The sequence below is a fragment of the Crinia signifera genome, chromosome 8 (genome assembly GCF_055691185.1).
Source record: "Crinia signifera chromosome 8, ASM5569118v1, whole genome shotgun sequence".
Taxonomy (NCBI): Eukaryota; Metazoa; Chordata; class Amphibia; order Anura; family Myobatrachidae; genus Crinia; species Crinia signifera.
In genome coordinates this window covers 114,296,836-114,441,014 of record NC_139224.1, presented here as the reverse complement: position 1 = coordinate 114,441,014, position 144,179 = coordinate 114,296,836, and the positions used below count along the sequence as shown (strand labels likewise).

Here is a 144,179-nt window from a genome sequence, read left to right as displayed (position 1 = left end):
GCAGCCATGGCCTGATGCGCCTCAGCCATGGCCTGCAGGCTCCCAGCGATGGCCTGCTGGGTGCTGACCAAGCTCGCCATGATCTCCTCGGTCCTATGCATCCGTTCTGATGCCAACTCTCCCTGCTGGTTTATGTCCCCAAGCATCTGGGCCAACCTGGCCAAATCGGCTTGGGCCGATGGCTGCTGCTGCACAGGCCTACCACTGGGGCCAGGTGGCACGGACTCCTCCACCTCCTGACCAGAGTCGTCACCAAGCAGTGGGGTGTCTGTGGAAAATGATAAACACAATTAGGACACATTCTAAGATAATTACTTGCACAAGTTTATGGCATGACAAATATTTACCTTCAATAAAAGACGCAAACACTTCAGCTGGGGCCTCGCTATCCATCGTGCTCAACCCCCTGACCTCCTCAACTGATACACAGCTCTCGGCCATCAACTCCAGGGGGGTGAACTCTAGCCCTGATGGCATGGGCCCGGCCCCAGATGTCTGGCTGTGTTCCCACCGCTTGGTCATCTTCCTCTTCAGGTTGGTTTTGAAGTCCTGCCACCTGCAATGTAAGTTGACATATTAATACATGTCACTCCAGATGTTTGCTGTTGCTGCCATTGCTCTGTGCTACATATTACGACATGTGCTTAATGTCCAAAAGATAACATTACATGCAACTATGATATCAACCGTTACAATACACATTCACAATCACCCTACTCTAACTCTCAACCAAATAACATGTCAATAATGTCTGTGTATGGTAACAACCTCACCGGCCATTTGCAAAATCCATCTAAGCATGAATTCAATCATTACTTGTCTATTACTGGGCACATGTATCACAAAACAACTTGCCTCTTCTTGACATGGTCGGCCTCACGAACTTGTGGCGAAACTTCATTAATCTCTGCCGTTATCTCTTCCCAAATCTTCCATCTGCGTGTGTGTGTCAGCCTCTCTGATGGACACTCAATCAAATCACGTGCTCGGGGAACCAGGATGGCAAGCTCCTGTGCTTCATATGCCTTATTTCTTGTAGTTGGTTCCTCTGTTGCCCTCTTTCTCCCCTTGCCACGTCCATGGCCACGCCCCCTGGCACGTGTCGCTGCACTTGAAGTGCTGGCCATGGTACTATCTTGTGAAGTCCCCGGTTGTGTTCCAAAAGATTCTTCTGATGGTGCATATGAGACAGCTGCAGGTTGCCCTGCTGCAGAAGGGCCAGGTGTAGGTTGCCCTGCTGTAGAATGGTCAGGTGCAGGTTGCCCTGCTGTAGAAGGGCCAGCAGCCTCCTCATTACCCACTGGCTGCATGTGCAGTGGCACATAGGTGGTGCTGGAGTCCATCTGGTCAAATAGTTGCTGCAGCTCCTGGTCCACCTCTGGTTGTGATCCAGACATGTTAGCAACAACATTGTCACATTCTAATACACCTTTATATACTGTTTGTGTATCCTGTTTGGCGGACATCAGAAGCAGCTGCGTTCCGTGCACGAGCGTACGTCGCTGTTTTTTCGCGCCGCATACGGTGGCGGAAATTCCATTGTGTAAAACCTGGCAAACTTCTACATGAAATACTGGTCACCAATTCTAACATTGCATAGAATCTTCTGATACACCTGTGACTATCGCACAATACACATGCTATTTGCTAGCATGACATGACATTTGGTTCATGACTACTGTGGTATTGTGGCGTTTGATTGCAAGCTAAAAGTAGCCCAATCCCTTAGAAAATCCAGGCCACAAGTCATGCAATACTCATCACTACTGTTATAGACCACACATGTGACAGGCCTATAAATAGTGAGTTGCTGCTAGAATCATTTGTCTCCAGATCTGGACTTGTCAGGGTCTAAGGTAAGCTCTTCCATGGTCCTTGTAGATATGATATCCATTAACAATGTAAGTGTATGAATGTATGCACCATTGCCTCACTGACTACAGATTGTTGGGCCAGCAAAGTCTTTGTAGCATTATTGCAACATGTCACATGTTCACTATTTCACTCACAGGTCTTAAACCTGTGTGTGTTCATCTATTGCAGGACAACATGTCCCAGCAATGGCTGGAATGTCTCATAGTACATGATGTCGGCAACAAATGCAGACACCTTTGATACTCAAGTAGTGTTTAGTAGTTCGATGTTGTAAGCATCTGTGTGTTTAGGACGGTGTGTATTGAGTTCATATTATTGTTACATCATTATAGAGTCAAATGGATCTTCGGGATTTTACGGGGCGGCCATCTATTGTACGTATTGAAGCCTACAAATCTATTTGTAGTGGGATATGGCCATTATGTGCATAGGTGCATCAGTATTTATGTTCATTTCTTTATAGGTTGCTGAAGCAATGATGCGGGACATGGAAAGGAGGCTAAGGGCACTTGCGGCTCTCCCCACTCGTCGCCCAAGGAGGCCAGGACGTGCTAGAATCTATCGCACACGGGTGACTCTGTTTGCTATGCCCGATGATGAGGTACTTACTAGGTACCGGTTACCGCCACATGTAATTCTGGATCTGCTCTCGTTAATTGAGAGTGATCTGGAACCTCTACACGGGATCACGACAGCAATTCCGCCTCACACACAGCTGCTGGCGGTGTTGCATTTCTGCGCCTCAGGATCATTCTGGAATATCTCAGCCGGCCTTCTGCCGAATCCTGAGGCGTGTGACGTCGGCCATGTTCAGGCGCAAGGGGCACTTCATGGCCATGACATTTGCCACCGAGACCCTGCGCAGAAGCCAGCAGGCCTTCCATCAAATTGCTGGCTTCCCTAATGTGATAGGGGCTGTGGATGGCACCCATGTACCATTTGTGCCTCCATCTCGAAGTGAGAAGATATATAGGAACCGCAAATTGTTCCACTCACTGAACGTGATGGTGGTATGTGGCCCATCCATGGAGATTCTCGCCTTCAACTCGAAGTTTCCCGGAAGTGCCCATGACTCTCATGTCATCCGACAAACCGGGATATGGCAAAGACTACAAGAGCTGGAAGGCCGTGATGCGTGGGTTCTGGGTGACTCCGGTTACCCATGTACGCCCTGGCTACTTACGCCGTACAGCTACCCAGCACCGGGCCCACAGGAGGCATTCAATCGGGCGCATGTTGCCACCAGGCAAGTGGTGGAGCGCTCAATTGGCCTTTTAAAGGGTCGATTTAGAGTGCTCCACCGCACTGGTGGTGACTTACAGTATGCGCCTCAAATGGTGTCGAGGATCGTGGGCCTGTGTATATTTTTCCACAACATTGCTGTGCGGCGTGAGATACCCTTTGATGAGTGGGAGGTACCATCTGAGCCGCAAGATCCGCCCATGCGCCCATCCCGCGCCCCTGAATGCCGGAGGGGATACCAGCTGCGGGACTCTGTGGCGCAAAGATACTTCAGGTACATTTTATCTAGTGGACCAGAACACACCAATTGTTGTAAAAATCACCCCTTCAAATAAGTACAGTGTGGTAGTTGTCAGTGTTACAAAACGACAATTAGCCAGCCTGCCCTCCTAATGGCAAAGAAATAGTAGATATTTATCATATGTGCTTAGTTTTGGGGGAAGTACAATATAGGTGCTCATTATTAAACCTTGTACAAGGGATCTTATGTGTTTGTTATATCTTCATTATTGTAGTTGATACTATCCCTGATGACTGGTGAGTACATTGATTTATTCTCTAATGTGTTGGGGATTTTTTCCTGTGTTGATGTATGATTTGTTTGCAGATATATATATATATATATATGATATTTCAATTTATTAACATGTTTAAACATTTCAAGGAGCAGGCAGGCAGCCAGGCAGGCAGGCAGGCAGGCAGCCAGGCAGGCAGCGCTGGTGTATAATGCTGGACTCAGGATACCTGCAAGTATGTGTATGTGTCTTTTAAACATAAATGTACGCATACACATAGATGCATAGAGTAAGTAATGCTAAGTACAGCTATGCGTTGCTAAGCTATAGCACGCGTTGCTTGGCGGAGCGAGGCCTTATTGGATTTGCTAAGTGCATACACACTGTGTTTTATATATATCAGATTTGCTCATTCCCATACATCAGCACTACTGTTTTTAAGGCATGCGAATTTGTCACCATTTGTGTTGGCGCAGAGACGCTGTTCATGTAAAGATGAACAATAAAGTTATTAACACAAATAACTGTGATAAACCAATGACACCACCTGATTGGTTGATTGATGCCATTGTTAACATGGCGGAGACACGCAGGGCAGAGCCATTTTCGCCTGCGGAGCTGAGGGCTCTGGTCTCCGTCATGGAGACAAGGCTGGGCCGTGCGGGGCCCTTTATCACAAATGGGCAGAAGCGGCGGGCCTATGCTGCGGCAGGCCGCAGGATTTTCGCCCGCACTCGGGTGCGGAGGACCATCGGCCAGCTCGAGAGGCGGTGGTCGGACCTCCGCAGGCGCCAGCCCCAGCTTCTCCAGCAAATTAGGGGCGAGATAGCTGATTGTGAGTATTTTAGCTATGAAATTTCGCACTTACATCATACCATCTATAAACAATAAAATGTGTCTCATGATAAGTGGGTGTCCATGGGTTTAAAAGTCCATAGACTGTTATGTGTGCTTCTTCCTGGTTAACATGCAGTCATGTGGCTTTTATATGTAATGACATAGCATTCATGATTCAGATGCATACAATGTGCCAGATCTAATATGTGTTCAACATTGATAAATGCCAGGGTTGTAATGATTGAACAAATTACTAACAATCACATAATAACTTAAATGTCACATTTTGGAGTCCATTAACAGTAAGGAGCTACTTTCAAGCATCGTTTGCCAACATTATCACCCTTCCATGTATGTCTTGTTATGGATTACTACATGTGCCCCAATGACCCGACATTGACCATGATTTTGTTTTCTACCACACAGCACGAGCCCGAGCACGACAGGCACGGGAGCAGGCCGAGGCAGCCCTGGCGGAGGAGCAGGCGCAAGAGCGTGATGAGGAGGTGGCGGCGAGGGTGGAGGAGGAGCAAGTGGAGGAGGAGGAGGAAATGGTGGAGGAGCAAGTGGAGGAGATGGTGGAGGAGATGGTGGAGGAGGTGGAGGAGATGGTGGAGGAGGTGGTGGAGGAGGAGGAGGTGCCTGAGGAGGTGGTGGAAGAGGAGTTGGTGGCAGAGGAGGAGGTGGAGGAGGTGTTGGTGGCGGAGGAGGAGGTGGAGGAGGTGGTGGTGGTGGAGGAGGTGGAGGAGGTGGAGGAGGTGGTGGTGGTGGAGGAGGTGGTTGTGGCGGAGGAGGTGGAGGAGGTGATGGTGGCGGAGGAGCTGGCGGAGGAGGTGGCTGAGGAGGCCACGGTTGCCCCAGAGGTGTCCGAATCCGAGGGGGAGGAGGCGTGTGAGGCCCCGGAGTCCCATCAGATCGGTATGTTTACATAATGCATCATTCATGAAGTAGTTGGACTGGTATTTGTTATGTAGCACTGGTGATTAAAAATTTTGGTACAATACTATTAATACAGACCCCAAAGTGGGTAGCTACAGATACAGGTACGGGTTAGATGGGGTGTCCAAGGCATCCCTTTCATCCAGGACACCTCTGAATTACACAGGTTTGTGGGATGGGTTGGAGCTCCATTTTGACTGCCACATAACCGTTGCAGTTAAACAGGATCCTGGAGTAAAGGGATGAGTGGATCATTTGTGGATTAAATTCACCTGCTGCAAGCGTTGATTATGACCCATCAAATAGTGGAATCTATATTTTTGGTGAATGTTATTTATAAACTATAGGATGTATGCTATAAATGGAGTATGGCCCGGCCTACCTTGGAATGGAGTCACAAGTTGCCAGTGTCCCAGGAGCCTCCTCTACCTAAACACCCCCTGTAGTTCAGATTGTTTTTTTGGCCTCACAGATTTGTAGGTTGGTTTAGACTGAATTATGATTTTGAGGATGTGTACTGTGCATTCCTGACATTTGCATAACTCCCATGCCACGAACCATCACTGAACTTAGACTGAGGAGATTGTGACAAGTTCTTATTGACGGAGGCCATGACATGCTTGTCATTGGTTAGTCATGGGTGGGTTGTGACTGAGAAGAAACACTATGACTGTTATGTCTTCTGCAGAGTAAAGGGTAGAGGGAAAAAAACACAGTATGTAGTAAATAAGTTTGCATGTATGTATATATGTATGTGTCATATCTATTTATCTATGTGTGTCTCTATCTCTCTACATATATATATATATATATATATATATATATATATATATATATATATACACACACATGTCACCTAGCATTTCTGCAATGTATGTAGCAGTATGTGAAATGTATGCATGAATATCATGACTAATTTTTGCCCCTTTGACATGCCCACAGATGCCACAACACCGGCAGATGAGGGGGTTCGTGGGGCCCTGCTGCGGATGGGCCACCATTTACGATTATTAATCGCGGATCTGCAGGACCTGCGCGATTTACTTCTTTAATTTTTTTTTTTTTATTTTTTGATATTTAATTGTTAATTGTTCCTCGTAATAAATAATTTATGCAAGTTCAAAGTTGTTGGTTTTCTTTGCACATTAAACAGTATATGTGTAGATTGTTTATAATATTTTACACAGGGTCTAATACAAACCATTGCACTTCAATTGCTGTAAGGGTTAATGTGTGCAATGCATGTGTTAGGCATGCTTGTAAGGATATATTGGCATCTAATTGATTCCAATTCCAAATAAGCATTTTTTTATGAGGATAGGTAATTGAATAAGTGGGTCATGTGATGTATTGCAGAATATACATAATAGTGGGTTGTTTGGCGTAAATACTCCGCTTACGGGCGGTAGCACCGCTTGGCTCCCGTTCGGATGCGGTATTCCCGAGCATACTCTGTAATACTCTGTAATACCGTGCAGAATCGGAGTGTTTCTCCCGCACACGCATGGTTTGTATGTCGTCCGTAAACACGCCCTGTTCTTAAAGAGTGAGTCCGTCCGAATGCGGAGGACACGTGGGCGTTTCTACGGACGATGGCCGCACGCGGCAGAACACCGTGGCGTGCGGACCGCTCCGTAAGAATGCGGGAATATCCGCACCGATCAGAATAAGGGCCACAGTTTGGTAACATCTGCCTTCATTTATCTTTCTAAATCCTCCTAACTACACAGGTGTTTGCACTTCTTACCTAAAGGTCAGTCGCCCACCCCGAGCAGGGAAAGCCAAGCCTGTGTTCCCAGAGGAACGCCCAGCATTTTCATGGGGATGCCCAGACATTATTGAATAGGGTGAGCGGCTGGCACAGGGGTTTAAACGGCGAGAATCACTTGTTTTCGGCGATCCCCGCCATTTAACCCACTCATCGGCCACATTGAATACACCTCTTGTGTTAACAATGGGAGTTAATATGTTTAAAAAAAAAACTTTAGTTCGATGTCAGTGTTAAGTCCAGCTGGTGTCAAAGTCTTCAGTTCATAAATCTGTCTTGTTTCTCTTTTTCTTAATTTTGTTTATTAGATTACCTCCATGCCAATGTACATTTGTTTCTGGATAGCTTTGAATTTCAATCCAGTGTATTGATGAAAAGTGGTCTGAGACACTATGCGTGGATAGACCTCTCTTTATGTTGTAGAGACGATCTACTACTCTCGCTTTGGTTTTGCCCTTGTTTTGACCAATATATTTTAAGCCACATGGGCATCTAAGGAGGAAAACTACACTCTCTGTTTCACAACTTATTTGTTGATTTATTTTATATTCCTTTGAGGTTTGGTTTGAGATAAAGGTTTCTTTGGGTTTAGTAGTTGTTTTATTGGTGCATCTCATGCACTTTAGGCATGACTAAAGCCCAGGTGATCCTTCTTTCTGATTTTGTCTTCTTCCACTCGGATGTAGCTACAGTATGTGTTAATTCTTGTGTTAACATTTTTGCTTGTCTCTAAATTATGTTTTGTTTTGTTGGAAGAACGCTCCTCAGGTCATTGTCAAGTTATAAAATGTGCCACTGTCTTTGTATTATGTTTTCTATTTGTTTGTGGTTACTACTGTATTGTGTGATGAACGTTTCATGAGTGTTCTTTTCAATTGTTTCTTTTTGTTTGTATTTTATCATATCTTTTCTATTTAGAATTTACACCTTTTCTAATTATTTGTGCAGATGGATGAAGGCCTGACCATGGGCATTCATTTAAAGAAGGAACATGAATTTATTACAACAACCAACCCAATAATTCCCACTTTCTATCATTTACTGAAGATCCATAAAGATATAAGAAACACCCCAGGATTCCCATTCATCTCAGGAATTGGATCATTGACATCCAACTTATCACAACACATCATTTCCTCCAACTTGTTTTAAAGAAACAAAGAAGTTATCAAAAGTATACATTGCACATGCTACAGATCATAAAAAATACTAAATGGGACCCCACCTACATATTGTGCACAAGTTATGTCAAATCCCTATATACATGTATTGACCAAATTTTTGGCTGCAACCACACTAGACAGATATATTAAAAAAAATAAAAAATTAATATTGGATAAAATCAACTGTGTATTGAACAATAACTATTTCTAGTAAAGTGGTTAATTTCACCTTCAAACCAAAGGAATGGCTATGGGAACATCATTCACACCCTTATATGCAAATCTGTTTCACTCTGGGAAAATGAACACATCTGGAGCAATAACCCACATATCAATAATATTATCAGCTGGAATCTCTACATCGACTAGGGACACCAATAAAATGATGGGTGTGTTGATGCCTGCTCGGGGAGGGTGGCTGACGTCACATGACAGCAGTCGGAGATCAACGGCCATCTGAACAGTATTGACTCAGAATTTACTTGGTCTGCAACCATCAAATGATTTCTCCTTTGTTCGACCTCATGCGAGGTAATGTGTAAGGGGTGTATGGGGCATTTGTTTGGGCTGCGTTTGAGAACCGCTGGTCTAACAACTACGTTTATAAAAAATAAATGCTAACATCATTATTGAGTGAGTGTCAGTTTTAGGCAAACATTCTATTATATTTATTGTCCAATATATTTATTTATTGACAGTTTCTATATATAGGGCAGCATATTCCGTTGCACTTTACAATAGGAGACAGTGATACAACAAACTGTTACGAGCCGAGTGCCTGGCAGGCTCCAGCCAGCTTCACTGCCGATGGCTGCGGGGGGAGAGGGTTTCAAGGCGCCGGAGGTAACATTCAGTCCGTCGCTGGGAGACGGTTCCCAGGCGGAAGTGCCGGGTCTATTGCCCGGCAATGAGTCACAGCATTCGTGGATGCTTAGACGCTCAGCGCGTCAGAAGATGGGGGCGGCTGACATCATAGGCCTGATTGGGCAGCCTAGGTTTACACTCTCCAGCCGCCTTCTACATGGCGCCATTTATTCTATCCTTTCAGCCCTGTGTCCCGGATCACCTGCAGTTTGCCGCTGGTCTTTCGTTCTGGGGCCCTGTCTGTGCCTGCACCCCTGGTTCTGGATCCTGGTTCCTTCATACCCTGTCTGGATAATTGTGACTGTCCCACAAAAACAGTTGGGAGGTTTGCTCACTGTGTGTGGATATTTTACATTACTGTCAGTTTATCTTCAAACTATATAAAATAACAAACATACTGTAGATTTGAATGAACCTTTTAACTGTTTTGCACAGAATTGTCCCTATTTTTTGTTATCAATGTGTCGATCATCTACTAATATATCCAGGGATGGACTGGGGCTGTATTACAGTCCTAGCATTTATGTGATGGCACACACTTTTCCCCAGCGCTACTGCTATCATCACTGGACTTCGGAGGGGTAAATATTACAAAAATGGCTGCAGCGTGTGCGTTGTGGGAACCACACTGTCTAAGTTATAAGAATTTGGATTTGGTTGCAAACTGAGATTTGAGTGGCATGTGTTAAACCATAAACTATGGCCTCAGGTAAAAAGGATTTTGCAAAATACCAAGAATCCAAGTTGCATGCAGAACAAAAGCCTAAGGCTGGAGCGATCATTTATCATTTCACCAAGTGTAGGAGCAATACATGAAAGGAAAATTTATGATAAGAAATAACTTGGTAGAAGTGCCTGAAGAACTAAATGTGATCTGGGATCACATCCTGTACACTGATTGGTGGGCATACATGAAACTGGAGGCAGATTATGGGAATGATTTATACACATTTGCGATGATGTAAAAACTGGACATGCGTACCAGATAGCGTATGATATGCGTATGCGCTGCATGCTGCTTGCTCTGGAGAACTCACCTGTAGGGTGGACTATGGTCACAAACAGGTGACAGTGAAATGGGCTTTTCAAGGTATTAATTGGGGTGTGGTTTAGAACACCGACAGTCGGAATTCAGACAGTCATTAGCCCGAAGTCGGAATCCCAACTGCCTGGACTCAGACAGCGGGGGGAGCGCAGTGAAGCCGCTTGCGGGCACAGTTGCTCGCTACGCTCACCACCTATTCTATTCTCCCTCTATGGGGGTCGTGGACCCCCACGAGGGAGAATAGACGGTGGCCGTCGGGATCCAGAGTGTCGGGGTTTTATCAGCCGACTTTGGTGTACTGTCAGAATCCTGACTGTCTGTCAGTCACCCCCCACTATAAGGTAGAAGCTGCCACTGGTTGGGAACCAATTTGGTTTCAGGACCCACAGTTGGAGAACCGCTTGTTTAGAGCATTATATAAACATTCAGGGATGAGTTTCCTAGATTCTATTGTTTCTCTTCTCACTTCCTTTTCTGTTCATTTATATTTTATCCCATATATTTCATGTATCCTTTTTTTTATGGTGGTGTTGTCCTGCCTGACACTTTTCCTAATACCTATGCCTCACTGTGTGTGGATTTATTACATTTCTATCAGTTTATCTTTAAACAAATATACAAAATAACAGACATACAGTACTGTATATTGCAATGAACCTATTAACTGTGTTGCATAGAATTGATCCTATTTTTAATATAATTGTTCCCATCTACCAGTACATTGCACAAAATCCTAAGTACAGTATATCTAAGGATGGACTTGAGCTGTATTACAGCCCTGGTATTTATGTGTTCACACGCACTGTAGGCTCATGTACTTAACATAAGGGGCATGGTCACAGCTCACAGGGGCATAGCCTTGTGGCATACCTCCATATCTCAATGCTGGGTGGCTGAGCACAGCACCAGGAGGCTGCATTGCTCAGCCAGCCCTGTCTTCATTTCTGGGCAGCAGAGCAGCGCAGCAGAAGGATGTGCTGCTCAACCAGCTCATCTCTCTGCATGGCCGGACTAGTCCACCAGCCCTTCTGGCATTTGTCAGAAACGCTAGATGTTAGTCTGGCCTTGGTCACACTGCAACAGAAACACGGGTTACAGTGAATGGACATTGTCAACTCCCAGCTCAGATACAGGCTATTGGCTGGAGGTACTATGTAGTCAAGTGCCCAAAAACTGCAGTTTCCTTATGTTTGCCCACTTCCCATATGTACGGACTGGGTCATAAACATGGAAATCATCAAAATGTGATAAGATATAAAACATTAATTTAACAAGGTGCAAACATACTATAAAGGGTTAGACATGACAAGTGTGTAGCTATCCCTACGCATGAGCACAGCTGTCGCTCCAGTCCTTGGAGGGGCCCATTATGTCTTGTACTTTCATATTCTACTCACCACACCCTAACCACATGGTGAACTCCCGTCTGGGATTGTCTGGGAGTACGCCCTATTTTTTAGTGCCAACGACCCATCATCATTAGCTTTTACTGGCTCATTATATCACTATTATAATGATCATGAAGCAAATAAAAGAAAGTACCAAAAAAGTAAATAAAATGAATTAAAAACTCTGCTATTTTTAGGATCTTTGCTGTTATAGGTATGTTTCGTACTGGATTTAGGTAGCAAACATAGTATTATTAGTTATGAGAACTAATATTAAATACATTTATTAATCATTGTACCATGTACTGGCTCATAATAATCAATACCTAATCCCATTGGAACATATTTCATCAATTACTTTGAAAAACCAGACTGAAGAATGACCCCCAGAATGCTGTGTGATTGTGCGAAACCAGCCGGTGTTTATGGGTTAGGTCACGCAGGTGCCTCACCAACCTTTGCTTCTGCTTGGACCTTGTTGTTTGTGTTTAGACAACTCATGTACTTTATGCTGGCATACAAATCCAGTCAGTGGTGCACTCAGGGGATTTCTGAGGATCATCCTCTCCTCCTCTTCACACTCCAAAACATTGGCCTCTCTAGCACTGTCCTTGACTGGTTTAACTCTTACCTCACTAACCACTCCTCCTTGGAGTCTGCCTCTTCACCTCTTCCATCATTCCTTTTGGTGTCCCCCAGGGTTCTGTCCTGGGCACCCTTCTGTTTTCTCTGTACACCTTTTGGGGGCCCTCATTAACTCCTTTGGCCTTTAATACCACTTCTATGCTGACGACACACTCTTGACTCCTCCCTCTCTTTTGCATTCCACCTCCAAGCTCTGGTGCAATCCTGTTGGGTCTAGATATGCAACATTGTTTGAATCAGGCCAGTTCTCTCCCAGAGTGCCGATAAATGTATTATCCACTCACTGGTCATCTCACAGCTTGACTTCTGCAACATTCTCCTCACTGGCCTCACTAACTCCCCTCTGTCCTCAACTCCACTGCTAGGCTTATCTTCCTCTCCTGATGCTCGTCTTCTGCCACTCCCCTTTGCCAAAATCTGAACTGTTCCCCATTCCACTAAAGAATCCCCCTTCAAACCCCTCACCCTCACACACACAAGGCCATCTCTAATTCCACTGTTCCATGCATCTCCAACCAAATCTCCATTCATACTCATAGGTTTATATTTGGGAAGCAATGCTGACCGATGTGTCAACTTTGTCCAGCATCGCAGTGGGTCCCTGGGCTACTGCCATTCTTAGATGGCCACACTTGCCACACTTAGAACATAAACCATTATCACCTTGGAAAAATGGCTACGTTGAGTTCCAAGACATATGCCCTATTACAAAACTTAGGATGAGATGTAAAGAGAACCGAGGGCTGATTAAGCTAGAGGTGCCATAAACTGCTGAAGGAATCCGAGATGCCTGCACTTTAAGTTGTATTGTTAAGGGGGCTATGATGCTGCAGCAAATAGCCAATTAGGGAGCAGGGGAGGAGTTCCTGCAGTTAGGAATTGCCAGAGGGTCAGGTGATCTGCCTCTCTGGTCCGAATTTCCTGGCTGCAAGGTGTGTTCAGAACCCCCTCCTGTACAACTACTTTGATTCTGCTTAAATTCCTTTCCATCCTTCATAATCCTCACATCTCCTCTTTCTTTATATATCTCTCTCCTCTCTCTCCCCTATCTCACTCTTTAAGGGGTTCTGGCAGCCTTCTCTGTCACTGCAGCGTGCTCCTCAGCAGTACGGCTTAGTTATGCCGCGCCCGCGTAGATCGCGTAACCCACCCGCCCGTTACCTGGATCAAGGCTCCCCCTCTGATCCTGCCCTGGCTGGCGGTGAGCCGGCTGGGCGGGGAGGCAGAGCGGTGGCGAGACCGGGTGCGCGGCGGGGCGCAAGGGGGGCCGCGTCGTCGGCTGATGACGCGGTCACCCGCGGCATTAGGCCGCGACCGTGCAGGGAGGTTAGTGCGCCCGCCGGGGGTAGCGGAGGCTCCCCTGGGGGCGGCGCGGGTCCAAGGAGGGGTACCAGGGCGAGGGGAAGTGCAGCAGGGCCCGCGATAGGCGCTCCCACGGTGCGGCAAGATGGCCGCCGGGCTCCGGCAGCGCGTAGCGGCCCACAGCATGCCCAGAGTGCGCACACTCCTCCAGCATCCAGGAGGCCGGCGGGGAGGGGGGCGCAGGTGGCTCCTGCCAATATAAGGTTAGCACATGACGGAGCTACAGCTCCGCTTCCATCAACCCCACGGCGCCTGCCGGCGGGGCCCCCCATGACTCCCCTGCAGAGAGCTAGGAGAAGGTGGCTCAGCAGGGCCCGCTTGTTATCACAGGGCCATAGGCCATCACAGGGTGGAGAGTCTAACATCGCGGCTCCAGCCCCTCCCCCTGCGCAGACGTCTTCACAGGCTGTTGACATGGCTGTGGTGAGGCAGCTAGTGGCTATGCTGACACCGCTGGCGGGTCAGCAGCCTACACCACACACTGGGACAGGACCGGGGTCCCCGCCCCCCACTATCCCTGCTGCTGGTACTATGGCTGAGGGAGGGCCTGCTACTCACGTGCTGGCTGCCCTTGGCCTTTCACCCACGGCAATGGGGTCCATTCCTTCCGCGGTCCCAGGCCCAGCAGTGACACCGCAACGGCTGGCGGGTGTCGAGGCGGCAGGGCAGACAGAGGTGGCCGGTCCTTCGGGGTCCACAGGAGCGTCCACAGCAGGAGCTGTTCCAGGTGGGTCCTCCAGCACACACAAAAAGCGCAGGTGTAGACGTTCCCGTACCTCCTCGTCATCGGGGTCTGAATCGGTGACGTCCGGTGAGGAGGGGGGTCATAGGTCCAGACGCAGGCACCGCCGTTCTGGGAGACGCCGCAGGCGATCCCAGTCCTCTAGCGGTGACTCGGGCTCCCCGCTGTTCCCCAGGGGACAGGTCGTACATTGCGAAAACACCGCAGTCCTGAGAGGCCTGCGGCGTAGCGTCAGGGACCGTATCAGGGAGGGCAGGTACGTGAGCTTTTTCACCATGACTGCCCAAGACGAGAAAGATTATCGCGCAGTGAAGCGCAAAGGGGGCATAGGGGAGGCTGCTTATTGCACGTACCAGAGGTGGCAAGTGGGGCTATTCATGTTCGCGGCATGTTATTTGGAAACCAGGCCCCAGGAGCATATGAATGTGATAAGGTACATTCACATGATGCATGCCATGTACATGGATGATGGCGAGAGCGTATGGCGGGCTTATGATGAGCAATTCCGGCGAAAGCAGTCGGGTTCCGAGATCATGGCTCTCGGGGCCAAGGATGTCGAGGTATGGATGGGTAAGAAGCCATCGGCTTCGACCACCACGACTGCTGCATCCGCGGCCCCGGCAGTTCCGGCGGTCCCGCGCAGGGGCCCTTCATCCTTTCAGGTGGAGGACAGGCAGCTGGGAGATGCTTTGCCTTTAATGGGGCGGGATGTGCAGCGGGTGCTCGCTGCAGATTTAAGCATCAGTGCTCAAAATGCTGGGGAGGGCACTCGGTCAAGGACTGCCCGCGCACCAAGCAAACAGGCGGGGCTGCCAGGAATAATGCCGGAGCAGCCCCGGCTCCACCCCTTCCTCAGTAGAGCTCCTTCTCCGGTGAGGGGTGACCGCCTGGCTGTTTGGCTGGGGCGGTACCCCCTCAGGGAGGAGGCAAAGTTTCTGGCCACAGGTTTCTCGCAAGGATTCCGTCTCCCCATCCAGGGGGAGGTGGCGTCTGGGTGTCCTAGAAACCTGAAATCTGCCATCGATATGCCCCACGTAGTCCTAGAAAAGGTGGCCAAGGAAGTAAGCCTAGGTAGGATGGTGGGCCCATTTCCTGAACCCCCGGTTCAGAATTTGGTCCTGTCCCCGGTGGGGGTGGTGCCCAAGAAGGAGCAGGGCAAGTTCCGGCTGATACAACACCTATCCCACCCCCCGGGGTTATCCGTGAATGACGCAATTCCGGCGGAGTTGTGTCATGTACGATACCAATCCTTTGAAGAGGCATTGGCTTTGGGAAGCGGGCGCTGCTGGCCAAGGTGGATGTGGAGTCAGCATTTAGATTACTCCCCCTGCACCCCGAATCCTTTCGATTCATGGGGTTCAAGCTGCCTTCTGGGTTTTACATAGATCGTTGCTTGCCCATGGGCTGTTCAGTGTCCTGCGCTTACTTCAAATGCTTTAGCAGCTTCCTGCATTGGTGTGTCACGGAGAGCTCGGGCGAGTCAGGGGTCGCCCATTACCTGGACGACTTTCTGTGCGTTGGCCCGGCTGATTCCCCACGTTGCGGGGCTCTCCTGAACGCAATGCAACAGCTGTTTGGCTACTTCAGAGTCCCCATCGCGGCAGACAAGACAGAGGGGCCGACTATGTGCCTGTCTTTTCTGGGTATTGAGATTGACACGCAGGCCAAGTGCTGCAGGTTGCCCTCCGATAAGCTTGCACGGCTGCGGGGGGCGATCTCCCAGGCCCTGGCCTCTGGCAAGCTCAGGGTGCGCCAGCTTCAGTCCCTCCTGGGACTGTTCCACTTCGCGTGCCGGGTAATCCCCATGGGCCGGGTTTTCTGCCAAAAACTGGAGCTCGCCATGTCCGGCCCCAATAGGCCCCAGTTCTTTGTACGCCTGAACGCATAGCTCAAAAGAGACCTTAGAGTGTGGGAGGTTTTCCTACGTGATTTCAATGGGGTATTGTTGTGGCCTGGCCCTGCAAGCAATAGCAGGGAATTGCAGCTATACACCGATGCTGCGGGGGGTATTGGTTTCGGCGCGTTCCTGCATGGATCCTGGTGCGCTGCGACATGGCCGGACGAATGGGCGGAGGAGGGGCTCACCAGGAACATGCTACTGCTGGAACTGTTCCCAATAGTGGTGGCCTTAGAACTTTGGGGCGACCGCTTGCGCGATGCCATCATCGCCTTCTGGTGTGATAACCTGGGGGTGGTGCAGGCCATCAATAAGCAGAGCTCGTCTTCGCTGCCGGTAGTGCGTTTGTTGGCCCGCCTTGTTTTGAAATGTTTGCAGATTAACTTGCATTTTGTTGCCAGGCACGTGCCAGGGGTGGACAACTCGATTGCCGATGCCCTGTCCAGACGTGACTGGGCTAGGTTTTGGTCCCTGGTGCCAGGGGCTGAAATGAGTGGTGAGCTCTGTCCTCCTTATGTTTGGCAGGTCATCAGGCAGGCATGGAGGAACTAGCCATGTGGGCTATTGCCCCCAGGACGCTGCGTTGTTACCAAGCTGGCTGGCTGGAATGGGAACAATTCAGACTGTCCGCATCCCAAGCAGGTAAGGCCCCGAGTGATGCCATGAAGGCTTTTGTGTGGAGTTTGTACTCCAGGGGGCAGACTGTGTCGGCCGTGAGACGGCTTTTGGCCGGTGTGTCGTTCTTCTCATCGCTGTATGGGAGATCGGACCCCGGCCGGTCTTTTGTGGTGTCTAGAGCCTTGAGGGGCTGGCGCCGCGCTTGCCCTGTGGCTCCGGATAGCAGGCGGCCCATAGACGTGTCCCTGCTGCCTCCTTTATTGGGGGCAGTAAGGGATATATGTCATTCCAATTATGAGGTCCAACTGTTTCGCCTGGCATATGCTATGGCTTTCCACGGAGCTTTCAGGGTCGGCGAGCTGGTAGCCCCGTCAAGGCAGCGGCCTTCGCCTCTGTTGATAGAGGACGTGGTAATTCAGGTCGACTTGGTCTGGTGCCGGGTCCGGCGTTCCAAGACGGACCAGGCTGGGAGAGGTCAATGGCTGTCATTGCAGCCGTGCCCGGTGGAAGGGATATGCCCAGTGACGATGGCAAGCGCCTACGCCCTGTTGCGGCCCGACTGCCCGGGGGCATGGCTAATGCACTTGGATGGTTCCTCATTGACAAAATACCAGTTCTGCCACGTTTTGGGGCGTGCCCTGGTCTCGCTTGGCCTTGATCCGAAGGAGTTTGGAACACACTCTTTTCGGATTGGGGCGGCCACATCTGCCGCTGCTGGGGGTCAATCCGACGCAGAGATACAGTCTCTGGGTCGATGGCGTTCGGCAGCATTCCGCAGATACATTCGGCCTGGTCTATCTGTCCAACTGCCTGACTGTAGCCGACTGGACGCATAAGTACTCGTCTCACTTTAGCGGGAGTCTTGAGGTGGTCCACTTTCCCCCGGGGGCACAATTCGGCTGAATTACAATTTGACATGGCGTCATGGATAGTTTACTCCGGGGGTTTTCTGTGCAGTGTGCCTCAAGGTCTGGTCGGCTACGGTTTCTTTCTCTTCTCTCCCTCTCCAGTGTGTTTGAATTGTTGAGAGCGGCGAGATGTTGATGGCATGCGTCCTAACCTGTTTACATCTTGCAGGTCGCAGAGACGTCAAGACGGTGTGGGTGATGGGACACTCGTTTGTCCACTGGGCGTCACAAGCGTGTGAGAGTTTGACTGAGGGTATGCGTGCAAAAGCTCGAATGGTTCGATGGTTGGGAGTGCGTGGCATGCTTTGGGGAGCGTTGCAGGGACTATTGCTACGGTCAGTGCGGGACTTTGGAGTCCCTGAGGTGCTAATGTTGCATCTGGGTGGGAACGATCTAGGCCGATGCACTGCCTTAGAGTTGCGGTCAATTATTATCAGGGACCTGCATATTATAGCCCAGACGCTCCCCTGCTGCCGCCTGGTCTGGTCCTCAATGATTCCCAGGCGGGTCTGGAGGACAGCCAGGTCAGGGCCCCGCTTGGATGGCGCACGGAGAAAGGTCAATGCTGCGGTGCAGCCATACCTGTTGGCGAATAGCGGTGGTGTCATCAGGCATGACTCCATCGTCTATAAGCGGGGTTCCCTGTATAGGCCGGACGGTGTCCATTTAAGTCACAAAGGAATGGCAATATTCCTGGACGACCTGTTTAGAGGTTTTTAGTTGAAGTTCTAGTTGTTAGGTAGAAGTGCTGAGCGTTAGGGTGGCGGTGCTGCAGCCTAATGCTTGGCTTGTGGCGGTAAAGAACGGTCCTTGTTCAAATGCTGATATGAGGATATTGGGGTGCGCTCTCCCCTCAATGATACGCCACAAGCCCATGCCCCTTGGACAGGGGATGGGCTGCACCATCCGCACGGGTGGGTTGCGTGGGAGAGTTGAACACCAACGCTGTGTGAATGGTGTGATGTCATTTTACCCTTCTTTTCTCTATGACCGTTCTTTAGGGCCGCCACCCTCTTTTATAGATCAATATATATAAATAGCTGTCAATAATAAATTTTACATTCATATTGAAACGCCAGCACTTGTGTCTGTCTCTTTATTTTAGTATAAGTTAGATAAGTTTAGATAAGTTATTAAAGTGTCGGGGCATAAGGATTACCGATGGCAAGTTTAAGAGAACCGAGGGCTGATTAAGCTAGAGGTGCCATAAACTGCTGAAGGAATCCGAGATGCCTGCACTTTAAGTTGTATTGTTAAGGGGGCTATGATGCTGCAGCAAATAGCCAAATAGGGAGCAGGGGAGGAGTTCCTGCAGTTAGGAATTGCCAGAGGGTCAGGTGATCTGCCTCTCTGGTCCGAATTTCCCCACCCTCCCTCCCTATTTTTCTATCTTTTCTTGGCGTCGGTAAAGAACGGTCCTTGTTCAAATGCTGATATGAGGATAGTGGGGTGCGCTCTCCCCTCAATGATAGGCCACGAGCCCATGCCCCTTGGACAGGGGATGGGCTGCACCATCCGCACGGGTGGGTTGCGTGGGAGAGTTGAACACCAACGCTGTGTGAATGGTGTGATGTCATCTTACCCTTCTTTTCTCTATGACCGTTCTTTAGGGCCGCCACCCTCTTTTATAGATCAATATATATAAATAGCTGTCAATAATAAATTTGACATTCATATTGAAACGCCAGCACTTGTGTCTGTCTCTTTATTTTAGTATAAGTTAGATAAGTTTAGATAAGTTATTAAAGTGTCGGGGCATAAGGATTACAGATGGCAAGTTTATGAAGCAGAATGTAGGAACTTTAATGTGTATTGGTTATTTTTAAACAGCATTCTGGGAAATTTACTAAGATCGAATGGCTACTAATGCCCATATTCAAAGCCATTTGATGTCAATTATAGGCCGTAAATGAGCTTTTGCTAATTTACTAAGCCGAAAATACGTGTGTAATCTGTTTTACAAATGGTATACTAATTTGTATTTTGTTTTATGAATGAATACACCATCGAAAGAATACATACTTATTTTACCATTCACTTGAATGGTGAATCCAAATATACTATCAGGTCATAATGGCGATGAGGTCACGGTCAGGTTCTCTTAGAGCTCTGCCTCCAGTTCTGTCATTATTTTGTGACAGGATCCTAGTGGTAGGCTCTCATTATGTATGAATAAATGTTGGTGATTAGTGTGTGTCTTACACCTGCTTTAAATATACGTGCAAAGTATATGTGCACCACGGTGTGTCTTATTTTTCAGTTTATACATAAATTGTGAAGACTTTTTGTTAGTAGAATTACGGGCTTGATTCTAGTGGGTAAATAGTAATGAGGAGAGAGATAAAGTAGTGGAATCGCTTATGGATTCCTTTCTAGGGTTGTCGTGTAAGGAGTATGTTGTTAGAGGAAATATTTATTGATCTATTGGTGTGTACTTAACTATTACCTTTGAATTGGGTTGGATAGAGAGATAAAGTCTAGAGAGAAAAGGTGAAATTAAGAGGTATGAGATTTTTGGAGAGATTTGTGTATAATTTGCCATATGTTGTTTTCTTTGGTCAACTATGTATTGCTATATTTTATGGGGTTTAATGTCTAGTTTAGTTAGTTAGGATAATCCATGGTTGCTAATTTATTATATCTTGAATGGAGATCCTGGTTTGTGTGGGGCTGTCTTGGTATATGGCTTAATCTGGTTTGCATGGACTGTATCTTTTAGAGCTAGCTACTGTATGTTGTGATCAGATAATTGCTGCTACATTAAAATCAATGTTGAGGCCATTGGGCTCCAGTGTTTTTAAAGTGTAAATCCATTTGAATTCTTCCCTATCAAGGGTTTTCCCATAATCTCCTCCCCTCCAGTTAGGTGTCACTTTGCTGATTATGGTGAATGTAAGGCTTGTAGGGTCTTGCCCATGTACTTGATTGTAATGTGCGGATAAGCTGTGTTGCTCATATCCTTTACGGATATTTCTTATGTGTTCCGCCAGTCTGATTTTAAACGGTCTGATTGTGCGTCCTACATATTGTAGTCTGCACGGGCATGTTAAAAGGTATATTATACCTTTTGTGTGGCATGTTAATTTGTGTTGTATTTTGAAAGTCTGGTTGGTTACTGTTGATGTGAATGTTTTTGTTACTTTTGATTTATCTTTTGTCTTGCTACATGTTTTGCAGCCTATGAATGTTCTGCATTTTTGGAATCCTTGTATTTGTATTTGTTTATCAAGTTTGCTCTATTTCATTGATTGTGGGGGGATGTGGTTCTTCACTAGCTTTTGTTTTATATCAGGTGCTTTCCTGTATACCACTTTCAGATGTGTTGGTAGTATGTCCGCTAATGTTTCGTCTTTCAGTAGAATTTTCAAATTTCTGTTTTGATTGATTTTATTTTTCCTGCTCCTGTGCTGAAATCTGTGATGAAGTATATGTCTTTGTTTGCATTGGTCAAGTCATTGTGTTTGTCTTTCATTTTTATAAGTCCTTCCCTGTCTTTTTGTTCTGCTGTTTTGTATGCTTTTTCTATCCTATGTGTGTCGTAATTCTTCTCTTTCAATTGTGTTTTGAGTTTCTCACTTTGGGCCTTATTTTGGTTCATTCTTTCTGACAAAATCCTTCTTAGATGGACAAAACCATGTGCACTGCAGGGGGGCAGATGTAACGTGCAGAGAGAATTAGATTTGGGTGAGTAATTTTGTTTCTGTGCAGGGAAAATACTGACTGCTTTATTTTTACACTGCAATATAGATCTCACTTTGAAGTAAAACCCCACCCAAATCTAATTCTCTCTGCACATGTTACATCTGCCCCACCTGCAGTGCACATGGTTTTGCCCATCTAAGAAGGATTTTGTCAGAAAGAATGAACCAAAATAAGGCCCTTTGTGCTCTATATGTATCTAGTTGAGTACAGTTTCGCCTTAGTCTAGTAAATTGGGTACTTGTGTAGTTTCACGGCGCCACCGCGCGCACAGTCTGTGTTTGAAACTTGGCAGCTTGCCAGACTGTGTTTAACTGTGCGCGTGCCGCTCTAGCTGTTCTCAGCGCAGCGCGTGGCTGCTTTACATATGTAATCTACGTTATCAGCGTTATCTAAACTAGACACCCCGGCACACGCTAAAATTTAAAACACGTCTGAATCCAGACTCCCTGCACCCGGCACATGCTAAAATTTAGACGCTAAAGCGTCTAAATTCAGACTCCCTGGAAACCGATAAGAAGGGGGCATCTAAATTTAGACGCTAAAGCGTCTGAATTTAGTTGGATCTAGGGGTGCACTGTGCAAAACACTCTTAAACCTGTTCACAATGACACTAGTCAACGTAACAGATGTCGACCTTGTTAATTCCACTATCCACGCCACCCCGAAGGGTGGCGAGCGTACGCGGTACGCGTCCGACCGACCTTTTCATACCCCCACTATCCACGTCGGCGTGGAGTTGACATTATAAAGAGTGGCGAGTGCAGCGAGCCCCGCGAGGGGACGCGTATACCTGTGAAGTAATCCGCGTCCCCTCGCTGCTGCCCAGCGTTACGCTGATAACGTAGATTACATATGTAAAGCAGCCACGCTCTGTGCTTAGAACAGCTAGAGCGGCACGCGCACAGTTAAACACAGAGTTTGGCAAGCTGCCAAGTTTCAAACACAGACTGTGCGCGCGGTGGCGCCGTGAAACTACACAAGTACCGAATATTCTGCTAGAGTAAAAAAAACCTGGGAAAAAGCATGTAATTTACATTATTGTCCCCACCTAGTAATCTCCATTAATGTAAAAAATCTAATGTGTGGTCTTGTATACTTCTACCTCCGATTGCCAGAAGAGTAGGGTTACAGAATGTTGAAAAGATTATTGAGGAACGACTATTTCAGTGCCTTTCTACAGGTGTACAATCTGTGCACCTGTACGGGTCTCAGCGCCTACCACCATGTGACTGCATGGCTTATCCGCTTCCACCTTACTGTAACCCTCCTTTATAGGAATGTAGATTACTCTAATGACTGACTGTGCCTCCACCCCAAGCTTTGGTGGTATATAGATATTTTTATATTTCAATAGGGCGGGCTTGGGGAAACGCCCTTTGAATTATCCAGTAACCAATAAATTTAGTTACCTAACAATAATATTATGAATGTGTACATAGGCAATTCCACACAGCACAAATAGGTGAAACAATGGCATAAATAACCCAAACACAGTTTTATTTGACTGGAACTGAAGAATGATAGTCAAGCTCTGTCAGACTTCTTGGATGCCTCCTTTAAATACCAAGATTATACACTCCTACCTTAGTTGGCTACAACCAATAATACATTGTATTACATGCACAAGAGAAATGATACTTCAAACGTTTGCACACATTTTATATCAACAATGAAGCCTTATACAGTAGTAATGAACTATAAATTATTATTGCGCAATAATATGGGTTTTTTCCTGTGTACACTAGTTAGTCAAAGAGAAAAAAAACCCTAAGCTTTGGTTTATTTTGTAGAGTTCCAAAGGGAGTATGTCCTGAAGTTCCTTAGATGATAAAGTTCCCACCTGAGTCCTGTAAGGTGGGGTGTTAGCTAATAAAAAGTTGAAACTTCAACAAAATAATTTTTGTAATCCTCACAGGGAATAATCCGACAATTAAATACTGAAGGATTATAGAAATCTGTTCCCTCCGGTAACTTTAATAACCATCCATAGGTAGCTTCCTTCCTTGAATGGCGCTTGTATTTAAATTATACCGCCCTTCTTCTCCCAGCGATGTGATATATCAGGTATTTATATTATAATAATAGCAATATTTACATCCAAGCTCCCATATTCTCTTATTTCTTTGGATGTAACCAAGGTAAACTTGAATAAATCTTTATGATGCGTACTTTGACAGTCTGCATTTGAATCTGCACTGTCCTTTTTTTAGGATAAAGCTGCGGCTCAATATAGCATAGAGTCCAGGTTTTCTATAGTAAGTGATACTCAGTCTCTATAGAGTCTATGTAAAAGTATACTGTAAAGTACTTAGTATATATGACAAATGAAATCTCTCAGCAGGGAGGTCCTTTCTCTCTTGCTCTCTACAGCTCACCCCAATTAGGTGTCATACAACAGATATGTACTGCTAGAATACAACAATCAGCTTGTAACTTCTCCTCAGCAATCCCTTATTAACTGCAACCAGGTATGACAGGGATCATTTATCCACATTTCCTCAGTAGTCTTTACCAAGTATCGGGGTCTTTTATTTATTGTCACTTATAAAGATACAACGTCTCTTTTTAGCTTGCAACTTTGCTCAAGAAGTAAATACATTCAACTGCAACCTAATTTAATTTAGGGTCCTAATCCCCCTATGTGCAGCATCAAGTAGATTATTTAATAAAGTATTTTCCAACAAATGATAGTGAGTATTTATCTGGTCACTTGGGATACAGCAGAAATGCTTGGGGCCGCAAGCTGTGTAATATAAGGCTCTGGCTCCCTTTACTTGACTGCCTGCTCTGTCTCCTCAGCTCAGCTCCTGACAGGCAGCCACTCCCCCAGACTCTCTGACAGGCTGCTGTTGTGGCTATTCCTTACTGTACTAGGCTCCGCAGCACAACCCACTCCTGCAGTAAGGGCTTTCAGTAAGTCTATATTAATGACAATTAGTGCTCAGTTGTGATGTACACATATATGTAGGGGTGATGTGTGCTGAACTCTATCACAACCCAGCAGGCTCACCACTCCAGACAATTCCTCCCCTCCTGGGTTTATCTCTGTTCTGCTCCTCTGTCACTTTTTCTCCTCCTACCTCAGGCCTGACACTGCTTAATCATGAACAGGCCTCTACTATCACTACGGCAACTGCTCCTGCTCCTGCTTCCCCTTCTGAAAACTGGCTCACCAAGACACTGCCAGCAGATCAGGAGGATCTCTCCATTCACTTGCTCCTTCACTTCCACTGTCCCCCGCCGCTGCTGCTGTTTACAGCCAGCTACTTTGCAAGCAGCAGCGGGGACAGATAAGGTGTACAACTCTGGCCAGGGGATCAGCAGTCTCCTAGACTCTCTGTCAACTGCTCTATTTATACCCCTCTGCTCAGCTGGCCACACCCACAACTCTTTCCCGCCTTCTGCCTCCCTCTCACTGCAGCTGACTGGATGATTGACAGCCTCACAGTCAGCTGTGCAAATGAAGTATCTAGTACTTTCTCTCACTGTCATCAATGTACATAGTAATTGATTTAACCCTAAAATAACTGCCTCTAATGTATATAGGTATTTATACACTACGGCCTCTCCCTATGCCACATATATACATGTTGTATAATACATGTTCATAAATATAAATATACATGAAATACATACCGTTAACTCATATATTTACTCATGGATTTATTAGTTAACCCCTTCATTGGGTTACAGTTCTGCTCATGTCAATTTAACCCTTTATCAGGGTTACATACTCCCCCTGATGCATTGACACTGTTTTCCCATCTTCGTGTGAATGCATCATCTACCTTTCTCACTTTTGCTACTATATTTTATATGCATTTACATCCATTAGCAAACCATCTCATCTTAATTATTCAGACAGTTGACAAACATGGGAGGTATTGAACTACATAGCCTTCAAGTCTACCCATAATGGAGCTTTCCTATTCTGCTTGTTCCCCCTTGCTCTTCACTAGATCTATTCTCTGTTGCAATTACTTTACTTTCGTCTGAAGCTGACTTTCTCTCTATCTTGGTCCGAAATACCAACGACCTTCTCCATCCCCTCTTCCTCTTTGCTGATAACAATATCTGCATACTCCTCTCCAGTATGGAGCAAATCTACTCCCTTTCACTGATACTCCACATAAGCCAGTCACGTTTGCTGCATATGCACCTTTTACCCCTTTCAATATTTCAAATTCTACAGTCTCTCCATCTCCTACACTGCTTAAAAGTTTCATGGGGTTATTCCTCTCTATGGATGTCCAATGAATAAATATGTCTTCTCCAGTGTCATGTCTTTTCACAAAGCCATAGCCTTTCTTGACATGGAACCATTTTACTGTACCTGTTATCCTTGGGGAAGTATACTGGGTCTCCTTACTATCCACTTTAATTAATGAAGATGGTATTGGCAATATATCATCCATTGCCTCTGTTTGTAATGCAATATCTCTAATATCCTTTTGCACAGAAAACTGACAAAGACTATCTTCAGAGCAGGTGCCCACAAAGTTGGTATCCTTTAGTATTTTATTCTCAGATTCTAGCTGAGATAGTCTTTCTTTCATTTCATTTATACAGATCTGATTCTTCTGTTCAGTTTCTCTGCCCGCTTCCAACAATTCAGATATTTCTGTTATTTTTGATTCAAGAGCACGAATATTATATTCCTGCTGCTGGTACCTTAACAACTTTTGTTGCTCCAGCTCTCCATTAGTTTGCCTGTCTTCTGATGTCAAGGTTTCCACCCCTCTCTGTAACCACCAAAGTTCTCTTTCAAGCTCCTGATTCCTTTCATCAATCTTGGAGTTAAACAACTGTTCTTCTTTAAGCTTCCATCTGGTTTCATCTAGAACCTCCAACAGCCGACAAATATGTTTGAACCGGTCCTTTGCTATATGTTTTATCACCTCCATTGGGGTCTGTAGATTATCTCTTCCCATTGGTTCCTCTACAGAAGTATGAAACAGGGAAAGCAGGTCCTTCTGTTGATCTGTTGGAAGAGCTAATACTAGTTGTCCATGTTCCTTAGAATCCTCAGCTATCTGTTTTATTACATTTTCTATTTCCTTATTTTTTACTTTACTATTATCTTCTTCTTTCTCATCAACTACTGTTACATCATCTACTGCCCCTTGTAGACTCTCTTTCAATGAAACAAATGTATTATCTTCTGTTGCTTCATAATCATCATTAGTGACCAAAATTTGAGCTAGGTTGCCGCTAACATCTCCATCACTACCTTCTTGGTTGGGATCAAATCTCACTTTCTTACTCTTTGATCTTTTCTTTCTTTTCTCCAACTCTATAGATGCATCTAAAGTTCTTTCATCGATCACTTCTTGAGTGTTATCCACAAACTTACACAACACCTCTTTCTTTATTTCTGGTTTCTGCTTGTACTCTTGTTTATCTATACATGTAAATTCTTTATAGGCTTCAATTCTCCCAACTGACACAGTAAGGGCATTAAGGCCAACTTTATCTCTGTTCCTTTGCTTCTTTCCCATATTTTTTTTATTTTATTTTTAGATATGTAAATGTCTCTCACAAAAATAAACAATGGCCGCTGAGGCCTGTGAGTAACAACAGACTCTGAGTAGTGGATCTCAGCAGTGCCTCCATAATGTAACCCTCCTTTATAGGAATGTAGATTACTCTAATGACTGACTGTGCCTCCACCCCAAGCTTTGGTGGTATATAGATATTTTTATATTTCAATAGGGCGGGCTTGGGGAAACGCCCTTTGAATTATCCAGTAACCAATAAATTTAGTTACCTAACAATAATATTATGAATGTGTACATAGGCAATTCCACACAGCACAAATAGGTGAAACAATGGCATAAATAACCCAAACACAGTTTTATTTGACTGGAACTGAAGAATGATAGTCAAGCTCTGTCAGACTTCTTGGATGCCTCCTTTAAATACCAAGATTATACACTCCTACCTTAGTTGGCTACAACCAATAATACATTGTATTACATGCACAAGAGAAATGATACTTCAAACGTTTGCACACATTTTATATCAACAATGAAGCCTTATACAGTAGTAATGAACTATAAATTATTATTGCGCAATAATATGGTTTTTTTCCTGTGTACACTAGTTAGTCAAAGAGAAAAAAAACCCTAAGCTTTGGTTTATTTTGTAGAGTTCCAAAGGGAGTATGTCCTGAAGTTCCTTAGATGATAAAGTTCCCACCTGAGTCCTGTAAGGTGGGGTGTTAGCTAATAAAAAGTTGAAACTTCAACAAAATAATTTTTGTAATCCTCACAGGGAATAATCCGACAATTAAATACTGAAGGATTATAGAAATCTGTTCCCTCCGGTAACTTTAATAACCATCCATAGGTAGCTTCCTTCCTTGAATGGCGCTTGTATTTAAATTATACCGCCCTTCTTCTCCCAGCGATGTGATATATCAGGTATTTATATTATAATAATAGCAATATTTACATCCAAGCTCCCATATTCTCTTATTTCTTTGGATGTAACCAAGGTAAACTTGAATAAATCTTTATGATGCATACTTTGACAGTCTGCATTTGAATCTGCACTGTCCTTTTTTTAGGATAAAGCTGCGGCTCAATATAGCATAGAGTCCAGGTTTTCTATAGTAAGTGATACTCAGTCTCTATAGAGTCTATGTAAAAGTATACTGTAAAGTACTTAGTATATATGACAAATGAAATCTCTCAGCAGGGAGGTCCTTTCTCTCTTGCTCTCTACAGCTCACCCCAATTAGGTGTCATACAACAGATATGTACTGCTAGAATACAACAATCAGCTTGTAACTTCTCCTCAGCAATCCCTTATTAACTGCAACCAGGTATGACAGGGATCATTTATCCACATTTCCTCAGTAGTCTTTACCAAGTATCGGGGTCTTTTATTTATTGTCACTTATAAAGATACAACGTCTCTTTTTAGCTTGCAACTTTGCTCAAGAAGTAAATACATTCAACTGCAACCTAATTTAATTTAGGGTCCTAATCCCCCTATGTGCAGCATCAAGTAGATTATTTAATAAAGTATTTTCCAACAAATGATAGTGAGTATTTATCTGGTCACTTGGGATACAGCAGAAATGCTTGGGGCCGCAAGCTGTGTAATATAAGGCTCTGGCTCCCTTTACTTGACTGCCTGCTCTGTCTCCTCAGCTCAGCTCCTGACAGGCAGCCACTCCCCCAGACTCTCTGACAGGCTGCTGTTGTGGCTATTCCTTACTGTACTAGGCTCCGCAGCACAACCCACTCCTGCAGTAAGGGCTTTCAGTAAGTCTATATTAATGACAATTAGTGCTCAGTTGTGATGTACACATATATGTAGGGGTGATGTGTGCTGAACTCTATCACAACCCAGCAGGCTCACCACTCCAGACAATTCCTCCCCTCCTGGGTTTATCTCTGTTCTGCTCCTCTGTCACTTTTTCTCCTCCTACCTCAGGCCTGACACTGCTTAATCATGAACAGGCCTCTACTATCACTACGGCAACTGCTCCTGCTCCTGCTTCCCCTTCTGAAAACTGGCTCACCAAGACACTGCCAGCAGATCAGGAGGATCTCTCCATTCACTTGCTCCTTCACTTCCACTGTCCCCCGCCGCTGCTGCTGTTTACAGCCAGCTACTTTGCAAGCAGCAGCGGGGACAGATAAGGTGTACAACTCTGGCCAGGGGATCAGCAGTCTCCTAGACTCTCTGTCAACTGCTCTATTTATACCCCTCTCCTCAGCTGGCCACACCCACAACTCTTTCCCGCCTTCTGCCTCCCTCTCACTGCAGCTGACTGGATGATTGACAGCCTCACAGTCAGCTGTGCAAATGAAGTATCTAGTACTTTCTCTCACTGTCATCAATGTACATAGTAATTGATTTAACCCTAAAATAACTGCCTCTAATGTATATAGGTATTTATACACTACGGCCTCTCCCTATGCCACATATATACATGTTGTATAATACATGTTCATAAATATAAATATACATGAAATACATACCGTTAACTCATATATTTACTCATGGATTTATTATTTAACCCCTTCATTGGGTTACAGTTCTGCTCATGTCAATTTAACCCTTTATCAGGGTTACATTACTGACTGCTGCCTCCACCCCCCCCCCCCCTTCTGGCTGCCCGTCGGCTCCTGCTTCCTCCTTGCTGCCTGCTACCTCCTGGCCGCCTGCTAAATATGTATTTCAAGCATGTTATACTATAACTACCATAGGCGCTGATTCTGTGGGTACTCAAGGGCCCAAGCACTTACGGAAATTGATGAGCACCCATGGGCCCGAGTCCCGCTTCTGGGCCGCCTAATTAGCTTATTAGCTTGCTAATTTGTGGCCGCCAGGAAAACAGTATGTCGGGACAGCAGGAAGAATGTATTCTGTCCACGGAGTAATACATGGAGGTGGGGCAGGCCAATCTGTGCATGCTGTGCGGCGCTGGCATCTAACGTCAGCCGTACAGTGTGCATGGCGCGCACTGACTGAATAGCTCGGCAGCGGCCCACATGCCCGTGTCCCACAGCACTCCCCCTTCCTCGTCACAGGTACTGTGGGGGCATTTATGTACCTGCACTGTGGGGGCACTTATGTACTTGGCACTGTGGGGGCATTTATGTACCTGGCACTGTGGGGGGGCATTTATGTATTTGTCCATAACGTGTAAAAAGGGGGACTCTGCTGCTGTAATGTGTAAAAAGGGGAACTCTGCTGCCGTAAGTTGGAGACAACTGTGCTGTGTAATATAAAGTGGTATTATTTTGTGGCCACGCTCCTTCCCCATGAAGCCACTCCCCTAATTTTTTGGCTTGCGCACCCACCAGCAAAATCATAAGTCGGAACCTATGATAACTACATGTTTTCTAGGGATTCATTGTATTTAGATAATATGCAATGGTAGAAATATTACACCAATTACATTATTACTGTATTGCTCAGGTATTTAGGAAAAATATTCAGCATACTGTATATAATATATAATATGCTTACTGCAAGTCTGTGTGTGCATGCTTTCCTGATAACTGTGTGGTGGCACATTTAAGCATGCATTCCTATTTTGAATCTATTATCATACATTTAAATCTATTATCATCAGCGGCGGCTCCTACTCCCACGTCCAGAGGGGGACTGCCTCTGTCCTCAGCGCCGCCCCCCTTCCGCTGCCACCGCTGCTGGGTCCCACCAGTCCCTGTCATGCTAGGGGGACCAGCACATGCGCAGTATCAGTACTACGCATGCGCTGACCCCCAGTTTCTTTGGGCTACAGCCGAAGTAGTCCACAGAGACATCCCAGAGGGAGGAACACCTCCCAATGGATTACCTGGGGTGACTGTCAGGTTGTACTTCCAATAGGAAGTCATTGCATCTGGTTTCGCTTTTCCGAGCACAGTGGCGGATTCTAGCTGAGGGGGCTGCAGTCCTGCAGCCCATAGGAAAACAATGCCACTAATTTTCATATATCTATTTATTTATTTCCAGTTATTTATATAGCGCACACATATTCTGCAGCGCTTTACAGAGAATATTTGTCCCTGCCCCAGCGGAGCAATCTATGGACCTTATTCTGGTCCACAAGCAACGTTGCAAATTTCACAGCTTTGCATGTGGATAAATGCTGCCCGCACAGTTGGGCCAGGGCAGCTTATTTTGCACACCGCAACCCTCCTGACTGCCTCCACTGTGCTGCACTCAGTGCGCTGAACAAAGCAGGTCCCAGAGCACAGGCTTATTCAACCCAGGATTAAAATGCTGCACTGGCTTTTGAGCCAATCAGAGCTTGCGTACCAGCAGCCAATAAGAGCGGCTGCCGGTGCGCGAGCTCTGATTGGCTCAACTGCTGGTGCTGCAATTTAATTTGCCCCTGCATCCTGAGTTGAAGAAGCCTGCACTCCGAGGCCTCCGGGCTGCAGCTCAGCAGAAGGGGAGTGGGAGCCGGGTTACGGTAAGTCATGTGAGGAAGGGGACCTGGGGCCCAGACTAAAAATGAGTTCCGGGCCCCAAAATTCCTGATGGCAGCCCTGTCGCCACCGCCCCACTCCTGCACTGCTATGTGCGAACGGGATGGTGCACAAAGCAGTTTGCCGTGTCCGCTCGCACCCAGCGTATGCGTATAAGCAGAAATGTGAACATGTGGGGAGCGTATGAAACAGAATAAGGCCCTATATTACCTACCACACATTAATTCAAAGGGTTAATATTTGTTGGGAGCCAAATAACCTACCAGTATATTTTTCGAGTGTGGGAGGAAACTGGAGTACTCGGAGGAAATCCAGCAAGCATGGGGAGAATATACAAACTCTACACAGTTACTGACCTCAGTGCTGTGAGGCAGTAATGCTAAACATTACACCATCCGTGCTGCCCATTAGTATAGTATAATGCAGTACTGCACAGTGACTATTTGATTGTGTCTACCTCATTTAATCATTCAGGCTAAATTTTTTGTGCTCCCAACCCCGATTCATGCACTGAAAACCAGCTCGGTCTAGAGCCAATTAACCCATGTGTGTTTTTGGACTGCGAGGGTTAAACTTTTGCACCAGAGAACTATGCAAACACAGAGAGAACATACAAACTTCACGCATATCACTCCTGTGCGTGCTTATATATTTTCACAGACTAGTAAAGTCTATTTTAAGACAAATTGTTAAACTGTATTCCCTAGACACTAGGCCCAGAGGCACCCAGATGAGTCAGATCATCTTTTTGGAGGGAATGAGGAATTACACCATATCTAAGTATTAGTGTACAGCCCATAGCAGGACCAGGCAACATGGCAGCACTCACACTTACTGTAAGTGTTCTCAGATTTGGGGGGAGGAAAGGCATAATACAAGCAGGGGGAGGTAGAGTATATAACATGCAGGTTGGAGGGCAAGGGCGTTATACAAGGTGGTTGGGGGCAGGGCCGGTGCTAGGGTGTTCGGCGCCCCCCTGCAAACTATAAATTAACGCCTTCCCATACTTTATAAAGAGACAGCGTGTGCTGAAAAAAGGTTGCCCTAGTAGTAGTGGCTCATACACATGAGGTGATCTGCCTTGGCAAATACACCCCCCGCCTGCATTCCCATGAAATATTTTTCAATTCTCTGATAGCATCATATATATATATATATATATATATATATATATATATATATATATATATATATATATATATATATATTTATGTGTGTGTTGAATTGTTGTATGTCATGTACTGTCTATGAATTATATGAAGTGCACTTCAAATATTATGGATTATATATATATATTAAAATAATTTACTTCATATAAATTGTTATAATCATTGGACTGGGTACAGCTGTGCATCTTAAATGTATCGATTTATAATCGCTATCACTCCTGCTTATTACAGAGGCTCACAAAGCCTCTGATAAGGGGCTGCAGCTATTACCCGGAATAGTGAAAGGGCTGCACCAATTTTAGAACCAGCACTACTGTGTGACTGTAGTGTCAGCACTTTCTTCCTTTTTGTAATTAGACAGAGACTCTGAGCCCATGTGTTGTCACTCACCCTGCTTATACTAACAACTGTGTTTATTTTATTTTTAAATGGTGGGTGTTGTGGTTTCAGCGGGAGATAGCAGGCCAAAGGGGAGCGCCACAGCCTTTAACCCACTTACCGGGTCCTGCCGGCTCTGCCCATCCCTCCTGTGCTTCCCATCACACAAATCTCCCCTGTGCCCCCCCTCCTACATTCCTCCTGTGACCCCCATCACAAACATCCCTCCTGAGCCCCAACACACAGATCCCTACTGTACCACCTTATCACAAATAATCCTCTAGTGCCCCCCATCACACAACCCTCCTGTTTCCCCCCCCATCACACCCATACCTCCTGTGTCTGTGCCCCAACAAAGCACATACAACCTGCTGTAGTAGTATCTGACCTGACACAGGACAGAAAGAGATGACAGAGCCTCCTGATGTTTATAGGGACACCCCTCTGCCCCTCCAGCTGTACAGCAGCTAGCCTGGGGTCCCTGGCAGAGGTTCTCTATCACTCCTCTTGTGCTTCACTCAGCACTCAACTAATTCAGTATGTGGCAGACTAGATAATCAATCTAAAAGCCTCTCAATGCAAGCTGTGCTATGCTGTAGGATTTTAGATTAATTACACAGCCTACCAGACTGGATACGTTGAGACATACTTACTTTTGAAAACTAGTTTCAGGGAGATTTTAAATGCTCGAAAAATGTGTTGTGGAGGGAGTGTGAGAGATAGAAGCAGACTGTGTGTGTGACAGAGAAAGAGTGTTGAGAGAGAGATATATGGAAAGACTGTGGGAGAAATTTACTAAGATGTGTACTGTATTCTACTTCACATAAGATCTTGTCTACTAACTTTTAGAGGGTGCTAATAGCAACATCACATGTCGAATACACATCTTAGTAAATTTCCCGCTGTATGTTTTAGAGACGGGGAGGGAGACTGTGGACCTTATTCAGATCTGATTGCAGCACAATTTTTTTTGTAAAATGGACAAAACCCTGTGCACTGCAGGTGGGGCAGATGTAACATGTGCAGAGAGAGTTATATTTGGGTGGGGTGTGTTGAAACTAAAATCTAAATTGCAGTGTAAAAATAATGCAGCCGATATTTACCCTGCACAGAAATAAAATAACTCACCCAAATCTAACTCTCTCTCTCTCTATATATATATTTATTACATCTGCCCCACCACTGCAGGTTTTGCCCATTTTCCAAAAAATTTGTACTGCGATCAGATTTGAATAAAGGCGTGTGAGTGAGTGAGAGAGAGAGAGCCAGGGAGAAAGTATGAGAGGGAGTGATAGAGGACGGGAGGTATTAATATACATCACCACCCGGCCCCCGCGATACCAGCGCATATGTACTTACATATGCGGCTGGCATTGCGGTGCGGTGATGGAGGCCTCCACCCCCCTGTAGCCGGAAAGATGTCCGGGTGCTTTACTAGGGAGAGGAAGCGCTTACCTTCCAGGTCCATGAGGACCTGGACTAAGGTAAGCTAGAGGGAGGGGGAGAGGTGGGTGGCGATATACTACTATGTGGTATCGTGGCGGCGGGGTTTTAATACATAGAAAAATGCGGTAAAACGGGGGTTTTACCGCATTTTCCCTTTAGTACATCCCACCCAGAGTGTGAGAGAGAGAGTGGATGTGAGGGAGAGAGTGAGTATGAGAGGGAGAAGGTCTTGAGAGAGGAAGTGCGAGATTTAGGGAGAGTGTGTGTCTCACATACACTCCCTCACAAGGAGTGTGTGTGAGAGAGGGGGAGAGTCTGAGAGTAAGAGGAGAGAGTGTGAAAGAGAGAGTGTGAAAGGGATAGAGGAAAATCTGAGAGTGAGAGTGTTGGTGTGAAAGAGAGGGAAAGGGTGGGTGTGAGAGAGAGCGTGGGAGTGAGATAGAGGGAGAGTGTGAGAGGGATAGAGAAGAATCTGAGAATGAGAAAGAGAGTAGACCAGGGAGGAACCTAGACAGCTGCTACATGCAGTAAGACGGCTGCTCACCTTGGAGGGACCAGTCTCACCGTGCACACACCAATAACCAGGGAGGATCCAGGAGACCTTTGCTGCACCAATTTGAATTCTTTAGCTGATTTTTTTTTACACCTAAATAAAATTAGAAATGTGGCACAGTTGGCAGAGCTGGCTTGAGGAGGGAAGCTCATGGACATGGAACCCCCACTCTGAGAGGCCCCCACCTGTTGCTGCAGTTTGAGGAAATGCTACAGGCACGGTGCCAGAGTAAGGGTACGGCTTCCAGGCACGGCCACCACTACCCCTAACTCTGCAGTGGGCGGCCTCTTTCTATTCGCGCGGGGCAGTGGGGACTCTGGAATATCCAGATGACCTATATTCGCGATGACAGTGGGGGAATCAGGTAGAATTATGTAGGTTTCTCAGCAGCTGTAGACTCTGGGAATCGCCTGGGAATTTCTCCGCAGGATGCAAGAGTATCCCTCCCCCCATATTACAGCCAGTACACACTGCCATTACATAACACACATCCCCCCATATTACACCCAATATACACACCACTATGATACATTACACACATCCGCCCCCATATTACATTCACTACTCACATTATTATATTACATTATACACATCCCCCCAGCCAGTTGAGTACACACATCAATGTACTATATTACACACAGAGCCCCCCCCCACACATTATATACAGCCCCAAGCACACACATCACTGTACTTTGTAAAGTGCAACAGAATATGCTGTGCTATATAAGAAACTGCTAATAAATAAAATAAATATTGCATTAGAGCCCCCACCTCCCTCACACACATTAGATACAGCCCCCAGTACACACATAACTGTATTACATTACAGAGCCCCCCCTCCCCCACACTCACACATATAATATGCAGCCCCCAGCACACACATCACTGTTTTATATTACAGATCCCCCCTCCCCCACACACATTATAAAGGGATTTGGTACTTATGTAGTATCTGGGCAGCCGATTTTTTGATTGTATGCCTTAAGTTAAGGCATACAATCAGATGCGATGCGATATCGCATCGCATCGCATACGACCATATCGCATGCGGTACTCTGTACTCTGGTACTTCTGTGTCCCCTCGCGGGGCTCGCTACGCTCGCCACGCTTCGGGCTCGGTGGCTCGCTACGCTCGCCACAGGTGTATATCCAGCTCCATGCCCACTTGGATAGTAGGGGTATGAAAAGGACCCCTTTTCCCATTGAATTCCATGTTAAAATGGACTCAGTCCATTTTAACATTGATTCCTATGGAAAAATCGGGTCCATCGCATCGCATCGCATGCGATATGGTCGGGTGCGATGCGATGCGATGGACCCGATTTCAAAATCGGCAGCCCAGTTACTACATAAGTACCAGGGATTTTTGTAAGAACTTACCGTTCGAATCCCTTTCTCTGATATGGTCCTGGTGACACAGCTCAACACTGGGATGTAGGAGGGTCCGAAGGAGCCAGGCACCTATCCTAAAGCTTTTGGAGGGTAGGCTCCTCCCCTACTGCATCCCAGACTCCTCAGTTCAATCTTTCAAAGCCACTGGAATACATTAACTCAGTACAAAGCTTGCACATATTATATGCACAATTTTAAATTTAACTTTTCAACCAATTATAACATGAAACATCATGAATACTGGCATACTTACTGAGCGTAAGGGAGGGATCGCTGTGTCACTAGGACCATATCAGAGAAAGGGATTCGAACGGTAAGTTCTTACAAAAATCCCTTTTTCTCTTTCAATGGTCCTGGTGACACAGCTTCACATTGGGACGTTCCAGAGCCAGTCCTTTGGGTGGGTACGCTCAGGTCTGCAGTTCTCATCACTGCTCGCCCGAAAGATGCGTCCTCCGACGCGAACTCATGGAACCTATAGAATTTGGCAAAAGTATGAACAGATGACCAAGTGGCAGTCCTGCAAACCTGCTCATCTGTTGCCCCATGTCGAACCGCCCAAGAGGTGGCGACTGATCTGGTAGTATGCGTATTAATCCTGGCTGGCACAGGCCTACCAACTTTAGTATATGCAAACGCTATAACAGAGCGCAACCACCTAGCAACGGTCTGCTTAGAAGCAGGCCAACCAATTTTTTGTACATCATACAAAACTAGCAATGTATCAGTCTTCCTGACACTCTTTCCTCTGCCCACATAAATGCGCAAGGCGCGCACAACATCCAAATTCCTCAATTTGTCCCTTTTCCTTGAACCCTCTGGGGTTGAAACACAGGCAGAACTATCTCCTGATTTAGATGAAAAGCAGAGACTACTTTTGGTAAAAATTGGTGTACTGTCCGAAGGACAGCCCTATCATCATGAAATATAAGGAAGGGAGACTTGCAGTACAATGCTCCCAACTCCGATACTCTTTTTTTGCTGATGCCACCGCCAACAAAAATACCAGTTTCCATGCAAGGAATTTAAGGTCAGCGGACCCTAACGGCTCAAAAGGCGCCTTTTGAAGACACTCCAGAACCAGAGATAAATCCCATGGCGCTAATGGTTTCTTGTAGGGAGGTTTCAATCGAGAAACCCCCTGCAGGAAGGTCTGTACTTCCGGTAACAATGCTATCCTTCTTTGGAAAGAAATTGACAAGGCCGAGATCTGTACTTTGAGTGACTGAAGGCTTAACCAAGAGGAAAGGCCATCCTGTAAAAACTCCATCAATTTAGCCATTTTAAATCGCGATGTGTGTGACTTCTGTCTTTCACACCATCGAATATAGGTCTTCCAGACCCTATAATAATTTGCAGAAGACACTGACTTTCTGGCTTTAATCATTGTGTTAACCACCGCCTCTGAGAATCCTATATTCCTCAAAATGGCGGTTTCAACAGCCAGGCCATCAAAATTAATCGAGCTGAATCCAGATGGTTGAACGGTCCTTGTTTTAGAAGGTCTGACCTCAGAGGTAGACACTACGAGTCCACAGACAATCTCTGAAGCCTCGAGTACCAGGACCTCCTTGGCCAATCTGGGGCCACTAAAATTACTGGAAATGTCTGGGCCTGTATCTTTTTCAACACTCTTGCCAGCATTGGAACTGGCGGAAAAACATAAAGAAGATTCCCCTCCCAGGGGATAGTCATGGCATCCACTGCTTCTGCCAGTGGATCCCTCGTCCTGGCATAAAACCTGGGTACCTGATGGTTGAACCTGGATGCCATCAGGTCCACATCCGGGGTTCCCCACCTCAGTGTAATCTGGTGGAATACTTGTGGGTTCAGGCTCCATTCCCCTTCCATCAGCTCCTCCCTGCTCAGGAAGTCGGCCTCTATATTCTCCACTCCTGGTATGAATATTGCTGATAATGCTGGAACATTCTGTTCCGCCCACAAGAAGATTCGGGACACCTCCCACATAGCCAGCTTGCTGCGTGTGCCTCCCTGGTGATTCAGATATGCCACAGCTGTGGCGTTGTCGGTCTGAATCCCTAAAGGGAGCCCTTGTAATCTTTCTCCGGCCAGAGAAATCATCTTCCACACAGCCCTCAGTTCCAAGATGTCGATCGGTAAGGCAGACTCCTCTGAAGTCCACAAGCCTTGCAGACGCAGGTCCAAGACTACTGCCCCCCAGCCTCTGAGACTGGCGTCGGTAGTGACTACCAGCCAGCTCCAGGACTGCAGGGACCGACCCCACTGAAGGGAATCCACCTCAGTCCACCATTTCAGGGAGGATCGAGTTTCTGAAGACAACACTATTTGTTCTGACATCATGGTCTGAGTATTCCCTGACCAGTCTGTCAGAATGTTCCACTGGAACACTCGAGAGTGGAACCTGGCGAACTGTAACGTCTCGAAAGACCCACCATCTTCCCCAGCAGTTTGAGGCACCTCCATACTGATGTGCTCTGAGACCCGAGGATCTCCTGTACCAAGGCAGCCAGGTCCCTGGCCTTTGCCTCTGGTAGAAACACCCGATGCAATTGGGTATCCAGAACAACTCCCAAGAATTGGAGTCTCTGTGACGGCACCAACTGAGACTTTTGTAAATTTAAAAGCCAGCCGTGAATCTGCAAAAACCCGATGGCTTCTGCCAAGTGACTCTTCAACTTGTCTGCTGACTCCGCTTTGAACGTCGTCCAAATATGGAATCACCGTGATTCCCCTCAGCTCGAAGCACAGCCGCCATTACTGACATTATTTTGGTGAATACCCTTGACGCTGTGGCCAGACCGAAGGGCAACGCCTGGAAATGCAAGAGTAGGTCTCCTATTGCAAACCTCAATAGAGCCTGATGTTCTGGGTGGATAGGAACATGCAAGTATGCGTCCTGGACATCCACGGATGCCAAAAATTCTCCCTGGTCCAGGCTTAGCAGCACAGACCGTAGAGACTCCATTTTGAAATGGTCTACCCACAAATGGATATTTAATGACTTTAAATTTAGGATCAGTCTGAAAGACCCGTCTGGTTTGGGCACCAAAAACAGAGTGGAATAAAAGCCTTTTTTCCACTCCGCTCTGGGGACCGGGACTACCACACCCTTCTCTAAAAGAGAATGAGCCGCTCCCAAGAGAGCCGTACGGAGCCGAGCCTCCTTTGGTAGTGGTGTAGGAATGAACCTTCTCGGCGGAAGACCTTTGAAGGGAATCTTGTAACCCTGGGTTATAATTTCTAACACCCAAGAATCCTGGTCTAACAGTGCCCATGCATCTTTGAACAGTGACAGACGTCCCCCCACCTTGATCACCGCCAGGCAAAACCCCTGGCAGTCATGCGGAGGATTTGTCCTCTCCTTTGGTTTCTTATGAAAGGAACAAAATTTTGACTTTGGGGCCTTGCCCCTGGAGGACTGAGACTATCCCCTAAAAGACTGTCCTCGAAAGGACGCACCTCCTCTAGGGGAGGGCCGAAAAGGACGGCCTGAAGGCAGAAAACCTTGATGTCTGCTTGGCTGCAGGGGCAGGCAGGAAAGTGCTTTTTTTTCCCACCTGTGGCCTGCTTAATAATCTCTTCCAGTTCTGAACCAAATAACAGCTTTCCTTTAAAAGCTAATGCCTCTAAGGCCTTCTTAGACTCGTTATCTGCCTTCCAAGCTTTAAGCCAGAGCACTCTCCTGGCATTGACAGACACTGAGGAAACTCTGGCAGCCATTTTGAGAGCTTCCTCCTCAGCCTCAAGCACATACTCTGCAGCTGCTTTAAGCTTCTCCGCAAGTAACAACACACAAGGAACAGTATGTCAAATAGTGCAAAGGTCATTGGCCCACCAATCATGGCCTTAGAGACCCAGGCTGAAGCAATCAGAGGGCGGAGTGTGTAGCCCACCCTTTCAACCATTGCCTTGCTTAAAGGCTGTTTCCCCCTGCACTGGTAGCACAGTGAACTTTTTCCCAGAGGTCTGCATGATCCTCAGGCATGGGATACAGGCTTAAAAATCTTTAAGGCATCTAAAGCCTTTTATCAGGGGTTTTCCAATAAATCTTGTAAACCCTCGTCTGCAGGGAGATATCAGTTTCTTTACGCTGTCTCTTAAAAACAACCTTTGCAGGAGTTTATCCTTCACAGACAAATTCAATGCCTGTTTAACAGCAGTAATCAAATCCTCCACCCCTGAGGCTGAGGACTCTTCAGAATCACCACCCTGATCCCAGGGTATGTCTGTGTACTCTCCTTCCTCATCAGCAGCTAACAATGGCACTGAATAAGACCTTTTAGGGGTCCCCACAGAATAACCATAAAACTTGTCCAACAAGTAATTAAACCTGCTGATTCCCTTAGCAGTATCCTGCATGACCGTTATTAAGTCAGGATCTGTCTGGGTCCGAGGCAAGGAGCTAGAGGACTGCTGAGAGAATGGCAATGGTCTAGGGGAAGTTACCAGCCATCACTCTGCCTGTCCAGTACTGCACCAAAGCATTTTCAGACCTGCCCAGGGACTTGGCCCACGCAAGCTCCGATAGCACTACCCTCTGGGGTTCACTCCCCATGAGTTTCACAGCAGCGCAAGAAATACATAAGCCCCCCCTGTTATCTGCTCAGGGACAAATTTCAGTGTACAACCACTGTAAGCGCTCAATGCATTTAAGGCTCCCTCCCCCAAAACCACAGACTGTTGCTCAGACATGATGTTCTCAAATAACACAGTCACAGCATTAAATGTACAGGCATTATATACAGAACCAATATACTCAGTCACTTAGCTGTCTGTAGTCTTCAGAGTGGGGAAAGCGATGCCCAGGAAATCCAATCACTCTGTCAGGATCTGTAAGCCAGCTCAGCTCCGCTGCAAGCGTTCTGAATGGCGCCAAAACAGAGTGAGGGAAGGGACCAAGTCCCTGCTGCTGCGGGGTCCGTGGATTTTGGCGCCAACCACCCCCAGACAGCCTATCCCAATGTAGGATCTCCTAGTTCCAGTAGCTCCCCCTCAGCTGGGGACCACTCGGAACATGCCTGTAACACACTGCTGTCCTCTCATATAGGAGCTCAGTGTGTAAGCTCCACAGAAAATGGCCGCCGCCATCACGGAGCGCCTGTCCCCCATGATCCCCACCTAGCGTGAAGCCGGTTTCAGAACGCTCCGGAGCCCAGGCAGCTTCTTAAAAGAGCAGGAAAAAAGTGGTTGTGGTGCCAACCTATTAGGCGCCTGTGGTGGGATGGTTTGTGGAGCTGCTACTAAGAAAGGGGGTGAGAGCCCCTTACGGAATTCAAAAATACAAAAAAGAAGGTAGTAGCGCTAGACAATATCAGATAAAAAATTAGCAGGGTTTATTAAACACAATTAAAAATAGCACAAGAAATGAATAATAATATGCATATGCAATAGGCTAGGCACCTAGTGCGCTAATAATGGTCCATTCCTAGTACACCGCCAAGTAATTTGTTCCAGTAAAGTGTCCAGAGTTGAAAAGTATTCAAAGTGGGTATAGTTACCGCAGGGAAGTGTCCACATGGAAGATAATTAATCCTTAGTGAGGAAAGCAAAATTGCTGAAGTCTTCAGGTGGTTAGATGGAGTTCCCGAATATTGATGCGGAGATTGATACAACCATCGATCGATTCTGGTGGCGGCTGGTCTGGGCCAAATAATAGCGAATATAGCTTTGAGAGGTGCCAAGATGCCTGCTCCTGACGCGTTTCGCTGTCTCAAGGTACAGCTTTATCAAAGGAATGATGGTATAGCTGCAGTCAGGGTTTATATACCCTACTCCTAATGAGTAATCAGTTACACTTGTGCTTGTTTCATTAATAAGATTTACATAAAAAAACAGTAGAGAGATGAACGAGGAGGCAAGATAAAAAACATATAAACAACATTATATAAAGAGGATGCTAAAATTAAATGTATTAAATGGTTTACATACAGAGGTTAAAGGACACTAAGTTCTTATTGGTCCATATATTCGTGACAGAGGCTGTCAGTAGCCATGGTTACATAAAAATCTACTGAGTAGACCAATCATTGTGACTATAAAGGGTCACATGCTGTTAGGTAAGGGAAAATAGGGCGGAAGTGCTAGTTTGCGGTCACGTGATCGGAGTTATGAGTGCACGATATCTAGCGTGCGGTTCAGGCCTCGTTTTGGTAGGGAGGTCTGGCAGGGAAATAGCCAGTGAAAAAAGTGCGGGGTTCGTAACGTAACGTAATTACGTAATGGGGATCCGAGCGGTGATCGTGCGGATCAAGCCTCATTCTCAGGATGAGGTCTGGGAGGCATAGTAACCAATAGGTTTGTATACTCGTGCTCAATAGCGGGAATCTCGCGAGAGTTCATGCGAGTATTGTTGTACTGTGGAATGGAGACTAACACATAAATGAGTAATCAATCTGCTATATTATTCGGGAATAAGGATTACGTTACCCTAAACATACTGATAGTAGTATACTTCTCTAAACAGTAAAAACTTATTTTGATCAAGAATGGTGTGAGCAGTTCTTTTGTAGGCCACATATGCCACCTAGTGGTTAGATATAATGATCATTCATATATTAAAGAAGAAAAAAGCATACAAATTCATAAAGATGTTTTATACATGTCGTTGGAATAATAAGAGTTAAAAGATGGATATCAAACATTTGAATTATTTTAAAAATACAAAAAATGAGCAGGGTAGTTCATAAATATGAAATAGTATACAAATTATTTTAAAAATTGCAAAAATAATGAATATATGCATAAAACCCTAGGTGGTTCAGCAAGATTTGTTATAATTTCAGGTAAATATATTAATAGAGATTTGAGGTACCTATGCATATACATGGTGTTTATGTTGACAAAATTTTTTTTTTTATTATATAAATTATTGTATATGGGATTAGCATTTGTAGTATTCCAAGGTATACGTAACCATAAAAAATGAATGATGAATGAAAAAATGAGGAAAAATGATTGATGGAAAAATATATTTATATAAATAAAAAATGAAAAAAAAAATGAATAAAAATATATATATATAAAAATGTAAAAAATAATAAATAATAAATAATAAAAAAAAATGAATATAGATATGAAAAAAAAATGATGAATGAAATAAATGAAAAAAATGATGAAAAGAATAAAAAATGAAAAAAAGGGGTGATGAAAAAAATATATAAATGCAAATAAAAATAATAATAATAATAATGAAGGTGGCAAGGAAAGGTGGGAGCACTAGGTAGTGGACGTGGCCCTAAATTACGCTGTTAAGCTCCACTGCCTCATTGAGGCCATTAGGAAATATTGAGTCCATTTGGTACATCCAAAACACTTCCCTTTTACAGAGTGTTCTGAATCTGTCGCCTCCCCTCACTGTTTTAGGTATGTGTTCTACACCTATTAATTTGAGTTTGTTCGGGTCGCTACAGTGTTTCTCTAAGGCAGCAGCATAGAAAGTTTTTACAGGACAACCCTAGGAGACTTTAAAGAACTTTGTGAAGAGACTGAAAAGAACCCCAAGAAAACCGCTAACCTAAGTACTTGGGAACTTAGAGCACTCAAGAAACTCACAAAAGATACTACAATCGTGATCAAAGAGGCAGACAAGGGGGGTGGTCTCGTTATTCAAGATCGCGTTGACTATGTCCGCGAGGCCAACCGCCAATTAGATGATACCAACTTCTACCAGAAACTTGGCCGAGACCCCACAACCTCCTTTCAGGTTGAACTTTCAGGTTTACTTGAAAATGCCTTAACTAATGGGATTATATCCAAACAAGAATTCCGGTTCCTTTACAATTCACACCCTCTCACTCCCATTTATTATCACTTACCCAAAATCCATAAATCACTTTCCTCACCACCTGGTCGTCCTATTATTTCGGGTATTGATTCACTTTCTTCTAATCTATCATTTTACGTAGATTCCTTTCTCCAACCTCGGGTCTCATCCCTCAGGTCCCACATCAAAGACTCTACTCACTTTTTACAACGAATACAAAATATACAGTGGAAAGACAGTTTTGCTTTCCTTACATTAGATGTACAGAGTCTTTATACGAACATACCCCATTTATTGGGCGTTCAATCAATTACCAACAAATTGGTTAAAGATGGGGACCTGGGGGATGGACACCAGAAATTCCTCACAGATTGTATTTTATTCATTCTCCAGCACAACTATTTTTTATTTAATGACACCTTCTATCTTCAGGTGATGGGGACGGCCATGGGGACCAGATTCGCCCCCAGCTACGCCAACCTCTATATGGGGGAGGTAGAGGACTCCCTCATTTGGGGGGGGGCCTTTGGGGCGAACCTGGTCCTTTATGGCCGTTATATTGATGACCTTTTTATTATTTGGGACGGGGATCACGATTCGGCTTTATCATTTGTAGATCACCTTAACACCAATAATTTCAACCTAACCTTCACTCACACCTATCACAAGAACCGCATTGATTATTTGGATCTCACCCTGGAAATTCACGAGAACGCCATAAGTACCAGTACATTTTTTAAAGAAGTTAGCACAAACCGATATCTCCACTACAAAAGCTCCCACTATCCTGTATGGAAAAAGAACATTCCGAAAGGACAGTTCCTCCGTTTACGGAGGAACTGCTCCAAAGATACCACCTTTAATGACCAATCGGAAACACTAAAAGATGCTTTCAAACAATGCCAATACCCTGAACATATTGTTAACAAAGCCTTCTCTGATGTTACCCAAGTAAGAAGATCTGATCTTCTATCTGATAAAATTAAAAAAGTGGATGAAACAAACAGAGAAATTGCCGTTATTTCTAAATTTAATGATTCATCCTTCAAAATTAAAAATATTATAAAGAAAAACCATAATATTTTGAAAGGTGACCGTTGGCTGGAAGATGACCTTCCAAAAGAACCCATTTTTATTTTTAAAAAGAATGCCTCCCTTAAAAACCTCTTAGCCCCAAGTTTTTTTAAACCTATCAAACCCCTCAACACTACCAATACTTCTTGGTTAGGCCAGAAACCAAAGGGTTTCTTCCAATGTGGCCAAAATAGATGCCTAACATGCCAATATACTGATAGGAGAACTCCCCAGATCACAATAGATGGAAATAAAATTTATGACATAAAAAGTTTTATAAACTGCAACTCAAGCTATGTAATATATGTCCTCATTTGTGAATGTGGTCTTAAATACGTTGGAAGAACAACTCGCCCCCTCAAACAGAGGTTCTTAGAACATCGCCGGAATATCATAAATAAAATTTATACACATAGTGTCTCCAAGCACTTTTTTGAGAAACACTGTAGCGACCCGAACAAACTCAAATTAATAGGTGTAGAACACATACCTAAAACAGTGAGGGGAGGCGACAGATTCAGAACACTCTGTAAAAGGGAAGTGTTTTGGATGTACCAAATGGACTCAATATTTCCTATTGGCCTCAATGAGGCAGTGGAGCTTAACAGCGTAATTTAGGGCCACGTCCACTACCTAGTGCTCCCACCTTTCCTCGCCACCTTCATTATTATTATTATTTTTATTTGCATTTATATTTTTTTTTCATCCCCCTTTTTTTCATTTTTTATTCTTTTCATCATTTTTTTCATTTATTTCATTCATCATTTTTTTTTCATATCTATATTCATTTTTTTTTATTATTTATTATTTTTTACATTTTTATATATATATTTTTTTATTCATTTTTTACATTTTTTATTTATATAAATATATTTTTCCATCAATCATTTTTCCTCATTTTTTTCATTCATCATTCATTTTTTATGGTTACGTATACCTTGGAATACTACAAATGCTAATCCCATATACAATAATTTATATAATAAAAAAAAAAAAATTGTCAACATAAACACCATGTATATGCATGAACCTCAAATCTCTATTAATATATTTATCTGAAATTATAACAAATCTTGCTGAACCACCTAGGGTTTTTTGCATATATTCATTCTTTTTGCAATTTTTAAAATAATTTGTATACTATTTCATATTTATGAACTACCCTGCTCATTTTTTGTATTTTTAAAATAATTCAAATGTTTGATATCCATCTTTTAACTCTTATTATTCCAACGACATGTATAAAACATCTTTATGAATTTGTATGCTTTTTTCTTCTTTAATATATGAATGATCATTATATCTAACCACTAGGTGGCATATGTGGCCTACAAAAGAACTGCTCACACCATTCTTGATCAAAATAAGTTTTTACTGTTTAGAGAAGTATACTACTATCAGTATGTTTAGGGTAACGCAGGGTTGCGACTTTAACATTCTCCTCTCCGGGAGAAGCCCGGAGAGGAGAGTTTCAGCAGCCGCTCAGGGGGCGGGGCTTACGAGTGACATCACTAAGCCCCACCCCCATACTGTTAAAAGCAGCTAATTCAGGGATCTCCATGGAGGGGGCGGGGCTAAAATGCCGCGATTGTGCCGTTTTAACTCCGCCCCCTCCTCTGAGACCCGAGGATTGCAGCATTTTAATGCCGCGATCCGGGGGTCAGCGGGGGTCCCCCCTGAATCCGGGAGGGTTGCCCACCCTTCCGGTGGCCGGGAGGGGGTACCCGATTTTCGGGAGACTCCCGGAAATTCCGGGAGGGTCGGCAACCCTGGGGTAACGTAATCCTTATTCCCGAATAATATAGCAGATTGATTACTCATTTATGTGTTAGTCTCCATTCCACAGTATAACAATACTCGCATGAACTCTCGCGAGATTCCCGCTATTGAGCACGAGTATACAAACCTATTGGTTACTATGCCTCCCAGACCTCATCCTGAGAATGAGGCTTGATCCGCACGATCACCGCTCGGATCCCCATTACGTAATTACGTTACGTTACGAACCCCGCACTTTTTTCACTGGCTATTTCCCTGCCAGACCTCGCTACCAAAACGAGGCCTGAACCGCACGCTAGATATCGTGCGCTCATAACTCCGATCACATGACCGCAAACTAGCACTTCCACCCTATTTTCCCTTACCTAACAGCATGTGACCCTTTATAGTCACAATGATTGGTCTACTCAGTAGATGTTTATGTAACCATGGCTACTGACAGCCTCTGTCACGAATACTTGGACCAATAAGAACTTAGTGTCCTTTAACCTCTGTATGTAAACCATTTAATACATTTAATTTTAGCATCCTCTTTATATAATGTTGTTTATATGTTTTTTATCTTGCCTCCTCGTTCATCTCTCTACTGTTTTTTTAAGTAAATCTTATTAATGAAACAAGCACAAGTGTAACTGATTACTCATTAGGAGTAGGGTATATAAACCCTGACTGCAGCTATACCATCATTCCTTTGATAAAGCTGTACCTTGAGACAGCGAAACGCGTCAGGAGCAGGCATCTTGGCACCTCTCAAAGCTATCTTCGCTATTATTTGGCACAGACCAGCCGCCACCAGAACCGATCGATGGTTGTATCAATCTCTGCATCAATATTCGGGAACTCCATCTAACCACCTGAAGACTTCAGCAATTTTGCTTTCCTCACTAAGGATTAATTATCTTCCATGTGGACACTTCCCTGCGGTAACTATACCCACTTTGAATACTTTTCAACTCTGGACACTTTACTGTAGTGATGGGTAGTTCGTGAATGATTAGTTCAAAATGAACTAATCTTCAAAGTGAACTAAATCGTTCAGATCACTGCTCTGGCAAAGATTAGTTCATTTAGTTCACCAGGAAGTAAAGCAAGTGGGAGGTGTAACACACAGACAGACAGAGCCCAGTAGCTACATAAGGCTCATTTACTGGATCTTTACTTCCTGAATCTAAAGTTAAAAGTACAACAAAGCCCAGCAAATACAGATCTAATAAAATAAAAATATGCACTGCCTAGCCAAAGTTGTGTGGTGTGTCTGTGAGTGAGCATGTGTGCTCATGCTGCTCACCTTTATGTGATACTATCATTATATGATTAGTTCAGATGTCCAAACACTTACTGCTGCTGCTTCTGGTACAGGGTCCTGAGCATACTGCTGTGCTAAATCTTCTGCTGGGATCTGTGTAGGAGCTTCTGCAGCAGCCATGTTATTCAGCTCTCATGCAATACACAGGAGGCAGTACATGTTAGCTGCCAAAGATGGCAGTGCTGAGCTCACACATGGTCTGGACTCTGCGGATCCAAATGAACTACATTGTCCTGATGACTCATGAGTCCTGCAAATAGTTCAGTAGTTCAATTAGTTCACTGATCATACAGATCCCTGAACTAATCTCTGACTATACACCATAATGAGACTGTACAGTACCTGTGAGCTACCATGTGTGGCACTGCTGTGCTCAGGCACATGTATTGTGTGTATGCAGCCACAGACACAGTGCTGGTGGCTGCATGTTATACAGTATACTGTAGTAGCTCTGTTTATTCCACATTACAGTCAGAGATGGATATGTATGAACCTTCATGATGCATACAGTGGAGCAGTTGCCCCTAGCAACCAATCAGCAACTGGTTACTTTGCAAAGTCTCTACTTTATCTCTCTCTAATGTCAGCTAAATTGGGGCAAGGGGACATGTTTTTTTCTAATTACTGTATTTTAAAAGCAGAAAAAAATTTACTTATTAAAAAACTCTAAATTTGGGTATTTTACTTGCATATTATGGAAGGTAAAATAATAACCACAATGGGATTAATATTGCAGAGCTAAACAATAAGCATGTCACTAGAAGGGTGCTGTATAACTTATTGCTTTTCTAAACTAGAAAAAAATCTGATTTATTAAACATACAGTATATGATCATTCTAACAAGACTAAACTCCTACAATGAGCTGGTATTACAATGCATGCTCTGTGTGTCATAATCTAGTCTAGTTCATCTAGATCCATCCACTCCTCTCAGTCTCTGAGTCAGTGATGGAATAATGAACTAAATGAGCTAGATGAACTAATCTTCTGATCTAATCTTTTGGGTGAACTAGATCATAATGAACTAGTCACCAAAACGAACTAGATTTCCCATCACTACTTTACTGGAACAAATTACTTGGCGGTGTACTATGAATGGACCATTATTAGCGCACTAGGTGCCTAGCCTATTGCATATGCATATTATTATTCATTTCTTGTACTATTTTTTATTGTGTTTAATAAACCCTGCTAATTTTTTATCTGATATTGTCTAACGCTACTACCTTCTTTTTTGTTTTTCAGCTTCTTAAAAGAAGCTGTAAGCTCTGCACAGGGAGGCCCGACAGCGTCTCCCCTGTGCACAGCGAGCTGACAGGACGCGCTTCTGTCAGCTCCTGCTGCGCTAGCAGTGTGAGGATTCACTAATGAGAATCCTCACACTGTGCCTACCTAGCTAGTGTAAAAGTTAATAAAATAATAAAAACCTTAACTAACTCTAATCCTTAGGCTGCTCCAGCAGCCCTTTGGAATAGCACCCACTCCAGTGGGCACCTAACACGAACTGAGGAGTCTGGGATGCAGTAGGGGAGAAGCCTACCCTCCAAAAGCTTTTGGATAGGTGCCTGGCTCCTACGGACCCTCCTACATCCCAATGTGAAGCTGTGTCACCAGGACCATTGAAAGAGAAATACAGCCCCCAGTACACACATAAATGTATTACATTACAGATCCCCCCTCCCCCACACACATTATATACAGCCCCCAGTATACACATCACTGTTTTATATTACACATCCCCCCTCCCCCACACACATTATATACAGCCTCCAGCACACACATCACTTTATTACATTACAGAGTCCCCCCTCCCCCACACACATTATATGCATACAAACATACACACATAATATACAGCCCCAGCACACACATCACTATTGTATTACACCCAATCACACAAATTATATACAGCCCCTGACTACCCGAGTATTCACAGCACTCACCGCACGGCAGGAAGAAGAGCTGCAGAGCAATTGCTGGCCTCACGGAGCTCAGGCAGTGGTGGGCGGGGCTAGCTTCCAGGAAGTAGCAGCAGAGCCCTGGCTGACAGCTCTCTGCTCTGCTCTCCCGATGTACATGTACAGGCACAAAGATAGACTGACCTCCTGTCAGCAGCAGCAGCTCGGGCTACTCCACAGCTACATTACAGGCTCAGCGGGCCACCCACAACCCCGCGGTGGTGATGTATTCCCTGTGGGTCCCACCCCGACTAGATGTAGAGGAGAACAGACCAGGCGCTGCCCACTCTTCATGCTGCCGCAGCCTGTCACAGCCAGACAGGCGCAGGCTGCGGCAGCCAACAGCAGTCCAGCATTGTAGCAGAGCAGGGAGAGCAGAGTGCCTATCCAGCACTGTGCCTCCCTGCTTTGCAGGACTTGCTGAGTGGGCCCTGGTTGGGGGCAGAGTCTACATCTGTGTGTGCTGGGTAAAACTGGGGTGTAACGTAGTCTTTTTATGCAAGGTCATACCACCTTTGCCAAGGCCACAACCCTTTTCACAATGCGGTACTTGTGTATTATAGCGGCGCCCCCGATGTTGGTCATGCAATGTTTTTATCGCATCGCTTGCCATACACCCGATGGCATGCGATGCGACGCGATTTTACACCACTATTCGATAAAAAATTGTACAAGCACCCTAATGGGTGGTTTTAAGAACCCTAATGGGTGCTTACAATGTAAAATGCACCCCCACGCCACCCCCCACTATAAACGTGAACCCGAAGCATGGCGAGCGCAGCGAGCCCGCGAGGGGCGGCAGTACGCGTCCTCCTCGCCACACTATATAAAATCAACTCCACGCCGACGTGGATAGTGGGGGTATGAAAAGGTCGGAGGACGCGTACCGCTGCCGCTCGCCACGCTTCGGGTTCACGTTTATAGTGGGGGGTGACGTGGGGGTGCATTCAACATTCTAAGCACCCATTAGGGTGCATTTAACATTGTAAGCACCCATTAGGGTGCTTATACAATTCTTTATCGCATCCCATCGCATTGTATGGCATTGTATGCCATACACAATGTCATACAATTTTAAAATTGTATGCCATTGTACAACATCGCGCGATATCGCATACCATCGTATGCCTAATGGTATGCGATGGGCGCCGCTATAATACACAAGTACCCACAATGCCACACCCATACGTCCCAACATATGGCATCCTGAAAACAGGACAGAGGAGCCATGTGAGCGTCCGCAAAGGGTGTGTGGCCTATGAAAAGGGTGGCATGGTCTCCTGGAATGATGCTTCCTCTGCCCTGTTTTTCGCCCTTCTCCAATGCTGAATAGCCGTTCAGGCTGGGGAGGACCTCCAACTGCCCCCCCCCCCCTTCCCCTGCAGGACACTGGTAGCCACTGGCGAGGGCAGGACCGCTCCAAAATACCATGAATGTCCTGCGAAAAATGGGACAGTTGGGAGGTATGCACGCCTCATTCCTGACCCAAGCAAATGAGGTGTGCATACCTCCCAATTGTTCGCATTGGGAGCCAAATTGTCTATAAATGCCTCTGATTTCATAGAGTACAAAGTTTAATGTAGCTAAAGTATAAAATCAGTATTGTTGTACAACAGTGGTGTCAACTCATGGCCCTACAGCTGTTGTGGAACTACACATGCCCTGCCACAGATTTTGTATAATGGATATATAAAACTGTGGTAGAGAATTCTGGGATGTGTAGTTCCACAACAGCTGGAGGGCCATGAGTTTGACCCCACTGCCAAAGTTCATGTAACAAAAAAAAAGTTATTACCTGAAACTAATTGCAATGCAGAAAGTTAGTTCCTTCATTAGAAGAAATCATGCATTTTGTTTATGAAATGTTGCCCAGTTATATCATACTGTTGTAAAAAAAAAAAAAAAAGGGGGGGGGGGGGGTTACTAAGGTGGCCAATCATCCTGTTCAAGAGGGATCTGCTGTGATTGAGCCAAAAATACGGCCTAATAGGTGCCCATACACGCTGCAATTATCACATGCATTCTGTACTTTTAAAGTACAAAATGCATCGCATGTGCAATAATCGCACAGTGTACCTGCGGGATGCGATGCGCGTCCCCGCAGGTACAATATTGTAAAGCACAAAAAGTATCTGCAGGCAGTACTTTTTGTGCTTTATTGCATCGCATCACTACAGGAGTACATACGATGCGATGTCCATTAGTACCTATTAACTTTAAAAAAAAAATGGCTAAAATCGCATCGCACCCGCACAGTGTAGTCCATTGCATCGCATTGCATCGCATCCCCTTCCAGTGCCAAATCGCATGGCACCTTACAGTTCAAAACGCACAGCACATGAATATCGGTGCATGTATGGGCACCTTATGAACTTAATTTACTAAGCTGTTGAATGTGTTTTCTGATGTTGAGGGCATTCATATTTGGCTGCTTTATTCTGTCAGCCATACACGGACAAGCCTGGAGCGAGCTGTGCGATGCTTCTCTGTGTAAAAGAAGAGCTGAATTCATGGACAAATTAAGGCAATACAAATGATAGTAAATTTAGCAATCTGATAGAACTCTATACCATATATGACCAAGGTCAATAGTATATTCATTCGTACAGCCGAATTCTTGCCGTTTGTAAAAATGGTAAATCAGCTGAATTTTGCTGTTTGTAAATTTGCCAATCTGCGGGTCCCGGCTGTAATTCAGATCGAATGGGTACGAATGGATAAGTATTATACTTATACATTCTTAGTAAATTTTGCCAAAGTGCAATTAACAAGCAAACAAGACAATTCAGCAAAATCAACACTAGGTGGCAACAAAGGGCAAGGTATATTACTAGTGAGTATATTAAGAGCCTAGTTCAGATGCAATTGCTGCAGTTTGAATTTGCAGCGGACTTCGATCAGAAAGCAGCCACCCAGGCAGAGTAAACTCCTACCCTTCGCAATCCGCTATCCTGTCGCACATCTATATACAACTCACTCGCCATTGGACGATTTTCAAGTGTATGTAACTCTGACCCTTTGCAACAACTTTGCAACAGACCCTCTCTTATAATGCCTAGGCACACACTCCCAGAAAATGTTCAGTTTCTTCCCCCCAGATGCCGGCTTCCTGCCAGTCAAATTGCAGGGGGGGGGTCACTGTTTTTCTGGCCTTGTGAATGCATGCTACAATCCGTGCGCATAAGCAGTCATTCACACAACAGCATTCAACTCTGAATCAGTTGTTAGAAGCACAACTATGGATATATAAACTAGTGCTCAAAAACTACCATACAGAGTAGGAACAGTAGAGAGATTTGAAGGTATCAAATGCAAAAATAAAGTACAATTAAGAAGATTTTGATATATATCCAAGAAAAGCCCCACCATCCAGGGCCCGGAGGAGGGATGCGGCCGCCGCCCTGGGGGTGGGGGGTAGAGCTGTGGCCGCAGTCACTCACCGGGGGGGCGGGTCCACCGTCGAGTCAGTCCGCAGGTGGGGGGCTTGGTGCGGGTCATCTGGCTCCACTAGGGGGTGGGGGCTCTCTCTCCAGTGACCGACGCCCCCAGGCCAATTCCTAAAGCTGCCTAGTGGTGGCGCCGGCTTTGCCACCAGCTTATTATTAAAGGAGATGCAATAGATAAGTAAAACCATGCACTAAACCTTTTCACAGTTATTCCAAAATTAATTTGTAGTTGGACTTTGCTTGCAGATAACCAGACTTTTCCAAATACACAAAACAAGTTTAGGCCTGCTGAGTTGCATGAGTGCCGGACGGCTTTTTTCTGTTGCTACAGAAGGTAGTGCAATATGCCCCTGTCACATTGCAAATGCTGGGTTGCAGTGTGTAAGGCGTATTAGAAATAAAAAGAGAAAAAGCAGGGAAGGGTGCTGTGGGAGAAAGAATACAGGGTAAGGTGAGACACATGACTGAAAGATGAAAAGGTACAGTAAGGAAAAAGGACAGAGTGGAGAGACACTACGGTCACCAGTTCAGGTCAGAAAGGCAGGCTCCCCGTCCTCAACATGCCACAGGATCCAAAGGTGCACCACAATGGAGAAGTCGCAGAGGACCACGCCCTGGTTAGAGAGAGAGAGAGAGAGTCTCCTCTGCAGATAGCGTAGAAAAGTCCAATGTGCTCGGCCAGTAGACTGTCTCTGATCATAGCAATAGCGATGCTTCTTGGGAGCAAGAAAGAAGTGATGAATAGATGTGGGGTGCATGCACACAGCATATAGAGAATTCACTGGAGACAGGGACTGGGGGCTGCGGGCATACCAGCAGCTCACAGAGCATTACATTATTGAAAGGTAAATCACACACAGGAGCAGAAAGGCTAGGTCAGATCATTTGATAATTATATAGAATTAGGATTTATATATTGGCTGCTATTGCTTTACTCAAAGAATTTTAGAAGTTTCCTGCCACAATCACAACAGCATAAATATTCAGCAAATTCAGAATGCATAAGCTCAGAGCCGCTAGCCATGCCCCCAGAGCGCCGAAAATGGGGGCGTGGCCTCACAGAAGGCTCGTGATTATAGGCCATGCCCCCTTTCCCCTAGGTCACGCCCCAAAAAAATTTGGCCAGAGTGTCCCTCATCCGGATATTCTTAAGTTGGGATGTAATGTGACATACAGAAGTTGGACAAGTCAGGAAATAAACGAATCATACACCGTAAATATTCTCGTTTTGTTTTTATTAAGATTTATAGGATCAGACATTTTTAAACAGGTTTGTAAAGACTGACAATATAAAACAGATTTAACAGAAAAAAAAAAAAAACCACACACACACACACACACACACACACACACACACACCCCCTCTAACACTAAATTGTTAACCTTGCATACAAAAATATACAGCTTTCATTTGCCTAACATACTTTTATTTTCTTTATAATACAATAATTTACTGCCAAAGTATATCATCTTTGGTAAAATCACATGTATGGCTTTTAATTGTAGCATCTATTATTATATTTGTATCTACATTAGTGAACACTTTATGCCAAATCCACTAGTCCGACCTAATTGTCCTAGTGGTGAATGTACATAAAGTGGTAAATTCAGCAACCAATCAGATTCTAGCGATTTATCTAGTACATCCTAGAAAATGATAGCAAATCTAATATGTTGCTATGGAAGACAAATTAACTTTTGTAATTTTCCCTGAAGTGTATGGCTTGCAGCAATAACTTTAAAGCTAAACAGTCTCTGTATCTACTTTGCATTTTTTAAAATCTAATGCAATAGTACAAATACTGACAATTTAATTGAATAGCACTAACAATTTTATTTTTTTACGTGGTTTACCTACTTGACATCACCCAATTCAGAACCTTTTTATGTATCTTAATTTTGTTTTTACCCAATAAAACGAGACTCATCTGGTTAATGCTAAATTACCTTGTTCAGACTAATTCGAGAACAATTTTATATTTATCAACATTTATTATAGAACATTCATGTTTATTGGATAATTCTAGTCCTGGAGCCTAGTGAAAGCAATTGCTACCTTTACACATGATATATACCTGTACATACAGTACATTTATAGAACAAATATACTTACAGCACACTCCCAAGAAAATGGATTTGAACACCAATTCCCTTATGCCATCATTTATGTACAGTAATTAAATTTGAGAGTTTTGACATAGTTACATTGGGGCAGATGTATTAAGCCTTAACAAGAGATAAATTCAAGTGTGATAAGGAGAGATAAACGTCCAGCCAATCACCTCCTAAAGGTGCGTACACACGGGGTGGGGAAGAGATATATTGCTCAGCAATATATTGCTAGCAATACATTGCTGAGCAATATATTACTCAGTGTCTCCTTTTCATCAGCGACCAGAGATTGTCGCTGATGAAAAAGGAACCTCTGCCGGCGGTGCCGCAGAGGTAATCAGCTGGTCGCAGGAGCTTGCGATTACAATGGGGCTGAAACCGGGAGCGCGCACCCGGCGATTTATCGCCGGAGCACACTCCCATCCCTGGCAATATGGTCACCAGCGACCATATTTCCAGCAATTATAGCCCATATCGCTGCCGTGTGTACACAGCTTCACTGACTTTTTTCAAACACAGCCTGTAACATGGCAGTTAGCAGGTGATTGGCTGGACATGTATCTCTCCTTATCACCATTGCATTTGTCTCTTGTTAAGGCTTAATACATCTGCCCCATTATCCTTTATTTTAAAACACATTTCTTAGCAGTCATACCTTGATCTTCAAATCACAACCTCCTTATTTAAGCACACATTAAAAAAAAAAAAAAAAAAGAAGGTCATACCCAAGATCAAAACCACATTGCAGTCAGACACTTTACTCATTAAGTGATTAGGTCATGCATGGAAAGACTTAGGGCAGTATTCAATGACAATATTCTCCGTGCATGCCAAGTGTTTTTTTCCGCTCGCCATGCACTCGCCGTGTTTTTGCGGAGATTCTCCATGTTTGGAGATTCTCCACCACGGCACTTTAGAGTCTCAGCCAATCCAGCGTATGAGGTGACGCTGCAGGGAGCCTGAGGACGGCAGCAGGCAGTGAGATGGAGGTCTCCCTGCCTGCCCCAGAATGTATGTGGGGGGGAGGTGGGCTCCCCGGGAGCCAGGCAGCCCCCCGGGGGGTGCCAGCAGGGGACCGGGTACTTATGTATTATCTGGGCTCCCATGTTAAATGCACCCCATTTTTTCATACCCCTACTATCCAACTACGCATGGAGTTGATTTTATATAGTGTGGCGAGCGCAGCGAGCCACCGTGCCCGAAGCGTGGTGAGCGCAGCGAGCCCCGCGAGGGGACGCGGTCTCATTAGAAAAATCGGGAGCCCAGATATTACATAAGTACCGGGGACCGTGTATTCACTGCTCCCGATCATGCATATGTAATGATCGAGTGCAGTGAATATATGAATATCTAATGAGCGGCTCAGCTCCCGGCCCCCTGCTGGCTGCTCTGTGTAAAAAAAAAGAATAAAATTCCTGATTTTTTTTACACCAAAATTAAAACAAAAAAACTTTTATTTTAAAAGTTCACATTCCACTTCTCCATGAAAAGATGGAGAATTGTTACACAGCGAAAACACTTAGAAAGACAGCGAGAAGTGCACGTTGAATAGGGTTGCTCGCTTTTTGAGAGCAAAAGTCTCCGTCCAACACGAGAAAAGCACAAACTCGCCATAAAACACGGAGAATTTTTCTCATTGAATACTGCCCTTAGAGCATTCTGAAAGGTGTGCATTAAATATAGTAGTGTGTGACTGAAGGTGCTTAGGGATGCGAGTGGGAAAGGGGGCAGCCAGGTGAGCCTGGGGATTAAAGAGGAGGAAGTTGCAAGTGAGATTGACAGGTGCTTCCTGCCTTGGCACATGTTGCACTACCCTAGTTAGAGCCCTGCATGGAGTTATTGTGGTGAGTTATCAGGTGACAAGAAAACTTGTATAGATTGCTTTTAACCCTTTGAGTGCCAAGTAAATTTGTCAAAATAGATGTGAAAATGGCCAAACATGTTTACTCTCCGTAATGACCTGAAAGGTTTACATTATATAGGAAATATTTTTTTACAAAACATTTTTTATTTGAATTTATACAAAAAAAAAAAAAAAACCGTGAGACACACTGGCATTTTACATCTCAGAGATGTTAGCACTCAAAGGGTTAATCAATGATTTCACATTAAAAAGGAGCAATCAGCATTAGAGATTGTATAAAGTAAACATATAGGAGTAGACACACAATGGTTTCAAAAGTGTCACTGAACCCATTTTATCATGATAGCTAGCTAGCAATTGGTCCTAGACTAGCTGAGATCAAAGACACAAAGGATTATAGCTTCCATACTTGTTGGAATAGGTTTAAACATTGTATGAAAAGAGTTCCAGCACCAAGATGTCACATTGTATTTAGCAGAGGAATGCAATGTAAAGTCTGTGTATATATTTCACATAAAATGTATGTTTGCGCTACCTTTAAATCAATAAAAATAAAAAAGGAGCATAGAATCAATTTACTCGTGGGTGAAATAGGTTTTAAATAAACAAAGCCCAAACTTTCCATAAAAAAGGTTCCTAACATGTTTTAAATTACACATGAGCATTAGATTTCAGACATACAAAATATTGTGCCACTGCGGAAACAAACATGGCATTAGGCACCAGAACCTTATCAATTATAGGACTAGAGATTTGACCATGGCCAGTGATTCCTAACTTACAACTAGTAGTCACAATGCAAAAATAGAATTAATAGAAAATGATCAGATCTATAAATCTGTCTGGAGCTACATTACTAGCTATGAAGCAATATAGTTATTAAAAGACAGTGTCAATGACAATGAACAGTAGCAATATTTTGGAGTATCAATAATAACCAGTGACTGATCTTACCTATGGGCTGCAGGACTACAGCGCCCCAGTAAAATCCGCCACTGCGGGAGTAAGCCATATGCAGTCTGTGAAACTGCTCTGGATTCACTGTGACTGGTAGTGACTTCCTTTCAGAAGTCCTACTTGTCAGACTCTATAGGCAGTCCCTATAGGACTGCTATTCCAGGCAGTAATAGGCAGAGAGCTAGCTTCCTGTAGAAAGCCAATCCCTGTCTTGCATCCCAATTTGGCTTTAATGGGCTGCAGTCGATGCAGTGCATAGGAGCCGAGTGTTTGCAAATGGCGGACCAGGCAGCAGCAGCAGCCTCTGATAATAACGCCTCACTTTTCCAGCAAGTTCTCACTTTTAAATAGTTTTTTTTTTTTTTTTTTTAAGTAGTGGTTTTGGTACATTTCCTATGTTGTTTTTGTCATCTTGTTTTTGTAAGCACTTCCACAGCTACAGTATTAGCCTTTCACAAGCACTTTTTTTTTTTTAAGTATACATAAAATGTATTTTTTCCCTATTATGCAACTAAATAGACCTTAAGTAACATTCTCTTTTTGTTTTCCAAATCCTGTCCAACTGTCTCAGACATAGTAGGCAAAGAATGTTGCAACAAGAGTCAAAATCACTGTGGTCAACGAATGCAGAACGCCATTGCCTGAATTTCCTGGTTTTCGTGTGGGACTTGGTATTGGTGGCAGAAACAGCGCTGCACGTGCCAAATTAGATGGTTCCGACTTCTGATTGCTCTTGTCAATAGCAACCAATGAAAAATAAAAGACTGTCCCATTTTGAATAGTAATATTCTTTGGAGTAAAGCTGAACTGTTCTCTGAAGCCGGCTGGCAGTGGTGTAAGACTGGAGATATTGACAAAGGTGCCATTTTCAAAGTTGTCTATTAACACCTGGCTGCTGAAAGCCATTCGTAGATCATAACTTGAAGCTGTATTTAAAAACATAAAACAAAAATGGCCATATAATTTACCAAAGCACATACAGTACATAAAGTATCTAGTAGTTCATTATAATCTACTTTCATTCCCACATTGATCTCCTCACACATAACGGTAGGAAATCTGTCGCTAAGGCTAAAAGACTGGATCATGTCACCTGGTATGTTGGCTAAAGAGTAAAGGTGCCCATACACTGCCTGCGATGTCTCGCAGCAGTGTACGGACACCCGATACCCTGTGAGCCGCCGGGACCTTCCCAGTGGCAGGGACACATGCGACACATTGTGATGGATCCCATGCGTCCCTGCTTCCCGCCCGCCTCGCCGCCTGAAAGAATGGGTCGGGTCTGATGCGCACGGGACTGCGCATCAGACCCGACGGCATGTCAGGGAGGGACGATTGGATGCAATCGGCCGAAGGACTAAATCGCCTCAGTGTATGAGGGCCTTTACTGTAATAGCAGGTGAATGACTGGGTGCAAACTTCTATTACAGCCAGGGACAGTTATTGGACTGTTGCTTACCTCCCATGTTAGGGATCGGTCTACCCTCTACCACCCCCATGGTCATGCCTCTCCACCCAGCTTAAAAAAAAAAAAGTTCCAAAGGAGAATACTGCAGCCCTGTTTTCCTTTTTGGTGGTAAGTGTAGATGTGATTTAATTGTATAAGGCTTTTGCATATGCTCAGTTCCGCAGCTTATGCAGTGTGACTACTCAATATATGCCTGAAATGTTAGTGAATGTACGAATGATGGAACATATTGGTATAAGTAGGCAATACAAAAAGAATTGTTTAATAGTGTGTTCTTTGGTACAGGCAGAGAAGAGAAATTGCGTGGATAAACAATATTAGGAGGGCTTGTCGTCATTTACCGGCCATGGTTTGGGATTGTAAAAAAAAAAAAAAAACCCACCACACAGACCCACACACACACAAAACAAAACCAGATATCGGCCTGCATTCCCATCTTTAAAGCTCACACAAAAGAACATGGTTTAATTTAGGTAAATAATGATAGTTCGCACATACCATTTCCCTGATCCAGGTCATCCCCAGTTGCTGTCCAATATAATACAACTTGTTGGTCTTTAAAATCTGCTTCCAGGTCAATGATTTTACTAGGTCCAAAGACATCTACTTTAATATCTGGTACATCTGTTACAACAAAGGCACCTCCTGAAGATGTACGGCTGAAATTTCCAAAATTCTGAGTTTCAGAGGTAGGTTTTGGCTTTGGTGGATTGCTGGTTATAGTACCTAGTAAGAGAAATGAGTCAATTCTGAGGACTTGAATCAGTGTAAGGAAAATGTGGTTCAAACAATAGGACATAACATAATTTGATAATACTGAACAACCAACAAAATTATTAGAAAAAAGGTCCAAATGGTAGACAAACATGACATATTTTAGTAGAACGAAGAAAAAAAAGAACAAAACACTCATCAAGATTTAAAATTACAAAATAGATGAATAAAAAAAAAAAAAAAAAAAAAAAAGATAAAAAAGTATTCTAATATCGCTCGATCCCGGGTGGCTGCTGGCATTTAAAAAAAAAAAAAAATTTTGGCAGGGGGGGGGGGGGGGGGGGAGCAAAATTTCTAGTTATGCCACTGTGGATACCCTTTAATAAGACCGCATAACATTGGACTGCACCAGCGGTCGGAGCGTCCCACCGGGGTCTGGAGGCCGTTACCTATACCCTCTGCTGAGAACCACTATAAGTAAGTATATACCAATTTACACTATGTGCACATAAGTGGGACTGAGCATTAACAAGGAAAAAAGTTTACTAACATACTAACTGTATAGGAAATTTGGAGTTGTTTAATATAAATTAAATGATTATAACAAAAATTACACATGTAAGATATACCATATATATTTGAGTATAAGCCCACTTTTTCAGAACATTTTTTATGCTGAAAAAGCCCCCCCTCGGCTTATACTCGAGTAAGGGTCCCACTTTAGTCAATACGTTTTCCCAGTTTGTTTGTTGTAAAATGAAGTGCCTCGGCTTATATTCGGGTCGACTTATACTCGAGTATATATGGTAATTTAAACTAAACTAAAATGTCACTTGGGATTTTGAATAAACATTTTAGACCTGACAAATAATCTTAATATATATATATATATATATACACTATTCCACATCTTTTACTTATTGGGGAAAAAAATTGGGGGGCTTGATTCTGAGGCTGAAGCACCTCAACAAAACCATGTTGCACTGTAACTGGGGCAGCTTTAGATGAGGGTTCGTGTGCAAATGCAAGTCTAAATTGCAATGCAAAAATCATGCAACATGCAAATGCAGCCAGTATTTACCATAAATACAGAAATAAACAGATTATTACACATTGCAGGGTTTGTGCTGGTGTACTGCTCTTTTTTTTTATTTTTGCTATACTTTAAAATTATATACTATTACCATTCTCAACATAACCAGGTAGGTATAATGCTCCACTGTTTGGTATGGCAACTTTTTCCTCTTTGTCTTCATTCTCAACACGAACTTTCAAGTTGTATCTGCCATTTCCTTGGTATCCGGTAAAGTATCTGGAATAAATTCCGTCATTCTTGAAAATATCCGCACCTTAAAAAAGGAAAGCAGAATGTTAAGTAAATTCATAAACTGTTATTGTATGTCCAGAAACACTCAACGAGTTTCATCCCTCTGCATAAATTTGCTGGATTTTCTCACTACTGAGGAAATCCAGCAAATTTATGCAGAGGGTCGAAACGTTTGTTTTTGCACATTTGACACCTTCCCATACCAGCAGGATGCTTGATTGCCAGATAAGAGTTTTTTCTTTTACCTAAATGTAAGGATTTTTTTTTTTTTAATACTTCAGTAAAATTTGTAGGTTTACAAAAAATAAAAAATTACATCATTGCCTTTATATCTCCTTATACGCATCACTACGTCTGAACTGTGGGAAGGACCACATCCCGCACTGAAGGAGAATAATACTGATTTGTCACATGCGAGTCACAAGTGGTTTGGAAACCACTTTATAAAAAAAAAAAGGAACATTTGCATCTGTTGAGGGTGTTATTATTGGTAATTATACTGCACTAGGAGGCGCTGTCATCACATTCTTTGCAGATCATAAAGGTTTTGATTTGAACAAATAATAGAAGAAAAAATGACTTTTCAGTTCACATTGGTTATCTATGATTGCAGAGCATGGGTATAGCACTATAAATCACTAAGGCCCTTATTCAGATCTGTGCGGCCGGAGCCGCATACGGTGCTCCGGCCGCACAAACCAATCCCCGCCCACAATACGGATCGCCACGGCCGTCCGTACACGGACGGCTGGCGATCCGCATGAAAATGGTGGGGCGTACGCCTCCACCATGGTGGGAGCTGCCCCCTGCATTCGATGGTCTGCGACCATCGAAGGCAGGGCCGCACGCCCCACCAGCTCCCGCAAGCTGAGACCACACGGACAATCGTCCGTGTGAAAGCTTGTATGGGGGCGGAGAACTGACATCCGGCGACGTCAGCTTTCCGCCCCCATCACTGGCGTCATAGCCTCATTACCATGCATACGCCCCGCGTTTGCATGGGAACGCCCATGAAACGCGGGGCGTATGCATAGGGAAATGAGGGTATGAAGCCCCTCACGCCCCTATACGCCCCCTTTGCGGCGTAGAAACTTTATGTGCGGCGATTTCGCCTGCACATGCGCAGATTGACCTCTGCGCATGTGCAGAGTGAAAACATCGGCGGTACGGCCGCACGCGGGCCGTACCGCTCAGTTCAGAATAAGGGCCTAAATCAGCATGTATTGGGAACTCTGCTGGTTAGTGAAGAGCTCACAAATTGAGTATTTTCTTGTTTACTTTGGACAGATAGATCAAGGTTGAGTAGGGTAAAGGAAATTTTTTTTTTTTTTTAATAAAGTGTATGTTTTATTCAATTTGATTACGGTCTTAAAGTTGCAGTATTACTTTTATAAATTTGATAAACTATATCAAAATCGCTGCTTTTATATAGTGTCGAGTATCCTTTAAAAAGCAGCGGCATATTGGAATAGTATTATTTGGATCTGCGCTTTGTCCAAGCCTGTTTTTTTCTCTGCCTATATCTTTGTTCGGCAGCATCTGAGGAAGCTGCCGAACAAAGATAGGCAGAGAAATGCGTTTTGGAGCCCTGCACAGCCCAGCTACTGCCAATTGCATCACCCCACAGCGGTCTCCACGCTACAGGTATATGGGATAATATCCTATGGACACCAGCACCCGGAGCTTGTCCCTATGGCCAAAAGGAGTATTGTGCTATATACACTACAAAGAGTGACAATTGTAAATCGGCTCTGAGAAAGGAAATGGCGTCCATCACCCATCTAAAAAGGAGATCTGCTTACTAATGGGACTGGTAACTATCATTCTTACAGCCTCATTATAAACATTACTTGATAGAAAGAACATTTATAACAGCCAAAATAAGCCTCACAAGGAACATTCAAATATTGCCTCAGAATTTTATGTTATAGGTTGTATGTCTCTATAATTGAAGTGTAATTATGTTTAGGATATGTATGAAGTATTTTTCATTAAAGAAAAAAAAAAATAGTTTTTTTAAAGTTGCATCACATATTATTTGAGTGAAGCCGCGCCACCTAGAGGTGCCAGCACATAGCGGTCACCACAACACACTTTTTGCTCTGATCCATAGAGGCACACAATTCCTCTGATAGGGGCAGCAGCTAAAGGTCCATACACACTGGGCGACTATGCCCAGCGATGATAGCATTCATCGCTGGGGGGAAAGCCGCTCAGTGCATACACACCGAGTGGCTTTCCCCCTGCCCGGCGCTGACAGAGGGGGGGGTTTGGGGACAGCTTTGCATAGCGCAGTGCTATGCAAAGCTGTCATCAAAGCCGCTCATCTGCTAGTATAACCAGCAGATGAGTGTCTTTCCCGTCGATGATGCGGGAGCACACATCAGCGCTCATCATCGGGGCATACACACTGGGTGGAATGGAGCTGAAAGCTGCTCAAACCTGCTGTTTTGAGCGACTTACAGCTCAAAGTCGCCCAGTGTGTGTGGGCCTTTAACTCAAAATATATCTCTGTCCACCAGTGTTACACCAGCGCTACTGTCTGACCGAAGGTCACCCCCCCCCTTTTTCTTATACATGAACAGCCTGGCATAAATCTATTAAAGGGTATCTACCTGCAGGAATATGTTCAGACTATTTAACACAATTGCATTCCACACACGTCTACCTTTATATTGTGTTTAAGCAATGTTCGTTAATTTGATTTTAATGTGTCTAAACCTATTGTATATAACTCATGCTTGAACGGTAGTCAGATATACAAAGACAAACTGTCACCTAGGCCTGCAAGAGTGTAGGCATCACTGCTGGATTACATGTAAAGCTCCACACAAAAGTGAAAACACAAACTTGATGCCGTTCAAGCATGAGTTATACACACACACACACACTAGATTAAAACGCATTACAAATTAAAACGCATTACAAATCAAATTACCGAAGATTGCTTAAACAGGTAGAAGTTTGTGGAATACAGTTGTGTTAAATAGCCTGGATGTGTCCCCCTCTGGCTTGCCCCAGTAGGGTCTCCTTTTCATCTGATATATTGCTCCATGAGTACACACCTTTAGTTGACTCCATGTTGATTTATTTCAACATATACAAAAAATATATATTTTATAAAAACTTGTCAAATGTTGGTATTTTGAGCATTATAATTTTATTTTCGTAAAAAAAAAAAAAAAAACATGAAAAAAATTAAAAAATTAAAACACAACACACTTAGTATAAAAAATCTTTACCTGCACCATTGTCCAAAAGAGACAGTGTCATCACCTTTCCATTCTGTGCTTCAATAAATGCAGTGACCTTCACTCCTATAACTGGGGCAAAGCCCTGGGTTACTGTTGCATACACAATCAGTGGACTGGGGTATCGGCTTGTGTCACTGTTCATATACGCCTCAGCAACAATCGGTGACACGCCTGGATTGGCTGCTCTGGAATTCACTGTTAAACCAAGAACTTGGTCTGGTTGCGCATTACATAAGCTGTATTCCCAAGCACCTCTCTGTAATGAAACGCACACATTGTGGTTATAGTTTACGGTAATATAAACTTTATGAACAGAACTATAAAATAAACATTTTATATTTTATTGTTATATGCTCAAAAAAAAAAAAATGATGTTACCAAAACCTGTTCCATAGAAGCATGTATAAAAAAATAAGTGTAATCTGCATGTAAGACAATATTTCTTCCTGCTCTCAGAAAAGACACCTGTATCGCGTCATAACAGCTCCTCCCCATGCAACAGAATGGCATTGTGACAACAGTATTTGTAGTGTCCCCCCCCCTCCTTAACCTTTAAGTTAGTTATATCAAAATGAGTGGCAATGTGTAGCGAGGAACAGGACCACATGTTGTGAGACTATGAACCACCCGATCATACCCCTGGACCTCTTATATCCAGCAAAGTAACAAGTATGTATTATAGTTACTATCAACCATATTCAGCATTAGGAGTTCTACACACAAGGCAATTTCAGCCCAATTTCTAAGCGATCTGAGTAGAAAAAAAACAAAACACTCCAAATGTACCCCTTTTTGTTGCCTAAATGCAAATTACTCGTTTGTAATCACACTCTTAACTCGGCCTTATGGGCCTGATTCGGAGTCACGTGCTACTGTGCCTACAACATTTACTGAATTCATATGCGAATGTGACAAATTACTGAACTAATCTGCAAATCTGTGTGCGAGAGTACAAGCCTATCCCACACACTTTTCTAGTGCTGCAGACAACCACCACCACTAGTATCGGTAGTCACATGGTAGGTGCAAGAGATCTAGGATAAACCAACATCCCTCTTCCGTATACACAAATAGCACAGAGCTTTGGGCCTTATTTTGGTTCATTCTTTCTGACAAAATCCTTCTTAGATGGGCAAAACCATGTGCACTGCAGGTGGGGCAGGTGTTACTTGTGCAGAGAGAATTAGATTTGGGTGGGGTTTTACTTCAAAGTGAGATCTATATTGCAGTGTAAAAATAAAGCAGTCAGTATTTTCCCTGCACAGAAACAAAATTACTCACCCAAATCTAATTCTCTCTGCACATGTTACATCTGCCCCCCTGCAGTGCACATAGTTTTGTCCATCTAAGAAGGATTTTGTCAGAAAGAATGAACCAAAATAAGGCCCTTTATATCCACACCAGTGGTCGCACTGGGAATTTTTAAGTGGGTGTATAAATAGTTTAATATTTACCCGAGAGTGTTCCCCGAAAAGTGGTATTAGCGTGTCTTTAAGTGAGGCAGACTGAGGTGGTGCTGGCCCCCTTGACACATATACCGGCACTTTGAGCACGGACATTGTTGTATGTCATATTGATGTATGCTGGCACAGTTTGAGCACTGACCCACACCTAAAACACAGAAACAGCCACCCTACATGTCTCCCTACTCATACAATACCCTCCTAGAAATACCTTGTCACTCACGCACCTACATGCAACGTTGGACACATATGGCATATGTGCACATCCTTTTATGAGAAGCATGCACCGGAGGCTCAAAAAATTCACTCATTTTTACAGATGCTTCAGACTCCTAACTATTTGAAACTGCCTACTTATAGGTTCTAATAAGCCATCTATTCCATGCACCTGAAACGTATTACTTGATTGATTAAGCAGCATCCATGTTATATTTTGTGAATCAAAGAGGGAAGACAAAGAGGTCTTTGTGACATGAATTGTATTATAGGTTTAGCTCATACTTTCCTAATCTACCAGGTCATGCGGTAGGCACCTGATATTTTCTGGTGGTCTTCAGCACCACCGGGAGAGTGGGCATCACACCCACTTCCTAGTGAAGTGGGCAGAATTGGGGCGATACATACGTTGAATCCACAGTACATTTTAGTCCCACCTACAATTCAAATCTGTGTAAATTTCAGAGTTACTGTGAGGGGGTGCCGCCTAATGGCGTGATCTGGTTGGCCCCACCCCCATCACCAACTTTCTCCTCTCCTGAAGAGGAAAATGCAAATGTTGGCAAGTATGGTTTAGTTGAAGATATAGTGAAAATATAATGAAGTTGTAAAAACCCTTTAAGTTTTGTGCCATACCTCTGCAGTTCCTGGGATCGTTAGACGAGCCGATTTTGAGATTAGATCACTCACAAACTGGTCAGTTAAATAGACTTTCCCATTTGGATCTGTTAGCTTGATGTTTGGAATTGTACTGGTCCACGTCACTAAAAAGAAAGTGTCATTTCCTACGGTATTGTCGATGGTCACTTTGCCAGTCAGACATTTATTTTGCTGTATTGTTGATGCAGTACTCTCAATCTGTTCAAGAAAGAAAAAAAACAAGTTTGGCATTATGTAAAATGATTCTCTCCACGGCTGTAAAGGTAACAAAAGTAAAGACTAGGTCAGTAAGCCAAGATTTTAATATAGCACAAATGCATTGTCCCCATGAGATTCGAATGGCATCCCACAGTCAGGATCTGGCACTCAAAATACAGATGCTGGAATCGCAGGTCATGAACAGAGGACTGGTGCTGAAATTTCAACACTGCTGGAGATGCTGACAGCGGAGTCCCAAATGTAGGCACCCTGACTGTAAATATATAGTTAGGTCATGGGTTTTGGTTGGCTTGGGGCAGAGGGTAATCTTTAGGAAATGGAGAGGTTAGGGTGCAGGGTAGGAAGGTTAGGCACTAATGGGAATTGTTAGGGTTAGGCTTCAGGAAAGGAGCTGTGGAGCGGGAGGGGCAGGGAAAAGGTAACTAGACTTACTGGACTCTGCACGTGTTACATCTGCCCCCCCTTGAAGTGCAAATGGTTTTGTCCATTAGAGAGAATTTGCTTGTGAGTGAACCAAAAATCAGGCCCTTAATGCAGATTTCTGCTCAAGCATGAGAGAGGCTCCAACAGAAATCTATTAAATGCCCTCATTGCGGTTGCCTCAAACATGTTAACCCAAAGCTCCATGTTCTAATCCTGGATTCTATGGTTTAAGGCGCATAAACTGATCATTTACTGCTCATGGTGACATGCTGTCAATTATGCTGCACACAGAGAAATAAAGGATTTATAAATCGGAGTTGCACGTCTCTCCTCACTGATATGATTTCTTGCAGATATATGGAAAGCTGCAACTTTAGAGAATATTCATGAACTCGATGTGAATAATGCATTGGTAAATGAGGGTGGGAGTAGTGTTTTTTTTTCCCTGATGTACCACTGGTCCAAGCAGTCGCTATAGGTCAGAGTATAAAGCTCTATGAGGGGGATTAAGCCCTAATCCTATCTGAGACCTTGAAAAGCTGGGGCTGTAACAGGGGACTGAACACTCAATTTCTCGAATGCAGTTAGTCGCTTTAGGCCAGTGATGGGGAACCTTCGGCCCTCCAGCTGTTGAACCACACATCCCAGCATGCCCTGCTACAGTTTTGGTAGTTGGCCATTCAAAAACTGTAGCAGGGCATGCTGGGATGTGGAGTTCAACAGCTGGAGGGCCGAAGGTTCCCCACCCCCGCTTTATGGGAGGACCCTACCCAGTCAGTCCCCCCACCCCCCTCACCAGAATTGCTGCTAACAGAACAGACTATGGGCCTGATTCAGCATCAGCTGCAGTTTTGCTTCAGAAAGTAATGCAGCGACTGCAGTTTCCGGCATGCTGGGGGGCCACACAGCACAGGGCAAGACATGTGAAGTACCACTCTGATTGCAATCCTATGGTGGGATATGGATCATTGGGTAGACAGCAGGATGGTTGACGAGCATTAGGTCGACATGGGGTTTTTGAAATTTTTTGGGCCCAAATTTCTACACAGTCGACATTGACAGAACCATAGCACCACAAGTGCTAGCTACACTCGGCACACTATTTTTATTCTCCCACCACGCCCTATTGGATGGTAGGGCATGAAATACCGCTGGTCGGCACAAAGAAAAAAAAAATGTGAAAAACCCTATGTCGACCTAATGCGTGTGTCGGCCTACAATCATGTCGACCTAGTGACTGTCACGCAGTCTATATGGTGGACTCCTGCCTGTGCAGCGGCTGCGTGTGAAGTCACGCAGCCCCCCCTAACCACCCACCCAACTCTGATCACCACCCAGTCACCTAATAGCTATATGGCAACACAGTGCAGCTATGACACACAAGGAGACTGTGCCTATACGATAGAGATATGTGTGGACCGACATTCTGTTCTTAAAAAAGTCTCATTGCCGCGGTGCCTTCCAATTGAACTTGCAACCAGGGATTTGTGTATATGGGCGCTTAGGTGATAAAACAAATAGAGATCTATTACATACACACTTTGAGGAATCCACCTGTTTGATTCAGGGTCTGATTATGAGACCTTTAACCTTGTTTTGCTCCCAACAAGTGTGCCCCAACAAAGAGACTTCCTTTTCTTTTTGATGTTCTGAGATTCACTGACTCTGGGTGCACCACCGATACTGTAATGTCATTTATCTACACGGCTCGGTGTCTTGAACCTGACCCTCTCTGTGAGGGAGAATGAGGGAGAAAATGCTCTGTTCCTGGACTTCCCTGGGAATGTACATTCCCAGGGAAGTCCAGGAACAGAGCATTTTCTCCCTCACAGAGAGGGTCAGGTTCAAGACAGTATCGGTGGTGCACCCAGAGTCAGTGAGTCTCAGAACAACAACAAAAAAAAAAGGAAGTCTTTGTTGGGGCACACTTGTTGGCAGGAAAACAAGGTTAAAGGTCTCATAATCAGACCCTGAATCAAACAGGTGGTTTCTTAAAGTGTGTATGTAATAGATCTCTATTTGTTTTATCACCTAAGCGCCCATATACACAAATCCCTGGTTGCAATTTACTCGATTTTAGGCCTGTGATGAAGATCTTGTGTGTGAGGTGGGCTGCACTGGTGTAATATCAGCGCCATCTTTGAACCAAACCATTGAACCATTGTACTATTTTCAATTGAACTTGATAATGCAGGAAGAAATGATGGCGGCACTCGCAGACTGGTGATAACTTCTTTTTATAAAAGGCATAAATAGATGCAAGGGTGAACCGACGTTTCGGGGACACAGCCCTGTTTTCAAGGTGCAGATAATCACTATCTGCACCTTGAAAACGGGGCTGTGTCCCCGAAACGTCGGTTCACCCTTGCATCTATTTATGCCTTTTATAAAAAGAAGATTTATCACCAGTCTGCGAGTGCCGCCATCATTTCTTCCTGCAATATATATCTTGTATATTGTGTGAGACAGTCTATACACAGAGCAGGACCGAACTTTTATTGGAAAAAAAAAAAAAATAAAAAAAATGCAGCTGCTACACTGTAGGTGCGAGTGCAGCAAAGATGTATGAGGACACATCTATACATGTGTCGCACGGACAATCGTCCTCTCTCATTATGTGCTTCTCTTAAGGGGCCTACACATGTAGCGATGCTGAACGATGCTAAATTGCTCAGAACGATTTAGCATGATCGCTCAGCACACATTGATGCGTGCTGAGCAATCGGTCAGGGCCAGTGTTCTCACCGGAGATTAACCAGACCAATTAATAACCAGCGTCATGCATCGCTATCGCTCCTACACATGGTGCAATGTAGGGACAGTTTCTAAACAAAAACAAAATCAAGGTATCACTAAGAAAATGCCTTTATATCGTTACATGTGTAGGTCTCACCCTGTGACTTTACAGTTTTATTGCAAAGTTTATTACATGTCATGGCATACCTGAATAGACTGTTGTATATCATCTCCACTGCTGGATTTGATCCCACTGAAGGAGTCAATCAAACCATTTGCATCAACTTTATCAGATGCATAAAGTTGTAAGCCACCTGTGTGCAAAAAAAAGAAAAGAGTTCAATTATAATGGAAAAAAAAAGGGGGGGGGGGGGAATGAAACTGTACAGTATGCTGATACTTCATAACATACATAAGCACACATATACTGTATATATTACATACAGTATATATTAATATAGAAAAGTGCAATTAATAATGCTTTAGGTGGAAGACTACGGCTTGTGATTAGATCTCCCACTCCCCTCCTCCGATCTAAAAAGTGATAAACTACATTGATGTGACGTGGCTGGGTAGATGTAAGATGGCAGAGGCTGACAATCCACTTACCTTCTGTTTGGCACTTGCATCTTTGCACCAACGCTGCAGTGTTTTCCTCTGGATTCCTTAATACACTGCATTTGTACAGGTTTATCAGCCTCAGCCACCCTGCTCAAGGACTGTAAGGAGCCACATCATTTCTGCACTGGTAATTATCCCTAATAATGACTCAATGGGACTTCAGTAGTTTACTGTATGTAGTACTGCACATAAGTGAAGTCAGAGTGGAAATGCCTGCCTATATAATATTTTGCATATGAACAGGACTTTCAGTTTTCATTAACTGATGTTTCCATAAGGAGCATTTTAACGTTTCAAATGAGGTTTAAAGAAATGCTGAACATTGGGCCAGATTCAGACCTGACTGCACAGTTGCTAATTTTCGGACCCCAGCGATCAGGTATACGCCGCCCCACCAGAGACAAACTCAGCCCTGTGCAAGCCTGCACATTGCTTAGCACGGCTTGCAAAATGACCAGAAGGCCTGCAACTCCATTTGTAAGACGCTCATCTTTAAATAATCTTCCCAGTGTGTGAAGTCTGTGTGTAGCCCAGGCCTTACTCGGCAGCTGCAATAGAGACAGGCTGACAGAGGCCGGAGCTTCCCCTAAGATGCTTGGGCGCACCAGTGTTTTCCCTGACACTCCCAGAAAAAAAATCAGGATCAGCTTTATTGGCCAGGTATACTTGCGTATACTCATACCCCTTTCTGACATACTCCAAAATCCCAGGTTTTTGCACATGAATGTGCACCAACCTGGGATATTGGTATGTCTGAAAGGGTCAACCCGGTGTTAAGACCAGAATCTCTGACCCTTTCAGACATAAGAAAAACCCGGGGTGTCTTTATTTTTTTAGAAAATTACCGGGTAGAACTGCTTTACCCGTTAATTTGCTGCTGTGAAAGGGTGCAGGTTGCACCCAGGAAAATGAGGCAGCAGTCAAAATGCTGGGTAATTCCCGGGTTGCATGTCTGAAAGGGGTATCAGATTCTGTTTCCTGTTTACAGTATAGACATGTGGCACGAACACCACATTAAATGGGTCTGGCGTGCTAGGCATTGTTCAGTAGGTGAAAACTACAAAAATTAAGAACACCAAATGGCACTGTCTACCAATACATAATCTGGAACCAAAGCTTCCCATTATCAATATGTTTTATCCAGTTCCATGTGTTCCTCTTATCAACCCATCGGCAGTTCAAGTAACCACACTGACCTTTTAACAAGGCCCTATGTTCATATAGCATTTCTTTTGAAAGGCAGGAAGTATCCTCTCCCACACCACAACTTCAACAGTTCCTGATTTACACCTCTTAAAAAAAAAGGTATGAACACTCACTACAAAGAGGTGTAAATCAGTATTTGTTGAAGTTGTGGGAGAGGCTACATCCTGCCTTTCAACAAAAAAAATCTATATGAACATAGTGCCTTGTTAAAAGGTCAGTGTGGTTACTGCTGACGGTTGTTAAGAGGAACACATGGAACGGGAAAAAACATTTTGATAACTGGAAGCTTTGGTTTGGTTCCAGATTGTGTATTGGCAGACAGTGCCATTTGGTGTTCTCCATTTTTGTATTGTATTTGGTAAATCCAGGAGCACACCGGCTGCAGTCATGTAGGTGCATACATATTCCTTATATAGTTACATTGTTAAGCAGGTGGACCACCTGGGGGGGGGGGTGGGACTGGATCATGCTTCGAGGACTCAACTGGGTAGGACAGGTAATGTCTGCCATATGGTAATGCATCAAACAAGGCAAGGTATTTTCCTTGTGCGCTTCTTGGCTCTGGAATGGTACAGATCCTGGACAGAGGGGTTCTTGGTTCCAACAATCAGCCTTCCTTACCACCCTTTTCAGCCTCCTTTTGTCTCACTGGAGGCTTCATACCATACTATACTATTATTGAGGATCTTAGCATGGACTGGACCATTTAGGAGTAGAAGAGAAGCAAACATTTCTGTGGGATATTGAACTTCCCAAGTTGCCTCAGGAAAAACAGCCTCTGCTGTGCCTTCTTAACAATGTGTTGGTCCCCCATTTGAGATCCTGGAGTCCACCATGCCTTACTGCTGGCAATCACAAGTGGACACATGACAGCTGGCTTTTTCCTAAAGTTCGCTACCATCTCCTCAGTCTTGCGAGGGTTTAGGTAAAGGTTGTGCCTGTCACACAAAGATGTCAATGGGCCTACTGCGCATCTGTATGCAGTTTGGTCCCCTCCCTTGATTAGCCCGATGACTGATATTATCCACAAATTTCATGATTTTAACTGATTGGTCTACAGTGAGAAAAGCAGGGGAGAGGACATATCCTTGGGGCTCCCGTGCTAATAGTGTGCCTGTTACCACCCTCAAATGCGTGGCTTCCTGTCAATCACCTTGTGAATGGGCAGTTATCAAATAGTTGCAGGCATTTATCACAGGATGGCATCACGCATGCGTACTATAGGCCATACGCATGAGCAGCCTATCAATAACTACCTGACCTGAGAATTCGCAGCCACGTGATCAGGTCTGAATCAGGCACATTGGTCCTACCAGCCGTGGTATTATATTTATTGTGCTTTCTCGATCATGCATTTACAGATTATTTCCGTTTAACTAGGAAAGCTGCCAGATAATGCAGGGTGACCTGCTCTTACAGGATTCGGGTACGGATCATTAGGTCAACAGTCATTAGGTCTAAATGAGTCTAGGTCGCCAGTCAAAAGGTCGACATGGGGTTTATCATATTTTTGTCCTGAATGTAGACATGGACACTGAAACGTAGCTCCACGTCCTCTCATGGCTCGCTGCACTCACCATGCTTTGGGCACGGTGCCTCGCTACGCTCGGCACAGTATTTTATTCTCCCACCACCACCTAGTTTATTGAAGGCACGTCGCCTCAAAAAAAAACAAAAAAAAAAACATACCAACCTAACTCATGTCGACCTAAAGACTGTCAACGAACATGCTGGTGACAAAATGACAGTATCCCTCACAAGCATGGGTTGTCATTGTAATTTCATAGATCTAATAATGCAATAAACGTAGAAAGTGTACCATGCTATGTAATACATTTACATTGGTTCTATCAGCTGCCACCATGAATAAAGGTGCACCTAATTAGACAGTCACATAACCCACCTGTCATGCTTGATAACTGTTCCAGTCCTTTATCTGCACTGTTCCCAAGAGCGAGAGTGTGAATAATCGCCCCACTGTTCTTTACTTCATCAAAACAGCTGCTAATACCAGTGTCCTCACCATCTGTTAACAATACAATTTCTGTGCCATAGGTGTTGCCGTCACTAGCTTTGTTTACCTGCACAAACATGAATACAATTCATTATCAAATGCTGTATTTCGCTATTAGGCTCTGCTGCAAAGAATACACCTGGTTTTGGGGTGTTCTGATGTTAGAAATTAATCTCTGCAAGTGGCATTCATGGAATGAAGATCTAGCTGTCAATCAGAAATGGCCACCAACTTTCCAACTCACTGGTAAGCATATACATCTTTGTAGGAAACATGACTACCACAGGGTAAGATCTCAAAGTGGTTATAGGTTGCTCATAGCATCTGGTATAATTTGGTCAGTAATCACATTATAATTTGGACCTCCCCAGCATCAATGCACGGTGCCAAATTCACTATAGGCTCAGCACTGAGGAGATGCAAGTAAGTACATAACACAAGAACAGTTACATATAAATGATGGTTATGCTGGAAATAAATAAAAAATAAACTGCCCTATCAGTGTTTTTCCTTAAAAAATAGCTATTATCTATGCCGCTGTTTTGGTCCTGCTGACAGGTTTTTTATTATTTTTTTGTTGTGGCTATTATTTTGTTTAGAGCTACATGTATGGACAATCTGCTTAACAGGGTAGCCATCTGGGGATAGGGTGGTGGGGAGGTCTGTGGGGACTCCAGTCCCGGGCCTAGACAGAAATGGAGCCCAGGACTGGAGTTATCAAGTATAAACTGTCATAAACAAAGTTCAATTTCCCTTGAAGCAATAGAGGTTGAGTATTGAAGCCAGTGCTGCTCACTAGGAAACTGGAGGTTCAAAAACGGGAAAGGGGGCCTATGCTCTATGGTATAGTATTAAACACTTTTCACCACAAAAAAAAATAAAGTAAATATAAATAATAAAATATAAATGAGTAAATACCTCAAATCCTTTGCGAACTCCAGCACATATATTTGTACCACCATCAGCTGCCTTTGGAAGAAACTGTTTAAGCTTCTCACGCTGAAAGGTGTCAACAATCTTTACTAGTGGGGTTAAAATGGTTGCACCGGTAGAAAAACTGACAATTCCAACACGTGATCCGGATTCAACGATTTGCATGATGTAAACTTCAGAGGCTTGGTACATGCGGGAGATTCGATCAAACTGCACATTATAAAGGGATAGTTTAAATATATATTGTTAATGAAATTAAAAGACTAAATTTGGTAGTATATTTATATTATATAGCATGGTAATTTTACACCAAGCATGAATCATAAAAAAAAAAAAAGTGAAAAGCATTGTGTTCAAATCATTAGACATGGATCTGAATGCGGCCACACCTTGTGATTATTAGCTGTGCAACATAGTGCAGTAACCTGTGACGTAATCTGAACTGGTCGTAATTGAGCATTCCCAGACAGACGAATCCTCCTGAGAGTGTTTCATGCCAGTGCAATTAAAATGTGACATTCAGTATATAGTTATGTGCTTGCAGGGGATGCAGTCTATTACCCGGCAGTCAAAATCCCGAAACTTTCTCCCTCCGTGGGTGTCCACACGTCACCCATAGAGGGAGAATAAATTAGTGTGGCGCGCGCAGCGAGCCCGGAAGGGGGGGGGGGGTCGATCCACGTTCCCCCCTTGTCGGGATTTCGGTGGTCGGGATTCCAGCGTCGGGATTTTGAACGCCGGGATTCCATACCGAATCCGCTTGCAGAGTTGCATGTTCTATACTGAGCGTGATAGCCGCTGTTTCTGCAGTCAGAGTTAGAAGAATTGCCGTCTCATGGATATGTAAATCTCAGATTATTGGAAAGGGGGGGGGGGACACACATTTACATTATGCTTATAATTGCTGGAGGCATCCCATATGTTAGAAGGTACACACACACACACACACACACACACACACACACACTATAATTTCAATAAATTCAATTAATGCAGTAGAGATAGTTAAATAAAAACTGCACCAAGGTTTTCCTTATTATTAAGGTACAGATTGTTTTTATTAATGCAGCACCCCCCACCCCCTTGAGCATTCACACCCCCATGTACAGCATTTACACCCCTTGTGCAGCATCCCCATGTGCAGCATTTACCCCCTATGTACAGCATCCCTCAATTGCAACATTGCCCCTACTGCAACATTTACCCTCCATGTGCAGCATTTACTCCCCATGTGCAGCATCCCCTCATGTAAAGCATCCAACCCACCCCCATGTGCATTTACCCCCTTTGCATCATTCCCCCCATTGCAGCTTCTCCCCTCATGTCCAGCATTTATCCTCCCCGTGTGAAGGATTCTCCCCTCCCCCGTGTAGCAGAACTGCCGCGGGTCCCAGAGAACACACTTACCTAACAAGTATTAATTCCTCCCTACTCTGTTCAGCTGATTGCATGAAGCTGTTTTTTTAGCTAAGCTTCCCCCGATAAGCCCCACCCCCTTTTCAACTCTTGGTTCCTGTGATTCCCTCTATAGAAATCAGGCTCCTCATTGGATGTCGGCGGCCATCTTTTTGAAGCCCAGCATCTGCACTGCAGTACAGACTAGTGAGCATCTTCTTCCTGTTGCCTTTGCTTTGCAGCCATCCGGCCCATAAATACTAAAATTGGACTGGCCCAGGAGGCATACGGCACTCTGCCCCCCTGCCCAGCCCGCCCCTGACTTACACCATGTTGTAGTATAAATAGTTAATAAACACTTTTTAAATGAGAAAATAGCCCATTGTTCATCATGTGAGCCACAAGTGTTCTATAAAAGAAAAACAGCTAAGTGGGAACAGAACTTACCTGACCCATGCTTCCTGAAACATCAAGGACCAAGGTGACCACTCTGTCCTTATACTGCAGCAGGCTGATAGTAGGTGGAGGAATGTTGGTGTCCGGTAGAGGAGCGCTCTGTGATATGTCGGTGGATTTCCTAATCACTTCCCATGTGCTCTGCTGGTCGCATAATCGGTTTTGTTGGTTTGGAGCTTCTTTGTTATGGGAGTTCTCATTGCAGAATGCATGCACCTTAAGAAATGGTCTTATTAGTTCATGGTTGGAAATGATTGCTGTATAGGTAATGCCCTCTCTATTTTATGTTACGATTATTATTGTTTTGGGAAGTGGTCTCTACTAACGGAGGATTATCAGGAAGGGTCAGCATTAAGAGTCCAAAGCCTATAACCTATAGGATCTGCACACACAGGGGCCGTCCTGTCGATGCCGATAAGATATAGATGGCCGCCGGGAACCAGCATCAGCTGAGAGGGATGGGAGGAGTGCTGCAATAAAGCCCAATGGAACTGCTTTTGATGTGGCAGATCGAAGCAGCAAGCCGCACATTAGGATCAAATGCAGCAAACACTGCGATTCAATGTAATTTTCAATTTTATTTAGACTATCAAGTCCAAAATGACACTGAATCACACCATGTGTACACAGCACTAGTTTAAGTACAAATATCAGTTTAAAAAATATGTCACTGGAATTTGCTGCTAAATAAAATCGGCATATTTCCATGGAGTGGTCTATATTGCGCATCCCTGTGTGATGTATATAATTTTTTCCTCACGGTATTACTAATGAATGGTGCCAATACGGTAAAATAAAAGCATTACAAAGTGTAGAAGATAGATATTGGCACATATATTATTATACTACTTGCGTAACAGAAGTTGTCTCATGATTTACAGCAAAATTAAACACTTTACTTTTGATACTTACTGGTTCCAGTGCTTGTCCATACATAACAGATTCATGCACATTTCTGTCCACGTTTGGATAGAACATACAGCCTTCCTCAAAGAGGCCAGTGATAGGGTCAGTTTCACAATCTACTTTTACATATGTGTTCTGCACAGGGTTGTATTCATCAATCTTGTTTAAACCGCTCATGCTCAGGGGACATCTGAAATAAAGAGAAACAAAAATGTTATGAAATACAATTTATACTTTCACCTTTACAAAATCCACTATGTTGCAGCAGAAACACTTCTGACAGGTGATAACATCTGTATTTTAATTGGTTGCTGTCAATAATGGTTTCTGACTATTTAAATTAAACCAATGTAGTGCACAGGGCAATAAATTATTAAAACCAGGTTTGCCATAGTTAATAGAAGGTATACAATCAAGTAGTCATCTTTTAGAAGGTAGGTCAACACCATATGGTTGACACGGCCAAAAGCTCAACAGGTTAAAATGGTTGACATGACAACACAATGGTCATATCAACACAATGGGGGAAATTTACCAAGATGGGAGTGCAATTTCACATGGGTAGTTTCTATGGGCAGCCAATCAGAGTCTACTCCATACTTATTTAGCACCTAAAAGATAACAGATAGTCTCCCGTCTTAGTAAATTTAAACCAATATAGGCAACGTATATTCGCTGCTGAAGAAGCAGGTAAACATGTCCCATGATGTCCGCCAACCGCCCTGACCAAATATGGGCACACCTGCATTTGTCACGCCCATAAAACGCTGGATGGGCCTCTGCGACCACCCCCTGCCTGTCCATCATTATACAAACAGCCTGGTGGGTGTAAAACTTGCCAAAGGCATTCGAGCTAGAGGTTTGCGCACTATGAGCATGCTTAGACCCCCACCAAATTTGGCCCTGTGCGAACAGGCCTGAATCGGCCCCTAAGTCCAGTCCACCAGCCAGAGTGGCAGTACTTTATGATTAAATTGCATTTGCAGTGTTACTATAGCCATGTATTTGTATCACTCAGTTATGTAACATTTATTCAGCACTGTAAGCAGCCTTATATACACAGTTGAGAAAAAACAAAAGGGACTGCACAGCGCTCGGAGGATGGAGACCCTAGCGGCCCGCACTCCTTGGGGAAAAGTCTCGGTTCCCCTGTAGGTACAAAGGCAAAAATAGAAGGGTGGAGTGCTGGCGCTCAGGGGTTTTTTGTGGTTGGTTCGGTGTATTGTCAAATACTGGGAGCTAAAACTGTGGGCTGGGTGTTCTGCTGGTGGAAACAGGGGGCAATAACTGTGGGCTGGGTGTTGGTGTTGAAACTGGGAGCAATAACGGTTGGCTGGGTGTTGAAGATGAGAGTGACGGGAAGGCGATCTTTGACTAGATGATTGCAAGCTGTCCCGCGGTGAGGCAATGCCTGTTGTCTCCCCGATGGGTGATGGTGTTAAGGTATCTAGATCCCTTCACGTCAATCCTGGGGTTGGTGTATGTACCTCCGAAGACAACGTAAAATGGTTCAGGGTATGCAAGTTGTGTGTTGAAACGGTGATAGTATCTTACCGTGAGATTCCGATGTATCGGTGGATGTCGATGGTGTGTGCCTTCCCCAATCCTGATGCGTTGACACGGTTCCAGATTTGAGTGTGTCCGTGTAGTGGGTGGAAGGGGACTTATGGGGGTGCACGTATACAAATGAAAGAGGTGAGCTGGTGTATTTACAAGGTCAATTTATTGTGACTATTTACAGATAGAGTAACAATAAAGTTAGCAATGATAAAATTACCAGTAGCAACTGGAATAAGGAAGCATATATTGAAAAAGAGCAGGTATTACCATGAGTAGTGTACACTACTCATGGTAATACCTGCTCTTTTTCAATATATGCTTCCTTATTCCAGTTGCTACTGGTAATTTTATCATTGCTAACTTTATTGTTACTCTATCTGTAAATAGTCACAATAAATTGACCTTGTAAATACACCAGCTCACCTCTTTCATTTGTATACGTGCACCCCCATAAGTCCCCTTCCACCCACTACACGGACACACTCAAATCTGGAACCGTGTCAACGCATCAGGATTGGGGAAGGCACACACCATCGACATCCACCGATACATCGGAATCTCACGGTAAGATACTATCACCGTTTCAACACACAACTTGCATACCCTGAACCATTTTACGTTGTCTTTTGAGGTACATACACCAACCCCAGGATTGACGTGAAGGGATCTAGATACCTTAACACCATCACCCATCGGGGAGACAACAGGCATTGCCTCACCGCGGGACAGCTTGCAATCATCTAGTCAAAGATCGCCTTCCCGTCACTCATCTTCAACACCCAGCCCACAGTTATTGCCCCCTGTTTCCACCAGCAGAACACCCAGCCCACAGTTTTAGCTCCCAGTATTTGACAATACACCGAACCAACCACAAAAAAACCCTGAGCGCCAGCACTCCACCCTTCTATTTTTGCCTTATATACACAGTTACATGAACTTCTCTTTACTGTAATTGACCAACATGCCACCTCTAAGCAAAACCAGGCGTATGTGCCTGATCCGTATACTGACAAGGGTGTGTGCGCATTTTTTCTTATTCTACATTACGCAAAAAGTGTTCAAGAAAATTATAATGTACTGAACAACAGATTTTAAATATAGTTCCTCAGTATGGAGGAGATGTAGTCGCTCTTCTCTATGATAAGAGGCTAGAACGTAATAGCGAAGACACTGAATAGAAGTTTCCCAGATCTCAAATGTACCTGGTTGCCTCCACTTTGCCCTGTTTGCTGTGGTAGTAGGGAATCTCATCATTGTATTCATCAAAAACTCCCCATCTCAGATGAGCCCATTCATGGACTAACACTCTTCCTGCAAATATATATAAAAAATACATTAGTACATTCATTCATAAAAAAATAAATTTCGGGGGAACTTTGCCAAGATTGGAGTTCGATTTCAGATGGGATGTTGCTATGGGCAACTAATCAGATACGATCTTTTATTTTCTAGAAGGTGCTATATAAATAAGAAGTAGAGGTTCTTATGTATTATCTGGGCTTCCATATTAAATGCACCCCATTTTTTCATACCCCTACTATCCAACTACGCATGGAGTTGATTTTATATAGTGTGGCGAGCGCAGCGAGCCACCGTGCCCGAAGCGTGGCGAGCGCAGCGGTCTCATAAAAAAAACGGGAGCCCAGATATTACATAAGTACCGAAGTAGATTACTGCATTTTGGGTGGTGAGAATCCCTTCCCTAGGAAATATATTTTCATGGCTGTACTAGGTCATCCAAAAGGTCACATCATCTGTACTGATGAGTCTGGTGGTGGATTTTAACTGCAGCCCCCTATAGTAAAATCAGACAAAAATTGTATGTGTGGCCATATGCAATGGAGAAATGCCAGGCAAATGTACATTGTTCCATGTTTTAATGTACAATTCATTATTTCACTATTTTTTTCTGTGTATGCAACAATAGGATTCATCTACAGATAAGTGGGATGCACAGATAAGACGGTCTCCTCTGATAACAGACACTGGAGCAGATGTATTCAGCCTGGAGAAGAATTTGCAGCCTTGCGAGTCCACCAAACCCCGCCCGGCGAACGACCGCCCCCCTGCCGCCCCCTCAAAGTGCGGCTTCGCCCGAACAGCTGCGAATGGATGTTTTGCATAAACATCCATTCGCATGGCTCGGGTAACCGCCCACATCTTTCGATGGTCACCGACCATCGAATGATGTTTAGCGTGCATGCAAGTGACTTTTCAGTTGTGTATATATGTGTGCACGCTGGCGTGGATACGGCCGGGCAGCTGACATCCGGTGATGTCAGCCACCCTCGTCACTGCCTCATTTCCATGAGAACGCCCAGCGTTCTCATGGGAACGCTCATGGAACGCTGGGCGTTCCCATATGGTAATGGGGCAAAAACAAACGGGGAGTGACTTAGTCCCAGAGTATGGGACGCTGTCACTTTAAGAAGCGCAGGTCTGCCTTATTTTAACAATATTAATATACACAATTATTAGAATATTAAATTGTATTTATTTAAAAAAATAGGGTACATATTAGTATGAAGTGCACTTCAACATATCAACATTGAATATTACATAAAATCCACATACATGACAAACAACAGATAACATAAATAGCTGGCTGGGTGTTTGAGGCAATTTGGCAGGCTTGAGATATTATGGCAAGATAGTTATTTCTTTGTTAGTGATTTGTATTCCTTAGTATAGTTACCAATCCTGGTCACAGTCAGTGTTCTCCAGCAATGAATTGTGGATAGGGATGCCTCCTGAAACAGGTGTAATTCTGTGGGTGGCACGTCACTGATCTTCCTTTACCAGTAAGTGAACTGGATATCTGCTGTCCACTGTGGATGTGACCCGGCTGGATGAATAAATGGACGGATGATGCAGCAATGGAGCTCAAAAACGCGTTTCTCCGCGTATCTGTCGGCGGCTTCCTCAGTTTGAGCTGTCAAAGGTATAAAGAGCATATTTATACTGTGCATGTTCGCGCGTCCCGCGCCCCCGCACTTCCGGGTTTGTATGCCAAGCCTCGCTTTCGTTTTACTTATATATATAGACGACGGCGGCCATTTTAGCTCCGTCTGATTCAAGCCTCGTTTTGATAAACTGGGCTGTCATAGCCATCCTGTTTATATGCTTGTGTCCCAAGCCTCGTTTTGGTTTTGCAGTGTGTGTATAGATGGATCTCAGCGGCCGTATTTACTTCCTGTATTCCAAGCCTCATTTTAATATAATAGACTGTCTCAGCCATCTCATATTTAACAATATACTCCAAGCCTCTTTATCGAATGTAGCCATATTTAGAATACACCTCAAGCCTCATTTTCTTTACAAACATACCATGACAGACATTGTTTTCAGTCATAGCCATATGATGATTTATATTTTGTCTGTAGCCACGCCTCTTTTTCTTTTTCTTTATATATCGTATATTTGGCTATTAAGCCACACCTCGCCACTGGACATAAACAAACAACAGACATCACAATAATATACATGAAAAACGGAAAGGGAAAAAGATTTTTCTATTTTATTAGTTAATATAGAAAAAAAAAAAAAGGGGGATTATATATAGATAAATCTCTATATGATAGCAATCATAATCCGATAATCATAAAAATCGACAATAATAATAAAGATGAGACAAAAACATTTTTTTCTGGGATAAAAAAATCCTGAATAAAAAATAATAAAAAAATGATCTCCATACATAAAAATATTAGAATAAAAATATATATATTTTTATTTTTTATAGACATAATATAGTATAGACCATAAAATAAATGGTACAACAATTTAACTAGTTCATACCGGGATAAAGTTACATGTATCGTATATCTTTGTATTATTCTTTATGCATCGGCACAGAACAATTATTTTTCTTTTTTAATTTAAAAAAACAAGGAAATATGGTGAAAGAAGGAATAAGGTTATACTAAGACCCCATATTGCATTACTAAGGGTGGTCCTAGAGGGTACAAATCATCTTATTTATTTATTAATTAATTAAGGGTGGTGGTAAATCGTCTTAAGTCGCACTTATTGTGGGTCAACATTTATTTTCTATTACTATAAAGTACAGGGCATCACATTTTTTATATGTATATATATATACACACGATAGATATTCTTTATGTGGGTTTCACAGGTTAAGGATGGACGTTAGATGTCACAGACTATCACGGGTGGGAGAAGTAGGGTCCAGTGAACCCTACCACTCATCCCATCCTGGACCGCCTACCACAACGGGACTGTGTAAATTAATCATAGGGCCGAAAGTTTTCAATATATTGTCATCCTATATTCTTCAAACAAGTTTTAGATCACATACAGTTTAATTCGATACTGTCATTTAGACCAAGGGGGCTGAGAGTTCTTAAACAGAATATCCAGTATGCTTCACGCCTGCACAGCTGGACATATCTGTCCCCACCCCTCGGGGTACTCTTAATGTGTTCAATTGCAAACATCTTTATCCCTTTTGGGTCTACCCGTTGGCAACCAGCCATATGTCTGTAGAGGCTGTTGTTTTTGCTCATTTTAACAATATTACGTTTATGTTCCATGTAACGAACATGTAAGTTACGGATGGTGCGGCCCACATATTGTAGGCCGCATCCGCACGTAAGGATGTAGATGACATATTTTGTCTTACAATTTAAGAAACCTTTGATAAAAAAGGTTTCACCTGACACATAGGACGTAAATGTGGTGGTTTTTCTCTCAATGTATATGCATGATGCACATGATCCTCCTGACCCTCCTCCCCCGCATATATGGTAGCCATCAGGTGGGGGTGGCATCCAGGTGGGATTACTGGTTTTGTCGTTAGCTTTTTTCTTGTAAAAACTTGGAGCTAATTTTGTTTTTAGATTTCGTGATTTTCTGAATACAACAGCATTATTAAAATCTATTTCTTTATTAAGGATTTCATCCGATTTTAATAGGTACATATTACCCTTCACTATTTTCTTTATTTCCATAGCTTTCACATTATACTGTGTAACAAATGTAGCTTTTCTCTCTTTAATCTGGTTCTTTTTTCTATCTATCTTTGATATTGAGTTATCTTCTTTTGTTTCTAACAGTGTTTTTCTTTCCATATTCTTAACTATGTTCAGGGACTCATCTAGCAATTTTTGGGGGTACCCTTGTTCTGAGAATGCGCTATACTAAGGAATACAAATCACTAACAAAGAAATAACTATCTTGCCATAATATCTCAAGCCTGCCAAATTGCCTCAAACACCCAGCCAGCTATTTATGTTATCTGTTGTTTGTCATGTATGTGGATTTTATGTAATATTCAATGTTGATATGTTGAAGTGCACTTCATACTAATATGTACCCTATTTTTTTAAATAAATACAATTTAATATTCTAATAATTGTGTATATTAATATTGTTAAAATAAGGCAGACCTGCGCTTCTTAAAGTGACAGCGTCCCATACTCTGGGACTAAGTCACTCCCCGTTTGTTTTCTCCCATTAGTAAGAGGCCACACATCCTCTTAATTAAAGAAGCAGCAGCCTTGCCTTATTCTTAAACTGTGGTATACATCACCTGGCACAGTACCCACCGCGCTCCTAGGTGCCCCTAGGGACACACTTTTTTCCTTCTTGTTATTGTGTCAAGGAGCTGCAGGAGTACTATATCAGGTGCTGAAAATGAGCAATCTAAAATGTTTAAGTGAGAGAATGGAAAGGAGAAATTTATATCTAAAAGACCCTCTGAAAATCCAACACGATACTCCCAATGAAGGTTCAGATAATATGCATAGTCTGTTTAATCAATTAGAAAATCTTTGTACAGACGAGACCAGACACTGGTGGGACCATATTCTGCTACAGAAATATCTGGACCAGAACCTGATCCCCAGAGGATTGAGAATCCTAAAAACCTCTACATTCAAAGAGGACAAAACATTCTCCGATGAGTGGGAAAGTATACTAGACAATTGTTAAAAAAAAATGTATGCGATTACTAATCAGATATAGAGAGGGGAAAAAACTAAAGAAATCCAACAAGAAATTGAAAAAGTACAAGAAAAACTAAAAACCCATATAGGAGATAATGATTTCTCTAAAAGAGATTCACAGGTAAATAAAAATGTGGAGAGTTTTGAAAAAACTTTAATACTTAGAAAAAACAATAAATTGGACCGTGATAGGTCGGATTATGCATCAGGTACAGTTCACACATATAACAGGAACAGATCCGCTAACAATTGGAATAATCGTAGGAAATATACACCGGGTAAAACCCAGAGGTACTCACATAGGACTAACCAAGAACAAAGAAACAGGATACCCATCTATGATAATTATAAGCCCCAAAATATCCATAGGGGAACTGGGAGGGACACCATCGAAATTAGGAATAGGTATGAACCTTTGGCCAATCACGATACAACTGAGGGGCCTTTATATAGTCCAAACTATATACCCAGGAGGACATATAAATAGAGATTAGTCACGTAAAGGAGACACCCAGGAGAATAATAACTATGGTACCCCAATACCCTCTAGGGATAATGATTTTTTAGGGGACCCCCACAGATCCAATCATCTGAGGAACCCCATAGAAAATCACAACAGACAAATAAAAAGGTCAAGAAACGAAGATTTCGGGGAAAACGAGGAGGACAGAAACAGTCAAGGAAACAGCTCAAAGAGAAAGTGAAGGGAAAGGGGATTTTTAATCTTTCCAAAAAAGCCTTGAATGAGGAGGAGGTTCGGTTGCTGGAAAAGGGACTGAACTTCGCTCCGGCCAATAAACCCAATCTCTTTGAGTTGTTTATTGACTTAAACAAATTCGTGAGAAATCTCAGCCAAAAACGTTACTTTACATTGAAAAACTAACAACAAAAAACTCTGGGCACCATAGACCCAGAAATTTTGGAACCTGATGACAATAAAATGGTGGCTATCTTAGAATCATTAGCATTAGAGAGTAATGTAATGGATACACAGATCCCGATTTTTGATATTGAAAATGGACCCAATAAAAAGGTGTTCAAGAAAAAGTCCCATTTTATCCTTTACAATTCAGGGGCCCATTTGTGGAGAGTTTTTATAAAGTTACCATGGAGCAGTTCAGAACTTTATGCAACAAAACAGAGAAAAAACCCTTAAAAGATAATCTGACTAAAAAGGAAAGAATAGCATTGAAATCCCTGTTGAATGATCCCAGTATAACAATAAAACAGGCAGACAAAGGGGGGGGGGGGGGGGTAGTTATAATGGAAACTGAGGATTACTTAACCGAAGCTTTCAGACAATTAACGGATGTAAAATATTATGAAAGACTGGATGGTGATCCAACCAAAAAATTTATGTACGAATTTAGCCATCTATTGGATGATGGCCTCTCCGTGGGAGCAATATCCAGAGAAACCTATGGTTTTCTTTTCACTCCATATCCCATCACACCCACATTTTATTTTCTCCCAAAAATCCACAAAACTTTGGTTTGTCCACCAGGTCGTCCGATTATCGCTGGAATTGGTTCAATGACCAACAATTTGTCATTCTTTGTCGATAATTACCTACAAAAGTATGTACCCCAGCTTCAGTCGTACATTAAGGATACGACCCATTTCCTACAGAAAGTTAATGAAATTAAATGGAAAGATAGCTACCACTTTATTACGAGTGATGTCGAAGCTTTATATTCGAATATCGACCATGAACTTGGAATTATAGCTACAAAGTGGTATTTGGAAAACGATCCGGAGATATCGGACGACCTGGTGGACATTATAGTGCTCTCCATTAGGTTTATTTTAACACATAATTATTTCACTTTTGATTCTAAATTTTATTTGCAATCACTGGGCACGGCCATGGGGACCAGGTTCGCCCCAAGTTTCGCCAACCTATTTATGGGGAGATTTAAAGGGGGAGAACATCTGGGGGCGGGACTTGGGGGAGAACCTGGTCCTCTATGGCAGATACATAGACGATTTGTTTTTTATTTGGGATGGGGATTTAGATTCTGTCACTCAGTTCACGACTAGTTTAAACAATAATGAATATGGTTTAAAATTCACCAGTAACAGCCACACAGAAGGTGTCACTTTTCTGGATATTGCTCTCACGGTAGAGGGAGAGAAGGTTGAGACTAAGACATTCGTTAAAAGTGTTGATCAAAACAGATATTTGAATTATAAGAGCAGCCATTACAACAAATGGAAAAATAATATACCTAAGAGTCAGTTCATGAGAATGAGAAGGAACTGCTCAACAGAAGTGGCATTTGACAGACAAAGTAATGAGCTACATCGAGCATTCTCAGAACAAGGGTACCCCCAAAAATTGCTAGATGAGTCCCTGAACATAGTTAAGAATATGGAAAGAAAAACACTGTTAGAAACAAAAGAAGATAACTCAATATCAAAGATAGATAGAAAAAAGAACCAGATTAAAGAGAGAAAAGCTACATTTGTTACACAGTATAATGTGAAAGCTATGGAAATAAAGAAAATAGTGAAGGGTAATATGTACCTATTAAAATCCTTAATAAAGAAATAGATTTTAATAATGCTGTTGTATTCAGAAAATCACGAAATCTAAAAACAAAATTAGCTCCAAGTTTTTACAAGAAAAAAGCTAACGACAAAACCAGTAATCCCACCTGGATGCCACCCCCACCTGATGGCTACCATATATGCGGGGGAGGAGGGTCAGGAGGATCATGTGCATCATGCATATACATTGAGAGAAAAACCACCACATTTACGTCCTATGTGTCAGGTGAAACCTTTTTCATCAAAGGTTTCTTAAATTGTAAGACAAAATATGTCATCTACATCCTTACGTGCGGATGCGGCCTACAATATGTGGGCCACACCATCCGTAACTTACATGTTCGTTACATGGAACATAAACGTAATATTGTTAAAATGAGCAAAAACAACAGCCTCTACAGACATATGGCTGGTTGCCAACGGGGAGACCCAAAAGGGATAAAGATGTTTGCAATTGAACACATTAAGAGTACCCCGAGGGGTGGGTCATATCCAGCTCTTAAAGAGCTGGATATGTCCAGCTGTGCAGGCATGAAGCATACTGGATATTCTGTTTAAGAACTCTCAGCCCCCTTGGTCTAAATGACAGTATCGAATTAAACTGTATGTGATATAAAACTTGTTTGAAGAATATAGGATGACAATATATTGAAAACTTTCGGCCCTATGATTAATTTACACAGTCCCGTTGTGGTAGGCGGTCTAGGATGGGATGAGTGGGAGGGTTCACTGGCCCCCTACTTCTCCTACCCGTGATAGTCTGTGACATCTAACGTCCATCCTTAACCTGTGAAACCCACATAAAGAATATCTATCGTGTATATATATATATATATATATATATATATATATATATATACATACATACATATAAAAAATGTGATGCCCTGTACTTTATAGTAATAGAAAATAAATGTTGACCCACAATAAGTGCGACTTAAGACGATTTACCACCTCCCTTAATTAATTAATAAATAAATAAATAAGATGATTTGTACCCTCTAGGACCACCCTTAGTAATGCAATATGGGGTCTTAGTATAACCTTATTCCTTCTCTCACCATATTTCCTTGTTTTTTTAAATAAAAAAATTAAAAAAGAAAAATAATTGTTCTGTGCCGATGCATAAAGAATAATACAAAGATATACGATACATGTAACTTTATCCCGGTATGAACTAGTTAAATTGTTGTACCATTTATTTTATGGTCTATACTATATTATGTCTATAAAAAATTTTTTTTGAAAAATATATATATTTTTATTCTAATATTTTTATGTATGGAGATCATTTTTTATTATTTATTATTATTATTTTTTTATTCAGGATTTTTTTATCCCCGAAAAAAATGTTTTTGTCTCATCTTTATTATTATTGTCGATTTTTACGATTATCGGATTATGATTGCTATCATATAGAGATTTATCTATATATAATCCCCCTTTTTTTTTTTTTTTTTTTTTATATATTAACTAATAAAATAGAAAAATCTTTTTCCCTTTCCGTTTTTCATGTATATTATTGTGATGTCTGTTGTTTGTTTATGTCCAGTGGCGAGGTGTGGCTTAATAGCCAAATATACGATATATAAAGAAAAAGAGGCATGGCTACAGACAAAATATAAATCATCATATGGCTATGACTGAAAACAATGTCTGTCATGGTATGTTTGTAAAGAAAATGAGGCTTGAGGTGTATTCTAAATATGGCTACATTCGATAAAGAGGCTTGGAGTATATTGTTAAATATGAGATGGCTAAGACAGTCTATTATATTAAAATGAGGCTTGGAATACAGGAAGTAAATACGGCCGCTGAGATCCATCTATACACACACTGCAAAACCAAAACGAGGCTTGGGACACAAGCATATAAACAGGATGGCTATGACAGCCCAATTTATCAAAACGAGGCTTGAATCAGACGGAGCTAAAATGGCCGCCGTCGTCTATATATATAAGTAAAACGAAAGCGAGGCTTGGCATACAAACCCGGAAGTGCGGGGGCGCGGGACGCGCGAACATGCACAGTATAAATATGCTCTTTATACCTTTGACAGCTCAAACTGAGGAAGCCGCCGACAGATACGCGGAGAAACGCGTTTTTGAGCTCCATTGCTGCATCATCCGTCCATTTATTCATCCAGCCGGGTCACATCCACAGTGGACAGCAGATATCCAGTTCACTTACTGGTAAAGAAAGATCAGTGACGTGCCACCCACAGAATTACACCTGTTTCAGGAGGCATCCCTATCCACAATTCATTGCTGGAGAACACTGACTGTGACCAGGATTGGTAACTATACTAAGGAATACAAATCACTAACAAAGAAATAACTATCTTGCCATAATATCTCAAGCCTGCCAAATTGCCTCAAACACCCAGCCAGCTATTTATGTTATCTGTTGTTTGTCATGTATGTGGATTTTATGTAATATTCAATGTTGATATGTTGAAGTGCACTTCATACTAATATGTACCCTATTTTTTTAAATAAATACAATTTAATATTCTAATAATTGTGTATATTAATATTGTTAAAATAAGGCAGACCTGCGCTTCTTAAAGTGACAGCGTCCCATACTCTGGGACTAAGTCACTCCCCGTTTGTTTTCTCCCATTAGTAAGAGGCCACACATCCTCTTAATTAAAGAAGCAGCAGCCTTGCCTTATTCTTAAACTGTGGTATACATCACCTGGCACAGTACCCACCGCGCTCCTAGGTGCCCCTAGGGACACACTTTTTTCCTTCTTGGTAATGGGGCAGCCCGGCGACCCCCGCCCCCCTCACGCCGGCACGCCGCCCCCCTCATGGTGTCACCGTGGGTGCACGCACCATACGCCTGCACATGCGCAGATACCCGCCTGTGCAGACGCACAACATCGGTACTGCGTGCGAATGCACGCAGTACCGAACGGATCTGAATCAGGCCCAAAGTGAAGTTAGTGAAAGGAGATAAAAGCACCAGCCAATAAACTGCATTTGAAAATGACAGTTGGGAGTTGATTGGCTGGTGCATTATCTCCAGTTTCTCTCTTCTCCAGGTTAATACATCTGCCCCAATAGGTGAAAAATTAGCAGTGTTTGTAATGTCACATATCAAACAATCTCCACCTTCAGAGAATTGCAACGTCCTGGTATATTTATTTATTTTTGTGGTTCTTATGGTGCCCATACACTTGTGCGAGGGCATGCGTTGCGATGTCACGCTTGTAATTTCCCTTGAGGCTCCCTGTGCGATATATCATACCTCAAGTGTTTTGTTGGACATTTGATGTACCTACAATCATAAATCGCATGTCCCTTGCGACCTGAAATAGGGTGATGAAATGAGGACTGGGCTATCTGGGGGTATATAAACTAGCAGATCACACATCGCATTGTGATAAATCGCATGTGTAAAAAAACCACTTGCGATTTGATAAATATTATGTGCAGCACATAATATCCTTTAAATTTGACCAAGGTGCATCACATCGGGTGACAAATGCAATCGGCATGCGAATTGTCGGTGCAATTCGTCAAAATCACATGACTGTGCCCGAGAATCCACACTCAGGGGCTTCAACTGGATACACAATAAGCAATATTCTAAATGATATTGCTCATTCTGAGCATTATAGTTTGTAATATTGCAAAGTGTGTACACTCGATATCTTTAACGATGCGCGCTCCTGTGTGTCATTAACGGTGTCCTCAGTCGTCTGCATTTGCAGATCAATTTTGACAATATCAAAGACTGCATGTATAGAGCGGGAACAGGATGAAGTCGCTCAATGATCTAGTTCAGTATATAATTCGCCTGGGAGTTCAATGGAAGTAGACCAGGCATGTCCAAACTATGACCCTCCAGCTGTTGTAAAACTACACATCCCATCATGCCTTGCCACAGTTTTGCTATTAGGGAATGCAAAAACCATTGGTAGGCATGCTGGGATGTGTAGTTTCAGAATAGCTGGGGTTCCATAGTTTGGACATTCCTGACAGACTATATTGTCCAGTGTGTACCCCATAGCTGCCTACCCTCCTGCATGAGACTCCCTGAAATAGCAGCAATCTCCCTCATTTCTCCTAGCCCACATTACACCATTACATTTTTGGGGAGAAAAGGAATAAGAGATAGATACATTTGCATTGACTCATCAGCACCATTTCCCAGCACTTTAGCAAGTATAGTAGCTCTTACTAACTGCTCTGGGGCTCATCTACATTTGGTTATAAGTTATTTTACATGATTCCGCTCAGATGTAGCAGTACACACCCACGCTTCTAGGTACTATGTACACAGTCTCTTTTCACAATCTCTCCATATATGGAACTAGACACGCCCTTTGGATGGAGCAAGACACGCCCGCTCAACAGGGCGCTGTGCAAAATTCTATTACCAAGTATAGTCTCCCTGAAACTAGTTTTCAAAAGTAGGCAAGTATGGTGTACCCACGCATAGTTCCCGCAGCCAATTAAATGAAGCAGTGGTTTAATTAGCTTCAGGGTAAACCCTGCACCTATTGTGAAACTCCACCAACTGTATATTTACAATATGAAGTGTCAAGATTTAAGAGTATATATTTTTTTTAGCAGTTCCTGTGTATCAAATGCAATTTTCCATTAAATATCAATAATGCTGAATTTAATTAAATGTTTAAAATATGTAAATATATAATTGACTTTACCTCTTGGTCCAAATATGCTCAGCAAGTTGTCATTTAACAAGAAATTAGGCGTCAGATGTATGTATTTTCCCTTTTCCCCGCAGCCACCATATTGCAATGTGTATGGGAAATCTCTGTCAATTAAAGGATCAGCTATGATAACATCGGCCTAGGGGGGAAAAAGCAAGTCCGTTATTGTTATTTCCTTGGCTGTAAATTCCACAATACATATCAGCTGGAGCCCATAGATCACATGCTACTGACTGGCCCTACATGTTCTTACAGCCTGTAGGGTTATATTACATGCCAACCATTAAAGGTGCAACAATTAGAACACTTACGGTACCACATAAAAAAGGTACACAGTTACACTATTTCACTACACCTAACACAACTGCAATATCAAGGCAATGTTAAAAGCACATATTGAACAATGGAAACACTTTAATGCAATAGTAGTGAGCAATAATAATAGTCAAGTTTATTTATATAGCAGTTTTCCGTGCCTTGATTTTAAACACATTTGCAATGTGCATGAATGTTACATTCCTATAGCAGATTTGGATAAAAGATTATGTGCCAACACACACACACACACACATCGAAACTGCAATTTCATATTAAAGTAACGGGCCGAGGAGCGTACTTTGCTCAGAACGCTAGATCTCTATCAGCGCACAGCGCTGCATGTTGAGCAAGGTGTCAGGGTCAGTGTTCTCCGTTGAGAACAATGGCCCCGACCAATTAATAACCTGTGTGTGGGTTATTAATTGCCGCTGGATTCAGACAGGCAGGGCCGTGGATTTAAATCGCTGTGTGGTCCACACACACACACACACACACACACACAGCGATTTACATGCCGTTTCAGGCATTTTCTAAAATCGCTCAGAAAATGCCTGAATGTTGCCTGTTAGGGCCATAGAAAGGAGCTGTCCTAGTGAAGGTTTCCGAACTTTGCTGATCCCAGCGAGATAGTTACACCCTTCTGTTGCAAGGTGCCTGTCACGAGGTCAGGGAGGTATGCATGAGGCAAGGAAAGAGGCAGTAGAATTTTTATTTAGCTTTCGTTTAGAATTAAAGTGAACTTTAGTTTGTTTACATTTTAAATGCTTGCGGTGTTGGTGTGCTTTAAATGCTCATGTTCACCAGCAAAAGCAATCACATTGGATATAGGTGATTTACATATAATTGGATGGCATATACAGTGGCGTAACTATAGCCCCGCAGCCCCCGCTGTGGCGGGGAGGCGCTGTGGGCGCCGATCTGCAGGGCTATAGTTACAAATATATATATATCCCGATGGTATAACAAAGTATACACAAACAGCGGCACTCAATGGGTTTTTTCAAAGCGTGTATTACAAGCGGTCCAACGTTTCGGGGACTAGCCCCTTTGTCAAGGTGCAGGAAACTCTTTCCTGCACCTTGACAAAGGGGCTAGTCCCTGAAACGTTGGACCGCTTGTAATACACGCTTTGAAAAAACCCATTGAGTGCCGCTGTTTGTGTATACTTTGTTATACCATCGGGCTATCTATTTGTTTCCTGAGGGCACCTGGGTAGCTGTCCCATTGAGTTGGAGTGCCAAGCCGCAACATTGTTTATATATATAACCCGAAAAAAACACATGTTCATTTTAGCTATGATGTGTAAGCAGGTGCCAGGTTCTCAAGATAACCAGTTGCTAGTGTAGGACTTGCAGTGAAATGGGGTCCCTTGGCGATGGGCTGCAAGCTTAAATGCATTGATCAATTCATGAACTAAAACCCCATTATTTATTTATTGATTATTTGAATGTTAAGGTGAGTTAGTTTGTTGTAGTGAGTGCTGGGCCCCCTGTGTTTGTATTTACTAGAGTGTGTGGTCACAGGCCACCGCACCCCACCCTGGGATGTGGGTGCAGTTTGCATCCCATTCCTAGGAATGGCGAGTGTGTTGGTACTTCTGTATCTATATATTTGGGTTGATTTTTAATTAACCTCTGTTACTGTGATCATAGCTTTCTCATGCACCCTTGATAAGCTCATTTACCTGAAACCTGTGACAGCTGCCCCTTTAATTCTAATTCAGGTGCTGTGTTTGGGATTGTCTCACCTTATGAAAGCCATGTTACTTGGCAGTTGAGCATTAACCCAGAAAAAAACACATGTTCATTTTAGCTATGATGTGTAAGCAGGTGCCAGGTTCTCAAGATAACCAGTTGCTAGTGTAGGACTTGCAGTGAAATGGGGTCCCTTGGCGATGGGCTGCAAGCTTAAATGCATTGATCAATTCATGAACTAAAACCCCATTATTTATTTATTGATTATTTGAATGTTAAGGTGAGTTAGTTTGTTGTAGTGAGTGCTGGGCCCCCTGTGTTTGTATTTACTAGAGTGTGTGGTCACAGGCCACCGCACCCCACCCTGGGATGTGGGTGCAGTTTGCATCCCATTCCTAGGAATGGCGAGTGTGTTGGTACTTCTGTATCTATATATTTGGGTTGATTTTTAATTAACCTCTGTTACTGTGATCATAGCTTTCTCATGCACCCTTGATAAGCTCATTTACCTGAAACCTGTGACAGCTGCCCCTTTAATTCTAATTCAGGTGCTGTGTTTGGGATTGTCTCACCTTATGAAAGCCATGTTACTTGGCAGTTGAGCATTAACCCCGAAAAAAACACATGTTCATTTTAGCTATGATGTGTAAGCAGGTGCCAGGTTCTCAAGATAACCAGTTGCTAGTGTAGGACTTGCAGTGAAATGGGGTCCCTTGGCGATGGGCTGCAAGCTTAAATGCATTGATCAATTCATGAACTAAAACCCCATTATTTATTTATTGATTATTTGAATGTTAAGGTGAGTTAGTTTGTTGTAGTGAGTGCTGGGCCCCCTGTGTTCGTATTTACTAGAGTGTGTGGTCACAGGCCACCGCACCCCACCCTGGGATGTGGGTGCAGTTTGCATCCCATTCCTAGGAATGGCGAGTGTGTTGGTACTTCTGTATCTATATATTTGGGTTGATTTTTAATTAACCTCTGTTACTGTGATCATAGCTTTCTCATGCACCCTTGATAAGCTCATTTACCTGAAACCTGTGACAGCTGCCCCTTTAATTCTAATTCAGGTGCTGTGTTTGGGATTGTCTCACCTTATGAAAGCCATGTTACTTGGCAGTTGAGCATTAACCCTAAAAAAACACATGTTCATTTTAGCTATGATGTGTAAGCAGGTGCCAGGTTCTCAAGATAACCAGTTGCTAGTGTAGGACTTGCAGTGAAATGGGGTCCCTTGGCGATGGGCTGCAAGCTTAAATGCATTGATCAATTCATGAACTAAAACCCCATTATTTATTTATTGATTATTTGAATGTTAAGGTGAGTTAGTTTGTTGTAGTGAGTGCTGGGCCCCCTGTGTTTGTATTTACTAGAGTGTGTGGTCACAGGCCACCGCACCCCACCCTGGGATGTGGGTGCAGTTTGCATCCCATTCCTAGGAATGGCGAGTGTGTTGGTACTTCTGTATCTATATATTTGGGTTGATTTTTAATTAACCTCTGTTACTGTGATCATAGCTTTCTCATGCACCCTTGATAAGCTCATTTACCTGAAACCTGTGACAGCTGCCCCTTTAATTCTAATTCAGGTGCTGTGTTTGGGATTGTCTCACCTTATGAAAGCCATGTTACTTGGCAGTTGAGCATTAACCCAGAAAAAAACACATGTTCATTTTAGCTATGATGTGTAAGCAGGTGCCAGGTTCTCAAGATAACCAGTTGCTAGTGTAGGACTTGCAGTGAAATGGGGTCCCTTGGCGATGGGCTGCAAGCTTAAATGCATTGATCAATTCATGAACTAAAACCCCATTATTTATTTATTGATTATTTGAATGTTAAGGTGAGTTAGTTTGTTGTAGTGAGTGCTGGGCCCCCTGTGTTTGTATTTACTAGAGTGTGTGGTCACAGGCCACCGCACCCCACCCTGGGATGTGGGTGCAGTTTGCATCCCATTCCTAGGAATGGCGAGTGTGTTGGTACTTCTGTATCTATATATTTGGGTTGATTTTTAATTAACCTCTGTTACTGTGATCATAGCTTTCTCATGCACCCTTGATAAGCTCATTTACCTGAAACCTGTGACAGCTGCCCCTTTAATTCTAATTCAGGTGCTGTGTTTGGGATTGTCTCACCTTATGAAAGCCATGTTACTTGGCAGTTGAGCATTAACCCAGAAAAAAACACATGTTCATTTTAGCTATGATGTGTAAGCAGGTGCCAGGTTCTCAAGATAACCAGTTGCTAGTGTAGGACTTGCAGTGAAATGGGGTCCCTTGGCGATGGGCTGCAAGCTTAAATGCATTGATCAATTCATGAACTAAAACCCCATTATTTATTTATTGATTATTTGAATGTTAAGGTGAGTTAGTTTGTTGTAGTGAGTGCTGGGCCCCCTGTGTTTGTATTTACTAGAGTGTGTGGTCACAGGCCACCGCACCCCACCCTGGGATGTGGGTGCAGTTTGCATCCCATTCCTAGGAATGGCGAGTGTGTTGGTACTTCTGTATCTATATATTTGGGTTGATTTTTAATTAACCTCTGTTACTGTGATCATAGCTTTCTCATGCACCCTTGATAAGCTCATTTACCTGAAACCTGTGACAGCTGCCCCTTTAATTCTAATTCAGGTGCTGTGTTTGGGATTGTCTCACCTTATGAAAGCCATGTTACTTGGCAGTTGAGCATTAACCCAGAAAAAAACACATGTTCATTTTAGCTATGATGTGTAAGCAGGTGCCAGGTTCTCAAGATAACCAGTTGCTAGTGTAGGACTTGCAGTGAAATGGGGTCCCTTGGCGATGGGCTGCAAGCTTAAATGCATTGATCAATTCATGAACTAAAACCCCATTATTTATTTATTGATTATTTGAATGTTAAGGTGAGTTAGTTTGTTGTAGTGAGTGCTGGGCCCCCTGTGTTTGTATTTACTAGAGTGTGTGGTCACAGGCCACCGCACCCCACCCTGGGATGTGGGTGCAGTTTGCATCCCATTCCTAGGAATGGCGAGTGTGTTGGTACTTCTGTATCTATATATTTGGGTTGATTTTTAATTAACCTCTGTTACTGTGATCATAGCTTTCTCATGCACCCTTGATAAGCTCATTTACCTGAAACCTGTGACAGCTGCCCCTTTAATTCTAATTCAGGTGCTGTGTTTGGGATTGTCTCACCTTATGAAAGCCATGTTACTTGGCAGTTGAGCATTAACCCAGAAAAAAACACATGTTCATTTTAGCTATGATGTGTAAGCAGGTGCCAGGTTCTCAAGATAACCAGTTGCTAGTGTAGGACTTGCAGTGAAATGGGGTCCCTTGGCGATGGGCTGCAAGCTTAAATGCATTGATCAATTCATGAACTAAAACCCCATTATTTATTTATTGATTATTTGAATGTTAAGGTGAGTTAGTTTGTTGTAGTGAGTGCTGGGCCCCCTGTGTTTGTATTTACTAGAGTGTGTGGTCACAGGCCACCGCACCCCACCCTGGGATGTGGGTGCAGTTTGCATCCCATTCCTAGGAATGGCGAGTGTGTTGGTACTTCTGTATCTATATATTTGGGTTGATTTTTAATTAACCTCTGTTACTGTGATCATAGCTTTCTCATGCACCCTTGATAAGCTCATTTACCTGAAACCTGTGACAGCTGCCCCTTTAATTCTAATTCAGGTGCTGTGTTTGGGATTGTCTCACCTTATGAAAGCCATGTTACTTGGCAGTTGAGCATTAACCCAGAAAAAAACACATGTTCATTTTAGCTATGATGTGTAAGCAGGTGCCAGGTTCTCAAGATAACCAGTTGCTAGTGTAGGACTTGCAGTGAAATGGGGTCCCTTGGCGATGGGCTGCAAGCTTAAATGCATTGATCAATTCATGAACTAAAACCCCATTATTTATTTATTGATTATTTGAATGTTAAGGTGAGTTAGTTTGTTGTAGTGAGTGCTGGGCCCCCTGTGTTTGTATTTACTAGAGTGTGTGGTCACAGGCCACCGCACCCCACCCTGGGATGTGGGTGCAGTTTGCATCCCATTCCTAGGAATGGCGAGTGTGTTGGTACTTCTGTATCTATATATTTGGGTTGATTTTTAATTAACCTCTGTTACTGTGATCATAGCTTTCTCATGCACCCTTGATAAGCTCATTTACCTGAAACCTGTGACAGCTGCCCCTTTAATTCTAATTCAGGTGCTGTGTTTGGGATTGTCTCACCTTATGAAAGCCATGTTACTTGGCAGTTGAGCATTAACCCAGAAAAAAACACATGTTCATTTTAGCTATGATGTGTAAGCAGGTGCCAGGTTCTCAAGATAACCAGTTGCTAGTGTAGGACTTGCAGTGAAATGGGGTCCCTTGGCGATGGGCTGCAAGCTTAAATGCATTGATCAATTCATGAACTAAAACCCCATTATTTATTTATTGATTATTTGAATGTTAAGGTGAGTTAGTTTGTTGTAGTGAGTGCTGGGCCCCCTGTGTTTGTATTTACTAGAGTGTGTGGTCACAGGCCACCGCACCCCACCCTGGGATGTGGGTGCAGTTTGCATCCCATTCCTAGGAATGGCGAGTGTGTTGGTACTTCTGTATCTATATATTTGGGTTGATTTTTAATTAACCTCTGTTACTGTGATCATAGCTTTCTCATGCACCCTTGATAAGCTCATTTACCTGAAACCTGTGACAGCTGCCCCTTTAATTCTAATTCAGGTGCTGTGTTTGGGATTGTCTCACCTTATGAAAGCCATGTTACTTGGCAGTTGAGCATTAACCCAGAAAAAAACACATGTTCATTTTAGCTATGATGTGTAAGCAGGTGCCAGGTTCTCAAGATAACCAGTTGCTAGTGTAGGACTTGCAGTGAAATGGGGTCCCTTGGCGATGGGCTGCAAGCTTAAATGCATTGATCAATTCATGAACTAAAACCCCATTATTTATTTATTGATTATTTGAATGTTAAGGTGAGTTAGTTTGTTGTAGTGAGTGCTGGGCCCCCTGTGTTTGTATTTACTAGAGTGTGTGGTCACAGGCCACCGCACCCCACCCTGGGATGTGGGTGCAGTTTGCATCCCATTCCTAGGAATGGCGAGTGTGTTGGTACTTCTGTATCTATATATTTGGGTTGATTTTTAATTAACCTCTGTTACTGTGATCATAGCTTTCTCATGCACCCTTGATAAGCTCATTTACCTGAAACCTGTGACAGCTGCCCCTTTAATTCTAATTCAGGTGCTGTGTTTGGGATTGTCTCACCTTATGAAAGCCATGTTACTTGGCAGTTGAGCATTAACCCAGAAAAAAACACATGTTCATTTTAGCTATGATGTGTAAGCAGGTGCCAGGTTCTCAAGATAACCAGTTGCTAGTGTAGGACTTGCAGTGAAATGGGGTCCCTTGGCGATGGGCTGCAAGCTTAAATGCATTGATCAATTCATGAACTAAAACCCCATTATTTATTTATTGATTATTTGAATGTTAAGGTGAGTTAGTTTGTTGTAGTGAGTGCTGGGCCCCCTGTGTTTGTATTTACTAGAGTGTGTGGTCACAGGCCACCGCACCCCACCCTGGGATGTGGGTGTAGTTTGCATCCCATTCCTAGGAATGGCGAGTGTGTTGGTACTTCTGTATCTATATATATATATATATATATATATATATATATATATATATATATATATATATATATATATATATACACACTAGGTGATTCATCGCGCCCGCGCTCTTCACACCGTCGTAAGGGGCTGCGCCCCCTTAATTTGTGACCATTTGTATATGAAAAAGATGGTTAGAATTGTATGAAAGATGGCCTGTATTGCAACTTGAGTTATAGGTGAAATGTGTTAAATAGAGAGCATATGATGTGGAAGGGGGTGTGTATTGTTTTGTTTAATTAAAAAGCGGGGGTGGGGGTGTGGGTACCGCGAATTGTGGGAGGGTGGGTCGCGGGGGCGGGGGGTTGCCGCAATGACAGGAGGGGGGGTCAGGGGTGGGGAATCGCGGTAGGGGGGTCGTGGGGGGCACCGTGAACAGCGGGAGGGGGGGCCCGGGGGGTTGGCGCGAATCGTGGGAGGGGGGGTCGCGGGGTGCCGCAATCGCAGGAGGGGGGGGTGTCACGGGGTGGGGCCGCGAATTGCGGGAGTCACCGGGGGTGCCGCGAATTGCGGGGGGTGTGCTGCAAATCGCGGGAGGGGGGTCGCGGGGGGTGCCGCGAATCGCCACAAGAAAAAATCAACACAGAAAGTTCAACACATGTAAATGTTGACATAAGTGTGGCACTTCATCGGTGTCCATGTCGACACATGAGAATGAATATGAAAACATTGAAAAAGTGAAAAATAAATCTTGTCAACCTTTTTCATTGTCGACCATAGCCATGTCAGTGTTTTGCATGTGCCATTTAATCGTGGGGATGCCGTGAATGGGGGGGGGGGGGAGGAGGGAGGGAGGTGCATACCTCCCAACATGACCCTCTCCAAGTGGGACACATTGCTCTGTTTCTGGACTTTCTTCTTAATTTATGGATTACCATCACCTGTGCTTAAGCACCTTTCTTATCAATTACCCTGTTTAAAACAGGTGATGACAATCATAAATTAAGATGGAAGTCCACAACCCAGCGTTACAGCTCCAGACACACTTTGAGTGACAGATGTAGCCAAATATATAAGATATATATATATATATATATATATATATATATATATATATATATATATATATAATCAACCCCCCTTACCCCTCCACATGCCGCCACATTCAGGGTCCTGGCCGCAGCGCAGATCTTGTCCTGGCTCCGTCTCCTCCTGCAGTACTTCTAATGAAAAATAACTATCGGAAAATGGTTGCCCCCTAACAGCAGACCTCTAGCATCCTTAAAAACTGTCTGCTGTTAGGGGGCAGCCATTTTGTGATGGTCATTATAGAACTGCAGGAGGAGACTGAGCTAGCTGCGGGACCCTGAATGCGGCGGCGGCACGCGGAGGGGTAAGGGTTTTTTTAACTTCACTTGGTAAGGTGGGTGGGAGGGGGGGGCGGCGCTGCCGATATCGGCGAAGGGGGCGAAAAAAATTCTAGTTACGCCACTGGGCAGATAATAACATTCATTTTTGTGCGTGTGACAGTTAACCACCAGTATATTTTAGACGTGTGGGAGGAAACCGGAGTACCTGGAGGAAACCTATGCAAGTACGGGGGTATCATACAAAGCTCATACAGGGTATTTGTGTGGATTGAACCCATGACCTCAGTGCTGTGAGGCCACAGTGCTAACAATTACACTGTCCGTTCTGCCTCCTCCATAGTGTGAACAGGAACCGGGTCGCTTGACCCAATAAACCTGTTCACACCGCAAAGCAACGAACCAGTAAGAACCCTTATTTTTATCCAGTTCGTATTGCTACCGGTTTGCTGTATACCCTTTCACATCACACCATTTACCGGGTAGAACAGGCATTAACCCGGTAATTAGGTGTGATGTGAAAGGGGTATCAGTAACAATATTTTGGAACTGAGTAATTCTACTATTTTTTGTATCAACGTTTACACTTTGTTTTTGCTGCTCTTGTGTTTGTGAATCATTTCTATGCAAGTTAAATAGTATTCATAGGCGTGCGCACATAGAGTGTTAGGGGTGCACAGGCACCCCCTAATGCTGTGCCCACACTTATATACTTTTGCTTTTAGAACTGGTATTCCACTAAAACAAGCGCCCATCAATCAAGTATGTGTGTTTTGCATTGTTAATTGTAATAGATCATTGTCATATCACTACATACCTGCATCATTCATGTATGTTTATGACTTTATTTGCATGTACTGTTACACAGAGTAATTAGAAGATTAAAACTGAACTAGGCAGAAGATTATGGTGTGGCTGAGAGATGTTTTATATTGTAGCGAGTGCGAATAGTTCATAGACACGTCTGATTGGTGGTGTTAGACACACCCAATGGGCGTGTAAGACACCCCTTAATGAAATGTGCACCCCCTAATGAAATGTGCTGCGCACGCCTAAGATAGTATTATGAGTGATAAATAATGTAACTTACCTTATCATAGGATTCTGCTTTTGGCCTGCCAAACGTGCTGTTGCTCGTCCAGGTGTTGGGTAGTAAAATTTTTGCACTTCTAATAAATACTCTGTTTTCTGTGGCTTTTAGCATGTAGGTAGAAGCGTCTGACACCATTTTCTGTCAACACATTTAAAAACAGAATTAAAAAAAAAAATACTTATATTATATATCCTCCATGGCAGACATTTTAGGATAAGTCATGTAACTAGTTTTACCAGTGATTATATATGGTCTGTCAGGTCAGTCAAACACGATCAAATATTCTTGCCTTTAAGCAGATGCATTTGTATGACTCTGGAACTGCAGAAATGGCTTATGACCTCTACGGCGTTACACACAGAAGCCTGATTCTAATCACAGTATATGTGAGGAGTGATCTGACTCCACATACTGTAACTGGCAGATCCATGCACAACACATGTCAGCAAATCTGACCCTAAACAGACCACATAGAGGGGTCAATCCTATTACCTGCAATGATCTCACGGTTTGCACCGAGTGCTAATTCGGGCTGAAACCAGCCCACGAAGGACGAGAGATCAGGTGCCGTTGCTGGCGTTAAAGCTCTGTGGCAACAGCTTGTCACACCCTTTGCCATTAATAGTACTGCCCTCATAGAATAATATATGTAAAACAAATGTTTTTTAGGGGCTCTAGTCAAAAGGTCCACAATAAATAAAAAATAAATAAAAAAGGAGGTTCGCATAAAATTAAAATGTTAAAAGGACATTTTTCAGAAAGTGAACAGGTGGAATGTCAACTCTGTTGGCAGAATGTCGACATTAGGGTTAGGCTGATGGGGAGGTCCGGGTCAAGCAGTACAGGGAGCATAAGGGATTAGCAGAGAAATACTGAGCATAATGCTGGAAGATCAGAGGCCTGACCTGACCTGGAACAGGTAAAGCACTTTGCACAATAGACAAGAATTTAAAAGATATCGCTCAGACGGGCCCTTAAGTGGTGTAACTATACATTTAGCTCCCCCCTGCCAAAAAGGTTTGTGGTGGCACATTCAATATTATTAACGATGCACGTGAGTGGGTAGTTCACACCCCCCCACCCCCACCCCACTCTGTCTGCTGAATATTCAGATCGATATTGGCTATGTTCAGGATGGTCCTGGTGATGTCACTGAACAATATTGTGTACCGATATCATTCAGTGTGTACACTCAATGTCTCTGAACAGTGGCACCACCGATATAGTTAACTGTATCGGTGGTGCCCCTTTTTAAGCACTGTATATGGGGCTTTTGTCAGCACTGGGACACCAGGTCGACATATCTACATGATTAAAGTGGACACTAAATGTTGACATTATGGGTTTTTGTTTGAGGCGTGGCTACGGAGGGTAGGGAGTGAGACGCAGGTCGCTGCTCTCTCCCGCTCCATACTAATAGTAAATATCCTGTATAGAGCTCCCCAGTGAGGAAAGACCAAGTCCGGCAAAAGAAGGGAGTCTTTTCCCCCTCACCATCGGTGTCTATTACCTGCGCTGGGCTGCAGTATCGCGTGGAGTAGAGAATCCAGCGTACCGGCGGCTTGTATTGCGGGGCGAGGAAGGTGGACGCCGGGAGCGGAGGTGACGTAGGCAGCTGACGTAGGTGGCTGACGAGCGGGCTGACGAGTGAGCAGACGCCGGGACAGGGCTCGAGGACGGAGCCGTACAGCAGCATCGCCGCATTAGCTGTGAGTGGCTAGGAGAGGAGAAGCGTGAGCGCCCAGAGCAGAAGCGCCCAGTGAACAAGCGCCCAGTGAACAAGCGTCCGGCTGCTAGCAAGAGGACGGGGACGCAAGCAGCTGACAAACGGGCAGGCTGGGAGCTGGAGCATAAGCCTGATACAAGTGGCTGGGAGCTTCAGGCGAGTGGCTGGGAGTAAGGAGTGTGAGGGAGGCAGCGGAGGAGGATTGAGCTGGACAAAAACGGACAATATTCCTGATAGCTAAAACGGGATTGATATCTCCTAAAAATAGGAGCCAGGTTCCAGAAGGAAAGACTGGAGCCGAGTGACTTCAATTACAGTGGCCAGGGGCATATGTGAGTAACCCGCAATCTCCTTTCTTTTTTCTGGTCCCCTTTTATTTCCCTGTATATGGTTTTGCCTTATTGGTTTCTCTCTTGCCCTCTTCAAAACACCTAAAAGTGGTTCACCTGCAGTTCAGTGAATAAAAGGTTGGACTGAGACGCATATCATTAAACATCTTAAAAAATTATAAAAAGACATTCCACACTCCCCCTCCCTTTGGCCTCCTCCCTCCTAGTATAGGATTTCCATCTAAAGCCACAGAAAGTATAACAACCTTGCCCTTAAAAACTGTAAAATGGGGAAAACCCAGAACACAGCAGCAGCTAATAAGCTGGCAAAATTCTCGAGGCAGCCTGTTACCCCAACACCTACTACCAGAGAAGGGACTTCACCTCCAATTACCCCTCCAGAGCCAGAACAAAGTGAATCATCCATACAAAAAGTGCTGGATGCCCTCGCGGCAAGTGAGGGGCGTTTGGCCAGTAAAATTGAGAAGGTGCAAGAGGACTTGGACGCAATTAAGCAGTCCGTCCAGAGGGTTAAAGAACGAGTCAAAGAAGTGGAAAATCGCACCTCATCATTAGAGGATACAGTGACCCCTCTGGTAGCACAATTTGAGGATATGGCTGCGCAACTTAAGTCCTTTAACATAAAGATGACGGATATGGAAGGACGTTTCAGAAGAAACAATTTGAGATTTGTAGGGCTGCCGGAAAAAATAGAGGGAGCTAATCCGGAAATGTTCCTGGAGAACTGGTTAATAAAAGTATATGGGCAAGAGGCCTTCTCTAAATATTTTTTCAGTGGAGAGAGCCCACCGTGTTCCCATGAGACCTTCTCCCCCGGGGGCACCAGCCCGTACTTTTATCGCAAAAATACTCCATTACTCAGACCGGGACACAATTCTTAAACTAACTAGAGTTAAAGGTCCATTACTTTGGGATACCACAAGGATTTCAGTGTTCCCGGACTATGCTGTTGGGGTTCAACGAGAAAGAGCACAATACTACGAGATCAAGAAACGCCTGAGAGAGCTTGAGATTCAATATGCAGTGCTCTTCCCGGCTAAACTCAGGGTGGTCCATGAGGGAAATACAAAATTCTTTTTAACACCAAAGGAAGCTGCAGCCTGGTTGGACTCTAAATTCCCAGGCAAACGTGCATTGAATGCTAGCTGAATGCCTAAATGTGTAGAGATTTAAAATAAGTTTAAGAGCAAAAAGTGATTCTCTGCCCCCTTCCCCCCCCCCCTTTTTTTTCTCTCTGTGATCGTGAAGGTACCAAGGGGATAGCGGGAATATGAGTGGGTTCCCGACCCTTGTCTGATAATGTAACAGAGACTCTTGAGAATGACCCTCTTCCCGATAAAGGCCCTTATTCTGATCGGTGCGGCCGGAGCCGCATATGCGGCTCCGACCGCACCAGACGAATCCCCGCCTTCCATACGGATCGCCACGGCCGTCCGTACGCGGCCATGTGGCGATCCGCATGATTGTGGACGGGGATACGCCTCCTCCATGGTGGGAGCAGCCCCTGCATTCGATGGTCGCTGAACATCGAATGCAGGGCCGCACGCTCCACCAGGTCCCGCAGCACAAGACCACACGGACACTTGTCCGTGTGAAATCTTGTATGGGGGCGGGCAGCTGACATCCGGCGATGTCAGATGCCCGCCCTGTACCCACGCGTCATAGCCTCATTAGCATGCGTACGCCCCGCGTTTGCATGGGAACGCCCATGAAACGCGGGGCGTATGCATATGCAAATGAGGCTTCGTAGCCCCTCACGCCCCTATCCACCCCCTTTGCGGCGGACAAAATACGTGTACGGCGATTTCGGCTGCACATGCGCAGAGTGCCCTCTGCACATGCGCAGACCGAAAACATCGGCGGAACGGCCGCAAGCGGCCGTTACCGCTTCAACCAGAATAAGGGCCAAAGAAATGACTAAATGTCTCTCTAGGGATCCTATGAGTATAATGGTCTCGGGAGCAGGAGGGAACCCTCAACATGTACCCTTGTGTTATTTAAAATTTTAGGCAAATGTATAATGAATTAACTAACATGTCAGTACAAGGAGTAATGGCCTATTTAAGATAGGCCTGGTTGGTCTGATTAACTGCTAAAATTAAGAGCAGGAATATGAGCACGTATGTTAAATTGAAATAATTATTACTGGAGGGTAGGGGTTAGGGGTGGGTTTTGTTATTGGGGTTTTTTTTTTTTTTTTTTTTTTTTTTTTTTTGGGGGTATTAGGAACATGACAGGGTTATTCTTTCCTGTTGATAATATGATGGTGAATATGGAAAATGACTCCTCTATGATAGAAAAAAAAAAGAAAAGTTTAATTATCTCACTGGGGATCCTGTGATTATAATGGTTCTGGGAGCGGGGGAGAGCCCCCAACCTGTAGCCATTAGATTGATTGCCTCAATACAATACAGTGTAAATAGGAAAGGGAAAGGGTTGATGTGGGTGGGTCGGGATATGAAGCGTGTCAAGGGTAGAAGAGAGGGAGGGCATGCAGGGAGGGGGGTGGAGGGGGGGGGGGAGAGGCTGGGAGGGAAAGGGATAGGTTGATTAAAAACTGGAGGGAAGAAGCCTCATGCTGTGAAACTGAGATAAGAGTAACTACCCCTTGTTATATGTACGAAAGGAAAATTGAATGTCGGTAAATTATAGTGTACTCACGTGGAACGTGAGGGGAGTAAATAACAAAATAAAACGATCCCTTGTCAGAATCAGAATCAGAATCAACTTTATTGGCCATGTATGCTTGCGCACACTAGGAATTTTTTGTGGATTTACAGTGCAGCATCAAGCAGGGATGAAGGTGGGGGGGTGAAGGCATTACATATATTACATTAAGACATTACATGTGGGGAACACATACCCGCCGAGGTATATTCGCCAGCATAATGAGGTATATTCGCCAGCAGGCAGCAGATATAATATGTCTACAGGAGACCCACCTGGAGGGTGGTAAGGTGTTGTCATTAAAAAAAACCTGGATAGGGTGGGCCTATCATTCAACTCACACCTCCACCTCCAGGGGGGTCTCAGTCCTGATACGTAGGGGGGTCCCATTTTCTAATGATAAGATCATAGTTGATCAATGGGGAAGATACATCTTCATTAAGTGTAGAATCGGTCCCAGGGCTCTGCTGCTGATGTCGGTATATATACCACCACCTTTCAGCTATGACGTATTAAAGGCAGCAGCTGAATTTATGGCACTATATCCTAATGTTCCCATTATTATGTTAGGTGACTTTAATAATGTGATGGACCCAATTCTGGATAGAAAGAGGGTAAGGAACACGGGAGGCATAACACGGAAAAATGGGTTCCCAGAAACAGTCAAAGAAATGGGGCTGCGGGACGTATGGAGGGAAAAATACCCGGAGGTACAACAATATTCTTGTTTTTCGAGCTCCTACGATACATTTTCGAGAATAGATCTAGTGCTGGTGTCCGAAGAATTGATTCCGAATACCCAGGAAATCACTTATTTAACAAGAGGGATTTCAGATCACTCCCCAATAATGTATAAAATAGACCTAGGTGAAAAAAGGGGATTCACATTTTGGAAATTAAATACATTTTGGTTGACACAGTTTGAGTCCGGGGAGCAATTTGAAGCTATGTTGCAGGAGTTCTTTATGCTCAATAATGGTTCAGCCCCCATCGAAATCATATGGGACACCTTTAAAGCCAGTGTTAGGGGAACCTTGATACGGGAGATAGCAGGCCGAAAGGCATCATTTCGGGCTAAAGAAAGGGAGCTGGAAAATAATTGCTGTACTGCGGAGTCAGTATATCTTTCGAATAGTACAGAGGAACACAAAGTAAGATGGAGGGATGCCCAAGACGCTTGGCGACAATGTCTAGCGGAGAAGGAAAAAATCCGAGAACTGTACGCAGGGCACTTGAGATATACTGAAGGGGACAGACCTGGGAGTTTCTTAGCGGGAATAGTAAAACAGGATAGGCTTGCAAATACAGTAATAGAAATAAAAGTAAAAGGAGGAAGCTCAGTCTATCAGACACCAGAGATAGCCGAGGAATTTAGAGAATTCTACTCCCAGCTATATCAATCCAGTCAGATACATACTCCAGAGGAGATCCAAAGCTATCTAGCCAATATAAGCCATCCGACTCTGTCTCTAGCCTCTAGGGAAATCCTGGACGCCCCCATAACTCTGGAAGAGATTGATGCTGCTATAATCTCTATACCAGGGGGAAAAGCGCCAGGAATGGACTGGATACCCCAAGAACTCTACAAGAAGTATAGCAGATTTTTCACCCCAAGGTTTCTGACTTTGCTTAATGAGGCTTATGAGCATGGAAAACTTCCTAGCTCAATGTCAGAAGCCTTAATAACGGTAATTTTAAAGAAAGACAAAGACCCTAAGGAGGTGGAATCGTATAGGCCAATATCTCTGTTAACTAATGACGTGAAGATCTTAGCCAAGGTCCTCTCAAACAGGTTAAGTCAGGTCCTTACAGAAGTTATACACAGTGATCAAGCCGGGTTCATGCCAGGAAGGTCCACAACCTCTAATTTGAGAAGACTGTTTCTCCATTTGCAAGTGCAGCAGGAGGAGAGGCAGAATGCGGCTGTTATTTCTCTTGACGCGGCCAAAGCCTTTGATACCATTGAATGGTCCTATTTATGGGAAACCATGGAATGGATAGGGATTGGCCCGGTGTTTATTAACTGGACAAAATTATTATATTGTTAGCCAGCCGCAAGAGTCTCGGTAAATAATTACATTTCCCCTAGATTTGAGATTAAACGCGGAACAAGACAAGGATGCCCGATGTCCCCGGGTCTCTTCGCCATGGCCATTGAGCCCCTGGCATGCCTTATAAGAGAAAGCAGAATAATAAAGGGAATTAATATTGGAAAAAAGGAAGATCGAATAGCCCTATATGCAGATGATATTTTATTGTTTGTACACAATCATCTTGAGGCAGTGCCGGGGGTGGTGGGGATGGTGGAGAGTTTCGGGGGATATTCGGGCCTCAACATTAATTGGAGTAAGTCATGTATATTACCCCTGGAGGGCCCATGCCCCCCATTGGTGACGGCCCTGGCCCCACTTAAATGGGTGGAGGAGTTCCAGTATTTAGGGATAAAAGTAACTAGGGACACTTCAAGGTTTGAGAAATTAAATATAACCCCGCAAATTGAATACATTAAATCTAAAATAGAGCCTTGGGGACGTCTCCCTCTGACGGTAACTGGGAAAATCAACTTAGTAAAGATGATAGTACAGCCGAAGGTTCTGTATGTGCTACAGCACTCCCCAATATACCTCCCAAGGCGAATTTTCCGCAAGATAGATGGGCTAATATCATCTTTAATCTGGTCTAATAAAAGACCAAGATTGAAATTAGAAACACTAACTCGACCAAAAGGGGAGGGAGGGTTGGCACTGCCGAACCTTTGGCTGTACTATCTAGCCACACAATTGGCACACTTAAGATCACTGATTCAAAGGGGGACAGAAGAGGATGGCTTTGGAGAGATAGTAAGGATTCTAACCTCTGGACATACCCCCCTAGAGATGTTATTGAGTGGCAATATGAGACGGAAATGGCCACCAATTATTAGGCAGATGAGCTTAGTATGGAAACAGGCAGAGGGACTACTGGGAAGTCGGGGAATGGACCCTGGCACGCCGCTGTATGGGACTAAAACTCTGACAGAATTGGGGAAATTGCAAATAGGGAAGATATGGGGACCAAAAGGAGTTAAAACACTGGGACAATTATATGAGAACGAGGAGTTAAGGTCATTCCAGTCCCTTAAATTGGAATTCTCCCTCCCCAATAAATATTTGTTTAGTTATATGCAACTGCGCCATGCCTGTAATACCCAATTTGGGAGGGCTAGCCCGAAATTAGAGCATGCGGAAACTAAAAAACTGTTGAAGAAATGCCCAGGGAGCCATGAGGTATCTTACATATATCGGGCCCTCGGTCAAGTAATTCATAGGGGTGATCTAGTGGAGTTAAAGTCTAAATGGGAGATGGACTTAGGTCCGATCTCCGAACAGGAATGGCAGGAGACCCTTGCAAACATACGGTTGGCAACCAACCAAGTGAGTCTGCAGCAGATCCAGCTATTTATAGTCCATAGAACATATATGACATCAGAACTATTATATAGAATTGGGGGGAGAGATAGTGCTAACTGTCCCAAATGTACAAACAACATAGGCACATTTTGGCACTTGCTTTGGACTTGTCCAGAGGTGATTGAATTCTGGGAGGATGTAATCAAAGAGTTGGTTGATAGAGGAATTCCCAAGGAAAGCTGAACACCATCCGCCTGTGTACTGGCCAATATAAAGAAGGGAGGGATGGAAAAACATTTAAGACTGTTTGCTATCATAGCACTCACTCTGGCTAAGACCTGTATAGCCCGAAAGTGGATGGCCAAAGAAGGCCCTGACGTAGACACTTGGAAAGCCCTTATGAACACTAATATGGCACATGAAAAATTTACGTACATGGCAAGGGGAAAGATAAATACTTTTTATAGGATCTGGAATAACTGGACTATATAGAAAGATGAGTTCTAATAGTCAAGAAAGATCAAAGGACACAGGGTCACAATGGCCCTTATTCTGATCTGTGCGGATATTCCCGCATTCTTACGGAGCGGTCCGCACGCCACGGTGTTTTGCCGCATGCGGCCGTCGTCCGTAGAAACGCCCACGTGTCCTCCGCATTCGGACGGACTCACTCTTTAAGAACAGGGCGTGTTTACGGACGACATACAAACCATGCGTGTGCGGGAGAAACACTCCGATTCTGCACGGTATTACCGAGTATTACAGAGTATGCTCGGAAATACCGCATCCAAACGGGAGGCAAGCGGTGCTACCGCCCGTAAGCGGAGTATTTACGCCAAAAAACTCACTATGAAGTATCTTCTGCAATACATCACATGACCCACTTATTCAATTACCTATCCTCATAAAAAACAGCTTATTTGGAATTGGAATCAATTAGATTCCAATATATCCTTACAAGCATGCCTAACACATGCATTGCACACATTAACCCTTACAGCAATGTAAGTGCAATGGTTTGTATTACACCCTGGGTAAAAGGTTATAAACAATCTACACATATACTATTTAAAGTGCAAATAAAACCAACAACTGTGAACTTGCATAAAGATTTTATTTACAAACACCATTAACATATAAAAATAAAAATGTCAAATAATAATTTAAAGCAGGAGATCACGGATGTCCTGCAGGTCTGCTTGAAGGAGCCGCAAATGGTGCTCCGCTCGCAGGACGGCCCCACGCACCCCCTCATCTGCCGGTGTGGTGTCATCTGTGGGCATGTCAAAGGGGCAAAAATTAGTCATGTTATTCATGCATACATTTCACATACTGCGACATAAATTGCACAAATGCTAGGTGACATGTGTGTATATATATATATATCTATCTATGTAGAGAGATAGAGACACACATAGATAAATAGATATGACACATACATATATACATACATGCTAACTTATTTACTACATACTGTCTTTTTTGGCCTCTACCCTTTACTCTGCAGAAGACATAACAGTCATAGTGTTTCTTCTCAGTCACAACCCACCCATGACTAACCAATGACAAGCATGTCATGGCCTCCGTCAATAAGAACTTGTCACAATCTGCTCAGTCTAAGTTCAGTGATGGTTCGTGGCATGGGAGTTATGCAAATGTCAGGAATGCACAGTACACATCCTCAAAATCATAATTCTGTCTAAACCAACCTACAATTCTGTGAGGGCAAAAAAACAATCTGAACTACAGGGGGTGTTTAGGTAGAGGAGGCTCCTGGGACACTGGCAACTTGTGACTCCATTCCAAGGTAGGCCGGCCCATACTCCATTTATAGCATACATCCTATAGTTTAGAAATAACATTCACCAACAATATAGATTCCACTATTTGATGGGTCATAATCAACACTTGCAGCAGGTGAATTTAATCCACAAATGATCCACTCATCCCTTTACTCCAGGATCCTGTTTAACTACAACGGTTATGTGGCAGTCAAAATGGAGCTCCAACCCATCCCACAAACCTGTGTAATTCAGAGGTGTCCTGGATGAAAGGGATGCCTTGGACACCCCATCTAAGCCGTACCTGTATCTGTAGCTACCCACTTTGGGGTCTATATGAATAGTATGGGCCAAAAATTTGTTATCACCAGTGCTACATAACAAATACCAGTACAACTACTTCATGAATGATGCATTATGTTAACATACCGATCTGCTGGTACTCCGGGGCCTGGCACGCCTCCTCCCCCTCGTCATCAGACTCCTCCGGGGCAACCGTGGCCTCCTCAGCCCCCTCCTCCGGCACCTCCTCTGCCACAATAACCTCCTCCTCCAACTCCTCCTCCACCTCCACCTCCTCCTCCTCCACCACCACCACCACCTCCTCCTCCACCTCCTCCTCCGCCACCAACACCTCCTCCTCCGCAACCAACTCCGCTTCCACATCCTCCTCCACCACCTCCTCACGCCCCTCCTCCTCCTCCACCACCATCTCCTCCTCCTCCACTTCCTCCTCCTCCACCCTTGCCGCCACCTCCTCCTCCGGGTCTTGGGCCTCCTCCTGGCCCAGGGCTGCCTCCGCCTCTTCACGGGCCTGTCGTGCTCGGGCTCGTGCTGTGTGGTAGAAAAAAACATCATGGTCAATGTCGGGTCATTGGGGCACATGTATTAATCCATAACAATACATACATGGAAGGGTGATAATGATGGCAAACGATGCAGGAAAGTAGCTCCTTACTGTTAATGGATTCCAAATTGTGACATGTAAATTATTATGTGATTGTTAGTAATTTGTTCACACATTACAACCCAGGCATTTATCAATGTGTAACATGTTAGTAATTTGTTCACACATTACAACCCAGGCATTTATCAATGTGTAACACATATTAGATCTGGCACATTGTATGCATCAGAATCCTCAATGCTATGGCATTACATATAAAAGCCACATGACTGCATGTTAACCAGGAAGAAGCACACATAACAGTCTATGGACTTTTAAACCCATGGACACCCACTTATATAAACAATAAAATGTGTTTCATGATATGCTATGTTGTAAGTGCGAAATTTCATAGCTAAAATACTCACAATCAGCAATTTCGCTCCTGAGTTGATGGAGCAGCTGGGGCTGGCGCCTGCGGAGGTCCGACCACCGCCTCTCCAGCTGCCCGAGGGACCTCCGCACCCGAGTGCGGGCGTAAATTCGGCGCCCTGCCGCAGCATAGGCCCTTCGCTTATGGCGGTTTGTGATAAACGGCCCCGCACGGCCCAGCCTTGTCTCCATGACGGAGACAAGAACCCTCAGCTCCGCATGTGTGAAGGGTTCTGCCCTTCGTGTCTCCGCCATGTTGACAATGGCATCTATCAACCAATCAGGTGGTGGCATTGGTTGATCACAGTTATTTGTGTTAATAACTTTATTGTTCATCTTTACATGAACAGCGTCTCTGCGCCAACACAAATGGTGACAAATTCGCATGCCTTCAAAACAGTAGTGTTGATGTATGGCAATGAACAAATCTGATATATATAAAACACAGTGTGTATGCACTTAGCAAATCCAATGACGCCTCGCTCCGCCAAGCAACGCGTGCTATAGCTTAGCAACGCCTAGCTGTACTTAGCATTATTTACTCTATGCATCTATGTGTATGCGTACATTTATGTGTAAAAGACACATACACACACTTGCAGGTATCCTGAGACCAGCATTATACACCAGCCCTGCCTGCCTGCCTGCCTGCCTGGCTGCCTGCTCCTTGAAATGTTGAAACATGTGAATGAATTCTAATATCATATATATAGATAGATATATATATATATATATATATATATATGCAAAGGAGAAACCCTTTCCTGCGCTTATAAGACTAGAGCAGCACCACCGAAGGGTCTACTGCTAGATAAGACCCATCAAATAGACATAGACAAAAAGGGGGGGATCGGGGTGCGCTGAAGAACAAATGAATATCACTTAAAAAGTTGTATATTTAATACAAAATATATAAAAAAGTACACTTTAACAATAAAACACCCTTCACAGGGAAATTACAATCATGCAAAATATATAAGCATGTATAATACAACAATTGGTGAACTTTAAGGATTTTGCTCGAATTGAAGAATTTCAAAACGCAGATACAAGGCCCAACGCGTTTCGTCTAGACAAGACTTCATCAGGGGCAGTAGACACTGTAATTAACAATAATATATAACATCAATCACATATCGATATACAGAAAAAGAACAGGAGGCGGAGATGGAAAAAAAGAGAAGGACAATGACCAAGATGAAAAGACCTCAATTAGTACCCAAAATCAGGTGACTGAAATTAGCCAGTGTTCACCACATGATGACAAAATGAAAGAACATACCTATGGAAATTCAAAGTATTAAATACCATAGGGATCACGTATCTCAGAGACAGTTCAGAAACAAGCTTCCGGCAATCTACATAAAGATTTCATTTCATGTTACAAAAAACTTCACACTCTAGCAGATACAATTTAGACTGAAATTTCAATAAATTCACATACCAGAAAAAAGGTGGATAAATGATAATATTTCTAATTTGCCAATTCAGAGTGGATAATGGTAATAAAATCCTCCAAATACATCTGATAGAAAAACAGTATTTTGTTGTAGTTACAATCCAAAAGAAATATGCAAGTTCAGTTCAAACAGAGTAGGCATCCAATACAACATAAAGAGGTTACTTACTTAATGCTTGAGCACCAGTCACATACAGCAAGGAATTCACCAAAGCTAATGACAGCTCTGTGCTGCTGGAGGGTATATAAAGCCCAAACCATGTGACATCATTTCCGGGAATGATTTGACCGAAAACGTACTTAAAAAGTGTTTATAAATAAAGAAAAATACTGAAAATGTTCCCTAATGCTAAACCGCTTAGTTGCCTACAAACCCAAATTAAAATATAACTTTCTTAGATAAAGGGATAGACGATTGGATCCGTTGGAACGCATAATTAACAGCGTGCGTTCCAAACGGCGGCCATTTTGGAAAAGGAAACACGGAGCTGTGCATGTAATATAGCCGTCCTAAGTGCAACGGCGCTCACAGGGATAAAGGTCCACTCTAATATTACTGTGGACATCTATTATTGTCACGCCGGTGGAGCGCAAAAGGTCTAATGTGCGCTCCATACGGCGGCCATATTAGCAGAAATGATTCATATGATAAAGTGTCAATCACTTATATTTCTAAAGGGAACTGTAATTGGCTAATTAAAACCATTTTATTAGTACAATAATTAGGTATATTTTTGAATTATAACATAGTGCAAATATGTCGTGAGTGTCTACCTAATCTATCAGAGGGACAATGTGTTTAATGTGAATTAATTAACTGGTGTACTATTAGTGTGTACTTTTGATGGGGGCATTTTTATTATTATTAATATAATATGTTTGTGGATATCTAGCTAATCAGTCTAAGGGACAATATATTTAAAGTGAAATTAATTAATTAGTGTGCTATTATTTTATACTAACCTAGAAAAATTAATCTAAAAAATAACTCTCTAGGAGTGAGAGGGAGGTGAACCCACTAAAAAAAGGGGGTAATAGTACTGACAAGAGTATATATTAACAAATGTCAAAAAAAAAAATGACTTACTATAATTGGTGCATATATATATATCTGCAAACAAATCAGACATCAACACATGAAAAAATCCCCAACACATTACAGAATAAATCAATGTACTCACCAGTCATCAGGGATAGTATCAACTACAATAATGAAGCTATAACAAACACATAAGATCCCTTGAACAAGGTATAATAATTAGCACCTATATTTAACTTCCCCCAAAACTAAGCACATATGATAAATATCTCCTATTTCTTTGCCATTAGGAGGGCAGGCAGGCTAATTTTCGTGTTGTAACACTGACAACTAACACACTGTACTTATTTGAAGAGGTGATTTTTACAATAATTGGTGTGTTCTGTCAACTCGATAACATGTACCTGAAGTATCTTTGCGCCACAGAGTCCCGCAGCTGGTATCCCCTCCGGCATTCAGGGGCGCGGGATGGGCGCATGGGCGGATCTTGCGGCTCAGATGGTACCTCCCACTCATCAAAGGGTATCTCACGCCGCACAGCAATGTTGTGGAAAAATATACACAGGCCCACGATCCTCGACACCATTTCAGGCGCATATTGTAAGTCACCACCAGTGCGGTGGAGCACTCTAAATCGACCTTTTAAAAGGCCAATTGAGCGCTCCACCACTTGCCTGGTGGCAACATGCGCCCGATTGAATGCCTCCTGTGGGCCCGGTGCTGGGTAGCTGTACGGCGTAAGTAGCCAGGGCGTACATGGGTAACCGGAGTCACCCAGAACCCACGCATCACGGCCTTCCAGCTCTTGTAGTCTTTGCCATATCCCGGTTTGTCGGATGACATGAGAGTCATGGGCACTTCCGGGAAACTTCGAGTTGAAGGCGAGAATCTCCATGGATGGGCCACATACCACCATCACGTTCAGTGAGTGGAACAATTTGCGGTTCCTATATATCTTCTCACTTCGAGATGGAGGCACAAATGGTACATGGGTGCCATCCACAGCCCCTATCACATTAGGGAAGCCAGCAATTTGATGGAAGGCCTGCTGGCTTCTGCGCAGGGTCTTGGTGGCAAATGTCATGGCCATGAAGTGCCCCTTGCGCCTGAACATGGCCGACGTCACACGCCTCAGGATTCGGCAGAAGGCCGGCTGAGATATTCCAGCAAGTACTGCCACTACTTGTTGGAATGATCCTGAGGCGCAGAAATGCAACACCGCCAGCAGCTGTGTGTGAGGCGGAATTGCTGTCGTGATCCCGTGTAGAGGTTCCAGATCGCTCTGAATTAAGGTGAGCAGATCCAGAATTACATGTGGCGGTAACCGGTACCTAGTAAGTACCTCATCATCGGGCATAGCAAACAGAGTCACCCGTGTGCGATAGATTCTAGCACGTCCTGGCCTCCTTGGCCGACGAGTGGGGAGAGCCGCAAGTGCCCTTAGCCTCCTCTCCATGTAGCGCATAATAGCTTCAGCAACCTATAAAGAAATGAACATAAATACTGATGCACCTATGCACATAATGGGCATATCCCACTACAAATAGATTTGTAGCCTTCAATACGTACAATAGATGGCCGCCCCGTGAAATCCCGCAGATCCATTTGACTCTCTAATGATGACACAATAATATGAACTCAATACACACCGTCCAAAACACACAGATAAAGGTGTCAGCATTTTTTGCCGACATCATGTACTATGACACATTTCATCTATTGCTGGGACATGTTGTCCTGCAATAGATGAACCCACACAGGTTTAAGACCTGTGAGTGAAATAGTGAACATGTGACATGTTGCAATAATGATACACCCACTTTGCTGGCCCAACAATCTGTAGTCAGTGAGGCAATGGTGCATACATTCATACACTTACATTGTTAATGGATATCATATCTACAAGGAGCATGGAAGAGCTTACCTTAGACCCTGACAAGTCCAGATCTGGAGACAAATGATTCTAGCAGGAAGTCACTATTTATAGGGTTCTCACATGTGTGGTCTATAACAGTAGAGATGAGTATTGCATGACTTGTGGCCTGGATTCTCTAAGGGATTGGGCTACTTTTAGCTTGCACTAAAACGCCACAATACCACAGTAGTCATGAATCAAATGTCATGTCATGCTAGCAAATAGCATGTGTATTGTGCAATAGTCACAGGTGTATCAGAAGATTCTATGCAATGTTAGCATTGGTGACCAGTATTTCATGTCGAACTTTCGCCAGGTTTTACACAATGGAATTTCAGCCACCGTATGCGGCGCGAAAAAACAGCGACGTACGCACACGCACGGAACGCAGCTGCCGCTGATGTCCGCCAAACAGGATACACAAACAGTATATAAAGGTGTATTAGAAGGTGACAATGTTGTTGCTAACATGTCTGGATCACAACCAGAGGTGGACCCAGTGCTGCAGCAACTATTTGACCAGATGGACTCCAGCACCACCTATGTGCCACTGCACATGCGGCCAGTGGGTAATGAGGAGGCTGCTGGCCCTTCTACAGCAGGGGAACCTGCACCTGACCATTCTACAGCAGGGCAACCTACACCTGGCCCTTCTGCAGCAGGCCAACCTGCAGCTGGCTCATATGCACCATCAGCAGAATTGTTTGGAACCCAACCGGGGACTTCACAAGGTAGTACCATGGCCAGCACTTCAAGTGCAGCGACACGTGACAGGGGGCGTGGCCAAGGACGTGGCAAGGGGAGAGCCAGGGCAACAGAGGAACCAACTACAAGAAATAAGGCATATGAAGCACAGGAGCTTGCCATCCTGGTTCCCCGAGCACGTGATTGGATTGAGTGTCCATCGGAGAAGCTGACACACACACGCAGATGGAAGATTTGGGAACAGATAACGGCAGAGATTAATGAAGTAGCGCCACAAGTTCGTGAGACGGACCATGTGAAGAAGAGGCAAGTTGTTTTGTGATACATGTGGCCAGTAATAGCCAAGTAATGATTGAATTGATGCTTAGATGCATTTAGCAAATGGGCCGTGAGGTTGTTACGATACACATACATTATTGCCATGTTATTTCGTTGAGAGTTAGAGTAGGGTGATTGTGAATGTGTATTGTAACGGTTGATATCATAGTTGCATGTAATATTATATATGGGACATTAATCACATGTTGTAATATGTAGCACAGAGCAATGGCTGCAACAGCTAACATTGGGAGTGACATGTATTAATATGTCAACTTACATTGCAGGTGGCAGGACTTCAAAACCAACCTGAAGAGGAAGATGACCAAGCGGTGGGAACACAGCCAGACATCTGGGGCCGGGCCCATGCCATCAGGGCTAGAGCTCACCCCCCTGGAGGTGATGGCCGAGAGCTGTATATCAGTTGAGGAGATCAGGGGGGTGAGCACGATGGATAGCGAGGCCCCAGCTGAAGTGTTTGCGTCTTTTCTGGAAGGTAAATATTGGTCATGCCATAAACTTGTGCAAGTAATTATCGTAGAATGTCTCCTAATTGGGTTTATCTTTTCCCACAGACACCCCACCGCTTGGTGACGACTCTGCTCAGGAGGTGGAGGAGTCCGTGCCACCTGGCCCCAGAGGTAGGCCTGTGCAGCAGCAGGCATCGGCCCAAGCCGATTTGGCCGCCTTGGCCCAGGTGCTTGGGGACATCAACCAGCAGGGAGACTTGGCATCAGAACGGGTGCGTAGGACCGAGGAGATCCTGGCGAGCTTGGTCAGCACCCAGCAGTCCATGGCTGCGAGCATGCAGGCCATGGCTGAGTCACATCAGGCCATGGCTGCAAGTGCTCAGGTGCTGGCCGAGCAAGCCACCCGCCAAAATGATCTCCTCCTCCACCATAATGAGCTTATGGTGGAGCTGGTTACCAGCAACAGGGTCCTAATGTCATCCGTTTCTGGTGCATTACCACCGGCAACACTCCCTGCTGGCAGGAGGGGTAGACCAGCCAACCCCTCCACATCATCTGCTCCACCTGCCCCAGCATCTGGCCGTCCACGAAGAGCTGCTGCACAGGCCAAGGAGCCTACCAAGGCCAAACGTGGTCGGAAATGAACTTGTGGCTGCATTAATCTCCGCCGTTATGTGTTCCCAAATCTTCCATTGTGCTGTGTGTGTCAGCTTCTTGTGTCCAATCACGTGCTGAGGGTAACCAGATGAGCCCTTGCTTCATATGTCCTTTGTGGTTCCCCTGTTGCCCTCTTTTGCCTGCCATTAGTGTCAGCTGTACTTGAAGTGATGGCCATGGTACTATCTTGTGAAGTCCCCGGTTGTGTTCCAAATGATTCTGCTGATGGTGCATATGAGCCAGCTGCAGGTTGGCCTGCTGCAGAAGGGCCAGGTGTAGGGTGCCCTGCTGTTGAATGGTCAGGTGCAGCTTGCCCTGCTGTAGAAGGGCCAGCAGCCTCCTCATTTCCCACTGGCTGCATGTGCAGTGGCACATAGGAGGTGCTGGAGTCCATCTGTGTGCAATTATATTTGTTTTGTATTATTATTTATTTTGCTGCATTCCTGCCATGTTGTTTATTGTTTGTATGTATTATTTTATGGTCATTGCATCACACTGGCATTGACTGTGACATGAATATAAATAAATGTGTTTACTTTACCCAAAATGTGTGGTTTCATGAGTACATGTCAAATACACATGTGTATTGATAGTATTAATATTCTGTCATGTCCATTGTTAGCAGTTTGAAAGTGTCTGACAAGTACAGCATATGTGGGGGACTAGTAAGGTTTCCTTGAAGCAGCAATGGTTTCAATTAAAGCACTGACAAGCGGCCTATTAGTGAGTAATGAGTAAAGGAGTAGATTCTATTGGGTTCAGGTGTTAATGGTTGTAGTCATTAGGCGTACGTTCGCCTACCGCATGAACGAGTGGTGTCCGCAAAGCAATAGTACACTTGTGGACACCGCACATTTCGGCCCTTTTTGATCGCGTGCATTCGGAGTGGTTTCCGAATGTACGCCCCCCAACATAAGTGTACTCCCCCGTGTCCGCCCATGTTTCCGCCCCGTTTTGCCCACTTTGAAACTACGCCCATGTGTCATTCCGCATGACGCCCATAATACGCCCCTATTTCCCGAATGATAGCGGTGAACAGTTCTGGACGGGATTTGGCCGAACTGGTACCGAGTCAAGGCGTGGCACATGCGCGTTGCGTTCTCCACGCATGCGCAGACGCCGTAAAGACGCGATCCGAAAGTATGCGGTAAAGTCCGCGTCAATCAGAATAAGGGCCAATATGAGGATAGAAGGTGAAGGCAAGAAAGATAAAAATCAACCTAAGAGGGGAGGGGAGGGGGGGGGGGATAGAAATTAGTTATAAATATTATGATAAGATGTAATGCAGAAATGCCGGAATGCACACCCCAAATTATGGAACAATGTAAGGCTGATGGGAATGAGACAAGTAAAATTCCCTTATGGAAGGAGGGAAGCGGTATAAGTGTAAATTGAGGGGCGAATCCCACGGCTCCTTAAGAGGGGGGGAACGAAATAGAGGGAATAATGAAATTTAGAGAAATATACACCTGAAACTCACACATATTAGAAGAAGATAAAATTAAAAGGTAGAGCACACGGGGGGAATAAAATAGACACAATAGAGGGCACAATGAAACTCAAATGAAACTTAAAAGAAATAGGTGTTTAAACTTCACATGTACTGAACAAGGGGGGGGGAAATAAAAAATAAAAGTTGAAGCACATTGAAATTACCACAAAATAGAAGAAGTAAAGTTTAGGAAATTATATATAAGTGCAGTAGATGAAAGGTGGTGATAGAATATAGGTAAGGGGTAGGGGGATAAAAATTAAAACCTAAATGGTGATAGTAAGAGGTACCATCGGATGAATAAAACACTAATCACACAGAGTTATAGTAAAAGTCGATAAAAGTAAGGATCAAAGAATGCACTAAGAAATAATAAATAAAATTAAATAAATTATGTAGATATAGGAGAGGTGGAGTTCGCCCCCCGATACAAAGATCAAATGTAACACGGCAACATAAAATAGAATGGAGAATGGTAATTGGGGGAAACTGAAGGGAAGTGTATGTAAGGTATTTCTGATTTTTAAATGTATGTAACTTTTTATATGTGTTAAAAAAAAAAGAAAACGTAAATAAAGTTGAAATTTAAAAAAAAAAATGTTGACATTATGGTCCCAACCTTTTTTTTTTTTTTTTTTATAATACTATGTCAACACAAATGTCAGACTCTGCCCATCCACATACTATACATTATAATAAAAATAACTGGTTTACCTTAATTCTCTCAATTAACTTTCCATTTTCAGGAATCTTTGGGCTTATTGCAATAATAATGTCTTCATATCCATTATCTTTGATTTTCACCAATGAGTCTCTTGCAGAAAGTGTCACTTGTAGTATAGAAATGAGAATGAATACCCCAACAACCTTCATTTTCGTCTCTCCAGGATTACCAGCTTCTTCTTATATATAAGTTTCTGTGCAGGAAATCCCTAATAAGAGGTACATACAGTGTTATTATAACTTGTTATACTGTAATAGGTCAACAATTTCGCAACTGGTTTAGGTACAAATTTCTCAACATACTGTGTTATGTGTGTCTTTGCACAACCAGGCGGTAAATCCATTATTGTTTGCAATAATAAGGCTTATGTAAACTGATGCCTGATATTTAAAAGGAAAGAAATAAAGAAATCATATCAAGCAAGTATCAGACCCTAGCAACCATATTTATAGGTAATAGTATTGTATTGATTTATTGGTTAATTGTTCTGTTGGCATGAACAGATCAAATCATAAGAAGGCCAGTCAAACCGATCGATGGCAAGGCTATTGGTAATTAAAATGGTGTGACAGTTGGTGGTAATCACTGATGTATATGGTGATAAAAAGCTATATCCCTAGCAAAACACATTTCTGCCTGCAATAGGGATCTTCACTGATAAAACGACTGTTATACATATAGCAAGTCTTCTAACGCCGGCTAACAAGGTTATTAGCACAAGAATGTCCAGTTACCATAACAACGAGGACGCGTCCGGGACATGTCCATTTCCCTGAGACGTGAGCATACAGCCTGGAGATGTGATGACACGCTCCGAAGCCATGCCCGCATCACTCCACTATTGGTTAATATATCTCCAGCTGGGAGGGAACGTTGCCACAACAACGGGCAACGTGTCTTGTGCTTAGTCACATCCCAGACGCGATGACATCCCGGATACGTGATTAAACGCTCTGGAGGTGTGCCGCATACTCGGCGGCCATTGGCTGACGTACGTACACACAATTCAGACGCGCCAAAATGGTGAATGCAGTGATTGGACCATTTACATTAGAGTTAGGTATTTAAACCCTCACAGGACCCCAGGCAGGTTGGCCCTGAGGAAGCTTAACTGCGAAGCGCGTGCCGGCTAGCGGTGCGCAGGCAGTTCTGTTGCGGTTTTGTTATTTTTCTTATATTGCATTTTGATTTATATACCCGTAGTGTGGCTATTCAGCAGCCCTTATAAGGGCTTGAACCTGCATATGTGCCCGTAGTAAGGATGTCATATTGGGTTCCTCTTATACTTATATCTGCACAGTGGGGGTTTCTCTGAAGGTTTTCAGCGCCCCTGCTTCACATACAGGGTAGCGCTTCACCCCAGAGATACCACTGAGCAACCTTGCTTATTATTTACTGGCCATCCGGTGTCGAGGCCTCTCTGATATTTGTACAGAGTAGGCACCCCGAGATATCCAGATCTGATATATTCAGCCGGTGACTGTGATTAGCATAAACACAGCACCTCAAATTTAAGTGACAAGCATCCTTCGAGCACATCCTGATACTTTTGAAAGACGGAAGATTACTAACCCAGTCTTTTATGGCATCTATTAGGATCTGTTAGCAGAGAGAGATCGGCATTCACATAGATTGCGATCCACTGCACAGAATTGGATGGCCCCACACACTGTGCAATCACCACACGTGTAACGATAAAAATTTATTCAGCAACACCTGCCTGCCACCTTGTTTTAATGTGTGTAAACCCACCCTTGTATGTCATACGTTTTTAATATTTTCGCAGCCTTTTAGAAAAGGTTAATAAAGGTTACATTTTAAGTTCAAATTATTTTTTGAGGTGCACCCACCAAAGGACATCCTTTTCTTTTTCTCTATACGTCCCCAAACTATGTCCTGTGGTAGCACACCCCTGTCTATATAATCTAATAAATATATAAGGGTCCATCTTATACAAAGTTTTGTGCGATTGACCCAAACCCCCCCCTTATCTTCACTGATAAATAGACTAGTTCTGGACAGAGTCTTAAGGTGCCCACACACACACACTAGAACGATTTTTTGGCCGATTGTCCGGTTTTCGATAAATCGGCCGATATATCGTATGATATTTACCGAAAATCGTCCGATATCGGTCCGATGCGCGCTCCCGTGGATCTTTAGCTGAATCTTCTGATCTTACATGCTGCACAAAAGACCAGAAGATTTAACAAAAGATCCATAGGAACGCAAACGGGATCTTAAGAAAAATCTTTGGTAAAGATGTGCGCTTGCCTGAAATCTTTGGTCCAGGGCGGACCAAAGATTTGAAGGCTAATTTATGCGCAAATCTTAAGATCGCAGATCTTTCTAGTGTGTGGGCACCTTAATGTAAATCAATAATTAGTCTGTTTCTGAAAGGGTGATAACCCCTATTGTGGGGGAAACAAAGCACCAATTAGGCTTCTCCTGATACACACTGAACGATTACCAGCTTTAAGTAGTATTTGCTGCATTTATCCAACTAATGCCACGTATACACTGTGCGATGCGTACCGTGCGTTTTGAACTAGATTGCATCATATCTAGTCCAAAACGCATCCGATGTGCTACATTTTTGGACTTTACAATGTACAAGCGCATTGCGCGCATTGCTTCCTAAAGGCCCATACACACTGGGTGACTTTCAGCTCAAAGCCGTCCAGTGTGTATGGCCTGGCGATGAGCGGTGATGCGTGCTCCCGCATCATCACTGGGAAAGCCGTTCATCTGCTGGTATTACCAGCAGATGAGCGGCTTTGTATAGCGCTGCGTATGGACCTTCAGCCCGAAAAGCTCCTTGTATGGGCACCATAAAGCTTTTCTGTGGAAAGCTTATGTTATATAGAACACAATGGGCAGTATTCAATGATAAAGTTCTCCGTGCATGGAGAGCGTTTTATTTCGCTCTCCATGCACTCTCCGTGTTCCGGAGGGCTCTCTGCCACTCCTGCTCCCTCTATTCAATGTGGCTGATGCTCTCCGCCACTCGCGGAGAGTCTTAACCCCTGCAGGGAGCAGGGAGCTTTCAGGGAGCCGGAAGCAGCCAGAGAGATTAAAGTCTCCCTGGCTGCTCCAGAGGACTGTGGAGGGGAGGGGGGCTCTCCAGGACCCAGGCTGCACCCCCCTATAGCCAGCGGGGGACCCAGTATTCACTGCACTCGTTTGTGCATAGTTACGTCCGGGTGCAGTAAATATATGAATATCTAATGAGCGGCTCCGGCGCCCCCTGCTGGCTGCACTGTGTTAAAAAAAAAAAAATTTAAAAAAATATATTTTTTTAAATTAAATATATATATTCATGTGCTATAAGCACATGAATAAAAATAACATGCCCCTTCACAGAAAAAAAAAAAAAACTGATTTTTTGACACCAAAATTTAAGAAAAAAACCTTTTAGTTTAAAAGTTCACATTCCAGCTCTCCATCAAAAGATGGAGAATTGCTACACGGAGAGACACGGAGAACATCACTTAGAAAGACGGAGAGAATTTCACATTGAATAGGGTTGCTCGCTTTTGGAGAGCAAAATGCTCCGTCCAAGGCGAACAAAGCACAAGTTCTCCACAAAACACGGAGAACTTTTCTCATTGAATACTGCCCAATGAGTGAGAGCTGGGCTAGCAAACAGAAAAAAATTACTTTGTTTTAATGAGAAAAAAAAAAAAAGGATTATGAAAACGAAAGTAAAACAAGTCTGTGCATGTGTGACTTGCATACTATTCTGAAATGACTGGGAAACTCCAGAATTTATGGGAATTCTGAGATGACATCGTCCAGCATCCTGCCCACTGCTGAGCGAAAAAGTAGGTAACGGGCCTACATACGGGGAGATCTGCTAAGCGTTCTGAGCGATACTAGGTCATGCAATATGTCTGAAGGTTGATAACAGCTATTTTCTTGGCCAGATATCCTGACTGTACCTCACTCTAGTTAAATGTTTTACCTCCAGCTAATCATATAAATAAATAATGGCATCCGGTTTATAGGTGTGCAGTGTCTAGGCAGATACCAAAAGGTTGACATGCAAAAGGCTAAGCTCCCCTTTTGGAATTTTTCATAGTTTAGCATCCACATTGACTCTGATTGGGCAGTAAATGCGTACCATGTAGAGGGTATCCGCTACTCTAAATGGAGGTACATGTTGACAGCATACCACCCAACTGTCCCGCTAAACGCAGGAACGTCCCAGTTTTTGGGGACGTTCCCGTGTCCCTCCAGTGGCCGGCAGTGTCCCACTGCGCGCGGGGGGGGGGGGGCAGTTGGGAGTCCCGATATTGGACAGAAATCGCCGCATGTTGGGACGAGCCGCACGGCCGGGCTGCGGATGATTGACTGTTCAGCGGCGCTGCCCGAACCCGAGGAGACAGTGGTGTTTCTTTGTAGGGAGCGCTCCCCAGAAAAAAAACACGAATGAAGGGGTTAAGGCTGCTCACACACTAGAAAGATCTCCAATCTTAATATTTGCACATAAATTAGCCTTGAAATCTTTTGTCAGTCCTGGACAAAAGATTTCTGGCAAGCGCACAGCTTTACCAAAGATTTATCTTAAGATCCCATGTTCATTCCTATGGATCTTTTGGTAAATCTTTTAATCATTCATGCAGCAAGTAAGATAAGAAGATTTAGCAAAAGATCCGCGGGAGCGCGCATCCGACCAATATCGGCCGATTTATCGGAAGTCGTCATTCTGCAAAAAAATTGTTCTAGTGCGTAGCCATGACTCCTGAAAAGTACCCAGGCCTGGCCAGGCTCTCTGCTGCCCTGAGGACCATATCTAAATAATATCAAGTCAATAATTCAACAGTGAGACAGATTAATTTTAAATGTACTGAAAAACTGTCATATTGCAGACAGTTACCAGTCATCCCAGCAAACTCGGTCACATATAAGACTGTATTACGTAATCAGAGATATAGTGGGGGAAATTTACTAAGATGTATATTATACTTCACATGTTATGTTGCTATGGGCAACCAATCAGAATCTACTTATTTATTTAGCACCCTCTAGAACAGGCATGTCCAAACTGTTGCCCTCCACCTGTGGTGAAAATACACATCCCAGCATGCCTTGCCATAGATTTAGCATTCCCTAATGGCAGAACTGTGACAAGGCATGATGGGAATTGTAGTTTCTCAACAGCTGGATGGTTATAGTTTGGACATGCCTGCTCTAGAAGATAGTAGACAGGATCTGATTGGTTACCCATAGCAACATCACATGTGAAGTATACACATCTTAGATAATTTCCCCCAGTGTGTCTACGAAACACTGCCATCTGTTGGCAGCAAGTGAAATTACATCTTTCTCTCTCCCACACATGCACAAACAATCACAAGGAAGCAGACTAGCTTTCGAAGCACTGGCTTTGAGCGACTTAATATTAATTTGATATTAACTAAGTACCCCCAGAATGCATCACAGAGAGTGCAGTGATCCCATGCTGCGATCGCTCCTGCCCCAACAACAGCTGCATCCCCAATAGGTTGCGCTTGCCGGTATGGCATCGATGCAACTCTGCCCGATGTATCAATATCGAGCAGCGTCGAATCAGAGATGGCAGTAGCCCATGGGCTACTTACTGCACTGCTAATGGGGCACTGCGGTCAGTGCTAACTGTGCAGACCCCCCCCCCAGCACCCAGCGGAGCTGCCTTCGGAGCCCTGTTTTGGCATGTACATTCCAGCGATAGGATCACATATTACAATGCGATCCTTGCTGGTAAGATTCCACCCAGATCACATTGTATTGATTTAAATAAATAAAATACACTCATGGTCCAAGTTCTGTACATCATATGGATTACAAAGATTGCAATATCAGCCTCTCTACATGTACAAGGGGTCCAGCAATACAAATATTCTTATTACATACATTGTTCAGAAATCCAGCTGTAAAGCAGACAGAAATGTACTTATTTATATCCCCTAAGGGAGTATATTACTTACAATGCCTTAATGTCCTACATTTTTTAATTCCTTCTAAGTTTAAGGAGTTCCAGTTGTTTTCATATCAATAAAGTAAACACGGTTTATTAGTATAAAGAGCTGCACATTATGGTTATCTGATCACAATGAGTCCGTAAATAGTTTTAAAATGTTCAAGTTGCTAATAATAATAATAATAGTAATCGAAGACAAAACATTTTATTCTTTAATAATCTTACCTCAACAAGACTCCGTCCGAAGCTACAGAGCTGTGTGCAGAGTCAGACCAGTCCTCAGTCCTGAAGTGGTTTATATTCTGACTTGAAACAAGTTACAACCAGGCTGCATGCTTCCCTAGTACACGCCCCCTTCTGTATCTCCATCCTGCCGGAGGGGTGAGGGTGACTCCTCCGTAAAACTGAAAAACAGAAAGTCACAAAAAAAATAATCTCAAACCGAAGGTATTTATTATGGAGGAGTTTTCCCTGCAGTTACATCTGTCTTACTTTACAAGAGGGGAAAAATAAATAAACTCAGTATGTGTTAACTTATAAAATGTTATTAGTCAGGATACGTTCAGTACTGTAAGTTGCGCCATACTGCTCTGTTCCTGGACTTCCCTGGAAATGTATGATTGTCATCCCCTCTGGTGAGCTAGGAAATTGATAAGAAAGGTGTGTCACCACAGGTGATGGCAATCACACTTCAAGAGGGACGTGCAGGAGCAGTGCATTGTGTCCCTCCTGGAGAGGGTCATGTTAGGAGGTATGCGCCGGCTATTACTCATACCATTTAAGTATAGTAAAAATGACAAAAAAAATCTCTCTCCATTCACCTTTCTCAAAAAATGTTAGCATTTTGGGAATTGTTGGTGGCTGAAATAATGTGAGACAGACATACCCAACATCTTGCCGGGTTGGTGACGTATATTCGAGGTGCAGTGTGAAACACCACAGCTTATAACCCGGGTCAACCAACCCAACAATTCGACCCAGGTTATAAGAAGGGTTACACCCAGGTCATCCTCTGTATAAGGGACACCCTGGTTTAATGTGAAAGAGCCGGCTTTGTGATGTGAAAGGGATATAGGTGGGACAGGGTCAATATGTCGACATGGTTAAAAGTGCAACATGGTCAAAAGTTTGACATGGGAAAAGGTCGACATGGGAAAAGGTCGACATGCATTTGTTAACAAAATGTTGAGCTGACAGGCGGTATTTCATACCCTACCATCCACTACGGCATGGAGGGAGAATATAATAGTGTGCCGAGCGCAGCGAGGCACCGAGCCCGAAGCATGGCTAGTGTAGTGAGACATGCGAGGGGACGCAGTACACTTAGACAGTGTCCATGTCGACATTGTCAACATAGACACCCCAAAACATGGAAAACTCATGTCGAACTTTTGAATGTCGACCTTTTGATCATGTCTACCTTTTCACTGTCGACCTTTGGACCCTGTCTACCTTTTGACTTTTGACCATTAGTGGTCGACCATATGACTGTAGATCTAGGCATCGTAGATCTATTATACCATAACCGGATGGAGAAGGCTGAATCATAACAAAAAGGTACTCCCTGACCCCTGCAGTCCATCTCTACCTCACCCTTGCTGCTGCTGTCCCATTCAATGGCATATATTCAATGCCTTGGCAAGCGGTGGCTGCGAGCAGGACTTTTTGCTCGCAGTCACCGCTCACCCTGTCAGTATTCAACTGACCCCCCTCATTCGCAAATTCCCCCTCGCTCCGTTTTTTGAGCGAGGGGGAATTTGCGAATGTGCCTCCAAAAGCTGCGAGAGCCGAGGCTAATTACAGCGAGTTTGCTGCACTAGCCGCGGCTCTCGCAGTTTAGGGGAATCCTCGCAGTTCTGTGACTGCGAGGATTCCCCCGGAACGTTGCATAGTGCGAGCGGCCGGCGCGGGGGTTAAACTGCGAGGATAACTGGTTTTCTGTGATCCTCGCAGTTTAACCCCCTCGCCGGCCGCTCGCACCGGCATTGAATACTGCACAATATCTCCCCTGCATTCTCTCTCACTCTTTCCCTCCCCCTGCTGCCTCTCACTATCTCCCCTGCTGTCTCTCTCACTCTCTCAATCTACCCTGCTGTCTCTCTCACTCTCTCCATCTACCCCTCTGTCTCTCTCTCCATCTACCCTGCTTTCTCTCACACTCTCTCCATCTACCCTGCTGTTTCTTTCACTAACTCCCCTGCTGTCTCTCACACTCTCTCCCTCTCCACTGCTGTCTCTTTAACTATATACCCTGTGGTGTCTCTCCCTCTCCCCTGATGTCTCTTTAACTATCTCCCCTGCTGTCTCTCTCACTATCTCCCCTACGGCCTCTCTCCCTCCCCTGCATTCACTATACCTCTCCCTGAGAACGCAGAACATTTACAAAGCTGATGGTGAAGTCATTCGTATTTGGCTGCTGAGTTTGCCAGCAGCCAAATATGAATGACCCTTAAGCAGTGGTTCCCAAACTGTGCGCCGTGGCTCCCTGGGGTGCCTCGGGACACATGCAGGTGTGCCCTGGGTTGGTAGTCCAGGACCAACTAAAATTATTAATGGTTAATTATTTATAAGCAAAACCAGTGCTGGTGGCTGCCAATCATAAAATGTGTACAAAATGGCCTAGGGGTGCCGCGAAAAAAATTCTTATACTCTAGGGTGCCGTGATTAAAAAAAGATTGGGAACCCCTGCCCTAAAGCATTGCATGGATCAGTCAGATCCGAGCAATGCTTCTCTGAGTAAAAAATAAGAAAAATTAAATAGAATAAATATTTCACAAAACTGAGGTCATGGGTTCCATTCCAAACATGGCCCTGTCTTTGAGGCGTATGTATGCTTTCCCCGTGTTTGCATGAGTGAACCAATTAGCCTACCAGTGTATTTTTGGATTGTGGGAGGAAACCGGAGCACCCAGAGTAAACCCACGCAAGTACAGGGAGAATATACAAACTCCGCACAGTTAGGGCCATGGTGGGAATTGAACCCATAAAGAAGGGGTCATATAGATTCTATATGCAATGAAATTAAATTCCTGAGGGTAATGGACGGTTGCGCTACCAAGACACAGTCGGGCATGCATATAGATTCGCATGCCCGGCTGTGTCTCGGTAGCGTCACGTGACCGTCCATTACCCTCAGGAATTTAATTTTTACCCCATTTGGGGTAATTTACCCCTGTTCCCTGACCACTGACGTAGAGGAATGAAAAATTAGCTTTTGTTTATCACATTAAAATAGGTTAAAATCGGCAGAGTATTGACAGAGAAAAAAAGTGGGAAAGCTGTGAAGAAAGAATAAAGTGGACAGCATACGCCAGACCTAATTTACTGTAATGTGTCTCTAACAATATAAATAGCCAAAAATGGATGGTTATTAAATCAATATCACAGTGAGGAGTCTATATCCATATCCATGTAGAGTTATAGAAATATCTGTTGGGATTGAAATGACTCAATGGATGTGTCCAAATAAATCTCAGTCCATAAAAATGATTCCCCTTAAAGTATCATAGGAATAACAGCAGCTGGTGATTTTCCCTGTATATCAAGAGGATGAGTATGGATAAGTGTAAAACTACATACCTCCCAACTGTCACGCTTTCCGCGGGAACGTCCCGATATTCGGGGACGTTCCCGCGTCCCGCCCGGGGCCGCCATTGTCCCGCGGTGGGGGGGACAGTTGGGAGCCCCCCCAGCTTGCCGAGAATAGACGCTGTGCGCATGCGCACAGCGTCTATTCAGCGCCGACGAGCGGCGAAAACGGGGGCGTGGCCGGAGTTCACGTCACCCCGTGAGGCCACGCCTCCTTTTCTCGAGGCCGCGCCCCCTTTCGGGAGCGCGCGCGGCTTCGCCGCGCGAACGTCCCTACCTCCCAACTTAAAAAGTTGGGAGGTATGAAACTACACAAATATCAGGGAGCACAACGGCCCTTATTCGAGTTGGTTTGCTCCCCCGTGAGTTCCCAGGTGGGACAGATGTTTGGTGTCTGCGCATGTGGAGACGCAGGGTGCGAGCAGGCATGGCGAACTAAATGTTTGCTGTCTCGCTCGTACCTATCAGTGTGACCGGAGGGCGTGGGGTGGCAGCATGGGATTGCCCAGCATTTGATGCTTCCCACACAGAACGCTCAGAGATCAGAGACACCATAGAGGTGTCTCTGATCTGCGAGCGCTGGAAAAATCATTCGATGGTCGCATTCAATTGAATGATTTCTCCCCGGCTGCGAATGAATGATTATGCAAATCATTAATTCGCAGCCGTGCGAGGGATCGCAGCGTGTGAGGTACCCCACCTCACGGAGGCACTGCGGGTGGCGGGCGGCATCTGGTGGACTCGCAAAGCTGCAAAATTTGCAGCCTCGCGAGTCAACCAGAATAAGGTCCAATATCCAGAAAGTTTAAATTGTCCCACTGGATATGCGTAAAGCTGGCCATACACTTATCCAATTTCTCCAGAATCGATTGAAAAGTGGCCAAATTACAGGTGTTTTACATCCTATCCAATGTGAGTTCCCATGCACATAGCAACGTATCCGGAGATTAAATCTGCTGCTTACAAGATAAATATGAATCGCAGGCATCTGTGCACAATGCGGCTGCTGTTTAGCACGAGATATATTACATCTGATTTCCATTGAACTCCCCCCGGTAGCTCCCCGGGAGTCCTTCCATGTTATTTTTACATGTGATAAATCGCATGTAAAAAGGGCACATCAAATGCCAAATCAGATGGAAGAGCAGTCGGAAGCTGCCGGGGAGTTCAAGGAAAGTCGGATGCCACTTGTGCCTCAGATGAGACGCATTAATGTATGGGGGCATTTAGTGGATGTAAATACATAAAAATAATTCCTCTTTGAGTCACAGCAGCTGATAGTTTTCCCTACAGTATGTCTCACAACCTAGTATTTGGCAACAGTAACTCAGTGTCAATATTCAATAAATGTATCACAGTTCTGGGAGCAGAGGTCTGTTAACGTGTATTTCACTGTTGTATCTTGACATACCTTTGTTTATTTCAATTAATCTTGCAATGTGAAGATTAGATATTTTATTTATAAGTGATACTTGCATCCCCACATGCTTGCTCTCCTTCTCCTCTATACTACATTCACCTACACCAATCAGGCTGAGATATGCTGTGAGCTATTGTGAAGTGTCACTTTATACACTAGTCCGACTGGACTCGCCCTTGAGAGCCCCCCGGCAGCTCCCCGGGAGGCTAGCTTATGATTTGGCACTTGATGTGCCAAATTTACATGCAATAAATTGCATGCGATTCATTGCATGTATATGGCCGGGGTGCTGGCAGCGGTGGGGGCGCGGGCAGGGGGTCCGTGTGGTACAGGGCGGGCAAGGGGGGTTTGTGTGGTGCGGGGCAGCCAGTGGAGTTCCTGCGGTGCTGGGCAGTCAGTCAGCAGGGTCCGTGCAGTGGCTGGGAGCTAAATAGTGCTATTTGCCGGGGGACGGGGCGGAAAGAGGCTGCTGAATGTGAAAACATATTTTGAAAAGACTGGCGGGCCATTTGTTGGTTGAGAGAATTCTTTCAGCCAATCAGCGTCCAGACAGTCTTTTTAAAATATGTTTTCATATTCAGCAGCCGCTTCCCGCCCACCGCCTGGCAAATAGCGCTACTTAATTCCCAGTAGGGATGTCCATCGGTGCAGTCGCCATCAATGGTTGCCATCGATGGTGATTCTGCAACCAGCCATCGATAGTCTTAAACTATCTGATAGTTAACCATCAATAGTTTTAGCTATTGTTAGCTATTATCTTTGACTGAATGGCCTGTGGGACAATTAGAACTCAGTGGATGGGGGGTGGAGCTATGTTCCATGTTCCGGCATCTTAAAAAAGAAAGAAAGAAAGGAAACATTGGTTTTCCTTTGCCATCGATGTAGGGAAACCATCTGGTTTTCCCACATCGATGGCCAAAGTATTCCACATCGGCCATAAACCATCAATGATTTCAAATCATCGATGGTAGAATGCCATCCCTAGTTCCCAGCCACCGCATGGACCCCGCTGCCTGACTGCCCAGCACCACAGGGACCCCGCTGGCTTCCCATTGTTGCAAGGACCATGCTGACTGACTCCCCAGCACTGCAGGGAGCTGCCTGCTCCCTGCCGCAAGGACCCCACTGACTGACTGCCCAGTGCCGCAGGGACCCCCACTGCCTGTCCCGTGCTACCCGCCCCACGCACATAGGTGTGTGCCAGCGGTGCTTCACCGCTGGCACACACCTAGGATCAGACCCAAAACATTGTGAGTGCTAAAAAGCACCTGCAATGTGCCAGTGATGTGTCCAATCTGATAAATTGAATGTGCAGCCCGACCGACCTCCCCACTCTGACCCGATGCGCACGGGACCGCACATCAAGTCGGAGGAGATGTCAAACACATCCTATTTGGGCTGATTTCTCTGCTCGATCCGTTGAAATTGGTAGAAATTGGCCCAAATCATATAAGTGTATAGGCACCTTAAATCTGCAGTGACTTACTATAGAGAGCTGCCGGAAATGATATCAGGCATGAATCAGTGCGGATAAGTATAGAACGCAATAGTCAAGTGAACGACAGTGATAACAACAGTGTTTATGGTGCACTGCCAGCGTCCGGGATAGGGGCCTTATTTACACCTGATAGCAGGACAAGTTTGTTTTCAAAATGGGCAAGACCATGTGCACTGCAGGTGGGGAAAATGTAATGTGTACAGAGAGAGTTAGCTTTAAGTGCTTTTTTTTTTGTTTATGTGCAGGTTTAAAACTGGCTGCTTTATCAAGATTGATCAGCATACAGCGATGTGTCAGCGCTGTTTGCTGAGCGATCTGTGAGGGCCAGTGTTCTCTGATGAGAACATTGGCCCTGACCGGAGATTTTACTAGATTTATCCAGCATGCTGGATATTAATCACCGGATGATAGCAACACCCAGGGCAACGCATTGCTATCGCTATGGCGCCTACACCCTGAGGAATGTAGGGGCATTTTCTAAGCAATCTAATCCGATCACTTTCTGCACATGCCACATTTGCCCCAACTGCAGTGTGCATGGTTTGCCCAATTTGACAACAAATTTGTCCTGCAATCAGGTCTGAATTAGACCCTAAGACCTGTTTCCCGTTTCTAAGGGAACAGTCCGTGAGCTGCTGGCTTGCCCCCAGCCCTTATGTCTGTTGTTCACTGCTGCTCTACTAAGCAGAGAAGCAAGTGACATAGGGACTCTCAACTGCCCCCTTCGCGAGACACCGCTACACGCGGGTGGGACAACAGGACACTTCCAAAAACAATGGAGTCAGGACAGTTGTTTGTGTTTTTGTCTTTCTCTGACTGATGGATGGTACCCATTCCAGTCATGGTGCCCTGTAGAACTGGATTTAGGCTGAGCAGGTATGGTTGGAATGTGACAGGTATTATATACCTCTCGACATGCAATTAAAATTGCTTACAAAATAGATTATGCTTATTGACCATTATGCACCTGACCTGGGGAACAATGCCCACGAATAGAACACACACCCTCTAATCAGAAGGTCCCAGCTATTTTGCCAACCTAAAATAAAAGGGGCTGTCCTGCAGTCATGCATAACAAATCTCAATTTACAGTAATTCAGTGGGTGCGGGATGCTAGGATTACTTAAGGAAATAGTGTGTACACAATCAGTGTCACATGTTGAAGAATATGTTCATTACTCATGCTCCTGACAAACCATTTGTAGATACTATATGAGGAGGAAGTGTTTCCTTTGACCTGTGAAGTAATTTGTCTTTTTCTACTCGCAAACTCTGAACATTCTTGAGCAGGTCATAAAGTGGCCATCCAGAGGTGGGGGATCCAGGGCCGGCGCCACCACTAGGCAGCTTTAGGCATTTGCCTAGGGCGCCGGCCACTGGAGGGCGGATGTGCAGAGCAGCCAGGTCCCCCCCCCGCTACTGTATATGCAGCAGGGGGGTCTGTCAGAGGGGTCCCAGCTGCGCTATCCGGCGGGGTGGGTTATATGCACCAGGGGGGGTCCGTGCGATCTGAGGGGTACCTGCGGAGCCCCCAGCAACTTACTGAGCCCCATCGGGTGCCATCGTCCAGGACCAGGAGAGAGGGAGCCGCCCGGACAGGAGAGAGAGCCAGGAGAGAGAGAGCCGCCCATTGTCCCGCCTGCTGAAGTGATGTGCTGCCCGCTGCCATCCATCATCATCCGCCGGGCGGCGGCGCGGGAAGCGCTTCTGGGTTTGAAAAAAACACTGGCCAATCAGCGTGAAAAACACTGGCCAATCAGATTCAGCCAATCAGCGTGTCGCCAGTGTTTTCAAATTCAGAAGCGCTTCCCGCACCGCCGCCCGGCAGATGATGATGGACGGAAGCGGGCAGCACTTCACTCCGGCTGGGCGGTACAATGGGCGGCCCTCTCTCTCCTGGCTCTCTCTCCTCTCCTGGTCCTGGACGATGGCACCCGATGGGGCTCAGTAAGTTGCTGGGGGCTCCGCAGGTACCCCTCAGACCGCACGGACCCCCCCTGGTGCATATAACCCACCCCGCCGGATAGCGCAGCTGGGACCCCTCTGACAGACCCCCCTGCTGCATATACAGTAGCGGGGGGGGGGACCTGGCTGCTCCGCACATCCGCCCTCCAGTGGCCGGCGCCCTAGGCAAATGCCTAAAGCTGCCTAGTGGTGGCGCCGGCCCTGGTTCTCCCACCTCTGGATGGCCACTTTATGACCTGCTCAAGAATGTTCAGAGTTTGCGAGTAGAAAAAGACAAATTACTTCACGGATCCCTCTCTCCTGGCCGGACTACGGCACCCGACGGGGCTCTGTAAGTTGCTGGGGAGGTACCCCTCAGACCGTGTGGTCCCGTCCCCCCCATGTAGTGGGTGGCTATCGGGGCGCCCCCATCCCCCCTCGCCTGGGGCGCTCCGGTGCCTTGCACCGTCCCTGGGGGGAACTCATTTCTCTATGCCACATACATCCCCTCCCCTCCCCCCATTAGGCAAAGACAGGGCCAGTGGTAAGCTTTTTGGCAACCCCCTGCAAACTAGAATGCTTTGCTGTGAGAATTACTGTGTAGGGCCAATGTGGAGGTTAAAATGTTCCACCTCACCATTTGAGGTGGTGGAACTCAGTTCCACCCTTTCCCCCTCACTTTAACCACTGTTCTTGAGCAAATTTGGGAGAGTCACAATAATATTCCGCTCAGTGGGAGAATACTTTTCTAGTAAAATTATTTACTTTGAGAGAACTAAAAAATAATTGTATTTCTTTATGAAGTAGAATAGAAAGGGATTCAGGAAATAAACACAATGATATAATATTTGGACTCCAGCCTAAGTTAACTGGAAGAAACTCACTTGATTCAGAAGAGGGAAATTCCCTAATCTGTGTCATGTAATCATAAACACGTAGTAAATGGGATTAGTGGGGGATTGCAATTCATTTGCTTTTTCTTTCCTATTTCCTCTCCCGCATGTGCAATGTGTATGGTTTACATGCGCATTCATTCCATAATCAATAGATGTGTGAATTTGCAGAATAGTGATTTATTCTGAATCAGGCCCATAGAGAGAACATTACCCAATTTCATAAACAACTTTGTGGGTTAAAAACATGAAATTTAACTTCCGGTTCCGGCTTGATGGAGTAGGGAGCTCCGTCCCTCAGCTCTGTTCCCCGCCTCACATTTGGGCTCAGTTACATGGCTCCTGGAGCCTCTTTGCAGCTACGCCCCCTCCCCACATCACCCCACACACCCGCCGAGCCGATGGACCGCTTACTGAGCCAGCCGGGTCCTCCAGCGCACTATGCGCCCCAGCAAGCCCAGCAGCCGCGCCCAGAATGCTGCAGGGCCGCGGAAGACATGGCGCCTGCAGACAAAGGGGGACAGAGCAACCCCGGCGCACAAGAAAGCGGCAGGAGGAGACGCTCAGCCCAGAAGCCAAGTGAGTCTGGGGTCAGAAGGCCCTGTAACATACCATGATGTAGTGGAAGCCATCAATGCCGCCATGACACCTCTGCTTAACAAAGCGGTCACAGACATTACACAGCAGCTCCAGCAGCTCACTCACAGAGTGGTAGCCACTGAGCAGCAAATAGGTGTTGTCACACATGATGTTTTCGATATGCAGAAAGATATAAAAAGGCTTAACACTGAAAATTACCAGCTGTGGAATAGAGTGGAGGACCTGGAGAACAGGTCGCGCAGACATAATATAAGACTGGTGGGGCTACCTGAGTCCGTTAAGGGGCCGGCACTAGCCCACTTTGTTAGAAACACTCTACCTGCATTTCTTCAGATAGAAGCAGCGTGTCAGGATATGGTGGTAGAAAGGGTACACAGAGTAGGCCCTCCACCCACCCCCTCCAGACCAAGACCCAGAGTCACCCTGTTCAAGTGTATGAACTACCTCCACAAGGTCGAAATTTGGGCAGCCTCCAGAAAAATCAAAGACCTTGCCTGGGAAGGGAACAGACTTCATGTGTTCCAGGATTACTCTGCGGAGTTATCCAAGATGAGGAAAGCCTTCTCACCCCTATGTTCCAGACTAGCTACTAATGGTCGGAGATTTGGTCTAATGTATCCTGCAAAGCTACGTATATATGACGGCACCAGCTTTAAAGATTTTTCCACACCCAAAGATGCCGAGGCATATATGCGGGAACTATCCCGTGCAAAAGCAGCGGAAGACATCACTGACAATGCCCCTTGAAGATACAGTCTCCCTCACCCTTCGTGTTCAAATTCCAGACGTCACCTCTGAACCCGAGATTTTTGATGCGGCAGCTCAATTAATCCCTGAGAACAGCTCCCCTACTGGAGAAGCTACAGTTACCTGAGATTGGTTTGTTAGACAAGAGACTACTTAGTCCAGATGGCGCCATACAAATGATGTCCCTGTGAGTTCCAACCTTCACTACCGGTCTTGTCCCCAAGCTTCAGATTGCTTACCACAGGACTTGACATCATTTATTCGACTGAGGACTGGCAATTCTCGCAATACATGTGAAGTATTTACAGGTCCTAGGCGTCACTACCAGGAGGATGAGGATGTGACACACCCTCCTCTCCACACCCCTTCCCCCCCTTTTTTTATTTATTTATTTTATTTATTTTATTTTATTATATTTTATATTTTATATTTATCTTTCTCACCTCCACATCCCCCCCCCCTCCGAGCCGGGTGTGGGGCGGATAGATGGAGCGAGATGCCGGTTATCAGTTCCATTCCGCTTTATCACCCTTATTATACGGAAGTTCTGCCCTAGGGCACCCGCCCTTAGAGCAATTTTATTTGTTAGTATGTGGATATATGTCTACATGTTCTTTCTATCTCTCTCTCTTCTGACCTTTCTTTTCTGCCCTCCCCCCCTCTCCCCTCCCTACCACGTTCAGTTATTATATATTGCAAATAAGGTTTATGCTGTGCTTTCTAGGTTCTCCAGGTATTTATTATTGCTTATGTATACTCATTGGGTGGGACGGGGTCGGGATCCCCCAATCATACTCTGCGCTGAGCCATGCCTGACCTGACCACATGTACGTGGAACGTGGGTGGCATCAACTCTCCCATGAAGCGGTTGAAAATCCTACTCTATCTAAATAAGAATAACGTAGACCTAGCTTTCTTACAGGAAACACACCTTTTTTTTTTTTTTTTTTTTTTTATTGAGTCTTTATTTTTCATTTTACAACAAACATAAAAATATAAAAAATAGACAAGACAATACAAAATACAATACAAGGCAGACATTATACGGAGGTGAGAAAATCTGGGATAATAGTTACAAAGAAAAGAAAAGAATTAAGCAATGACAGCAGATACAGGAGGACATGTACCAAGACTGAAAATGACACCTGGTGTCGACCGACTATTGAAATTTTTGGATGCTGAGCCCTAGGAGATATGATGTTGAAGAGTTACTCTAAGGAGGCTATGAGACTTACTAAGACAGAGGTTAGTAGTTCTGGCTATAGACAAAGTAGTGCACATGAATTTAAAGAAACCGGAAAGTTATAGTGATAAAGAGTAACTGGGTGAAGAAAGAGGGGCTAACAACGTGTACACGTGACTTCTAAGGAATTTTTATAAACCACAATTACGAGTAGAGTCAAGAAAAGTGCGTAGGTGCAAAAAGTGCAATGTGCTAATATGCCTGGAATTCCGACACAACTTTATATATCCCCTTACTCCACCAGGGTATACACGTAAAGAGAAGAAAAAAAAAAAAAAAAAAAAAAAGGAAGAAGTTGTGTTGTTACTTAAAGTGCTACGTGACCAGGGTCTGAGACCCATTTGGAGCCCAATTAGGGCGCAATATGTGCACATGTATTTAATTTACGTGAATCCAAACTAAATATTCAAGACCTAATATATTAACAAGTGCTACTATATAAAGAAGAACGGTAAACCCTTCACATGTAAAGCCAAGAATAGAAAGATTAAACTATGAAAAAAAACTTGCTAGAATAGGTTTGCGTGAATCTATCCTGTGAATTGGTAAAATACAGAGCTATACCAGGGTTGCCAGATAGAAAAGAATTTTGTACTACGCCCTGTAGAGGCATAATGGAATTTCTCATGTTCGAATGTCGCATTCACCAAGTTGAGCCATTCGTTAAAAGGCGGCCCATTTTTTGACATCCAATAGCGGGCTATAACTACTTTTGCAATTGCAGTGAGATGCAGGAGGAGAAGACTCAAGTCGCTAGTCATTGCGCCCTCCTCCCATAACCCCATTATCAGGTTAATGTCAGTGAGATTGGCCTGTGCCACTCCCAGCCCGGAGAGTACCTGGCAGACCCTTTTCCAAAATTGGTCTACTTTGCCACACGTCCTAATTAAGTGCCAAAATGTTGCCCCATTTTCGCCACATCTTGGACAAATGTCAGCCCCAGATCCATTCATCTTTCTTAATCGTGCTGGAGTCAAATAAGTTCGATGTATAATATTAAACTGAACTTGTTGTACGCGTATGGAATTTGTTGCCTTTTTTTGGACTGCTAGGGCCGCCTGCCAGTTACTCTCTTTAATCTCGGGAATATCTACTGCCCACTTGTGCATGAGCTGAATTAGCCCTTCGTCGGTGGCAATAACCGTTAAATATTTATATAATTTTGAGACACCTTTACGTAAAGTAAGTTTTTTCAAGAAGACCTTGATAGGGGTCTCTGTTAACCATTGTTCCCTGTCCCCACCATATTTGGAGATCGCACTCCTCAGCTGTAAAAATCTAAAAAACATTGACTTTGGTAGGGCATACTCTGCCTGGAGCTGGGCAAAGGATTTGAAATTACTACCCTGAAATACTTTATCCAATGAGCTAATACCATATTGCGACCATAGCCTCCCCCCTTGCTGTCTAGTGATCTCCGAAGCTATGGGAAGGAGAAGGAACGATGATTCTGGATCCTGACCCACATAGTTCTCCAATTCGCATACCCTTTTCCAAATTCTCACTGCTTGAGAGACTATAGGGGGATAGGATCTATTTAGTGACCCTGCTAAGAGGATCTGCATCGGGGTAGCGTTTGGATCTATACACCTTATAAGCCTAATCAGTTCGCAAGGCTGCTCGTCCGGTTTCGCCCACGTCCTCAGATGGAGTAGCTGGGCGGCGAAATAGTATCTCCTGAAGCTTGGGAGAGCCATACCCCCATTATCCCGATCTCTACATAGAGTGGCAAGTTTAACTCTCGGGCGCCTACCACCCCAAATAAATGAGGACACCACACTATCCAGACTTCTGAAGTATTCGTCCTTAATGTATATTGGGGAATGTTGAAACAAATACAATATTTTGGGCAGGATTACCATTTTAATTAAGTTCACCCTACCCTGCACCGTTAAGGGAAGCTTGGCCCAGCACTTAAACTTAGCCCTTGCCTCCTGTATCGCTGGAGTTATATTATCTTTTAGGTAGTCCTGTGTTTCTACCGACACTCTAACCCCCAAATATTTAAAACCTGTGGTCTTTACCAATGGTACACCGAGCTCGCCGCCACCCAGAGTATCCTCTCCCACCACAAACAAGTGTGATTTACTCCAGTTAACGGTGAGCCCCGAGAGTTCACCGAAATGACCAAGTTGTTCAATCAAAATTGGGAGATCTCTATTTGGGTCAGCCGTGCCAACCAATAAATCGTCAGCGTAGAGAGAGACTAGATTGTATTTCAGGTCTCTTCCCACATCCTCACAGTGTAGCTTAGTTCTTAGCAAGCAGGCCAGAGGTTCTATTGCTACAGCGAAAATCAGGGGGGAAAGGGGACAGCCCTGCCGAGTCCCTCTAAACAAGGGAAATGGCTGGGATGTAAACCCGTTAATTGAGACTCTGGCCCTAGGATTCTTATACATGAGTCTCAACCATCTGACAAAACCGGGCCCAAACCCAAAAGCCTTCAGGGCGCCCCATAGGTAGCCCCACTCGACGGAGTCGAACGCCTTGTTCGCGTCGAATGAGGCCACCGCGGCGTTCAACCCCTTGGTCTTCATATGTTGAATGTAGGAGAAGACCCTCCTAACATTAATCGTGGTGGATTTTCCTCTCATGAATCCAGATTGGTCAGGGTGTATTATATCCTGGATCACAATACCTAAGCGATTAGCCAAGACTTTGGCGATTATCTTCGCGTCAGTAGGCATGAGCGAGATGGGCCTATATGAGTCCACGCTCGTAGGGTCTTTGCCCTTCTTTAAAATAAAGACTATAGATGACTCCGCCATAGAGGGGGGAAGATCCTCCTCCATCATCACAGCAT

The 144,179-nt window shown here is 44.1% G+C and overlaps 1 protein-coding gene and 1 long non-coding RNA gene across 2 annotated transcripts in view; both read right to left on the bottom strand.

The window, feature by feature from the left end:
* Positions 1-50,330, bottom strand: part of LOC146027074 (uncharacterized) — a 74,999-nt gene extending 24,669 nt beyond the window's left edge. Inside the window, exons 1-2 of the long non-coding RNA XR_014454652.1 lie at positions 50,252-50,330; positions 35,004-35,105 (exon numbers count right to left, since the gene is read on the bottom strand). This is a non-coding gene — a long non-coding RNA (uncharacterized LOC146027074). The remainder of the gene's footprint in view (positions 1-35,003; positions 35,106-50,251) is intronic.
* A 4,642-nt stretch (positions 50,331-54,972) lies between these two features.
* Positions 54,973-129,748, bottom strand: LOC146026400 (calcium-activated chloride channel regulator 1-like). The gene is made up of 15 exons (XM_083157044.1): positions 129,669-129,748; positions 123,472-123,689; positions 103,469-103,609; positions 93,408-93,555; positions 81,419-81,527; positions 78,663-78,846; positions 77,742-77,966; positions 75,885-76,109; positions 74,856-75,033; positions 71,333-71,439; positions 67,724-67,945; positions 65,397-65,664; positions 62,012-62,176; positions 60,612-60,839; positions 54,973-59,571 (listed from the first exon to the last, which is right to left on the bottom strand). The coding sequence occupies exons 2-15, from the start codon at positions 123,628-123,630 to the stop codon at positions 59,213-59,215; spliced, it is 2,718 nt and encodes a 905-aa protein (XP_083013170.1). The 5' UTR covers positions 123,631-123,689; positions 129,669-129,748; the 3' UTR covers positions 54,973-59,212.
* Between the last annotated feature and the right edge of the window lie 14,431 nt (positions 129,749-144,179).

Excerpts from the sequence above, each read along its gene's own strand:
- LOC146026400 (XM_083157044.1), bottom strand. The coding sequence starts at position 123,630 with ATGAAGGTTGTTGGGGTATTCATTCTCATTTCTATACTACAAGTGACA. Across the intron at positions 78,847-81,418 it reads GGCAAAGTGGAGGCAACCAG|ATGTCCCCTGAGCATGAGCG; the intron begins GTACATTTGAGA and ends TCTTTATTTCAG. Across the intron at positions 76,110-77,741 it reads TTTCAGGAAGCATGGGTCAG|TTTGATCGAATCTCCCGCAT; the intron begins GTAAGTTCTGTT and ends TATAATGTGCAG.